Source organism: Carettochelys insculpta, chromosome 30, assembly GCF_033958435.1.
Source record: "Carettochelys insculpta isolate YL-2023 chromosome 30, ASM3395843v1, whole genome shotgun sequence".
NCBI classification, from domain to species: Eukaryota; Metazoa; Chordata; order Testudines; family Carettochelyidae; genus Carettochelys; species Carettochelys insculpta.
The window spans coordinates 14,200,437-14,305,343 of NC_134166.1; the positions used below are offsets into that span (position 1 = coordinate 14,200,437).

Here is a 104,907-nt window from a genome sequence, read left to right on the forward strand (position 1 = left end):
GGTTTGCCCAGAGCTCCTGAGCAAGTGGGGGGCAGGAGGTGAGGGGAGGGGCTGGGGACAGCCAGCCCATAGCACCCCCTGGACCACAGTGGCCCCTGCCCCATCCTCAGCACTGCCTGGAGCACATGGTGCAGCTCTGAGCCCTTTTGAATTGGCAAGGCAACTGCCTCCTTATCCACCACCCCCAACAGTGCGTCTGCCCAGACCCGGACGTTTCTCTGTATTTCAAAAAGCCACCCAGGCGCAGACCAGAGAATAGAAGAGAGGGTCGCAGCTGGGAGATCCCAACACACGCTCACAGTACTCCTCAGGAGCCCCCCTGCTGTCCCCCCACTGTCCCACCAGTCCCTGTATAACCCCTCAGGAGCCCCACTGCTGTCCCCCCACTGTCCCACCAGTCCCTGTATAACCCCTCAGGAGCCCCCCTGCTGTCCCCCCACTGTCCCACCAGTCCCCGTATAACTCTCTCAGGAGCCCCCTTGTTGTCCCCCCACTGTCTCACCAGTCCCAGTATTACACCCCCCCCAGGAGCCCCCCTGCTGTCCTGCCACTGTCCCACCAGTCCCTGTATAACCCCCCTCAGGAGCCCCCCGCTCGCCCGTCCCTACCAGACGATCGCTCTGCACTGGAGATGTTGCAGAATCAGTGCGGATTTAATGACGTGAGGCTCATCGAACACGTGGCAAACGTGGCCCTTGGCTGCATGAGCCGTCACTGCTGGGAACAGGAGGCCGGGGGAGTGGGACATCGCAGGTCGCTGTCAGTCGAGAGAACCCTGCAGGCTCGTGTGCCCTCTTCAGGGAAACAGCAACGGCGGAGGACGCTGGGCGGTGTCGATGATCCGCGCTGGGCATTACGCCCAGGCAAGCAGCTCCCCTGGTGACAGAAGCCAGCCAGAAGTCACCGGCCACTGGCAATGACTGGACTCCAGCCCCAGAAGGTCAAGCAGCGGTTACACCACAGACGGGTAACAAAGGCCTTACGAGGCTGGTTTCTGAACGAGGAAACGACCTGCTGCTGTTTGTTTGTTCTGAGAAACTGGCCTTACGGCACGGCTGCAAAACTACCCGGTCATCTCCTGTGACGGGCTGGGCGAGCCCCCGGCAGCCCCCCGTTCCTCAGCTGTGCGTCAGTGGGATTTCGTAAGGTGTCAGGGGAAAGGTGAAACAACAAGGAGACCAGTGGCACCTTATAGACTGACCCATTTATTAGGGCAATAAATTTGGTGAGCGACAACTCCCGTCCACTGCTGGATGTGAAGGAACGGTACCGAGCTGGGAGTGCACCTAATGCAAACGGGTGGACGTGGCTCGTCTCCAGCAGTGGGGAGGTGAGACTGCCTGGAGGGGAATTATGAACTGCATTGAGAGAGCCATTCCCTGTCTCTGTTTCAGCCCCGTTGGACGGCGTCTCATTTGCATATCCATTCCAGCTCTGAGGTTTCGCTTTGCCACCTGGTTGTGAGGTAAAATACTGAGTCATCATGACCTGCATTTTGCAGGGGCAGCCATTTTCAAAATGGAGTTTCACCGGACGCCATCTTGAACTTCCCCCTCAGTAGTTTAAGAACATAAACGTAATCAGAGAAAACTCCCCAACACTGCTGTTAAATCACCCCAAGCCTTCTCTTCTGTAAACTAAACAAGCCCGAATCTTCCAGCCTCTCCTCATAGGTCTCGTACTCCAGCCCCCTAATCATTTTTGTTGCCCTCCGCTGAACCTGCTCCAGCAAATCCACATCCTTTCTATACTGGGGGGCCCAAAACTGGACACAATATTCCAGATGTGGCCTCACCAGTGCCAAATCGAGGGGAATAACCACTTCTCTAGATCTGCTCGAAATGCTCCTCCTAATGCACCCCAGTGTGCCATTAGCCTTCTTGGCTACAAGGGCACAGTGTTTACTCGTCTCCAGCCTTTCATCCACCATAACCCCTGGGTCCCTTTCCATCGTACTGCTGCTGAGCCAGTCGGTCTCCAGCCTGTAACAATGTTTGGGATTCTTCCATCCCAAGTGCAGGACTCAACACTTCTCCTTGTTGAACTGCATCAGATTTCTTTTGGCCCAGTCCTCCAATTTATCCAGGTCCCTCTGGATTCTCTCTCCACCCTCCAATGGGTAGCAGGTGGGGGGTGGGGTCTGGCAGGGGGCGGGGAGGGGTTCTGACCTGGGGCAGGGGGCAGATGGGGGTGGGGGGTCTGGAAGGGGGTGGGGAGGAGTTCTGACCTGGGGCAGGGGGCAGGTGGAGGTGGGAGTTCTGGGAGTGGGGCGGGGGTGAGGGTGGGGTTCTGGCAGGGGGCAGGGAGGGGTTCTGACCTGGGGAAGATGGGGGTGGGGGGGTCTGGCGGGGGGGAGGGGTTCTGACCTGGGGCAGGGCGCAGGTGAGAGTGGGGGGTCTGGCAGGGGGTGGGGAGGGATTCTGACCTAGGGAAGGGGGTGGGTGGGGATGGGGGGGTCTGGCAGGGGACAGGGAGGGGTTCTGACCTGGGGCAGGGGGCGGGTAGGGTGTCGGGCAGGGGCTTTGATCTGGGGCAGGATGTGGTTGGGGGTGGAGGGTCTGGCAGGGAGCGCGGAGGGGCTCTGACCTGGGGCAGAGGGTGGCTGGAGGGAGTGAGGCGGTGGAGGGGGGCTCCCAGCTGGGGCAGAGGGTTCGGGGTGCAGGCTGCAGCCAGGACGGCGCTCACCTCTGGTGGCTCTGGGTTGGTGGTGCAGCTCCAGAGGAGAGGACCAGTCCGTGTTCCCCCGGCTCTCCCAGGCCGGAGTGAGGAATAGAGCAACCTGTGCACTGGCCCCTCCTGCCCTGCGGGACCAGCCAGCAACACCCCTGTACAAAGCAGGAGGGGTGGGGGCCAGCCCCTCCCTAGGGGGACACCAAGGGGATGGGAGGTTCTGGGCTGGGGCAGTCCTGGAGCGTGGGGGGGTGCTGGTGCCCCCAGCCCGCCCCTCACCTGCCAGTGGAGCCTGTCACTTTCCTGTGTGGTTTTGTGAGGAGTCGTCCCATTCCTGGCACAGCCAAACCCCGACCTCGCGGTACCTTGAGCTACCAGGAAGCTGGGTGTCGAGGTGGGTGGTCCTAGTGCTTACCGGTTAGGAGGAGTTTGTGAGCAGAGAGATGGGCAGACATGTAGACAGAGGGGCAGACACAGACAGGGGCAGACACGCAGACAGATGGACAGACATGCAGACGGGGGCAGACGCGCAGACGGGGCAGACACGCAGACGGGGGCAGACGCGCAGACGGGGCAGACACGCAGACAGAGGGGCAGACACGCAGATAGAGGGGCAGACATGCAAACAGATGGACAGACACACAGACGGGGGCAGACACAGATGGGGGCAGACACGCAGACAGATGGACAGACACACAGACGGGGGGCAGACACGCAGACAGATGGGAAGACGGACAAACTCTCTCATGTCCACAGCAGGCACGTTGCAGCCCCTGGGTGCACAGCTACGAGCAGTCCTTGGGTGGTGGTGGAGAGCTGAACAGCAGCTCTCGGGGCGGCGCTGGGGTTACCAGGGCTCCCCCGGCCCTGAGGTGCTGGGAGAGAACCGCCCCCGTGGTCGCTGGTGTAATAACCTGCGTGCAAAGCGTGTCTCGTCGGGCCTGCTCCAGGGTGCCCCGCCTGCTGCTCCAGGTGTGCAGCACCTGGTGTGCCGAGTTACAAGGCTCCACTGGAGGGTGCTCGGAACACACCTTACCAAACACAGCCCTACCCCAGCGGCACGCACCGCCGTCAGCAAAGGCGAGGGTAGAGGGGAAAACCCACAGCAGTGAGGGCAATCCACAGGAACCAGCCCCCGCTAGGGACTCTGTCTCCTGGCTCTCACCTTCGAGGGCGGCCCAGATCCCATGAAAAGGGGACAACTGCCTCCCTCTCTCTCTCTCCGTGCATGGGTTCACTGCACAAGGAGAGAGAGGGACGCAGCCGCTCCGCCGAAGGGGCCCAGCCTAAGGAGCTTGGCCAGCAAAACTGCAGAGAACATGCGAGAAACCGCCCCCAGACAACCCCCCTGTTTTCACTCTACGCTGGTTTGTCGAGATGGGTGCCAGCTACGCGTCACCTCCCGTTTTCTTGGAGCATTTCTGACTCTCGCGCCTTGTTATTTGTAACAGAAAGGGAGCTGGGCTAGTCTATACACTATCCAAACAAAAAAGCAGTCAAGTAGCACTTTGTAGACTAGCAAAACAATTTATTAGGTGAGCTTTCGTGGGACAGAGCCACTTCTTCAGAGCATATGGTTTGAAGAAGTGGGTCTGTCCCACGAAAGCTCACCTAATAAATTATTTTGCTCGTTTTTAAAGTGCTACTTGACTGCTTGTTTGTCTTAGTTGTATTCACTTCAAAGCTCCGGCTTGGCTGTGAAAAAACTCGTTTTCTCCTCGTACCTAATCCCACCCAGGGGAAAACTTCCTTTGCGCTGCCTAGGTTTGTGCGTGTGGTTCTGTTAACAACCGGTGGGACGTTGCAGGAGGGGGCTGGGCGGGCAGCACAGGGGTGCATGCCCAGGACTGGGAGTCAGCGGGGGTCACCTGGGTGGTAGTACAGGCTGGTGAGAGCCCAGGTGTGCCTGGCAGTTCGCAAGTGCACACAGCGACTGGGGGCAGGTCGTGACCCGGCCAGCCCAGAGGTGCCAGCGGCCAGGCCGGGCAGAGGGCACCCACTGTGCAGCTTGGGAACGCCGCCAGCACCCACTGTGCAGCTTGGGAACGCCGCAGCTGTACGGACAGGAACCTGGAAGCTCCCGTCTGTGTGAGGGGCTGGTCCGACCGCTGCGGGGTTCCTGCCTCTGGTTCCCTCGTCCAGGGGATGCGCCAAGCGCCCTCCGTTGGGCTCACAGGAGAGCGCTGAAGCCCTGTCTGGGCACCGAAGCCCGTTCCCTCTGCACCCCCCATCCCGTGTGCCCTCTGCTCCACAGCCAGGTCCAGCCCCTCGGACACCCCCACCCCTGCCGTGAAAACCCAGGCAGACCCCTCACGCCGGTGGTGTTTTAAAGAGAGGGCTGGGGCGGTTATGGCGGTCGAGTGCCGTTTGTCGCTTCCTCGCCCGGCGCTGGCCCGGCGTCAGAGCGGCTCCTCCCATGCCGCAGGGGCCCCACACACACACGCTCACACAGAGCAGGGAGTGTCCCACATGGCAGGGACACCCCCCAGCTCGTCCCACTCAGCAGGGACACACCCGCACAAGCACACACACACACACACACACACCCCCCAGGTTTGTCCCACTCAGCAGGGACACACCCGCACAAGCGCACCCCCCCCCCAGGTTTGTCCCACTCAGCAGGGACACACCAGCACAAGTGCACACACACACACACCAGGTTTGTCCCACTCAGCAGGGACACACCAGCACAAGTGCACCCCCCCCCCAGGTTTGTCCCACTCAGCAGGGACACACCCGCACAAGCACACACACACACACACACACACACCAGGTTTGTCCCACTCAGCAGGGACACACCAGCACAAGTGCACACACACACACACCAGGTTTGTCCCACTCAGCAGGGACACACCCGCACAAGCGCACACACCCCCCAGGTTTGTCCCACTCAGCAGGGACACACCAGCACAAGTGCACACACACACACACCAGGTTTGTCCCACTCAGCAGGGACACACCAGCACAAGCGCACACACACACACCCCAGGTTTGTCCCACTCAGCAGGGACACACCAGCACAAGTGCACACACACACACCCCAGGTTTGTCCCACTCAGCAGGGACACACCCGCACAAGCGCACACACCCCCCAGGTTTGTCCCACTCAGCAGGGACACACCCGCACAAGCACACACACACACACACACACACACCAGGTTTGTCCCACTCAGCAGGGACACACCCGCACAAGCACACACACACACACACACACACACACACCAGGTTTGTCCCACTCAGCAGGGACACACCCGCACAAGCGCACACACACCCCAGGTTTGTCCCACTCAGCAGGGACACACCAGCACAAGCGCACACACACACACACCAGGTTTGTCCCACTCAGCAGGGACACACCAGCACAAGTGCACCCCCCCAGGTTTGTCCCACTCAGCAGGGACACACCCGCACAAGCACACACACACACACACACACACACCAGGTTTGTCCCACTCAGCAGGGACACACCAGCACAAGTGCACACACACACACACCAGGTTTGTCCCACTCAGCAGGGACACACCAGCACAAGTGCACCCCCCCCAGGTTTGTCCCACTCAGCAGGGACACACCCGCACAAGCACACACACACACACACACACACACACCCCAGGTTTGTCCCACTCAGCAGGGACACACCAGCACAAGTGCACACACACACACACCAGGTTTGTCCCACTCAGCAGGGACACACCCGCACAAGCGCACACACACCCCAGGTTTGTCCCACTCAGCAGGGACACACCAGCACAAGCGCACACACACACACACCAGGTTTGTCCCACTCAGCAGGGACACACCAGCACAAGTGCACCCCCCCAGGTTTGTCCCACTCAGCAGGGACACACCCGCACAAGCACACACACACACACACACACACACACACCAGGTTTGTCCCACTCAGCAGGGACACACCAGCACAAGTGCACACACACACACACACCAGGTTTGTCCCACTCAGCAGGGACACACCAGCACAAGTGCACCCCCCCCCAGGTTTGTCCCACTCAGCAGGGACACACCCGCACAAGCACACACACACACACACACACACACCAGGTTTGTCCCACTCAGCAGGGACACACCAGCACAAGTGCACACACACACACACCAGGTTTGTCCCACTCAGCAGGGACACACCCGCACAAGCGCACACACACCCCAGGTTTGTCCCACTCAGCAGGGACACACCAGCACAAGCGCACACACACACACCCCAGGTTTGTCCCACTCAGCAGGGACACACCCGCACAAGCACACACACACACACACACACACACCAGGTTTGTCCCACTCAGCAGGGACACACCAGCACAAGTGCACACACACACACACCAGGTTTGTCCCACTCAGCAGGGACACACCAGCACAAGTGCACCCCCCCCCAGGTTTGTCCCACTCAGCAGGGACACACCCGCACAAGCACACACACACACACACACACACACACCAGGTTTGTCCCACTCAGCAGGGACACACCAGCACAAGTGCACACACACACACACCAGGTTTGTCCCACTCAGCAGGGACACACCCGCACAAGCGCACACACACCCCAGGTTTGTCCCACTCAGCAGGGACACACCAGCACAAGCGCACACACACACACACCAGGTTTGTCCCACTCAGCAGGGACACACCAGCACAAGCGCACACACACACACCCCAGGTTTGTCCCACTCAGCAGGGACACACCAGCACAAGTGCACACACACACACCCCAGGTTTGTCCCACTCAGCAGGGACACACCAGCACAAGCGCACACACACACACCCCAGGTTTGTCCCACTCAGCAGGGACACACCAGCACAAGTGCACACACACACACCCCAGGTTTGTCCCACTCAGCAGAGACACACACGCATGTGCATGCACACACACAGAGACACAGACACGCCTCCCCCCAGGTTTGTCCCACTCAGCAGGGGCATCCCCCCTCCCAGGACTCGTGCCACTCAGCAGGGACAGACGCAGACACACACAGACACACACAGACCTGTGGGCTCATGTCACGTGGCAGGGACACACATACACAGACGCACCCCCCAGGGCTGGCCCCACACTGCAGGGACCTGCACAGAACTGTGTCGGCAGCAGCAGGAGAGGCCGGCTGCTGTACGGTGCCCGAGCTTGCTGGCATTACCACCCCAAGGCAGGTCAGGCAGGTGCCCGCTCCCGCCGGGGTCAGCAGGCTGAGCCCGCCCATCAGCTCCCCCCCGGTTAAAGCACCACAGCCCCTGTGCCCAGGCCAGGACACGCCGCTGGTTTGCTTGGGAGTCCCAAGCTTGCTCCCACCTCCTATCTCCCGGCTGATCCCTGGGCTAGTCAAAGCCGTCCACCCCAGGGACTGTCTGTCCCCGGCTGGGGGCCTGGTTCAGCCAAGCCCATGGGCAGTGATCTCACCGGCTTCCCTGCTGCATAAGTGCTTTGTTCTGATACTGGGGAGTAGCAGTGCTAACTTGTGGAACCCCATGCCACTGGGAATCACCAGGGTTAACCCATCAGAACAGCCAGGTGGGGTCAGAGCAAAGGGTCCTCCAGCCCAGTGTCCTGTCTGCAGACAGCAGCCAATGCCAGTGCCCCAGAGGGCGTGAACAGACCAGGGAATCATCCAGCGAGCCCTCCCCTGTCACCCATTCCCAGATCCTAGCAAAACCCAGGGGACTCCCAGCTACTGGAATCAGGGGTGTTAACCAGCCAGACTCTGACGCTGGGAATTACTGTGGTTTACCTGTGGGACTCCCTGCCCTTCGGTTATCATGAGCCACGCAGCAGCTTAATTCATGGGGTTTTATTTGCAAGAGCAGCCATCACAAAGCAATAAGAAGGCTAATAATTGCTCTAGTAGAAATGCAATTGCAGTGGCTCTCGATTATATAGAATTCAGCTTCTCTGTCCATCTCATAGCAGTGTGCTGGCTCGTTAAAGCGCTCGCGCAGGCTGCTGGGCTCATGAGAGGAGTAAATTGTTCCCCAGGAACCTGATGCTGACTGCAGCTCTGTGAGTGTTGCCGCCCCTTGCGATTCTTGCAACTGTCGGTATTTCCCTGGACAGCTTCCGGGAGTTGTGTGAGCTTGGGAGAATCTCAGTTTTTAGCTAAGCAAAGGAGGTGCTAGCCCTAGTTTTCAGTGCCTGTGCAGAACTGCAGGAAAAGGAGCCCAGCAAACTCTCGAAACAGGAGGCATGTGGAAAAAAATGAAATCTCGTGATGTTCGATGCCCACAATCGATGTTACAGGGAAATGCTTCTTCCAGCGCCTTCATTGAGCTGTAAACTGTCCGATAGTGCACAAACTGGCCATCATCTTCAGGTCTTCGAATCCAAGGCATGGTTTAAGAGGTGCCCAGAGTCTGCACCAGGCACTGGCTGGATGGTCGTGCAGGCCTGGTACTCAGGAGACAGCTGCTGACACAAGGCTGGTGGTCACGCTGGGTTACTCCCATTGAGTACCTTGGTGCGTTTTGTTGATTTCCTTGCATTACAGAGCTGTTTTGGCTCCCCTCACCAGTCCAACAGGCAGCCAGAAATTCACCTCAGGCTGGGAAATTAAAGAATGCAAGCGCTGCTTCTTTTCAGTTTGATTTGTAGCTTTTGGGAGGAGGAGGGTGTCTCAGTCACAAACACATCTGCAGATCATTTGAGCTTTTTCAGGTCTTCCTCCAAAGCGGTCTGCCGAACTCTTTCAGCATCTTCAACCACTTCATCGAGAAAGCTCGAGAGCATGCGGTAAGTAGTTAGAAAAGAGATTCCAGCCGTTAACAGGGGGCCAATCACCGGTAGGTTTGCAGTTAATCTCGGTAAACCCTTTTGTTCCTTTAGCAGCAGTTTGATTACAACATCTCTCTTTATTTCTTTTGCCCCCGGAGATCTCATAACAGCTTTCAGCTCTGCTATTGGTTTGCCACACTGTCTGGCCAGAGTAGCCAAGGAGCGGTCGTGGAGGTCGAAGTGCTTGTAGAAGCCGATCATGGTTCCTAGCAGCGGGCTAATATCACAAGCAACAGAGAGCCGCGGGATGGGAATGACGTTGACTAAAACTGATGCGACGGATATCAGTCCTCTTAGCCAAGCTGGTGTGGGTAGAGGTAACCGGTTTAAACTTTCACGGAACTGAGTGTCTTGCTTGTAATTCCTCAGAGTGGAAGCCATCGCGTGCGAGGAAGCTCCAAGGTTAAGCTGGGCCCTTCTGTCCCGTCCTCCCACCCACGCTGGTGTGGGTAGAGGTAACCGGTTTGAACTCTCTGGATTAGACCATAATTCTCATCTGTCTTCCTGTCTAATTGTTCTCTGTCTGAGTGTCAGCAAGGGATGGGTGGGTCTCAAAGTATGCAGTCCTGGCCCAACAAGGAGGATTTTGTGCTGTAATTAACCAATCTTACTGCTTTTAGGTAAACGCTCAGAACAGATTAAACAGGATGTATCTGCCATCAAAGATGCAGTTAAAATCTTACATGCTGTAACTATCTCATGGTTAAAATGGTTAGCTCAACAATTAGAATTTTCTCTTACTCCATTCCTGCATTCTATTGTAACCACTATTTTGATTGTTCTTATCATAGTAGTTGTGTTTTGCATAACACTGTGCATCGTTAGGAGACTGACTGATGTGGCTATCTCCTCCACGCAAATCTGATACATGGAGCTGACAAGTGATCCTAGCCAGTTCCGCGATTCCCCACATACTGATCGGATCATTGGGCACTTTTAGACCTCCCCCAAGGAGGGCAAAAGGTGCTGGCATCACCACCACCTTGCGTTCTGGGATGTAGTGTGGTGCATCAGGGGATGGAATGTAGCCAGACAAAGTCTCCCCCTTACAAGCCAGCTTGCTCGTTGCCCCCCCCACCGAGGAGCACACAGGGCACGGAAATGGCTGCTGACAGCACAGTCTTTGATGCCGTCATTGAGGCCCAGATATGCTAGCTTATCGTGACCCTGAGAAGCAGAAAGTACAGCTAGAAGGCTAACAGGCCAGACTGTCAACATGAGGGGGGGGGACCCTCAGAAATCACCCCAGCTGGCATTGATCAATATGATGCACACACACAATCACCCAGAAGGGGATGTGCCCCGCCCGCACAAAAGAATGTCCTGTACTCCTAAATTGCTTATCTCTTGTCTTACAAGTGCAAACTAAGTAAGAAATGCCCTTGTAACAAACTGGCATCACAAAGACAGACCAGTATGATCTGGCACCATAGATAAGAAAGAGAATACGTAACCCAGAAGGGGTATAAAAGATGGGTCCAGCAGAACTCTAACTTTGAGTGCATCTCTACCAACTACCTGCTGGTCGGGTCAGGTGATTGCCTCCCGAGGTCCACTAATGGGGACGCCCAACCTCGTATTCGTCTTTCCGTGGAATTGAGTGACCGATCCAGCTTGGCTACGCTGGTATCGAGAGACGCAGAGAGGGTAAGATACACCCATGCTAGGTCTCTGACTTTTTTTGTGCACAGCTAAAGAATTAGAGCTCTGTAACTAGTATCAAGATATCATTGTGTTAGATGATAACAGATATCTTTGTATTGGACTGTAACGTAACTTGTTAACACCTGTACTTTGCTAGCATATAAGAAGTAAACAATAGCCTTTTGTAAGCTTACGCTTATAACTGTAGCTTAATAAACTTGTAACTAGTTAAGATCCAAGCCTAACTATTTTGTTAACCCTTTTGTCACTGCAACGCAGCCGGCACAACAAAAGAACTTTAACCGTTTGGTTACTACAGCCTGGCCATGGGTGAGAGTGCTAGGAGCTGCCTCCTCTAACAGTAAAAAACTGGGTTGCTTAGGACCCAGGGGAGTACCTCACCGCACATTACCCGGCCACCGGCTAACACCCTCTCCTCATTGCGCAAGTCTTCATCCACCTTGGAGCGCACGAAATAGAACCTCTTCCCCATCCCCTCGAACTCCCGGGCCAGGTTGGCGTGGCTGCATTTGAAGCGCTCCGAAGCAACGATGACGAAGAAGTCATAATGTTTGAAGTTCACCTGCCGCAGGTATGTGCGTGCCTGAAAATTCGGGCCACCGATGCTGGGCAGCTCCCACAGCTTCACGTTGGGGTGCTGAGGATAGGGATAAACAGTTGGCTGCATTGTCGTTTCTGTTACTCCAGTGGGGGCAGCCCCGTCATCCTCTGCCATCAGTCCCCGGAGGGCATTGATGAAGGACGATTTACCAGCACCCGTCTCCCCTGTGACTGCGATGTTGAGCACGATGGAGCTGAACGACTCCAGCTTCTCCTGGGCTAGGGAAGCCACTTCAGCCCGTCCTTTGTCTTTGAAAAGATCCATGAATTCCTCAAACACCTTTATGGAGCCATTGAAGAGTTCCTTTGGGTCCAGAGCTTCCATGAGCGTGGAGACAGACTCCAGACCCTTCATGAGCGTGGAGACGGACTCCAGACCCTTCATGAGTGTGGACAGGTGCTCCAAATCCATGGCACCTACAGGAGATTCCCTCTTCCCCAGAGAAGACAAGAAAAGGCGTGTTTCAGGGTGTGTAAATGTTGCCTTAAAAGCGTCTCACATAGCAGCTTACATGCTGGTTTTAATCCCCCAGAGATGAAGCTGCTCCCCCAGATGCTGGCTGACATGTGGAGAGGCCAGGAGAAGGGCTCAGATGCTCCCAGCTCCTGGTACCCCACTACATGTGTCTGACATGTCTTCACCCTCTTCCCTCTTGCATGCCCTGTCACTCACCGTCAGTCACCCCTGCTAGTGTCCCACACTGCTTAGCTTCACCCTTTTCCCCAGCTGGGGCTCCAGCTCCTCACCTATCAGCTAGCCCCTCTCATCCCCTGCTGCAGCCCTTACCTCAACAGCCAGAGTTAAAAATAATGCTTGGATTGAATCATACACATACGACTGCACAGGACCTCAGAAGGTCTTCAAGTCCAGTTGCCTGCACTCACAGCAGGACCAAGCACTGGATGACCATCCTGGACAGATGTTTGTCTAACCTGCTCTTAAATATCTCCAGTGATGGAGATTTCACATCCTTCCCAGGCAATTTATTTCAGGGCTTAGCCACCCTGACAGGAGATTATTCCTGATGTCCAACATAAACCTCCCTTGCTGTGATTTAACCCCATTATCCTTAGAGGTTAATGAGAGCCACATTTCTCCTTCTTTTTGGTAACACCCTTTAGGTACCTGAAAGCCGTTATGTCCCTGCTCAGTCATCTCTTTTCCAGACTAAACTAACCCAGTTCTTTCCGTTGTCCTTCAAAGGCTCCGTTTTCTAGACCTTTAATCATTTGTGTTGCCTTTTTCTGGGCCTGCTGCAATTTGTTCACACCTCTCCCGAAATGTGGCCCCCCAGAAGTGGACACCAGACTCCAGCTGAGGTCTGACCAGTGTGGCGTAGAGAAGAAAAAGGACTTCTCGCATCGCTTCCCTTCTCTTTCCAGCGTTCAACCCTGGGGTCGATTTGAATGTAGGACGTGGGTGTTTTATCTGACAGCCGTCAGGCCCCTCCCGCCACACACGCTCTGTCCAAGTCACGTGTGAGCATTCAGTAGACATCTGTGCTTGTGGCAGGGCAGGCTGGAAAGGGCTTTGCTTCCCTAAACATCCCAGCATGGCCCCATCTCCACCTGGAAGGCCCCTCCATTTCACCCTGCCCCCTTCACCCCGGCCCAGGCAGGCTGGCCGCTCCTCTCCAAGGGCCCTTGCTGGGCTGGTGCTATGGCTAGGGCTGGGGTGGCCACAGATAGGACTTGAGATGGCTGGCATGCCCCGTGCTGGGAAGTGGTGGTGCTGAGGCCATGCCACCAGGTGCTTGGCCTGTGCGGATGGGGAGCTGTCAGTGCTGGGGCTGCCTGCCCTGTGCTTGGGAAGCAGGGTCTGGGGGGGCCATGCACTGCCAACCTGTCTCTGAGAGTAACAGAGAGGAAGCCGTGCTAGTCTATACACTGTCAAAACAAAAAGCAGCCAAGTAGCACTTTAAAGACTAGCACAATGGTTTATTAGGCGAGCTTTCGTGGGACAGACCCACTTCCTCCGACCATCATCAGACCTGGTCTGAGGAAGTGGGTCTGTCCCACGAGAGCTCACCTCATAAACTATGTTGCTAGTCTTTAAAGTGCTACTTGACTGCTTTTTGTCTCTGAGAGGTTTGGGGGTGTCATGAATGAATGCCTGTAAAGGGTTAACAGTGGGCTCTCTGGAAGTCCGCCAGGTAAGGAAGTGAGACTCCTGGACTAAGAACAATTCCAGTCTGAGGGGTCTTTGTCTGTGTGGCTGACGCAGAGGAGGCAGAGAGAAATGAGTGATCCTAAGCTGCTGGAGTGAGTCCAGTAAATCCCTTGGCACTCTCATAATCAGCCCTAGGCGGTGAGGGGAAAGGAAATGTTTACTTAGTTGCGATCAGGTTATGGTTATTTTGGAACTGGGACTCCTCAGGTTGGCTAATGATTGTTCTGTCCTAGGTACTCTTTAACTTCTAAACTGAATCCCAGGAAAGTAATTCTGTGCTGCAGCCAGAATGTTTTGAGTTGCTTTAATACATCTAGCGACTGTGTATGTTTAGTTATTTTCTTAGTATTTTCCATCTCTCGTTTTGTGAATGAATTATTTTTAAGGCAGTGATTTGATTCCCGTGTCCTACAGAAGGGTCCGCGTATATTCACGCCTTAGACTGAAAGGTTGGCTGCCAGATTACAGCTCTTTCTTTCCAAGCTCTCTCCTAAGGGAGGGGTAGGAGCTTGGGGTTTACCCCTCACGGAGACTGCCTGGACGGGAGGAGGCTAGAGGCCATGGGTGAAGACACAGGTCTGGGCTCTGGTGGAGGAAGGAGGCAGGAGAGACGTGGGTGGGTGGGGGTGGCCTCCCTAAGCCCTCGGTTCACCAGCCGCCCAGGCCCGTTTCGAAAGAGAAACTCTTGCTCATACTGGTGGGGATTCTGCTGTGGCAAAGGGCTAGCGGACGCGCTGCCCTCTCCCAGGGGCAGACTCCCCGCAGGGGCAGCAAGCGCAGGGCAGCCGCAGCTGGCACACAGGGGCCATGTGGAGACAAAGCTCCTGAGCCCACCAGCGCCGGCACTTGGCCACAGCACCACATGGGAGGGGCCCCAGCCTCCCCACAACCCTCCCTTCCATCCCTTCCCAGTGTTGAGGGCAGGAACCCTGGCCCTGCGGCCCACCCAAGCACGGGCCAGGGCTGGGGAAAGCAGCCTGGTCGTGGCACCCCGCTCTCCCCAGGGCTGGAGAAACCGCCACAGCCCCAGCCCCTCCACTGCTGCAGCCAGCCTGGCCTGGCCCTCCTGCCTACCCTGGAGACACTGGGGACGGGAACCACGGCCTGGAATCTCCCCTCCGCCCCCCGGCCCGAGGAGATGCCAGGACTTGGCAGTGCAGTCCTGACCCCCCACAGGTCCCCTAAGACCTCCCAGCCCCCTGCCCTGTCCCCCTGCCAAACAATGTGCCTGAATCCCCCCTTTCCCTCACTTCTGCACCCCTACGCTCTGCCCTCAGCCCCACTTCCCTTACCCCTGGGCCCTCTCTCCATTACCCTCCATCCCCTGCCCTGTCCCCCTGCCAAACACTGTGCCTGAATCCCCCCTTTCCCTCACTTCTGCACCCCCACGCTCTGCCCTCAGCCCCACTTCCCTTATCCCTGGGCCCTCTCTCCACTACCCTCCACCCCCTGCCATGAATCGCCCCAGCCAGTAAGTCTGCAGGGACGTCTGCACCCCCACACTCTGCCCTGAGGCCCCCCCCACTGAACCCTCTGTCCTTACCCCCTCCCACATCCTCACCATGCCAGCCCTGCACTCCATACTCAGACCAGTGGCCACAGCCCATCCCAACCCCCAACACCTCCACCGGCCCCCCACCAAGTGTCACCCCTGGTCCTACTGGCCTTGTCCCCCCTCCGCCCTAAACCCCCCACCCCTACAACCCCCCACTGCACGCTGGGCCGGGTCCCCACTCCCTTGCCCTGGCTCCAGCACCCCCATCCCTTGTCCTGAGCCCCCCACAAACCGCTGCCCTCAGTTCTGCACCCCAGGCTGGAGCTCTCTCACTACCCCCCTGTCATGAGGAGCGCCCGCCCCCCAACAGTGCGGGGGTTACAACAGTACCTCAAAACCACTCCTGCTACTTTCACTCCTGCATCACACCACAAGGAGCCACAGCAGTCACACAAACCTACAATGTGATTCCTTCTCAATACCTTCCAGACAAGCGACACAACACACACACCGAGGAGGCTCTATTCTTCCCCACTCAAAGTTAAGCGACTTGCACTTGAAAAACTCACAGAAACTTTTGCAAAATGCCTAAAAAAATAAAGAACCATTTTTTGCATCCAACCCCACTTCCAAAGAAGGACACAATCAAGAGTTGTTGAAACTGCAACACAGAAACCACATTGACTGGAAATGCGGAGCCACAGACAAATGGCTCCTTGAGCTGATGGCAGTGAAGACTGCAGCCACAAGGCAGCAGATTGCAGCTCTTGGAAATGAAACTCAAGAGCACAGAGATACTCGACTGCAAACACAGAGAACAGGACACTCGGCAGGTCGAGGAAACGAAACCGAGGCACGCAGAAAAGCATGACTTCAAAGAGATTGCATAAGCCAGTCAACTCCTTGAGCCCAGGAGCCAGGAATCTATTACTCTGTGTAGAGGCAAAGGTGTTGGTATAAAGTAAACATCAAGTTCTGGGAAGCCCAGATATGGGGCTTTCTTCACCTCCACACTGGCTCCAGGCCAGCTCTGGGTTTTAAATCTCTGGCAGAATAAACAGCCCTAGCTGGTGGTTGTATTTTATTGTGTGTTCAGGGGCAGGTGAGAGATTTCTGCTGTCCCTAACGCCTGGCTGTGGGGCCTTGTAAATCTTAGGAGCGGGCTTTGGGTTTTACACAGTATGAAATCGGTTCCTCGGTACTGTCCCCCACTCAGCACAGCCGCTCTTTGCAATCCTGCCTTGCCCTACCCGGCCCCTCCAGGTCCCTCCTGGGCTCCTCATCATTCTCCTTGTGCCCCCCTCACCCTCAAAGCCCTTTCCTCCCCAGCTACCTCCAAGCTCTTTCCTTGTTGCAGCAGGAGCAGCTCCCAGCTTTCTTCTGTGACGAGTGGTGAGGACAGTGCAGACAAGTGCTGGCGACGTGAGCTCCTGTCGCGTTGATTCAGGCCAGGGGTGGTGTGTAACGTAGGCAAGGGAGGGCATTGCCTTCCCAAAACTGCCAACACTCCCTGGCCGCTCGGGAGGAGTGGGGCTCCAGCGGGGCAGGCCCGGCCCTCCAGGTGGCCAGGAAGGATCAGACGGGTTGGGGTGTGCTTGGTTCCATGGATGGGAGGGGGAAATACTGTGAAGGTGCAGGGCCTCGGCATGGAAGGGACGGGGCCTCAGGGTGGAAGGTCCCGTCCAGCCCTTGGATTCAATGATTCTATGAGCAAGGAAAAGAAAGCGGAGATGCCCCAAGACACCCCCGACTCTCTCTGCCCCGCTGCATTCCTGGCACCTTCAGGGCGAAGGAAGCAGCACTGGACTTGGGGTGGGGAGGAAAGGGGGCAGATATGGGAGCTGAGCTAAGAGTTTGGCCAGTGACGTGCTGAAGCTTGTGCTGAGTAACCCTGGCCTGGTGTCTAACGGAGATTGTTTTATTCGGTGCTGTTTCTTCTGCTAGTCATTTCCAACCTCTACAGCTTCTCATTTACCTCTTTGTAGCTAATTAATTTGTTTGCAGAAGCTGGGGTGGTGGAACAGACGTGCCTGGGAGACTCCACTTGAGGTGATAAGACGGGCATATACCAAGTCTGGTTGTGGCAGACTTCATATCTGCTTTTGCTGTCTTTGCAGGAGTTGGGCAAGGCAGGAAACATACTCCTTTGTTAGCACCTGCACCTAGGGTGTACATCACCATGTGTTCTGACCAAGGCTGGTGAGAACCAGTGGACATAGACATGGCCAGCTGCAGTCGCACACACCCTCAGGGTGTGGTGTGCTTGTTGGCGGCGAGCAGTCGTGGGTGGGTGCTCCTTTTTGCAGGTCATTGGAAGGCACCTAAGGCTGCAGGGCTGGGGTGGGTAGTGCCATTAGGTACACAGGCCCGGATAGGATGTGGGGGGTGTCACAGTGCTGTGGGTGGGGGCAGGACTGCACACAGGAAATGAGTCACCTCTGCCAAAGATGAACATGGGGATTTTTCAGTTTCTCTCTCATGTCAGAGCGTACGGCTAAGCACAAGTGCAGGCCTCCCAGGCTCAGCGTCCTACCCCTGAACGCCTTCCAATCACCATAACCAGCCGCTCCACGCCCTGGGAGGGGGCACACCGGGATGGGAAGAGGCGGGGAGGGAGAGTTTGGGGCAGGGAAGGAGCCAGGGGCAGGGCCTGGGGCGGAGCAGGGGTTAAGCCTCTGGCTTGAACTGAGGAAGTTGGTGCTTCCACCCCTGAGCCCGTCTATAAAAGGAGGAGTCACGCTCACGACAGATAGTTTGTGCGTCTTGTCCTATTCACAGATCTGCCTCCTGCTCCACTCCGAGCAAACGCTACCCATTCTGCTACCTCCGAGGAGACTTTGGTAAGTGACACCCTTCTGGTCTATGGCTGCTCTCACTGCTATGCCTTGCTGCCTTCCCAGGGATCCTGGTTCCTAGCCCATAAGAATGCAAACAAAGGCAAGAGCCAGCGGCAAGGGGGGTAGCTGAAGGAGAGAACCACTGTGGTGGTTTGATCATAAGAACATCAGAACGGCCAGAGCAGGTCAGACCAAAGGCCCATCTCACCCAGTGTCCTGTCTGCTGACAGCAACCACCACCAGATCCTTGAAGAGAGTGAACAGAACAGGGAATCAGCAAGTGGTTCCTCCCTGGTCACCCATTGTCAGCTTCCAGTAAACAGAGCCTGGGACCCCATCCCTGCCAATAGCCAATGATGGACCTGAGCCCCAGGAGTATATCTGGCTCTTTTCTGACCTCTGTTAAAGTCCTGGTCTTCACAGCCTCCTCCAGTCACCTGTCCTTGGTAGGAACTGTGGAAGAAGTAAATTATCTGCCTCCTGCTTTTCGTCAGGGTGCCCACAGCGAGGTTTTGGGTTTCAGTTGGAGGTGCACATCCACTCCTTTGTATACAGGTTCTTTGTTAGCTAGCAAACCCCTATGGCTGCATCCCCCCATGCAACACAGGAAGGCTGCTGCATTCGTAGGGGTTAAACTCCAGAGAAAGCCCCGAATGGTAAAGTCTGTGGAGCAGGGATCAGCAACCCCCGGCACAGGAGCTGATTTTCATCGGCACTTGAAGCAGGAGCTCAGCCCCCCATGCAGCCGGGAGTTTGCTCAAAACCAGGCTGCCTGGGGATTAACAAAAGCCCAGCTTATGCTACCAACCTCACCTCCGTGGTGAAGCTCTGCAGCTTCATTTGTTTCTTAATGAAGCTGTAGAAAGTAATCAGTGACTTTTAAAAGTGCCACCGGCACTTGGACTGCACATAGACGTCCAAAGGCCAAATTTCAGCCCCCCGCTGGGGAAGTTTGTGACCCGTGAGGAGACCGTACAGAGGCAGCAGAGTGCAAGGAACGTTTTCTCTTCCTCAGCCAACAAGGAGTTTACTCAGACGCAGAGAATTTACAACTAAACTGGAGCACAGAGGAAATGCAATCGACCGTATCACCCCAAACAGCTCTTCGAACTCGTTACCTGGGAATCCTGTTGTCCCCCGGCGTGGGGTGGGGGAACAGAGGTGGAAAGCTGTTTACTGTCTGGCTACTTGCCTGTTATGCAGTAGTTCATCTTTCTGGCTTAATGTCAACACCTTTAGCTCCCCTGAGGCTTGGTCTGCACTAGAGCTCACAGTCGATTGCAGATACCCACTTCCAGCTAACGCAATTATGTAGTTAGACACAACATACCTGCAATCAACTGTAAGATCTCTCCTCTCTGAGGCAGGTTGATGGGAGTGTTTTTCCCAGCCACCTTCCTTACTCCTGGCGAGAGATTGAGTTCGCGCGTCCTTCCCAGGCCCCGGGGGTGGGGAAGCTACTTGTGCAGGGCATCGAAAGTGGGTCTTACCCACAAAAGCCCCTGACCTGCTAAATGTGTTAGTCTTTATGGTGCCACAGCACTGCTGCTTGTTTCTGTAACAGTTTCCCCTCTGCAGCCAGGCAAGGCGGCCAAGGGTGCAGGGCAGGGGTGGGTGGTGCCATTAGGTGAAGTACATGGGTCTGGACTGTACCCTGGGATGTCACAGCACCAGGGGTGGAGGGCAGCCTGCGTGACAGGAATAGCCTTAGATTGGCTGATCCCCAAGGAAAAGTGGGCCCAGAAACAGCCTGGAAACAATTAGGCTGGACCAGATCCTTGCAAAGATGGAGAGAGCATGGCCGGCAGCTGGGCTTCTTCAGCCTTGACATAACCTTGAAGAATGACTGTGTCTCTTTAAGACACGATCCCGTCAGGAAGGAGAAAATTTTCTGCCCTGGTTAGGAACACAGGAAAGATCTGCCAAGCTCAAATTATCTCCCTGTCTGTAAGCATGTCCCTGGGTCTATGAGCTGGGGTGCTGTTTAAGATTCCTGGGGTGGGTGGTTGGGGGAAGGGTAGAAACTTTATCCACGATATTGAAACTGTAAACAGGGATATTTTCTACTGCTCCATCGTCCACTTTCACTTGCCAAATTAGCCAGCCGTTGCTCGATCTATTGAAGCACAACCCTTTTGTACTCACGTGCTACCTAACAGCCCTTGCAAAGAAATCTGTTCTTTATTTGTACAGACACCCCCTGAAGCTCTTCCCCTTTCATGTAAATGATCTGTAAAGAACATGCTCCTGCTTCCACATGCCCTATATCAACATTTCTGTTTCTTTAACACTACGGTCTACACCCTTCAAAAGAACAGCTCTCTGCAGTAGACGTGAATGATGTGTGTGAGCAGCACAGATCTATAACCAACACGTTTTGGCAGCCAAATCTCACCAGTTAGTCAGAGTTCTGTTCACGGGAGGGTTTTATGAGCAGCTACGATAAATGCAAAGAGTTAAGCTGAAGGGGGTTCTTGGTGCGTTGCTGTAAGGGTGGGCCAGCAAATCTCATCTCCCCGAGATTCACTGGTTGTACGTGACTTTGTGAGACTCCACCATCCCCAGGAAGGTTAAACAGTCAGTACAACTGGGGAGCAGAGTATTTATCCTCTGGTAGTGGAGATCCAGCAGAAAGCTGCAAAAGAGCAGCTCGAGGGGAGGAGTTGAGGAGCTGCGTCGCCTCAGAAGGTATCTGGGAAAAGGGCCCTAGAAAACTGACCCACTCTGGGGAGATGTTCAGAGAGGGTGGGTTTTTCCCTGCCCTGGCCTATTGTTGACAGAGCCATTGTTGACTGAGGAACGACTCCCACCGACAGAAGCAACAGGCTATAAGAGCACGTGGGACAGTGTTCCCTGTAAGCTGAGTGCTTGGGCGGCCGCCAAGGAGAGATGCAGGTGCCATCCAGCTGAGCACCCCCAGCCAGTGGTGTGTGATTCTATTTGGTGGTGTACATCTGCACATTACCTGGTGCACATAAAATTTATTCTGCTCATGTCACCATGGGAAGCTAGGGCAGATCATTCTGAAATCTCCAGCAGGAATATCCTGACCTAAGTCCCAACTTCTCCCCGCAACTCGTCAACACACACACACACACTCTTCCCCTCAGCCTGTCTGTTTCAGGAAAATGAACTTGAAAAAAAGGGCTGCAGAAGATCCCAACCCTGCAATCAACTCCACCAGATACACCTGTGTTCCTACTGGCTGAACACAAAATAGCTGCTCAGGGAGGGCAGGAAGGAGAAGAGGGAGCCACATGGCTCCTGGCTATTGAGGGGTGTGGGGAGAGAACTAAGCAATGGAAGCAGCTGGCAACGTTCTCACTTCCAACAGGTGAAGCACACGAGCAAGCAGCTCCCAGCTGTATGAAACTCCAGCCCTTCCCTGCCCTCCCTAAATGCCACCTTTGCCCATGAGAGCAGCCTGTTTTGTTTTCCTCTGCTGAGGGAGCAGCCTGTTTCATTCTGCTTTTTTTGATCTTATGTTTTATTATTCTGGAGAGTCAGAAGTAAGTTGTGCTATTCTGCAACCTTCCAGCAGAAGGATTTGATATTTGTTTCCATCTTTTCCAAGGGATTGCTGGGACCATATCAACCACAAAAGGTTCAGACTGTGGCTACCCCAGAACTGTGGAAAATGGCTCTGTTGTTCCACCACTCCGTGAATGGCTCCTGCATGTGCAACCTCTCTTCTGCTCTCATTTCAGCCCATCTCTAATAAGTCCCTGAGCTACTGTTCCCCATCACCATGAAGGCTTCTCTTGCCATCTTCATCCTTGCAGCTCTCCTGGCTACGGGTGAGTCAAGGATTTTTTGCCTACGGGGTTTGAAGTTCTGACTTCTCCAATGTCACAAAAGCCCAGCACACCTGTTGTATGAAATGGGTAATTAAAGAGCTGGTGACTGGCAGCAGCATGATGGTGGGGGCGGGGGAGGGCTGAGCGAAACAGATGTCTCCTGCTTCTGTGTAAGAAGTGAAACGGTTCTGAAGCTGGGAATCGATGAATCACTGAAAACTTGCTGTGACTAGTTTCCCAGCAGAGCCACACCCAGAAGAAGTAACTTTGGAACACGGGTCTTGCACTCCATATTTGCCTGAAAGGAGACAGATTTCCATCTGCAGAGTGGGCGAGACACTAGGAACTGGCGTTCTGTCCAATCCCTGATGGGGGGGGTCTGATGCTGTAGCCCACTGGAGTTAGTGGGGCCACTCCCCAGCTAGGGTGACCCAAACCCAGGGGAGGGAGAAATCCCAGTGGCTCATGTCCTGTCTCCCTCTCTAGGGGCCTGTCTGCAGTGTCAGGTTTGCAGTAATACCGGAACCAGCTGCACAGGCGATGTGCAGACCTGTGCCGCTGGCAACGCCTTTTGTGCTTCTACTCTGACAGAAGTGAGAACACGTAAGTGAGATGGACCCTAACCTGACTGACACAAATGTGGCAAAGTTCCGGCCACGTCCCATGGGTCCTGTGCTTCTAGACAGTGATTGTCTGCCTCAGAAGCTCACTGTGACCCTCCACGCTGCCTCTTTCTAGAGGCCAGGGTCACAGCTTACCGAGCCAGCCTCATCACTGTGAAACCCCTCAGTAATCCTGCCCCCGCTTTCCCACAGCAGACTTTGTGTGGTCTGGGGAGGGTCAGGGGGAGCCTAAGCCCACCCTCTACTCTGGGATTCTGGCCTAGGGACTCTGGAAGTGGCAACTGATGGGGTTTCTCCCCTCGCCCCAATACAACAGCCTTTTCCCTGGGCCAGTTCCTCAAACACTCTGTATGAGGGTGTGGTGACAGAAGACCCCCTTGAGAAGTTTCCTAATGTTCCCATCATGCCACTGACACCCATCTTCTTGATCTCTGGAGTTCCCCACCGCTCGGTCCTGCTAAGCCCGATCCTCTGGTCTCCCCCAGCCAAGGCACACTTGGGGTTATCACCCCCAGGAGAACAGAGCACTGTTCAACCACAGCTTTGGGTAGATGCAGTTCTAGAGCAGAGCACCCCGGCAATTGACCCCCAGCAGGGATCAAACCCCCAATAAATCCACCTCTCTCTCTGGAAAAGATTTACATAGGGAAGGCTCATTATGAAAGCCCCTCTATCAATGAAAGGGAGATCTAACACTTTACACTGGGCTTGATTAGAAACACGGGAGTTTTTATTAGGCAAAATAGTAGGATTGAAATGGTTCTAAGAAAACAGTCAGATCAAAGTGAGTTACCCAATCAAACAAAAGAAAACACATCGCTCTCCCTTGGGGAGTGAATTCCATTGTTCTCTGTGGTCGTGTCTACACTATCCCAAAACTTCGTAATGGCCATGCAAATGGCCATTTTGAAGTTTACTAATGAAGCGCTGAAATACATATTCAGCACCTCATTAGAATGCCGGCGGCTGCGGCACTTTGGAATTGATGCAGCTTGTCCAGACGGGACTCCTTTTTACCAGGTTACCTATCTGCTGATACCCAGATCTGTGGCTGAAGAGCTGCTGTTAGGAATAAGGGGATTTTGAAGTTAGTGGGGTCCTTTTGAAAAGGAGCCCCGTCTGGACGAGCCGCATGGTGGTGAGCTGCAGCAATTTCAAAGTGCCGCGGCCACCAGCATTCTAATGAGGCGCTGAATATGCATTTCAGCGCTTCATTAGTAAACTTCGAAATGGCCATTTGCATGGCTATTTTGAAGTTTTGGGATAGCGTAGACATAGCCCGTGTGTAAAAGGAGACTCCAAGATGGAAGGCGTCACACAAGTGAATCACCTGTACCTGTCCCTCTTAGAACATCAGCCATTGCCTCCTCACTGGGCTGAAAGTAGACTGCAAAGTTCTTCAGATGTGGATTGACATCCATTAAAGGCCCTTTGCTGGTCTGAGGTCTTCACAGAGACAAACATTTGGAATGAAAACATGGAGACAACCCTTACAACTGCAGCTACAAAAATGACACATGCACAACAACAGGATTTACCGACCCAGCAGGTTGTAACATTAAAAAAGATAGGTTACCAGCCACATTTTCTCCCAAACATTTTTGAGCATATTTATATTCATAACCCATTGTCTATAAAGTTTGGGGGCCCTTCACATGCTCCCCTGCACCCTTCTAGTATCTGAGAGAATCTTTTCTCATTCAGCACATGCACTTTGTCCTCAGGTCTCCAGCAACCACACATCCTCCTCTCAGTCCTTCGCTCTTCTCCTTCCCTCACCTTTACCTGAGGGGAAGCCTTTTAAAGTAGCCCAGCAAGCACCAGTTGGCTGCAGATACCTGAGTAGTCACCTTCTTCTGGCTAGCTCTTAATTAGTTTCTGTTGCTTGCCTTGTGGCAGCCGTCTCTGGCAGTTTACTCAGGAAACAGAAACCCATTCACCTAGCACCTGTATGTCTGTCCTCCACTGAACTCCTGTGGCGAGCTGCTGTGGGTCTGTCACATAGAGGACAGGTTGTGGAGCTAGAACTCCTGGGTCCTCTCCTAGTCCCAGCTGTGGGAAGACAGTTGGGTGGATGGGTCTAGCCAGGGGGTGACAGTGAGCCAGGATGTCTGCGTTCTCTGCCATTCTGGATGAAGTAGCTCCTGGAAGAGGATTGAGGATCAACACTTCAATGCCGAATGCCCAGGGCTCTCCACGGAGCCTGGGTGATGGGACTGGACTCCCCATACAGTGCATGGAGAGTGGGAGATGCCTAGCACGGGAACCACAAGTGTGGTGTATTTGAAGCCCCTTTCCCCTGAGTTCAGCATCTGTGACCCAGAAACACGGAGCAGCCAGGAGCCTCTTGCTGGGAGTCCGGCTTCTAAACCACGTCAGCGCTTCCCTGGTGGGTGGGGTGAGCTATGCTAAGACCACAGTGGCTGGAGCTTCAGACATAGAAGAGCCAGTTGCAAACTTCTCTCTCCTTCCGCTGGACTGTGGAGCTTCTCATCTTGCAGCTCCTTGGCTCATTTTGCTAACATTGTTTTGCAAACGTTTTATCCATTTACACATTCCCAGCTGCTGGGAATTCTGGGGTGGAGGGTGGTTCAGACCAGACTTATTCAGTGACAGTAGGTGCTCAGCTGCAATGAGGTTCATCTTTCTAACCATTAAAGCATAAACTGTCAACAGCGTGTGGCCAGTATTGCAGCATGAATAGCCTTAAATCAAACCCGCATATGTTCGACAGCAGCATTTCTGCTGCTTTGCCAGCCTGTGCCTTTCTCTGTTGCAAGGAAATTCCATGAGTGAGTGTTTGGTGAAACTGACCTTTTTAAACATGTGCAGGTTGAGCCCGTGGAATCCATCACTCTCTCGCCCAGTAACATCCATAATCCAACACGATCTTAGCTGGATATTTACCCATCATGGATGTGGCCAAGTTTCCCACAGCTCCATAAAGTTTGTTTCCAGCCACCAGCCCTGGCTCTCAGTGTTCTGAAAACAGCCCATTTATTCCAGCCAAGCGTCCTCCCTTTTAACCCATTACTGAGCTGCTAGAGAACCGGCCCTCTTATCCCGGTGCTGCTTAAACGCCTTTGGGGAGGAACCTTCTCCGAGGATCCGTAAAAGTCTGAGGGCCTCGCACCTACTTGCTCAGCTTTGCCCACCTCAAACTATTCTCATAGCGGGGCAAGGGATGAGCCAGCCTGGTTTTTCCCACACTCCTCTGGGGGTTGGATATTTCTGTCCTTTTCTACCAGTTTCCCTGGCCCTGAAGTGAGGCTGGTCAGCTTGTAATTGCGAGGTCACCTCAGGCACCTTTTAGAAAAATCCCCCTGGCATTAGCTACACACTAGTCCGGGGTGGGCGATAATTTTCGCAAAGGGGCCACTCCACAAATTTTGGCACTGGTCGCAGGCCGACTCTTGGCCCCACTGAAAGGGGCGGAGCCTCAGGCAGAAGGGGTGGGGCTGGGGGCTACAGAGAGAGACGGGGGGGGTGAGCATGAAAGACAAACTGTGTGGGAGAGACAGACTTTGTGACAGAGACTGAGTGTGTGCTGCAGGGTGTATGTGAGAGTGGCTGTGTGTATGGCACAGAGGTGAGGGTGTGGGACAGTGACCCAGTGTGTGCGCTGGCTGCTGCTGGGTAAGATTCTGTGAGAAGCTGCCCTCTGTCTCTGTAAGGGGAATCTGTGTCTCCCCGTCCCCTGCTCTGCACTCTGCAGGGAGTCACTGGCCATCCAGGCTTCCGACTGGAGCAGCTCCACTGTGTGTCTCCCTCTGCCCGATCTCTGCTCTGCACGGAGGGAGCACGGGCAGGGGAACACGCTGATTTTAGCATGACTCCCCTCACTCTTCTCCTCCTCTACACGGCGAGCAGGAGACTCCCAGGAGCAGATCGGCAGCTGAGGGAACAAGGTGGGAGGAGGAGGCGCTGAACACATGCTGCCGGCTGTAAGTGTGCATGCTCTGCTCACCAGCTGGGCGGGCTGGAGAGAAAGGCACGGTGGGGCCTATGCAGGCCTGGGAGCTGGTTTGGCCCAATAATTGCACTGGTCTTCCAGGGCAAAGGCTGGTTTAAGCAGTAGGATACGTACCCCGGGAACAGCTCAGTGATTTCCCATTGAGTTCCTTCAGAACTTCCTTCCGCCTCCCTGGGGTCTAGTTTCCCCCTGGGCAGTGCCAGGGTAACAGCGCCTGGCTGTGCCCGTGCAGAGGTGAGGGGTTGGGAGTGGATGGAGGATCAATATGTCTTCTCCTGTGCAGTGGGAACGACAACCCCAATCACGTTAAAGAAGTGTGCAACATCTGCTGACTGCCAAGCCAGCCCCATCAGCATCAATTTTGGAAATGGAAACTCAGCGAGGTCGATTATTGCCTGCTGCACGGGAGACGGCTGCAGCCCGGCCCCCATTACAAGTACATCACCATCTCTGCCTCTCCTCCCCCATCCCGCGGTGCCTCCTGCTGCTTCGAACCTACCCCGTGTTAATATCCCGGGCCTGAGCCTCCTGCCCTGCAGGGGGCGCCCCTTGAACGACACAGAGCCCCTGGGTGGGTGGGGTTTAGTGGTGTGAATCTAGGTGAGTCCCCTGCGGGTGGGATCCCGGGCTCCCTGCTGCAGCCCTCTGCCCCGCTGCCTCCTGGATCCCCTGAGCTGCAGCGCCCCCTGCAGGGGTACCCAGGGCTCAGCTGTGCTGCCCCCAGCTGATGCCCCTGCCCCAACACCTCCTGAGCTTCATCCCTCAGCTGACTGCGTTTGCTCTGCTCCTTCCCAGTGCCTGCGCCTGACACCAAACCCAATGGCCAGCGGTGCCCAGTCTGCAGCGCTGTGAGTCCTGGTCCATGCAATGAAATGTTCATCAATTGTACCGGATCAGATACCCAATGCATCGAGATGACTGTGACTGTAACAAGTGGTAATGGCCGTTCTTCTAGTCTGGGTTTATTTTCCCGTTGTTTGGCTCGATCACACTTCAGGGTAAATGCACCCGTGTTCCCCCGCTGCTCTTATTCCAAACACCAGCTCCGGTGGTTTCCCCTCTGTTTGCTGAGTTTGAACTGTACGCTCTGTGTTGTAGGGGCCAGTTCAGGATTTGGAGCCCCGGTGTGTCAGATTCTGCACAGATACCTGCCCGGGCCCAGAGGCACTGAACAAGCTTATAGTGACAGCCCTTCCTCCCACCAGCCTGTGATTTAAACAGAGCAAAAAAGAATATTCTCCCCATCTCACACCTGGGGAAATGGAGGCACAGAGTCAGGAGGAGCCCAAGGGCACACAGGAAATCGGTGGCGGAGTTGATAATTGAACCTACTTTGCTGACTCCCATTGTGGTGCCCTAATTCTCCAGAAAACCTCGTAGAGACACCCCTTCCCCTGCTTCCCTCCTTCCCCAGCAGTGAGCTGCTGCTTTGCTAGATGACTGGTAGGGCTAAGAGAGGCCTGACCCACTCTGCATGAGCTCCAGCCTGGAGGTGCCGGTGAGTTGTTTAAGGAGGCAGAGTGCGTCTGTATCAAGCATAGCAGAAGGGGGAGACCATCCAGGGTGAGTGAGGCTGTGGGGAGGGGAACAGCTGGGGAGACAGAGGCAGTGAGTGCCCTGGGTGGGGCTCTGAGGAGCAGAGGAGAGGCAGGGAGGCCATCGTATCCCAAACCAGCCCAGGTGTGGAACTGTTCCCTGACCCTCACCCACGTTTCCTTCCCGCGCAGGTGGCGCAACCGTCTCCTCCACCCTGAAGGGCTGCGCTAACGAGGTCGCCTGTGCGCAGGGAGAAGCAGTTGCAAGCAGCTTCGCAGGGGTCGGTGGAACGGCGACTCTGAAATGCAAAGCGCCGGGTACAGCTCCAGGACTTGCCGGGCTCCTCGGCCCAGCCCTGGCCGGGCTCCTCTTGCTGAAGTTCTCCTTCTGATTTCGCATCCTACCCAATGGCCAGGCCGCACTCAAGGACACCCTGGCCCTGGTACCTGCCCCTCTCGGCAGCCGCTCTCCCTTCCAGGGGTTCCTGGCTGCATTCGTGTCCCCTTTATAGTATTGTGCTACAACGAACCAAACTCGTCAAAGGGGTTTGCTTTATTTCGATGGGCAGAATTCTAACGGAAGTAGGTGGGGACTCCCAGACATTCCTGCATCTTAGAGCGACCCCCGAGTGGTGGACTCTGGGGGACATTTCTCAGTGGTGAATCTTTTTCTATCGAGGCTTGGCCAAATTTCAGGTTTTTACATCAGTGGAGAATAGTCGCATTTCCTTTAAGAATTTTTCATGATTTGATCCATTTAAATTTTCATGCTTGTGGGAAATGATGGTGGGCAAAAATGATCATAGCAAATCAGATTTAAATATATAACAAAGTGACAATCAATTATTGTTTTTAAATTAAATATCCTCCAATAATGTTATTAATCAATGTCCGGAAATCTATGTCATGATTTCCTTCTTCATTTAATGAAGTGTAGTAGTAGCAGCATCCTTCAGTCTACGTAGACTATGGAACGCGCCCTTCGTAGTTCCGTTTGGCATCCTCATTTGCAGCATCGGCTGTGACTGTGAAGACCCACACGAGAGTGACAGTCCTTGCTACAACTGTTGCATATGTAATGGGTGTCTGGCAGGTCCTTGCTGTGCTTTCTGTGGGCTCGCTTCTCCTTTGCTAGCTGTCTGATCCTCAACTCGCCCTTCTGAAGGCCCTTCTATAGTTCCTGCCTCCATCTGCTGTGATCGTCTGCCAGCTCCTCCCAGCTGTCTGGCTTGATGTCTACTTCCCTGAGGTCTCTCTTGCAAACATCTTTGTAGCGCAGCTGGGGGCGTCCAGGAGGTCTTTTGCCAGAGGCTAGCTCGCAATACAGGATGTCTTTTGGAATCCTTCCATCGTTCATCCTGTGGACGTGGCCAAGCCAGTGGAGCCGACGCTGCCTGAGGAGGGTGTGCATGGTTGGGATTCCAGCTTGCTCGAGGACGGCGGTGTTGGACACTCTGTCCTTCCACGATATTCCAAGGATATACCTGAGGCAGCGCAAGTGGAAGATGTTCAGCCTCTTTTCCTGGTGGGCGTACAGGGTCCAAGTCTCGCTGCCGTAAAGGAGGGTGCTGAGGATACAGGCTCTGTAGACTTACATTTTGGTGAAGTGTACGTAGTATCTAGAATGGGCTTTGAAGGGGGTCCGTGAATGGTTTGGGGGTATTTGGGGGTACGCACCAGCGAAAAGTTGATCAACATTGACAGATGAAAATCTCCAATGCAATTTAGATCCAGCACAAACAACATGTGCCCCTTTTGCCACTGTCTGTGCCCCTACAACAAGGTGAACATAAATAAAGTGCTGCTCTGGCATCTGTCAGCCAAAGCCGGTGAGAGAGGTTTAAGAACAGAGCTGGGAACAAAAGCCCTGAGTGTAGGATGAATATAGGCAAACAACACAAGAATGCAGGAGAAAGATTAGAAAGGCTAAGGCACAAAATGAGCTCAAACTAGCTACAGGCATAAACGGAAACAAGAAGGCTTTTTGTAAATATAGTAGAAACAAGAGGAAGACCAGGGACAGGGTAGGGCCATTGCTCAGTGAGGAGGGAGAAACAGTAACAGGGAACTTTGTTTCGGTCTTCACTGAGAAGTCTGATGAAGGAATGCCCAAGATAGTGAATGCTAGTGGGAAAGGGGTAGGGTGAGAAGTTGTGAAAAAAAGAACAAGTAAAAAATGCATCTGGGATGCATTAACAGGTGTGTTGTGAACAAGTCACCAGGACCTGATGAAATGCACCCTAGAATACTCAAGGAGCTGATAGAGGAATTATCTGAGCCTTTAACTATCATCTTTGGAAAATCATGGGAGACAGGAGATATTCCAGAAGACTGGAAAAGGGCAAATATAGTGCCCACCCATAAAAAGGGGAATAAGAATAACCCAGGAAACTACAGGCCAGTCAGCTTAACTTCTGTGCCAGGGAAGATAATGGAGCAGGTAATTAAAGAAATCATCTGCAAGCACTTGGAAGGCAATAAGATAATGGGAAACAGCCAGCACAGATTTGTAAAGAACAAATCATGTCAAATCAATCTAATAGCTTTCTTTGATAGGATAACGAGCCTTGTGGATAGGGGAGAAGCAGTAAATGTGGTCTACCGAGACTTTAGTAAAGCATTTGATATGGTCTCTCATGATATCCTTACAAAAAAACTAGGCAAATGCAACTTAGATGAGGCTACTATAAGGTGGCTGGATAACCGTACTCAGAGAGTAGTTCTTAATGGTTCCTAATCCTGCTGGAAAAGTATAACAAGTGGGGTTCCGCAGGGGTCTGTTTTAGGACCGGTTCTGTTCAATATCTTCATCAATGATTTAGATATTGGCATAGAAAGTACGCTTATTAAGTTTGCAGATGATACCAAGCTGGGAGGGGTTGCAACTGCTTTGGAGGATAGGGTCATAATTCAAAATGATCTGGATAAATTGGAGAAATGGTCTGAGGTAAACAGGATGAAGTTTAACAAGGACAAATGCAAATTGCTCCACTTGGGAAGGAACAAGCAGTGTCACACATACAGAATGGGGAGAGACTGTCTAGGAACGACTACAGCAGAAAGGGATCTAGGGATTATAGTGGACCACAAGCTAAATATGAGTCAACCGTGTGATGCTGTTGCAAAAAAAGCAAACATGATTCTGGGAGGCATTAACCGGTGTGTTGTGAACAAGACACAAGAAGTCATTCTCCCGCTCTACTCTGCGCTGGTTAGGCCTCAGCTGGAGTATTGTGTCCAGTTCTGGGCACCGCAGTTCAAAAAAGATGTGGAGAAACTAAAGAGGGTCCAGAAAAGAGCAACAAGAACGATTAAAGGTCTAGAGAATGTGACCTGTGAAAAAAGGTCGAAAGAATTGGGCTTGTTTAGTTTGGAAAAGAGAAGATTGAGGGGAGACATGATAGCGGTTTTCAGGTATCTAAAAAGGAGTCATAAGGACGGGGGAGAAAACTTGTTCTTTTTTGCCTCTGAGGATAGAACAAGAGGCAATGGGCTTAAACTGCAGCAAGGGAGGTTTAGGGTGGACATTAGGAAAAAGTTCCTAACTGTCAGGGTGGTCAAACAGTGGAATAAATTGCCAAGGGAGGTTGTGGAATCTCCATTGCTGGAGATATTTAAGAACAGGTTAGATAGATGTCTATCAGGGATGGTTTAGATAGTACTTGGTCCTACCATTGGGGCAGGGGGCTGGACTCGATGGCCTCTCGAGGTCCCTCCCAGTCCTAGTGTTCTATGATTCCCCCACCATGCACCAGGTCACGCCCCCCAGCTCAGATGTGGAGTGGGAGTGAAGGGGTTATGGTGGGGCTGGGGGAGAGGGAAAGTGGAGAGTGAGGCAGGTACAGGGAGCCCCAGAGATCTTCTCCCTGCCTGTGCTGGGGGAGGAGGCGGGGGTGGGGGGCTGCACTCACCCCATTGCCCTGCCCGGCAGCCACAGCCTTTGGCCCTCTTGCCATGCACTGCCCAGCCCCTACGCTGCCAGCCATGCCGGGGGAAGGGGGTGCCTGGCCCCCTGCAGCTGGCGCAGCTCACAAAGGACAGATGCCTCTGCTGCTCATCACCTCCAGCTCCAGGCACCTATAAAATCCTGGAGATTTTTCGACAGTTAAAAAACCTGGAGTTTTAAGAACCGATAGGGAGGTTGTGTGCGGGAAAACCGGCCGTCTGGGAACCCCAGGGGCTTGTGTAAAATCCTGTGTAGTTCCTTGTACTGCAACTCGACACATTTAAGAAGTATTCGCGAGGGGCCCGTGGGAGATGTGGAACTTCTGGCTTTGCACAAGGCCTTGAGATTCTCGTGAGGTTCCCACCTGAATCCGTAACACGCCAGCCACAAACAACTGAGGCATCATCGTTTTGTTCCAGTTCTGTCTCTCCTCTAGCTAAGATACAGCACAGCCTTTTAGACCTGTCATCCCATCACCCGGAACGCTCAAAGAACCGGCATTTTAACCAGCAGTCAATTTGAGTGATTTTTTCTATAGGTGCAGTATAGTGAAAGTAAATAGAAATAAATACAGCAAATACAGGCTAAGATTGCAGCCTACAGTATGAGTGTTGTTGGGGAATAAAGTACTCTGCATGTTTCTTAATATCCATGCGTGCTTTTCTTTCGTGCTACGCGTTGCCAGGTACACCTTTCTGTTGTCCAGAGTATTTGAATATCCAGCCACAGCCTGGTCTCAGGGCTGCCTGATACAAAAGAGTTCAGCGTATCTGTCTGCTGCTGCATGAACTCTGCTTGGGCTGATTCAATAAACCTTTGCCTGTTTACTTTCACTTTCCCTGTCTCTCAGAGGCTGCACTAGCAGCAGGAAGAGATGGGGCGGGCGACCAGGGAACAGGCACAGATTATTGTTTTTCTCCCAGCACACCAAGATCGGGGACTCTGATGCTGCTGGGGCAGAAGGTAGGAGATTCCCCTCCCACCTGGGGCTGATTTGTTTCTGGGATTTTCTTTACAATACTTTTCCAAGCGCTGCTGGATGTCCCCTTCAAAATGGCTGCTAAACCCCGAGCTGCGCTTTACTGACTCTGCACAGAGCCCAGCTGTGCACTTGTAATGGAGTCACAGCTGCATGCGGCCCAGGGATTTAGCCAGGGGGATCCCACCCTTTGTGGGATGGGACCTGGCAACATGTGGAGATGGGGGGAGACCTTCATCGCCAGGCAGAGGCCCAGAATTCCAAGCGTGTTTCTACATCTCGAGCTGGTGGTGTGAGCGCAATGCAGGGAGACACCAGACACGTTCACCTCGCTCGGCTGGGCAGACCTGCCCCCCAGCAGAATCACACCCTCACACCCGGATTCCTTGCAGCAAAGCCCAAATCTGGGCCGTCCTTGCAGCCTGTGTCCTCGTTTACCCCGGTGCAAACTAAGAGTAAAACGTGCGAGCAGCTAAGCATAATGGCGCTGAATTCTCCAAGGGCATTTTGTCCCTGGTCGGTTGTGTGACAGGGCCTTAAAATGGGAACAAGGGCGATTCACGTGTGCTAGGCTGGCGTGGCGCACAGGGGCCTTGGTGTGAAGCAGAAACAGGCAAGTCAAATGGAGTAAATTTGTTTTAAACCATCACACGGAATCGAAGGGCGAATTTTATCCCCACGGCCCACGAATCCGCCGAGGCCACCTCCACGGAATGGAACGGGGGGCTGGTCTACGCTTGGAACACTGTGCCAACGCAGTGCCGTGCTCAAGCCGCTGCCGATGCTGCCGGGAGAGCTTCATGTCTCGGCATTGGGGGTGAAAGTCGATGCCAGAACTTACCTGTCCTCCCTGTGTTGAGCCCGGCAGTCCTAATGGGCAGCAGGGCTCCCTGGAAGCCGAGGGGTTGGGCAGCCACCCACGAGAGAGTCAGGGGCCGGCCAGGGATAAGCAGAGCCCGCAGCCAGCAGTGCGTGTGTCTGTTGGGGGTGCACATCCCACATGCCTCCATGCACAGAACAGCATTTATTCCGGCCATGGGACCCCTGGTGGGCAGAGATGGGTTTGTGGCTCTAGGCCCCAGGATGGGGCATGGCCTTGTGCTGGGGCAGTCCCACGCCAGCCAGTCCTTTGCGGCTGCTGGCCGGGCACCCCAGGCCTGCAGCATTGGAAGCCAGGAGCCTCGGGGCTCGGGCCTTGATTTGACGGCAGCTGGGAGTCTCTGGCCCTTTTAAAACACCAGCCCTCAGGACAGCTGCTCCTTTTACTCCCCTCTTGGCAGCTCTACCAGGAGGGTCCGGCAGGGTCACCGAAGGGGGAGAAAAGACAACCACGTGGGCTAGTTCTTACAGGTGCATTGACCCAGAGCACCTTGACCTCTGGCTGGCGTCACTAATCCAGCTCCTTAGATTAACTGGAGAAGCCCAGCATGGCCCTGTCCACACTCGGGTTCGGTCGGTGGCACTTTGGGGGCGGTAATTTTTCACACCCCAGAATGACGCCGCTATTCCAGTGTCAGTTCTCAGCCCAGACCCAACCTCGCTCTCTGTTCATTCCTCTAGGTTGGTAGAGACGTTTTGCTGGGACCCTGTTGAACGCCTGCGGAACCCCGCTGGGTGAGGCCGAGAATTGGGCCGTTAGCACTGAAACTGGCATTCGGGGCAGGTCCAGCCGTTTGGAGCATGCTTCTCCTTCTCTTGCGGATGTCCAGCGGCCTGCAGCATCATGGGAGCTGGCCCTGCTTTGTCAATTCACTCGCTTGCCTTGTGGACTCTCTACAGTAAGTCCCCAGTTCAAGACAGTTCTGACTGGAAGGAGGTAGCCTTGACTTCTGGTGCTTGGGTTCTTTGATCACACCCATGGGGGCGCTCAGACCCAAATACTCTCACATCACGCTTCCAGCTGTCCCACCCTGCTCCAGCTAATCCCTCTGCTGCTCACTACAGCCAACTTTGGAAGGCAGCTGGCATGCACGCCAATCCATACCTGCCCCAGGGCAGAGTTAAGGTGATGTGGGTATTTCCTGCTTTTCAGAGCCTGACTTCTGCTGAACTCGACATTAGTGAAAGGCAAAGGCTATCACGGGGCATCCTTAACTCTGCAGTAACGAGGGTCACCAAACGTCCCATTGTGGCTGAGCAAGTCCCATTTTTAAGCCCTGTCCTGGCCATCCTGGCTTTTTGGACAAAGCTGAGCGTTTGTCCTGTTTGCTCTTGCCAGCTGAGCATCAGTTGAAAAGAGCAAACCGGACAAGTGCCCAATAATGCCAAAAAAGGAAGCAACCACCCCAGCGGGGAATGGAGGAATGCCCGGGGAGGAGGGGATGAGAGGCAACACATCTGGACTTGGAGATGTTTTTCCTTGGGCCTGGAGCAGTGGCTGTTTTTCTCCTCCTTGCCTGTGCTCCCCCATCACTTCCAGGATGTGAAGAGTGATTTTGGGCCCTGGGAGATGCTGCCCTTCACGGTCTCTGGGAGACGTGTCCGTGCCATTGGACGAGGTACGAGGGAGAGTTCATCTGCAGAGCTGCGTCCAGTTGTGCTAAATAAACATGAATCTAGACGGGCCAGGTGCAGAGGAATTTTGTGGGGGGGGGTGTGATGTACTGGGGGATATGTGAGTATGTGAGTGGCTCACGAGGGTGCGGGGCTCCTGCTGAGGGTAACCAAGGTGACCAGGTGACACCTCTGGATTGCAGACAAAGGGGAGGTGGAGCCTGAGGGGTTTGAATTGGAACTGGGAGTCGGGAAGCAGTGAGTCTGGGCTGGGAGAGAGAGAGACAAAGGAGGGGGCAAGGCCCTGGCTCTGGGGGCCTCTCGGGGCCTTCTCTCCCCAATGTGGATTGGACTGACTGTCTCTGCCTGCTGTACTGACTCCTCTGTAAGATGCTGTGTCCTGTTGGCTAATAAACCTGCTGTTCTCCTGCTGAGTGAGAGTCACTGCTGCCTGCAGACGGGGTGCAGAGCTTGGGGACCCCGAACCCCATCACAGGGGGCTTGATAAGTTTGGCTTATTTGGCATAGCAAAGTACAGGCCAAGAAATGAGTTTTTCTGGCCCATATTGTACAGGTGGTCATAATGATCCAGGCTGGATTTAATATCTTTGGTTCTGCTTCTTGGTTCCCCTGAGCCCCACACTGGCCCTGTAATATTCACCAACTTTCCGGTCTTTTTAAGGAGTCAGAGTGGCATGAAACAGCTTTGGGTTCAATGGGAACCAGAGCTGGAAAATATACGGGCAGGAATCCTGGAACCTGTAGCCAGACACGCTCCCCACCCCCGCTTCCTTCCTACTACAAGGCACAGATGTGCTAAGTCATCAAAACCATAGAAAATAGATAAAGGGGCCAAGCAGGCTGTTCCTGGAACCGGGGGCCTTAGGCTACCCTTGAACAGTACTGATAAGTGATATGCCCACATAACGTTCCAGGAGAGGAATCCTACGCCCATGAGAGAAAAATGTTCTATCTTAATGATTCGGCTAATGTTCAGCTATCTTCACCTAACAAATGCAAATTAAGCTAGTAACTGTCTTTTGAGACTGGCGTCACTAAAATGTACCAGCACAATTGGTGTCTTCAGCTAAGGACGGGTGTACGTAACCCAAGGGGTATAACGTAGGGCCAAGCGGCACACACAAGCTGAGCTGCAGTTGCCCAACCTGCTGGTCAGGATGGGCCTTTGCCTCCCGAGATAAGGGGATGCCCTCCTCGTACTCTTCTTCCTGAGGGATTGAGTGACAGATGCTGGTGACGCCAGAGTCAGACGATGCAGGGGTGAGAGTTACACTTGCTAGGTGTTCTTTTGCGCGCATTTAATATGCTAGGTGTATTGAAGTAATGTTATAATCAAGACGTTGTTGTTGTAACCAAAGTTAAGTTTGTATTGTGGTAACTAAAGTTAAGCTTAGTAGTCCAATTCACCTGTGAGTTTACGTCTCTTACACGCTAAGGCTTTTGTTATAATAAATCCTAGTGACCATTACGCATGCGCCTGATTCCTCCAGTAATTGCATTGAGCTAAACACAACCAAAAGAACCTTAGCCAGGTTTGGCTAATTAACCTCTTGGGGTCAGTGGTACAAGTGTGCTGGAAACTGAGCACTGAGTTTGGCCACCTACCAAGGGGCAGACTCCTGGGGCATCCGCCAGCCCCCCTGGCTGCCCACTGCGAAGGGGTAGTCTGTCCCAGCAGTTAAAGACTCGGATGTAAAAGGGACTTCTTCCGGCACTAAGTAGTACCCCGATTGGCCATTCCTCGGCTGACAGAACCTTAGAACTGGAAGGGACCTTGAGAGGTCATCAAGTCCAGTCCCCTGCTGTCATGGCAGGACCAAGCACCATCTAGACCATTCCTGAGAGGTGTCTGTCTAAACTGCTCTTAAATAGCTCCAGTGATGAAGATTCCAGAACCTCACTGGGCAATTTATTCCAGTGCTTAACCCCCCGACAGTTAGGAAGTTTTCTCTAATATCCAACTTAAACTCCCCTGCTACAATTTAAACTCGTCGCTTCTTGTCCTGTTGTCAGGGGTCAAGAACAAATTTTCTCCTTCCTTCTTGTAGTATCCTTTTAGGTACTTGAAAACTGTTCTCATGACCCATCTCAGTCTTTTCTTTCATGTTCTCTAGACCTTTAATCATTTTTTTTGGTCTTCCCTTGACCTTCTGCAATTTCTCCACATCTTTCCTCAAATGTGGTGCCCAGGACTGGACACAATGCTGCAGCTGAGGCCTGATTAGTGCAGTGCAGAGCAGAAGAATGACTTCTCATGTCTTGCTTGCAACACTCCTGTTAATTCATCCCAGAAGAGACTAGATTTGAAAGTATAAGATATTATGCTGATGGCGTACAGATAGAGAAGTTAGATAAAAACATCTAATTTGGCAGAGACAGACAGAACAGGCTGCTCCCAAGGCAAAGAGGCATAACTCAATCCGCCTCACTCCAGGTTGGCTCTTTGCAGACTGACTGATGTTTGCAGACTTCCTGCAGACCCCCAGCCTTCAAGTAGGGCCAGGGACCCCCACATTTGCCATTTTAATACTCAAATACTGACCCTTGATTTCCTTTCAGGGATGGTTATAGCAAAGCCACCAGTCACTGCTAAGTGCGGGGAGGACGTCACCCTGAGCTGCACCTTTCCTGTGCTCGGATTGATAACAAGTGAACGGGTGAACGTGACCTGGGAGAAGCTAAGAGTCCATGGGCAGGATCTGCTGGTCCACAGTTACTCTTCGGGAACAGAGAAGCAAGCTGAGGCATACAGAGGGCGCACACAGCTGGAGCCAGAGGGATTTGCCAGAGGGGATGCGTCCCTCAGACTGAGGGATATTCACACTGAAGACGAGGGATCTTATTGCTGCTATGTCAACTCGGAGCTGGGCCCGTGGTCTGAGGAGACGTCACTGACGGTGCTGAGTATGTGGCCTTCTGCCGTGGGCTTTCCTGCATTTTCAGGCTCCATCTGGTCAAATTGTTTGTTGGGCAGAAAACAGCTTTTTGACTAAATGGAATTCCCCCCCATTAGGGCTCCCTCTAAATTTTTCCATCCATGGGCAGAATGAATTTTGTTTTGTACACCAAGGCCTGTGTGGATGTGCACCACCAGTAGAAACACAGGCTGCTGGGTCTGAGCACTCTGCTAAACAGCTGGGCGGCACCTGACTCTCCCCTGGGCAGCCGCCCACATGTTCCACTTACAGGGAACATGGCCCATCACCCAAGGATTCATCCACTTTTGTTGCTTAATGAAGTAAAGGCATTTAGGCACCCAGCGGGATTCTTAAAAGCAGCTCTCTGCAGCTGTAGGTGCCTAAATCTCTTTGGAAAGCTGGTCCTCAGGGACTAAAGGCAACCTCTTCAGAAGTGCCATTCGAAAAAGAGACTCCAGTACTTATGGGTCTGTCCACACTGCACTGCACACCAGGGCCAGGATGTGACTCCCCTTTCTGTCCACACACATGCCAGTCTGACTCCGGAGCAGTGAACACTCAGGACCGGCATCCTAGGAGCCTCCTAAAGGGGTGGGTGAAAAGCCAAGTCATGATATGTCTCAGGTCCAAGCACTGTCATTTGGCAGTATAGAGAGAGTTCAAGCTGAACACCCCCTCGCCTCCCACCAGAAAGGCTGTGTGGTACAGTATGGCCATGGTGGCATGGCCAGGAGACCTGGGTTTACTATGCAATGCATTGCTGACCCACAGGCTTTGAAACACTGAGGCTGTGTCTACACTTGCATTCCTCTTTTGAAGAGGCATGCAAATGAGGGAAACAAAAAATGCAAATGAGGTGCATTTTTGCATATCGGACACCTCATTTGCATATTCTTATTTCAAAAGAGCTTCTTTCGAAAGAAGGAAAACAGTGTAGACACGGTTCTTTCAAAAGTAAACCCCATCTTCGAAAGAATCCTTCTTCCCATGGAAATTGGCACCTATGCAGAGTTTGCTAAGAGTTTTCAACCCAAACTTTTTATCAGCACAACGTACGGATTCAGTGACTCTGAAGCGCCGCCCAATGTCCTGTCAATTTTGCCAAGCAACAAACAAGCCCAACTTTCATTTTTATATTTCCCCAATGACTTTATTTCAAAGATCCCTTTACTTTTGTTAGTTTAAAATGTTCAAACGTGCTCTCAATGGTAATGAAAATCTTTGCCAAAAATTCCGTTTTCACCTGGGCCCAAAATCGATTATTGCTTTTTCCCACATCTTCAAAATTCCCAGGGAACCCAAAAATCCATTTTTTATCCCAGCTGCCCTTGCCAGCGCTTCCTCTTTTGAAAATGGGACTTAAGGCAAATGTTCAAAAGAAGGTAAGGGATTCCCCCCGTCCTCCCCAGGTTTACATGGAATCAGGCAATAAATAGGGGGTGTTTTACACATAAAGCTACACGTTGAACCTCTCTAATCTGGAACTCTCTTGTGTGGTAATATCTGTCATCCAGCAGGATTTTAGTTAGCTGGATGCCCACTTATCCTGGATGTGGCCAAGTTTCCTGTGATCTCATGAAGTTTGTTTCCAGCCACCAGTCCTGGCTGTCAGTGTCCTGTGCTGTTATTTAGCTGTAATTTACCCCAAGTGTCTTCTGAGAGCCCAGTAAGCAGTGGAAGTGTGGGTAATGAGCCAGACAATATTGACCTCCTGTGGTCCGGCAAATTTTATTGTCCAGCACTGGTCAGGTCCCGAGAGTGCCGGACAAGAGAGGTTCAACCTATTCTAACCAAAGCTCTCCTGATGTCCTCCTTCCCCAGCTCACCTTTGTCTCCCCTTCTGCTAAACCATTCAGGTTTTGCAATTACAAATTTTGGGGTGGACTGGAAAACAGGCACAGACTGGTCCCCCGTGGGAACACCAACCCAGAAGCGTTGTGCCGTGGTTACTCTTTAGACTGCAGCATATGCATGTGGCGTGCATGGGCGGTTTCTAAAAATTCAACACAAACGATGGATCTTTCCCTCTAAGGGGCAAGACAATGGGAATTGCCTGTTGTAGTTCAGCAAGGGGAGGACGTCCTGCTGACCTGCACCTTCACACCTGGACCAAACCTGCAGCTGTTGAACATCACCTGGAAGAAGGAGACAGCAGAGGGACAGGATCTCCTGGTTCACACGTATTATAACGGCAGGGACCAGGTGCTGAGGCAGGACAAGGCTTACAGGGGCCGGACCCAGCTGTACCCAGAGAGATTCCAAGAGGGATATGCATCCCTGAGACTCAAGAACGTCTGTCGGGCGGATGAAGGCTTCTACACCTGCCACGTCTGGCCAGAACTGGGCCGTTTTTCTGTGCGGATGCGACTGACCGTGGAGGAGGGTAGGGTTAGGGTTTGGGTTACAGGGCACCACAAGTCCCAGGGCTGGGCTGCTGGAATGCTCCCATGCAGTGTTGGGTTCGCAGGTCAGCGGTGGGGAACAGAGGCAGAGGTGGTACATCTCAAAGCCTGGAGACCAGTGGCCAGGCTTGGCAGTAGCAAAGGGGAAGAGGTCAGAGGGGCCAGGCACAGGCAAATAGGATTCCACCTCTCTGGTTTTCAATCTGGCTGCTGTTTTTTCGCCTCTGTGCCTGGGTGGTGGTCTGGGACCCACCAGCACTAACTGGCACCCAAACCAAACCAAACAGCCAGGTCCTGTGAGGTGGAGGGTGATGCCAGGTTATTACCCTTGCCAGCTGCTGCTCAACTGAGGCTGCCTCTTACCTGCAGGCGGCTCCTGGATATGATCCAGTGAGCAGGGGGGGGCAGGAGTGAACCATGGGGATGGGGCCTTTGAGGGAAGAGGCAGAGAAGGGGGCGTGGCCCTGGGAAAGAGGCGGAGAAGGGGGCGTGGCCCTGGGAAAGAGGTGGAGAAGGGTGGGGCCTCCAGGGTCGTGGTACCAGCAATTAGAATGGTGGGACCCCGACAAGCACATGGGAGGACAGATGTCCAGCGGATAATCTCTCTGTCGAACTATGATGAGATTTTCCTGGGACCCCTTCTGTGCTCACAGAAGCATTCTGGGGTCTGTGGATTTTTCTTATTTCTCTCCCCTGGCCCCTGTGTGTCTTACAGGTGCCCGGTGTGTCTGGTTCTACTTAGTGCTGCTGTTTCTTTTACTATTGCTCATCCTTCTCATTAAAAAGCACCGTCTTCCCATCCGAAGGAGGCTGAGGCAGTTCAAACACGTGTTTGCCTTGGAAGCCATCCAGCCGTTCAGCCGTCTGTCTGAGGGCTCTGCAGATGACGTGGAGAGAACTGCTCACCTGGATGCGAATCTTTTGTGGGGTTTAAGAGTGGATGATACTAGACAGACTCTAGAGTCCCGGCAGGTCAGTTTCGAAACATTTCTCCTTCCCAGGTCCCTTGGCTGGGAGGCATCTTTGTCACGTGTGGGCAGAGTTTACCTGGCTGTGAGGAGCTGGTTTTGGAGGCCCTTGGGGTTGACTACGTTTGCAATCCGTGGTCTCCAGATGCAAAAAAAGAAAAAAAATTCCTCCCTTCCTCTTCCCCAGATTGTTTTCTGACACCAGATGCCAGGGTGCGGCCCCCCAGCCCATGGTTGGACGGTGAGGAGTTTCTAATTGCTCCGAAACAGGGGTGACACATGAAGGCTACGTCTACACGTGCACCCAACATCGAAATAGCTTATTTCGATGTTGCGACATCGAAATAGTCTATTTCGACGAATAACGTCTACACGTCCTCCAGGGCTGGCAACGTCGATGTTCAACTTCGACGTTGCGCAGCCCGACATCGAAATAGGCGCAGCGAGGGAACGTCTACACGTCAAAGTAGCACACATCGAAATAAGGGAGCCAGGCACAGCTGCAGACAGGGTCACGGGGCGGACTCAACAGCAAGTCGCTCCCTTAAAGGGCCCCTCCCAGACACACTTTCATTAAACAGTGCAAGATACACAGAGCCAACAACTAGTTGCAGACCCTGTATATGCAGCACGGACCCCCAGCTGCAGCAGCAGCAGCCAGAAGCCCTGGGCTAAGGGCTGCTGCCCACGGTGACCACAGAGCCCCGCAAGGGCTGGAGAGAGAGTATCTCTCAACCCCCCAGCTGATGGCCGCCATGGAGGACCCCGCTATTTCGATGTTGCGGGACGCGGATCGTCTACACGTCCCTACTTCGATGTTGAACGTCGAAGTAGGGCGCTATTCCCATCCGCTCATGGGGTTAGCGACTTCGACGTCTCGCCGCCTAATGTCGATTTCAACTTCGAAATAGCGCCCAACACGTGTAGACGTGACGGGCGCTATTTCGAAGTTACTGCCGCTACTTCGAAGTAGCGTGCACGTGTAGACGCAGCCGAAGAGTGCACAGGGGAGGAGCTCCCCCCACACTCACTGTCAGTGCAGTGCTGCTTCCAGTGAGCGTAGGGGCAGCCCTAATCAGCCCTAGAGCAATGCTTCCTAGCTCGTGCAACCCTTTGGCCATGCTGCCCCTGCACCCACCGAAAGTGGCATCGTGCTCCAGGAGGAGGAGGTGGCCAGGGCATGGGCGGATCAGGCATGGGGACAGGGGCACGTGGCCCCGCCCCCTAGATGCCACACTCGCCAATCACCACTGCTCATAAATCCACAGATCCCGGCCAGACTGGCCCACTCCGATGCTCTGGCCTGCATGAGTTCCTGGGTGAACGAGATCAGCAACTTTAGAAAAATGGTGTAGGGCTCCCCCGCCCCCTCACCTCTCCCCAGCTGCTCCGATGCTCGGGGCAAACATTTCAACTCCAAATTTAGTTAGTGTCGACCTTCACCCATTGGCTGGTGTCAGACCTTCCTCTTCTCGCCAACACAGTTACCAATTTTCTGGTCCCCGGTAGGTATTTGTAGATTGTGATCTTATTTTTATTGCCTCCGTTCTGGGGCCCATATAGTCCCCCTTGTGTCCACATGCTTCCGTTACCCATGTTTTGCAGTTTCTGTTCTCTAATTTATAGTCGCTGTGATCAGCTCTTCCCTCTTTTAGCTACTTTGGGTCATTTCTAAAGCAGTTTTCACATCTTGTCAAAGCAGGTTGTTTCCTTAAAAGCCCTTCCCCAGTGACTCTTGTTTAATAAGCTAAACCAGGTGTGACTGCACGCCCCCCCCCACCCCCGGGTCCCTCTATGCCCAGTGTCCCCAACTCACCCAGCTGCGGGTTGCCTCCCCTGGCCAAGTGGGGCGCTGGTAGGGGCTATACAGGTCCAGGCTGCCAGGTGGTTCCCTGGGGAGGGGGAAGGGCGGGAGCAGGTGCACAGCCCAGGTGCATGCCCCTCCACTGGCCGGCTTGTGGGTGCGGCTTGCTCCTTCCTCTCTGCTCCCCCCGCTGCATGGGGGAGAAGTGGTGGGAGCTCAGCCCTGCCCCAACCCAGTGGAAAGCGGCTCTCTTGGCGCCCGTGCTGGGGGGTGCCGACCCCTGGGCTAGACAGACAGAGCAGAGGGAGGGGGAAATGCACAGGCAGAGTGGGCAAAGAAGGGACGGCTGCAAACGACACGTGGCTGGTTAGCACAAGGGACGGGAAGGGCAAGGGGAGCTGGGGTGAGCAGGGAGTGGCAGGTGAGGTGATGGGACCATGTGGAGAGAGGGAGAGGCAGGAGCTGCTTTAGTGAGTACGCCCTGACCCGTGTGCGTTGCCGACATCTGTGCCAACCCGGCAGCGCACAGGAATCCCCGGCCCGCTGGCGTAGGTCTGCCCCACGCAGTCAGAAGCAATCTGCAGTCCAGCACCGTGGGGGGAAAAGGGGCTCCTGCTCCCCTCCTTGTTGGGATTTTTAAGAACTGGGGAACCAGCAGGATGTCCCTCGTCTGTTGGAGGCCACTGGGCTGGGGAGGAGGCTGCCAGGCAGGACAGGGACAGCAGCTGCACCCTCCTGGCTTCTGTGCCCTCCCGCCAGGGCCTGCTGGACCCCCAGCTGCCCGGAGTGTGCCCCGGCTCCCAAGCCGCTCAGCTGAGGCCCTGCCCGTCCCCCGTGCCCATGCAGCATGTGCCCGCTGGCTCCGGCCCCGCACAGATCGGTTCATTTCGGCAGCCCCTTGAAACTGGCAGCCCCAGGCGTCTGCCTGGCTCACCTAGCCCTAGGACTGGCTCTGGGAACCGGGATCTTGCTTCAGCTGACAGCTTCCCAGCTGTGCCTGGGTCACCTGCCACCCAGGCGCGCCACAGCCTGCAGGCGGAGGAGACGGTTTTCCCGCCTTCCCTCCTGTTAGCCCAGCAGCAGAGACGATGCAGAGGGTTTGGCCACGCTGCAGCTGGGACGTGTCATTCCCACCTGGTGCAGTGGTGCACTTGCCGGGGCTGATCAAGTTAGCACCCAGCAGCCAGGGTCTAGAGATGCACATGTAACCCCCACACCTGCAGGCGTGGCTCACTGTCCCATGGGGTGGCACCGAGACCACTTACAGAGAGGAAGAATGAGTCTCCTCTCCAGCCTCAGCTGACAGCCAGCCGGCTCCTCGCTCCAACTCTGCAGGGCCTCGCACTCAGCTCCAGGGCTCCCCAGGTTGAGGGATTCTGTGGGAGACAAGTGGAGGCTTGTTTGGAAGTTCACCTGGCCCTCTGAAGCTTGTGCTGCACTTCCTGAGTGAGGGGAGGTCTGTAATCCTCATGCCTACAGAGTGTCCCATGTGGTAGCTCCTAGATCGACGTTCCTTCAACTATATTCCATGGAACACCAGTGCCCAGTGAGCGACGCGCGTGAGGGGCGCGAGCGTGGGGAAAAACAATTCCAAGGGTTACAATAAATCACCATTTTATGATGCTGCCCACATACAAAGTTGCTTCTCCCTGGCTAGGATACCTGATGGAATGACTACATTTTGGTTTTGCTGCATATGTTGCTGAGTTTGTTTTTGTTTTTTGCTTTGGTCTGACAGCAACTTTTTTTGGAGAAGATTTTCATAGCTGTTCGGCATAAAAATCTTGTTTGGTGTGCTGTGGTCTCAAAAAGTTGGAGAAGTACTAACCTACACTTCCGCAGCAAGAAAGCATGTGTTTCTTCTACAGCCTTAAACTGTAAACAGCCTCATAGCTCCTGCTTTAATCTCCAGAGGTCCCAGGGTTGAGCCTACTGGGGGCGGTTACACAAGCAGTGGCAAAATCTTGTCCGAGTGCCTAAATATGTCCCAGACCATGACCTTTAACCACGCAGCCATGCCACAGTTTAGTGCAAGCTTAACAGAGTTGTGCCGATTACTGTGTAACCACACAACCCGTTTCACCCACTCTGCTTTTCTAGACCCCGGCCTGGAACGAAAGAGTCATAGGGCAGAAGTCTGGAGAGCCCAAATTCTTCCCTGGCAACTCTCCTGCAAGGGAAAAGGTTCCCACTAACGTTGCCGGGCAGGGGACACCTGGCGGGAAAGGTAAAGTCCCACTTGTGAGCAGCTTTCTTTTGACAAAGAGGGAAAACTACCAGAGCAGCCTGAGTTAGGCATGTTTAATTCATTGTCCTCTCTCTGATGCTTAACTCTCCAGAGCTCCCAGGACTATTACTCCCATGTGTTTGCATGTCTCCCAGTTTCGTATCCAGGAGTGTAACTAACAAGCTGTTTGCTGCCCTTCCAGCACAGAAATGAAGCTGGCAAACAGACCACTTGCTCTTAGGAGTCGGGGAAGGGCTCTCACTGGGTTTGTGCAGAGCCTGGATCTTGGTTGGGCTCCGTGCAGGGGTCAGTACCATGCAGCCCTGATTTTGGCCAGGGGCGCACCTGCCATGCCCAGTGTGATACGGGCCCTGAGCTGTGTTCAGGCTCGAGCACAAAGTCTGGGGCTGGTTTGCTTGTGCAAGTCAGAAATCAGGTGCTGGGGCAGAGGGTCAGAACCAGAGCACAGCGCCTCCTGCTGGTCTGTCTGGGAATTAGCTCTTCCAGCCCTGGAGCGCCCCCTGTTGGCCAGTGTCTTGGCCATAGTTACCTGTCTGCTGGCCCTTGTCAGTCTCTGTGTCCCTCCGGGCCAGTGGGGCTGCTTGTCTCACGGTACTGTCCCCTGGCAGTGCCTCCCACTCTGGGGTCCTCCCCTGCCAGGGAACCCCAATTCCCTGTCCCCACCTTGCCCCCGTGACCCCCTGCCTGCCTTCATTTTGCCCCTTACCTCAGGGGCAAACTGCCCTCTGAAATGGCCACGCAACTGGCGGAGGATTGGACCTGCCACCTTCCGCTGCCCTGGCTGCCTCCTTCCAGGCCTTGCCTCTGGTCCTGCAGCCCGGGAGTGGGGTCAAGCCAGAATTCCCTCAGCTCTGCTGCCTTTCCCCAGTTTCCCTCTCTAGCCAGGTCCTTCCAGCTCCACAGCTGGAGCAAGAGCGCATGTCTGAGCGTAGCTGCCCCTATGTATAATGCCCCAGCTGCTCGCTCTGGGGTCCCAGACACTGTTTCCTGTAAGCTGAGCACTTGTGCGGCTGCTCAGGAGAGATTCCAATGACTAGCAGAGCACCCGCAGCCAGGCTTTTCTTTCTTCTGCTGGTGCACATTCACACAGGCCTTGGTGCATGTAGAAAAAATTATTCCGCATGGGGATGGAAAACAGTCCTCATGTGGAGGGAATTAACCCTTATTTCACCTGGAACAGGGTGACCTTGCATGACAGCAGGTACTGGATGTTTCCAAGCCCTGCCCAATAGATGCTGTAAATAACAGAGCTGACACTGACCCCCAGGGAGTCATGAATCGGCATCCCACCGCTGCAGCCTGGCTGTGCGTGGGAAGCAGCCCAGCCAGGCCAGCCTGCCCGCTACAGAATGTCACCGAAGGCTAAAATAGGAGTTGAGAGGTTCGTGCTTGACAGGGCCTTTTAAAGCCAACGGTAACTGACGTGTTTTGTTTCCTGCTCAAGGCCAGCTGCTGAGCTCTCACGGGGTTAGCACTGATTCCTGGATCAACGAATTTACTGCTGAAGCAAACGACCATTTCAAAGCAGACTTTGCCCAGCAGGGGGAAGGGGAGTCACCCCGAAATGCCACACATAGCGTTGCTCTCCTGGGGCAGACGGGCTCTGGGAAATCCACCTTTCTCAATGCCATTAGAGGACTGGGTGATGAGGAAGAAGGTGCTGCTGAAACTGGGGTGGTGGAAACAACAATCGTACCGACTTCTTACCAACTTCCCCAGCAGCCAAATGTGACCCTGTGGGAACTGCCAGGGTTCAGACTGACAAAGCCTTTGTTGGACACAGACTTTGATCTCTTCAGCATCAGCCGGTACGATGTGTTCCTCCTCTTCTCCTCCCATTACTTCACAGCCGCTCACGTGGCCCTGGCCCAGAAGATCCAGCGAGTGGGGAAGAAGGTTTATTTTGTGCGCTCCAAGGTGGACAGGGAGCTGCTTGCTGCCCGGAAGTATCGGCCATCAACCTATACCGAAGAGCGAATTCTGCAGCGAATCAGAGACACCTGCGTGAAAAGCTTGCAGAGAGGAGGGGTGACTTCTCCGCAGGTTTTTCTCCTGTCTAGCTTTGAATATGGCAGGCATGACTTCCCTCTCCTAGAAGAACTGTTACAGGATTTGGGAGTCGTTTCCTGAGCTGAGCTCTTTCCCCCAGAAGTCTTGCACAAGGAAAACTCAGGCAGGCACAGTCAGAAACTAGCGCTAGGTACAGAAAGGCTTAATATACATCTCCACAGGACCTGGCAGAACTTGGGGTGGGGGTAGAGAAGGGCAATGAAAATGGTCAAGAATTGAGAAAAACTTGCAGTTGGAGAGGGATTGAAAAAAATTGGGGCTCCCTTAGCAAGGAAATGAAGCAGAGGGGACAGGATAAAATAAGGACTGGGTCAGAGCTGAAAGACTAGCAGCTTCCATCTTCCCTGGCCCTCACACAAGAGCAAGGGGGCATTTAATCATATTAAAAGTTGGTAAATTCAAAATTGAGGCGAAGAGCTCCATATTCACACAGCGTGCAGAATCATCACCCCCTGGTGGCATTAAGGAGAAGAGTTTAGCAAGATTCGAAGAAGGCTTGGCCATTTGCACAGCTAACAATACCCAGAGCTCTACACGGCATCTGGTTGCTTGTAGCATTGCTGTAGCTGCATCACAACCAGGATATTAGAGGGACAAGATCAGGGAGGGAATAGTTTTTATTGGGCCCATTTCATTTGGGGAGACAGTCAAGCCTGAGAGAGGGCCTCGAAAGAGGATGGCAAAAGGCTGTTCTCAGTGGGGACAGATGGCAGAACAAGGAACAATGGTCTGAAGTTACAGAGGGAGAGGTGTAGGTTGGATATTAGGAAAAACTAGGAGGGTGGTGAAGCACTGGAATGCGTTGCCTAGAGAGGTGGTGGAATCTCCATCCCTAGAGGTTTTTTAAGTCTTGGCTTGACATAGTCCTGGCTGGGATGACTTGGGTAGGGTTGGTCCTGCTTTAGGCAGGGGGCTGGACTAGATGACCTCCTGAGGTTCCCTTCCAGCCCTAGGATTCTATGATTACAGAGAGCTCTTCTTCAGGTCTTGGAAAGGTATCAGAGCGTCACAACTAACTGTAAGGTGGGACAGATTGTAATATATTGAACAGTAACAGCTATGTCAGTGAAATGAGACAATCACAGCACCCTTTGAAGGGACAAAACCAAAACTGTGTTTATGCAACACATCCCACAGAACAGTGTTTACCTGTGTCTATGCTGAGCAGTATTGCTGCCTTCAGGGGTGTGATTTCTAAGCCACTCTATTATGTGGTGCACAGCCGGTGTGCACTAGGGATTCACTATTGCTCCTTGCTGTAGTGTTCTTTGAAACAGTCCTGGCACACTAGGAAGCACTACAGAGAGAGATTGTTCGTTACAGAGCACACAGGCGTGGAAGGATTCATTCATATCGGTAACTGTCGGCAAACACCAATTTAACCAGACTTCCCCAAATTGATGGTAAATTTTTCCATGGGTAATAATTTAATTGCTTCTCTTCACTCTGAAGATCCTTCACAGTCAATCCTCACTCATCCCTTGGGTTTGCCCTGGCTGCCAGCCGGCACTGTCAGAAAAATGACCCTTGAGAGCTTTCTCTCCAGTTGGATTTATACATGGTTTGGTTTGTCCTGTGATGTTGACGCTTTGCATTTAAATGACTATCAAACATTCACTTTTTGAACCTCAGCGTCTATGGTCGTTAAATCCCGCGTGATGGATCCCCTTCCCCTTCATCCTTTACTGCAGTTATGAAAATGTAAATAGATACAAATCAAAAGGCAATATGATTAGTTGAGTTCTGCCAAGTGTGTACAAGTGTACCGAGCCGTGCCTGTGAGAGCCATATTCTGTTGGAGTATACACGATCTAATGTCTGCACAGAACTCCAAAATGCCTAAATACCATCCCTGAGAAACTAAATTAATTGCCACCCTCCCTGTAGACCAGAGGCCCCTAACAATGGCCTCTCGCCCTGCCTGCATGGAGCTCAAAGTCTGCCAGGCTTTGCTACGTCCCCTGCTCCTCAGGCCAGCCCCTGCTGCCCACTGCCGTGGCTCACTTGGTACATTTCCAGAGAACCCCTTCCATGCCACCCACCCCCCCGAACTCCGAGTTCTGTGCATGCTACCGTAATACACCTAATAAATAGCAACAATAATTTTTACACCTTTTCCAAGAGGGTTGTCCACAGCTCGGGCATCTTGCTGTTACTGTAATACACCTAATAGATATCCACAATGAAATAGAGTGCCTAGCCAAGGTCTGGCCCAAGAGGCACAGTTCTCTTCTGCCTTAGAGCGAGGCAGCATTTCGCTTGGGATCAGCATCTTAAACACACCCAGTCGCTTGCCACCAGCACCGCACAGGCAAGGGTGAGATTGCCCAGACCTCGGGATTATGGACCAGGGATCCCTCACAGGAGTTCATATGTTTATCCCTGTCAGCCTCCCAGGACTTGGTGACTGCCCTGTCGGCCTTAGTCCAGAGAGAGCTAAAGCCACAGCACGAAGGTGGGGGGCACACAAGTGTGCAACTCATGAGCCAAGAGTCATCTCTCCTGGCCATGCACAAAGCACACCTCTTGCCAGGCCATCTGGCCCGGCTGGGGCTGGACAACCCCCTGGCTGGACTGGGCTGGGTTTATTTGGCCCTGCTTCAGTGCAAGGGGCTGGATGTGATGGTTCCTGCCAGCTTCAAAGAGCTGTGATTCTGTGGAAACTTTGCAGAGTGGAGATCAGTGACCTTTGAGCTACTGGTGCCAGCCCTGCCTGCCAGGGGAGAGCCTCTGCCCTGCCCTCTGCAGCGCAGCCCCCCACACTGCCAAATGGGGCATTGGTGCACGTCCTGCCTGCCAGAGGAGAGCCCCCATCCCACCCTGCAGCACAGGGCCCCCTAGCGCTACCCTGGGGATTCAGGGCCAGTACTGGGTCTCTAACTCCGCTCCCTGCAGCTCTCTTTGTTTTCTGGGAGCTCTGGGAGCTGAGCGCTGAGCATCTGCAAGACCTCTTGGCTTGAGAGCTGCCCATTTCCTGCCGTGCTAACGCAGCTGCCTGCAAGGGGCCCCTTGAGGTGCAGACCTTTGGCGAGAGTCACAGTGTCCTTCCAGGAAATGCACCACCTTCCGCTCTCTGGTGGGTGTGCGTTACACGCTCCCTGCGCTGTTGCGGGAGGAGAGGGCAGATGAAAATTTCCCCCTCCCCATGTGGGCAGCTCTTTGCTGGGGAGAGAGCGTCCTCCCCCCCATGCCTATCGCCTCTCAGGGAAGCAGCGTTCTGGGCCTGATGGGGAGACTGCTCCCCTGGGAGCCTCTCAAACTGTGGGTCAGGGTATTAGACTTGCTGGGACCCGGGGATGGGACTGGAGCCCACGCTCCACTTCTCCCCCTGCGACAGTAGGGCCTGAGCTCTGATTCCTCCTCTGCCCCCGCCCAGGTCAAGTAAGTCGGGGACTCAGGATGGGGTTGTGGTGCAATGAAGTTTGAGGGCCTCTGGCTTAGAGCCTCTCCCCAGCTGTGCTCCCTCACACCCTGCAGCTGCTCCAAGGTCAATTTCTACAGACCTGCCCCTAATCTCCCCCACCCGGTGCCTCGGGCCGGGAGCCTGCGGTGCTGCACTGCTCGCTGTGCTCCGAGACAGCAAAAGGACACAAAAAAGCACCCGGATGTGCTTTCACTTTCCAGATTGCAGCACTCGCCCGACGTGCGGGGCCGTGAGAGCGAGAGGAACCCCACACAGATCCGGCTCTCTGGCCCAGGGCTCCTGGGAGGACAGGCCGGTAAGTGGCTCCTCTTGGCTTTGGGTCTCGTTTCATCGCCCGCTGGTTGTGTTCGAAGGCTAAAAATGCCCGACAGCAGCCGTGGGCCAGTGGCCATTTTTGTGCTCTGGATGCTGCACATGTCAATGAAGAAAGGCACAGGGCTGGGCTCGGCCATTAGCGCTCCACACGGGCCCTCGAGTTAGCCGGGGGAGATGGCCCTTGGCAGGCCACCAGGCCGCACGTGGCTGGCGGGGCAGCTCTCCGAGCGGAGCTGGAGGACACGTTCTCTGGGAGACGAACAAGCCCTCAGTTCCCAGCACCAAACCCCTCTCCTCCCTATTTTTCTATCTGTGATAAACACCCCCTTTCTCTAGGGCCCTCGCTGTGTTCCCTTGGGAGCACGCCGAGGTCTTCCAGGGGGGCCATCAGCCCCTCTAGTCCTACAATCGGCTGCATAAAGTGCTCGTGCGAGATCGGAGCCTTCTCACGTCTCGTACAGACACGGCTGTACGGCCGCTGCTCTGAGCTCTGCACTGACAGGCCAGGGCAGCGTTCCTATCCCGGCTGGTTTCTTCTGGGATGATACGGTATAAGGGGGAAGTCAGGAACTGCCACTGGCCGGCTTGTGTCTGGTTGGGTAAGCAGCTCCTTTTCACTGGAGGTTTAGCTTGGAGACACGCAAGGCAGGTCAGACTCCTGGAGGGGCACAGTTGGCTGGAAAGGCTGAGAGTGGCTGGCCTGGCGGAGCAGGGAGGGTGCTTCCGCGTGGTTTGCATGGGATGGCAGAGAACTGGACTCCTGCTATGGACTTGCATTAAATGTAATTCACCCGGGGTGTGAGCACCAGCAAGAGGCGCATTTGTTCAAGGCATTTCCACAGCACTCTGCCAAATGCTCATGTGACTCCTCTCTTTCCTGGGTATTCAATTCCACAGGCCACAAAGACCCAAGTCTGCCCAGAGCTACGCCTGAGCCACATCGCTGCGAGTGAGAGGGCTGCCCCTGTGCCTTCCTTCCTCAACTTCTGCAGATCGCCGAGGGCCGGCACCAGCCCTGCAGGGCCTCTGCTGCCTTCGCACACCTACCTCACCTCTGCTGCTCCGGGCCGCGATGAGAGTCAGTCTTGTGTGCTCACTTCACTTACTTCTTCTGTGGCCCAGCTGCCGTAAGTCTTCCTGCTTGAATCACCTGTGTCTTATTAATTAGTGTCACCTGCTGGCGCTTAGTCCTGGGGCCGGGACGGGGCTCGGGGCCATCAGCCGCCAGCGCTTAGTCCTGGGGCCGGGACGGGGCTCGGGGCCATCAGCCGCCAGCGCTTAGTCCTGGGGCCGGGACGGGGCTCGGGGCCATCAGCCGCCAGCGCTTAGTCCTGGGGCCGGGACGGGGCTCGGGGCCATCAGCCGCCAGCGCTTAGTCCTGGGGCCGGGACGGGGCTCGGGGCCATCAGCCGCCAGCGCTTAGTCCTGGGGCCGGGACGGGGCTCGGGGCCATCAGCCGCCAGCGCTTAGTCCTGGGGCTGGGACGGGGCTCGGGGCCATCAGCCGCCAGCGCTTAGTCCTGGGGCCGGGACGGTGCTCTGGTGACTGGGGCCCAGCTGGGCTTCTGGCTGGGGCTTTTATACAGATAGCTCCCCCGCTTCCTTCCGGTTACGTGAGGGGGTCCTGCCCACCGGCGTTCAGGGAGGGGCTCTTCCAGCTCTTCCTCAGTGAGTGCCCAGCCCTGCTCACTGCAATCTGAGGAGCATTTGTGCTGTCTGGGGTTCTCTGCTTGGCATCCTCCTCTGGCTCCCTCGTTTTCAACCTGTGGCCTGCACCCGGTCCCTGTTTTCTCACTAGTTGTCCCAAGCAATCAGTTGGCCCCTGTAAATCAGTAGTCTCTGGGAGGGGCTTTTGCAGTGGGCAGGTTTAGGCCCACCCACTTCCCAGAAGCCAAGCAGGGGTCCTTAGAATTAGTGGTGATGATGTCTTCAGTGCCACCAAGCCCTAATCACAACTCAGGACTCCATCTTCCTCAGTGCTGTTTATTAGGTGTATTACAGTAGCACCAGGACCCAGGATCCCATTGTGCTAGGTTCTGTGCATTATCATTGCTATTTATTAAGTGTATTATGGGAGCCCCCAGAAGCCCCAGTCATGTCTCAAGACCGCAATAGGTTTTCTTTGCTATTTACTCACCGAGTCACAGAATCCTAGGGCTGGATGAGACCTCAGGAGCTCATCAAGTCCATCCCCTGCAGGACCAGCCCCACTAAATCATGTTTCAGGGACAGCTGCAGGACACGGTGCAGGAGGTCTCAGGCTAATCTTTTATAACTTGAGATGGGTGTAAGGATGAACTTTAGCCTCACTTCCAAATGGGACATGAGCCTAACTCTGAATCACCTTATCCCCCTAATTACCCAACACCTTGGTAGAGTTTGTCCAGCTCCTGGCCATAATGACAACACGTGGCGGTGAGGTTCCACCAGCTCACCGCTCCGTGAAGAAGTATGTCCTTTAATTGTGAATTGTCCACTGTTTCATTTCTCTGCACTCTTTACGTAGTAGCAGAGCCAACAGATTATTGCAAAAGATTTTATCAGACTTGCTTTACAACCCCGCAAAGACTGTGTCCAGTTCTGGTGCTGCATGACCCCAGAGGGACATTGATAAACTGGGGAGGGCCCAGAGAACAGCCCCGAGAGCGCTTAAAGGGTTCCAGTCACGGGCCAGAGGCACCCTGGCCCCACGTGGGGTGACGACAGAGTAATGATTTCCCTGTGGTCATGCCTTTACACACTGGGCAGTTCAGCTTCATGGCCATATAGTTTCAGCAGCTCTTGTGTTCAGGGTGTCATGGCCTAGCAGCCAATAGGGCCTGTGGCCAGATGCTATGTAACAGTCCCTCTGACGTGGGGCAGTGTTGTGGCCTGTGTCCTGGGGCTGCCACCAGAGGAGTGGTGGCCTGAGTGTGGGGGGTGGGGGCAGATACTCCCGGTTGCATCGGGCCCTGATCCAGGGCCCTAACAGCGCTGGAGGGGGTACGCTACTGAGTGAAGGGGGGAATCCTATAGCAACATGCTGACTCGCTTGAGTAGGAGAGACCACTCAAACCCCCTCCCTGGGTCACTTCCAACAATAGGTCCTAAAGCTGCCATCTGTGGGGCACCAAGGTCTCCAGGTTCAGCAGCACGGCCAGTCCTCCTTGAGCTCCAGGCCTCTGATCCATCTCACAGCATCACTGGTCCTTGTCGGCCAGAGCTGCAGCAACTCCTCCGCTGCAGCCTCATTCACTGGTCCCTCCATGCTGAGGGGCTCTCTTTTATACCCAGTCTCCAGCTGGAGCATGCTCAGTAGGGTTGTGGGGGTGTGGCCCTCGGAGCCCAGGCCGTGGTTGGAACCCTCACAGAACCAGTGCTGGGCAGATGTGCCCCAGAGAGGCATAAGGAGCTCAACCTATTCAGCTTAAGCCAGAGAAGGCGAAGGGGAAATCATGGTCGATAAGAACCTGGGTCTGTAAGATTGGGAACAAGTATTTGATGATGGGCTCTTCCACTGAGCAGAGGAAGGTCTAACAGGATCCATGGAGTAGTAACAGAGAGGAAGCCATGCTGGTCTACACACTATCAAAACAAAAAGCAGTCAAGTAGCACTTTAAAGACTAGCAAAATAGTTTATTAGGTGAGCTTTCGTGGGACAGACCCACTTATTCAGACCATAGCCCGACCAGAACAGACTCAATATTTAAGGCACAGAGAACCAAAAACAGTAAGCAAGGAGGACAAATCAGAAAAAGATAACCAAGGTGAGCAAATCAGAGAGTGGAGGGGTGGGGGGGAGGTCAAGAAGTAGATTAAGCCAAGTGTGCAGACGAGCCCTTGTAGTGACTCAGAAAGTTCCCATCCCGGTTTCAACCTTGTGTTAATGCACCGAATTTGAATATAAAAGCCAGCTCGGCTGCTTCCCTTTGAAGAATGGTGCAAAAACTCTTTTTCAGTAACACACATACCTCTAGGTCATTGACAGAATGCCCCATTCCATTAAAATGTTGACTAACTGGTTTGTGGATCTGGAGTGTTTTGATGTCTGTTTTGTGCCCATTAACCCTTTATCTAAGGGAGTTAGAAGTCTGTCCAATATACAAAGCATCTGGGCATTGTTGGCACATGATGGCATATATGATGTTAGTAGAGGAGCATGAGAAAGTGCCCATGATTCTGTGAGTAACCTGGTTAGGTCCAGCGATGGTATTTCCGGAGAAGATATGTGGACAAAGCTGGCAGCGGGCTTTATTGCAGGGAAAGGTTCCAGGACTGGTGTTCCTGGGGTATAGACTGTGGCTGTTAGTGAGGATCCTCATAAGGTTGGGAGGTTGTCTGTAGGAGAGAACAGGCATGTCACCCAGGGCCTTCTGGAGTGTGGCATCCTGATTAAGGATAGGTTGTAGGTCTTTAATAATTCGTTGTAGTGGTCTGAGTTGGGGACTGTAGGTGATGTAGGTGTTCTGTTCCTGGCTTTTTTGGGTCGATCTTGGAGTAGCTGGTCTCTGGGTATTCGTCTGGCCCTGTTGATTTGTTTTTTTCTTCTCCTGGTGGGTAATTCAGGTTTATGAATATTTGGTAAAGATCTTGTAGTTTTTGGTGTCTGGTCAGTTGGATCAGAGCAAATGCTATTGTATCTAAGGGCTTGACTGTAAACAATGGATCTAGTCATGTGTGCAGGATGAAAGCTAGAAGGGTGTAGATAAGTATAGCGATCAGTAGGTTTTCGGTACAGCGTGGTACTGATCAGGCCATCCTTGATTAGTATTGTAGTGTCCAGGAAATGTATCTCTTGCATGTTGTAATCGAGGCATATGTTGATGGTGGGATGTAGATTGTTAAAGTCTCTGTGCAATTCTTCTAGAGTTTCTGTACCATGGGTCCAAATCATAAAGATGTCATCAATGTATCTTAAGTAGAGGAGGGGTAATAGGGGACAAGAGCCATTGACTGGGAATTGAAGCTGGTCAAATTCACAGTAACTCCACCATGAAGTTTGAAGGTGATGGATAAGATCTGGAAAAGCAAAGCAATTATCTTAAGAATGAAGCTGAGCATCTTGAAAACATGTATCAGAGAGGTAGCCAAGTTAGTTTGTATCTTCACAAACAACAAGAAGTCCTGTGGCACCTTATAGACTGACAGATATTTTGGAGCATAAGCTTTCGTGGGCAAAGACCTACTTCGTCAGATGCACGAGTGGTGGTGTTTCAGAGGAACCCTACTCATGCATCTGATGAAGTGGGTCTTTGTTCATGAAAGCTTATGCGCCAAAATATGTTATTCTATAAGGTGCCACAGGACTTCTTGTTGAAAATGTGTGTTCAGCAGCATCTTGTGTGGATGTGAGACATGGGTGATAATGGAAGATTCAAAGAGAAGGAAGTTGGCGTTCAAGAGGAGTTGTTATAGAAAGATCCTGAAAATAGGATGGATGCAGAATGTCACCAATGAGGGATTATATGGGAAGATACATCTGAAAGAGAACCTACTGAAGAAGGTTATACAGTGGAAGTTACAGCTATTCGGGTATATCTGCAGAATGAACGACATAGGAAAAGTCAAGACACTGGTATTCGGCATAACGGACGGTTCGAATAGGAGAGGCAGACCCCACAGAGAATGGGTAGATGGTATAGTAGATTGGTGCAGAGCTGGTCTACAGGAACTAAGCCACTCTGCACTGGAGAGAGAAAGATGGAAGGAAATAGTGAGGGGAGGCATCGGACACCAACAGGCGCTGAGCCCACGGTTGTTGTTGTTGATGATGATGATGATGATGATGATACAATTCACAGTGGAAATGGGGCATCAATTTTTAACTGTGAGAGTAACTAGCCATTGGCATAATTTAGCAAGAGTCACAGCAGTGTCTCCAGCTCTGGCCATTTTTAGGTCAGGATCAGGTGTTTCTCTAAAAGATCTCTAGGGCTTATCTGGGGACAGGTCCTTGTCCTGATATCTGGGAGGTCAGATGAAATGACTACAGTGGTCCCTGTTTTCGAGTCGTGGAGGGAGACTTTTTTCCCAGCCAACTCCTGCAGATTTCTAATTAAAAGCCACTTTTTAACTTCTCCATCCCCTTGGCCTTGCTCGACGAGAAGGTGAGAGTCTGTTCTCCCTATCTCCTTCCTCTGGACCATTGTTTATTTTTGATATTTCAGTTCACTCTCCCAAATACTTGGCCAGTGCAGAGTTAAAGTTGCCCAGTGGTGTCTCGTGTGCTCCTAGGGTATGGAGGGTGAAACGTTGAGAGTGAGATTCAAGCATCTGAATACTAGGAAACAGAGAGTGAAGGTAATTCCAGGATCATAACAGTGTACGCTTGGGAGGAAACTCAAGAGGTCATCTAGTCTAGGACTGGACCATGGAAACCTAAACCATATCTTCATGGCTTTGAGTTAGGGGTTCCCAAACTGTATTGGGGTTGTTCAAGGTTGTCCACATATTGCCTACCTGCATCAAGCCATGGCATTCTTTAGGAGAAAGAGGTATTTCTCCGTGGCCTTGTACAGCTTGCCTGGGCGAGAGCCAAGGCCAGGTCTCTCATGTTTGGGCAGAAAGGTGCAGGATGCTTGGAAAGTTTTGAAAGTTACCCTTGGTTTGTGCCACACAAGATGGAATTTTTGCTCCCATCCTCACCAGGATCTTGTGGATACCGTCTGTCATCTCAGGAGACAGGTAGGAGTTGAAGCTGTGTGTCACAGCAAGAGGGTAATGAAAGTACTGAGTATAAGAGCTCAGGATTCTTATCATGAAGAATTATTGCAATGTGTAGGGGGAGAAGGAGGGCAAAGATGTTGGAGGATGAAGGACTCTGACCCTGACCCTTGCTTTCTGTTAAAGGGGTTGCAGAAGAGGAGTCACCCATCATGGCTCAGTATGGGAAAGACGTCACCCTGAGCTGCATCTTCCCATCCACACTTCAGATAAGCTTACATCGATTGAGCATCATCTGGACAAAGGAAGGATCCCAGGGCCAGGATCTCGTGGTTCACAGATTCCACCTGAAGATGAACTGGCTGGTGGGACAGGAAGAGGCTTATAAGGGCCGAACAAATCTATATCCACAGGAATTCCCCCAGGGAAATGCATCCCTGAGACTCAGCAACGTTCGCCTCCATGATGAGGGATCCTACAGGTGTAACATCACCTCTGAGGTGGGAAGCTGGTCCCGGAAGATTTCACTGGCAGTGCTAAGTAAGCTTCCTCTGCCTGTCTCTCCACGGTCACTCCAGGCCCCGTGTACAAAGTGATCACCTAGTAGGGCAGATGGGTACCTTATTGCAAAGCCATAGTGTATTCACCAAATATGCTGCTCTCTTCCAGCCTTGATCTTGTCTGCGTTTTGTTGTACCCATCACTTTCCAGGCAAGGGAAGAACTCCCTCTGCAAAGTCACACTTCCATACCTGCCCTGACTTAACACATCTAGCTGTACTATTTTCCATGTGGGTTTTGTAGTTATAAAGGTGGTGACATGCAAGGCAGCTCCTCCATCTCAAAGAGATGGTTTCAGGCTCTCAGCAAACACCAGAAACCATTGGGTCATGGTCTGCCTGTCTGTGCCAGCTTCAAGAGCTTACTAGAACCTGGTAATTTCCCCTCGTGAAAGTCCTTATACTGTACAGAATAATCGTAACGCCTCTTTTTTGTGTGGATCTCAGAACCATCATTCCTAGAGCGTGATGTTTTCTTCAAATGAAATCGTAGATTTTAGAGCTGAAGAAGGCTGGTTTCAGGGAAAATCTGAGGTGCCACAAGCCAGTTCAATCAAACCCCCTTGGACAGGTTCCGTGTGCCTCATTTCTACGTTTTAGAACAAAAAAAAAAGGTGAAAAAAACTGGGGGAAGAAATAAGGATTTAATTGTAGGCACATATCATACCTCCATTTGCATAGTAGCTGGGCATTTCCGAAAGTTTAAGGTACTTCTAACAGGGTCCCTGTTTGGTAGGATAGGGATGTTACTGCCATTAGGGAAACTGAGGCATGGCATGATTTCAGTGACTCAATATTTAAGGCACAGAGAACCAAAAACAGTAAGCAAGGAGGACAAATCAGAAATCTGAGTTGTCCTCCTTGCTTACTGTTTTTGGTTCTCTGTGCCTTAAATATTGAGTCTGTTCTGGTCTGGCTATGGTCTGAAGAAGTGGGTCTGTCCCACGAAAGCTCACCTAATAAACTATTTTGCTAGTCTTTAAAGTGCTACTTGACTGCTTTTTGTTTTGATAGTGTGTAGACTAGCACGGCTCCCTCTGTGTTACTCTTGTTTGGATGTTTGTTTTCCTTGCAGGTGACAGTGAAATGGAAAGGCCCATCATAGTTCAGCCAGGGGAGGATGTCATCCTGAATTGCTCCTTCCCACCTAAGTTAAACCATCAGTCACTGAACATCACCTGGAAGAAGGAACAAGAGGCAGGACCAGACCTCCTGGTGCACAGCTACTGTTCACAGTTGGAAACACAGGATGAGGCTTACAGGGGCCGGACCCATCTGTACCCAGAGACATTCCACGAGGGAAACGCATCCCTCTGGCTTGGGAACGTCCACCTGGCAGACGAGGGCCTCTACACCTGTTACGTGAAGCCCCAGTGGGGCAGGTTTTCCATGCGGATGCGAGTGACCGTGGAGCAGGGTAGGGTTCCTCTGAAGGGCAGTGCTCAAGTCCCATGGGCTGGGCTGCTAGGAACTGCTCCCGTGTGGTAGGAAGTAGAGCTGGGCCGCTCAGTGAGATGTTGTGGAGGGGAAGAAGTGCATCCTCATGAACACCGGCCAGGGTAGAGGTGATGTGGTGGTGAACGGGAAGGAGAGTGGGGTCCGTGGAAGGGAGGGCGTCCATGACACACTGTGTCGAGGAAGCTGTCATCCGTGCTGCAGAAGCACATGAGAGCCACAGGTCTTGTGCCTGTGAGACCTTTCTAACCCGCTCCCCATGTGCCTCAGGGGAGTTTCCCATCTCTCATGTTGTGTCCCATTGGGTTTATTTTGTGTTTTCCAGTTGCTGAACTTATCCAGGGCTCACCCACCCTGTACGGCCTGTGGTGGATGGATCTGGTCATGTTACTGGCAATATTAGGATTTGTTCTCCTCAGAATGTATTCTCCTTCCTTGCGGAAACTGTGGCCAAGGAAAAAGTTGCCTCAAAGTGAGTCACAGCAGACTGTCCTCAATGAGTACGACTATAAAAAAGATGACAAGGAGAACAAACATCTGCTCCAGGCATCCTTGTTGACCTCCCTGGACAGAGGAGTGGCCAACCCTGTGGAGAGTCCACCTTCACCTTCATCCCTGGTACAGCTCTGCACATTTTGATTCTCTTCTTAGTTTGTGCATGTGTCTGAGGTCATTAGATGAGACGAAGGTGTCTGAGTCACCAGCAGCTGAAGTTTGGCTGAGTCCCATGCACACTGGCCTTGCCTTCTCCAGTCTTTGGTATACCTTTTCCCAGAGCACTATGCAGATGTGAGTGGGATAAAGCCAGTTAGGCCACCCTTAAAGGAACATTGCACCAGAGGATAGCCCACCAGTAATTACCCTTTTAGGGCAGATTTCTAGCCAGAACAGGAGTTGAGGACCTGACTCTGAAACTTCTATCAGAGGTGCCCCAGCTCACAATTGGAGCAGAATTTTCCTACTGCATTTAGAAACTGTTCTGGAAACTGGTTTTGCAATCCATGTAACCACCTCACTGACACTTGACTCAGAAAGTTTCTGTTCACCCTTAACTCACACAGTTGCTAAAGCCAGAAATTTCAAACCAAGCTTGTTTGGTAGATCTTGTGGTGCTCTAAACGTTATGAAGCCAGTTGTGAAGACAATTGTCCCAGCTGTTGGAAAGTTATGAAGGTGAATCTTTGGTATGTCTTCTTCAAAGTTGCCCTGGATTCCCAGATTTTCAGGTTCTAGCTGTGCAACTGGGATGCCCGCTCATAAGGGAGCCTCAGCAAATGCATCTCACACCTTCTTTGCAGAAAGGGAGCAGGGCATATGCCATTATGGTAGTGTTGCCACTTCTCATAGATCATAGTGAGGGGTCTCTGAAGATCTGATGATGATAGGGGAAGCGGAAGGAGAAGAACAAGGTGTCCTTGGTCCCCTTCCCACTAGGACTCTTTTCAATTTTACTGCAGATTGTTGCAAATTGCACTTTCAGCACTCCATGATTCTCCTGTGCATGGATTATGTTACAAATATTGCCGGTTGGGAATATGTGATTGATGTTTGGTGTGTTTCTTTCTTTGCAGGGGCAGACTGCCACAGATACGGGAGAACCAAGTGCTGCTCCTGGAAATCCAATAGTATCTAAATTGATTTCTATAATGCAGCAGAAGGTGCTGGAATGCACCACGTTAAATATCGCCATTGTAGGGGACCTAGCCTGTGGGAAATCATCCTTCATTAACACCATGAGGGGGCTACGCGATGAAGACAAAGGTGCTGCCCCAGTCGAGAAGGAAGAAACACAGACAGAGCCAATACCTTATCAACATCCCAAACACCCGAGGGTGACTTTCTGGAGACAGAAGCTTGAAGATTTTCAGCCAGAGGAAAATCTCCAGCAGGTGAAATTTGACCCTGACTTCTTCATCATCATGGCTTCCGAAGGATTCACACCTAAGCATGCTGAGCTGGCTCAGGAGATGTGGAACTCACGGAAGACGATGTGTTACTTTGTGCGCTCCAAGGTAGATGATGATTTGAATGCTGCCAAGCGAAGCCGGCCCTCCACCTACAATGAGGAAAATATACTATGTAAAATCCGGAACGACTGCATCAGTCAGCTGGAAGAGGGAGGGATGAAAAACCCTAAAGTTTTCCTCCTCTCTGCATATGAATTAGACAAGTATGATTTTCCCCTCCTGCGAGAGACCATGGAGAAAGAACTCCCAGGTGACAAGAAGAAGGCTTTGATACTGGCGCTGCCCAACACTTCCCCTCCTGTTTTGCAAAAGAAAAAGGAGGCCCTGCAGAAGCAGATCTGGAAAATGGCCCTTGGGTCCTCTCTTATCACAGTTATTCACATACCAGTTGTCTCCACCGTTCTTGCTGTTACCAGTCTGATAACTTGCATGAGATATTATTGCCAGGTCTTTGGCCTGGATGATGTCTCTTTTGGGGCTCTCGCAAGGCAGTTTGGTAAACCAGAGGAACATCTGAAGGCTGTTATGAAACCCCAGCTAGCTAATATGAAGCCTCAGCTGGCCAAGGAAATTAACGTTAATGTGGTCTTGCAGATACTGTCCTCACTGGGGTGTGGTTTATTGATAGGAGTCAATTACTATCTGTTGCCTTTACAAGTGCTAGGATTCGTAGTGTCAGGAGCATTTGTAGGGGTACGATTCTTGGTGGCTGGTGGAGTTTCACTGGCTACCACATATATCATGCTGAAAACCTTTCTCAACAATGCCACTGAAGGTGCCCAAAGAATCCTGAAGGATTTACATGCTAAATTCACATGACAGCAGTGGAAGCTAATGCAGCCAATGAGATTACTCAAACAAGGAAGGATTTCCAGGGCCTGCATGTACATTTTCAGGGCACTTATGTCACCAGCACTGTAAACTCTCTGAGGTGGTCAACAAGCATGTGGACAAGGGGGACCCAGTGGGAATAGTGTACTCAGATTGTCAGAAAGTATTGGACAAGGTCTCCCACCCAAAGACTCTTAAGCAACGGATGAAGTTGTGGGATAAGAGGGAAGGTTCTCTCATGGATTGATAACTGGCTAAAAGAGAGGAAACGAAGGATGAGAATACAGGGTCAGTTTTCAGAATGGAGTGAGATAAATAGTGGTGCCCCTCTGGGTCTTCACTGGCATTGATGCTATTCAAAGTGTTCCTAAAGGATTGGGAAAGGAAAAGCAGTGAGGTGTCAAAATTCATAGCTGATACAAAACTACTCAGGATAGTTAAGCCCCAGGCAGACTGCGAAGAGCTACCAAAAGATTTATAAAACTGGCTGACAGGGCAACACAATGGCAGATGAAGTTCAGTGTTGGTAGATGCAACATAAGGAACATTGGAAAACATAATTCTGACTGTGCAAATGATGGGGACTAAATGAGTTGTTACCAGTATAGTTACCATTTTATAACATATTAATAAAATGTGAGTTGGTAAATACTGATACAGATACACTCCCTCTCAGGAGTGTCCTCTTGCTTGAAAGGTCAAATATGGTAACCCTAGTCACCACTCAAGAGAGAGACCTTGGCGTCATTGAGGATAGTTCTCTGAAAACATCTATTCAATGTGCAGCAGCTGTCTAAAAAGTGAACAGAATGTTGGGAATCATTAAGGAAGGGCAGACAATAAGACAGGGAATATCTTATCGTCTCTATATAAATTCATGGTGCGCCCACATCTTGAGTCCTGTGTACAAATGTCATCTCCTCATCTCAAAAAAGATATGTTGGCTTTGGAAAAGGTCCAGAAAAGGGCAACAAAATTATTAGGGATATGGAACAGCTGTCATCTGAGGGGAGATTAATAGGACTGGGACTTTCAGCTTGGAAAAGAGATGGCTAAGGAGGGATATGACACAGGTCTGTAAAATCATGATTTAGCGTAGAAAAAATGTAATAAGGAAGTGTTATTTACTCCTGCCCATCACACAAGAACTAGGTGGTTCATCAGGGACATGTCTGCACTACAAAAATAAATTCAAAGTTGCTTACTTTGAAGTACAACTTCAAAGTAACAAACTTTGCAATTGAGCATCTACACACACCCTACTTCGAAGTTAAACTTCACTGTAGGTTACTACTCCATTCCCAAGAATGGAGTAAGGACTTTGAAGTTGGTCTCCCTTACTCTGCTCCTCAGGTATGCAGTTCTCTGCCCTGTAGCTGAAATGATTCTCTAGCCGTGTCTACACGTGCACGCTACTTTGAAGTAGCGGCACTAACTTCGAAATAGCGCCCGTCACGGCTACACGCGTCGGGCGCTATTTCGAAGTTAACTTCGACGTTAGGCGGCGAGACGTCGAAGTCGCTATCCTCATCAGGAGATGGGGATAGCGCCCTACTTTGACGTTCAACATCGAAGTAGGGACCGGGTAGTCATTGTGCGTCCCGCAACTTCGAAATTGCGGGGTCCTCCATGGCGGCCATCAGCTGAGGGGTTGAGAGACGCTCTCTGCAGCCCCTCAGCTCAATGGTGGCCGCGTGGAGCAGCCCCTTAAAGGTCCCCTCCCCCTCCCTCCCTGTGCAGGAAGCTGAGGGAACGTGCAGGCAGCAGCCCAGACACGTGGCCAGCCTGCACGTCCCTCAGCAGCCACAGGACCATCAATGGCTGCCCGGCAGCCCCCCCAGCGCCCCCAGGGGACCCCCCCCAAGGGGAGCCAGGGCAGCCAGCCCAGCCAGGCGGGCAGCCAGGCTGGCAAGTGGCAGCGGGGCCCCTCCTGGACGGAGGCCGAGCTGCGGGACCTGCTGGGGCTCTGGGGTGAGGAGGAGGTGCTCCAGGTAATGGGGAGCAAGAGGCGGAACGCGGATGCGTTCGCTTGGCTGGCCGAGGGCCTGGCTGCCCGGGGTCACCCTGCCCGCACTCCGGACCACGTCAGGAGTAAGGTCAAGGAGCTGCGGCAGGGTTACGCCTGGGCCCGGGATGCGGCCAGCCGATCTGGGGCCGCCCCCGTCACTTGCCCCTTTTACAGGGAGCTCAGGGACATCCTGGGCCCCCGGCACACCTCCTCCCCTCCGGCCACCCTTGACACCTCGGCCGACGAGCCCCAGCAGGCCCTGCAGCTGGAGTCCGCCCCGGAGGTAAGCCCCGCACCCTGGGGGCCCCCCCCGGAGCTCACCCCCGGGACATCGCGGCAGGAGGAGGAGGAGGGGGGCTCCTCCTCCGCAGAATCCGGGCTGCAGATCCTCCTCCTGCCATCCCGGAGCAGCAGCAGGGCCTCCGCCCCCCGGGGATCTCCGGACCGTGGGAGTGGACCGACAGGTATGTACCCCCCTCTGGTGTACACCCCTGGGCTTGAGGGGCGGGGGTAAGAGATATGTGTCTAGGGCCCCCCACATGCTCACATGGCCATGGCCCCAAGGACAGCAGGGCCATGTCCCTCACAGCAGTGCATCAGCCCCTGCCCCCCCCCACCCCGCACGACAGTGCCATGCCCCATCCCCGGGGCAGGGGGGAGCAGAACCTCGAGGGGCCCCCGGGAGGGGGGGGTGGGACACCCCGCAGCAGCAGCAGCAGCAGCATGTGATGGAGTGGGGGGAGTGCAAAAGGGAGACTCAGGCTAGATATGAGCAACAAGAGCCGAATAGCTCCCAGGGGCAAAGGATGATCCTGGGGCTACAGCCGGCAGGTGACACCTCTGCCCTGAACAAAGAGGAGGGAGGAGCCGAGCTGGCTTGGAATTGGGGGGCGAGGGCGGGGGCCACAGGTAGAGGCTAGGGGAAGGGAGAGCTGGAAGGCAGCCAGCCTGAGGAGGGGGAAAGCTGCATCCCAGAGGGGCACCCCTTGGGGTCTTCTCCCCACGACGGATTGGAAGGACTGTCTCTTCTGACAGCTGGTGCTGTCACTCTTGGGAGAAACTGGGCATCTGTGGCCTAAGAAACCTCTCCTGTCAGACCCTGCGGGGTGAAGTGAGAGTCGCTCCCACCAGGGGACGGGGTGCAGTGCAGGGGGACCCCTGAACCCCATCCATCACAGCAGCATCTCCCGGGGACGGGGATGGGGAACCTGCAGCACAGGGCTGGGGGGACAAAGGCCACGGCTCAGGGCCCACACTAACGCCTGTCTCCATTCTCCTTCCCCCCCTCCTCTCCTGTGTCCCGCAGCTGCACCATCGGAAGGGCCGGAAGAGAGCGCCGGCGAGGCATCAGTGGTCCCGGAGACCCCTCTGGGGCCATCGCTCCAGGCAAGCCCCTTGGCCGAGGACTGACCGGCCCCACGGCGGGCTAGATGGCGGACCCCGCGCCACCACCAGCCGACGGCGACGGACCCCCAGCTGCTGGCCATCCACCGTCGGCAGCTGGAGGTCATGGAGCAGCACCTGCAGCTGCAGGAGCGGGCGCTGGCCTGGAGCCAAGAGGCATGGGGGGCCTACATGGAGACTTTCAACCGCCTGGTGGACTACCTGGCCCCCCCATGCTGCGCCGTCCGCCGCAGCGTCTGCCCTTCCTGCTCCACCTGCCGCACCACCAGCTGCTCCGCACGTCGCCGTCCCGTCCGCCGTCGCCCCACCACCCACCAATGAGGGCTGGAGCGCCGAGGGACCCCTGGAGCCAGCTGAGACTCGCCGGGCACATCTTCCGGCCCGCCCCGCCCCCAGCCAGCCCCGGACAGGGCTGCGGCCACGGCGGGGCTCCTGGCCACCCACGCCCAGTGCCGGACTTTAGGGGCGAGGGGCCCGGGACGTGGCCCCCCCCGTATATAGTTGGGACTTATTAATTTGTGCCCCCCATTTGCCCCATCCCCCCCATGTAAATAGTTCTCCCCTTTATCATCCCCTGGTTTTCTTTTTGTTAGTGAACAAACTTTTTTATTACTATTGTTTTATTTGTACATATTACTTTGGTTCCACACGTTGTATATAGTTTGTTCTTGTTTTATTTATAGTTAAACAAAAAAAGTTCTAAAAGAAAAACCAGTTTGAGTTCAGCCACAAGTGCGTGCTGTCATTTGTCCAGGAAAAGTGGGAGGGGGGTGCGGTTGGATGCTCCATGGTGTGGGCGTTGGGGCAGGGAGTGTGGTGGAGGAAAGGGTGGGCAGTGGGGGGCCTGGCAGAGTTCACCCCGCGGCCTCATCATCGAAGTGGGCCCGCAGGGCCTCCCGGACCCGGGTCCCTTCGGGGTTCACCTGCCGACTGGGGGCAGCGGGTGGCTGCACGTGTGCCCTGCCAGCCTCCACAGCCCAGCCCTGGAAAAAGGCCTCCCCCTTGCTCTCCACCAAATTGTGCAGGGCGCAGCAGGCACCCACAATCAGGGGGATGTTGGTGGGGCCCGCATCCAGGCAGGTCAGGAGACATCTCCAGCGTCCTTTCAGGCGGCCAAATGAGCGCTCCACCACCTGGCGCGCGTGGTTCAGGTGCTGGTTGAAGCGCTCCTGGCTAGCGGAGAGATGGCCCGTGTACGGGTGCATGAGCCAGGGCCGGAGGGGGTATGCCGCATCTGTGATGACGTAGAGGGGCATGGTGGTGTCCCCCAGAGGGATCTCCCACTGGGGGATGTAGGTCCCCGCCTCCAGCCGGCGGCACAGGCCCGAGTTCCAGAAAACCCGGGCGTCGTGGGTGCTGCCAGGCCAGCCCACATAAATGTCCTGGAAATGGCCCCGGCTGTCCACCAAGGCCTGGAGGACGACAGAATGGTAGCCCTTGCGATTGATGTAGCGTCCTCCACTGTGATGCGGGGCGTGGATGGGGATGTGAGTCCCATCCAGAGCCCCGAAGCAATTGGGGAAGCCCACGGTGGCAAAGGCCGCGATGGTGGCATCTGGGTCCCCCAGCCTCACGAGCCTGTGCAGGAGCAGGGCGTTGATGGCACGCACAACCTGCAGGGAAAGCACATGGGAGAGCACCAATGAGGGGTGAGCAGGGTGTGCGTGGCCCTGCCCTGCCCTGCCCTGCCCTGCCCTGCCCTGCCCGGGCCCCCCTCCCCTGCCCTGCCCTCCCCTCCTCTGCCCTGCCCTCCCCCGCCCTCCTCTGCCCGGGCCCCCCTCCCCTGCCCTGTCCCCCCCCCCCCCCGTGGGTTCTCTTACCTCCATGAGGACAGCCCCGACGGTGGCCTTGCCGACACCAAACTGCTGCCCCACGGATCGGTAGCTGTCCGGAGTGGCCAGCTTCCAGACAGCGATGCCGACCCGTTTCTCCACTGTGAGGGCACACCGCATGGCGGTGTCCTGGTGCCTGAGTGCGGGGGTGAGCCACTGGCACAGCTCCATAAATGTCTGCCGGCTCATCCTGAAGTTCCTGAGCCAGCAGTCGTCGTCCCACTCCCCAAGCACCAGCCGCTCCCACCAGTCGGTGCTGGTGGGGTAGCTCCACAGCTGCCGGTGTGTGAGGCGGGGGGGGTGGGGTGCTGCAGGGTTGGGGGGTGGGCCCTGCTGCCCTGGGGGCAGCTCCTCCTCCAGGGTAGCAAGGAGGTGCTCAGCTGCCTCCCGCATGGCATGGATCAGGGTAAGCCCTGCTCCTGCCGGGAGGGCTGAATGGACCTCTGGCTGCTGCTGCTGCTGCTGCTGCTGCTGCTGGGGGTCCATGACTGCGTCGCCCGGGGTCTGTGTGCCCATGGCTCCTCAGACCGCGTGCTGTGCAGGCTGAGTGTGTCTGGGAGGGGCCCTTTAAGGGAGCGGCTAGCTGTTGCTCCGGAAGCGCTAGTCCGCCCTGTGACCCTGTCTGCAGCTGTGCCTGGCATCCCTATTTCGATGTGTGCTACTTGGGCGTGTAGACGTTCCCTCGCAGCGCCTATTTCGATGTGGTGCTGCGCAACGTCGAAGTTGAACATCGACGTTGCCAGCCCTGGAGGACGTGTAGACGTTATTCATCGAAATAGCCTATTTCGATGTAGCGTGCACGTGTAGACGTAGCCCATCGGTCCTTGTTCTGCCATCCCACTGCTGAGAACAGCCTCTCTCCATCCTCTTTGGAACACCCCTTTAGGTAGTTGAAGGCTGCTATTAAATCATGCCTCACTCTTCTCTTTGGCATACTCAGTGAGCCCGAATCTTCCAGACTCTCCTTGTAGGTCATGTGCTCCAGCCCCTTCATCATTTTTGGTGTCCTCCGCTGGACCCTCTCCAATTTGTCCTCATCCTTTCTGTAATGAGAAGCCAAGAACAGGACACAGTACACTAGATGAGTCCTCACCAGTGCCAAATTGAGGGGAATAATCACTTCTCTAGATCTGCTGGCGGTGCCTTGTTTGTAGTAACCTCCAGACAGAAAAGCTGGTGGGACCAGAACTGCAGCTTACGTTCCACCCCAGTAATTGCCTTTGTGAGGTCCTCTTTCCGGCACTCCTGCACGTCACTAGACTGGCCATCCTGGGTCAGGCCAAGGGTCTGTCTAGCCCAGTAGTCTCATTTCTACAGTGATCAGTTTTCTTCAGAAGGGAGTGTGAAGAGTGATGCTCGAAGCAAAGGCCGGGCTCACATTTCTCCGGTAACTGATAAGGCCCAGACTGGAAGGTAAGGCTGACCACTAGGGTTATCATATTTGAACTTGCAAAAACGAGGACACTGCTGGGAGAGGGGGTGTCACATGGCGCCCTGCAGGGATCCTGCACTGTGAAGAGAGAGATTACATCATGTAACCTTCTAGGCTGGCAGCTTCACACTGGTTACTCCCCAAATTAGGGTTGCTGGTGACCTGGTCTTGTTGTGGGCTTTTGCCCTGCAGGTTGTATTTCAAGGTTCTATGTCCAGGTTCACTCTACTGGAGTGGTGCTACATGCCGGGTCAGTACGGGTGACCTGCTTCTTTGCTGACCGTGGGGCTTGGGGTGAAAAAGATGTTCTCCTGCTGCACCCCAGCTCCATTTGTTGGGAGCAATGATTCGCTGTCTGGTCTCGCTCCCTGGACCCTGCGTTATATTCCCGTTCACTGAGGTCACTAGCACAGCTGCAAAGTGGGTGGAGCCCAGCTAGAAATGAGGTTACAGGCAACACATGCACAAAACAGCAGAGGCACGTTTTCCATCCCTTTTACCCTCGCTGAATCCTTGCAAACGGACTCCTGCCACTTTCTGAACAAATTTTCCCAGAATCCCAGCCTGGCTTCCAACCATTCCGAGGAACAGCAAAAACCATCTTCACTGCCCAGCACCTGGAGGAAAAATGTCATGAACAAAACCAAGCCTTATATACGAGTTTCATCGACCTAACCAAAGCATTTCACTCAGTCAATTGTAGCACCCTATGGCCCATCCTCTCAAAGATTGGCTGCGCCAAAAAATTCATTAGCATTTTAAGGCTGCTTCATGACAACACGACTGCCACAGTATTGAGCTACAATAGACCCCAAAGCGACCCCTTTGAGGTCAAAATGGAAGTCAAGCCCATCACTGTTCTGCAGCTTCATTGCCATGACCCTTCACCCCACTGATGGCAAGATTCCAGATGATGTGAAGGTTGTCTGTAGAATAAATAACAAGAAATCCTGTGGCACCTTATAGACTAACAGATATTTTGGAGCATAAACTTTCGTGGGCAAAGATCCGCTTCATCAGATGCATGAGTAGGGGGATTGGTTCAGAGGAGGATTTAAAAAGGCGGGGGGTCTCAGTAAAGGGGAGGGCCAGAGCTGCCAAGGTCTATTCAGTCAAGGTGGAAATGGCCCATTATTGGTAGTATACATGAAGAGAAGAGAAAACAAGTCAGATCAGTCGGGGGGATGTGGCCCATTGTCAGATTGTAATGTGGCGGTGTGAACATCAACAGCAGAGAAGCTGCTTTTGTAAGGGGCCAACCACTGCCAGTCTCTGTTTAATCCTTGGTTGACGGAGTCCAATTTGCAAATAAATTGCAGCTCAGAGATTTCTCTGTCCATTTGATTTTTGAAATTTTTTTGTTGTAGGACGGCTACTTTTAAATCCGTTACTGAGTGTCTGGGGAGACTGAATTGTTCTTCTACAGGTTTTTGTATGTTACCGCTCCTGAACTTTGCTTGGGCTGATTCAATAAACCTTTGCCTGTTTACTTTCACTTTCCCTGTCACTCAGAGGCTGCACTAGCAGCAGGAAGAGCTGGGGCGCGTGACAAGGGAACAGGCACAGATTATTGTTTTTCTCCCAGCACACCAAGAAGATCGGGGATTCTGATGCTGCTGGGGCAGAAGGTAGGAGATTCCCCTCCCACCTGGGGCTGATTTGTTGCTGGGATTTTCTTTACAATACTTTTCCAAGCGCTGCTGGATGTCCCCTTCAAAATGGCTACTAAACCCCGAGCTGCGCTTTACTGACTCTGCACAGAGCCCAGCTGTGCACTTGTAATGGAGTCACAGCTGCAGTAGCTTCACATAGTCCCTGGATGTAGCCGGGCGGTCCCACCCTTTATGGGATTGTGCCTGGCAATATATGGAGATGGGACTTTTTCATGAGAAGGGCAGAAACCCTGAATTCCTAACATGTTTCTACAGCACGAACTGAAGGTGTGATTGCAGTGCAGGGGGACATGTACACCTTCCCTGGGCTGTGCAGATCTGCCCCCGTCAGAATTACACCCTCACACCTGTAACTGTAGTAAAGTCCTTGTAGCAAAATCCAAATCTGTACTTTCCTTGCACCTTGTGTCCTCGTTTACCCCAGTGCAAACTAAGTGTAAAATATGTGGGCAGATAAGAATACTGCTACTATTTAACCCTTGTATGCTGAGTGGAGCATAGGTCATCTGCAAGTCTCCTCCACTTCACTCTGTCTTGGGACAAAGCTTCTAGCTGCCTTCAGGAGTATCTCAGCTGTTGTCCTTCTATCTCAGTAGATCTTCTCCACGTTGTCCGAGGTCTTCCTCTTTTGCATTTTCCTTGCAGGTTTCATGGGAGAGCTTGATGGACGATGCTGGATGATGGTTTTCTGACAGTGTGGCCCAGCCATCCCCACTTTCTTCTCTTGAGTTGAATGTCAATTGGTTCTTGTCCTGCTCTGTTCCAAAGCTCCTCATTTGTGATGAAGTCTTGCCGTTTGATGTGACGGATGTACCTCAGGCGTCTGTTTGTGAACCTCTGTAGCTTGTGATTTGAAGACTTTTTAGGGGCACCAGGTCTTGCATCCATACAAGAGCCACTCTTCACATTGGTGTTGAAGATTCACAGTTTTGTGTGTACAGATATTATTTGTGAACTCCATATGGGATGGAGAGTCTTGAATACAGCTGTCCCTTTCCCTTTTCTAGCACTGATATCCTTATCTGGGCCTCCATCTCTGCCCATAATGCTCCCCAAGTAGGTGAACTTCTCCACTCTTCCAGGTCATCCCCTCCCAATGTGATGGTGTTGTTGTTGGACTGGTTGATCCTCATTATCTTGGTCTTTCCTTTGTTGATGCTCAGTCCAGTCATTTCAGCAGTTTTGTCTAGTGTTGCCACCTTTTCTTTCATGCTTTCATGTCGGTGCTAAAGGAGGGTGACATCACCAGCAAAATCAATGTTCTCTCACTGTTTGAAAAGTGTCCACTGAATGCCTTGTTGGTGGCCATCTGTTGTTCTGCTCATAATCCAGTCCACTGTGATCAAGAACAGGAGAGGTGAGGATAGGCACCCTTGTCACACACCCGACAGCATGCTGAAGGATTCTGTCAAGACACCATTGTGAACCACTTGGCATGTCGAGGGTTCATATGTTGAATGAATCGAGTTAATAATTTTGGACGGGATGCCGGGGTGTTGCAACAGGTTCCACAAAGGGTCTCTATCAACACTGTCAAAGGCATTTTCAAAGTCTATGAAGGTTATGTACAGGGGGGAGTTCCACTCAAGCAACTGTTCTAGGATCACTGTGAGAGTTGCTATTTAGTCAGTACAAGGTCTCTTGCTTTGGAAGCCGGCCTGTTCTTCCTTGAGCTGTCTATCAATTTCTGTCTTCATTCTCTCCAGGACAATCCTATTGAACACTTTTCCTGAAATAGACAGTAATGTGATGCCCTCCAGTTCTTTCATTCCTTCAGGTTGCCTTTCTTTGGAAGCTGGATAAGGTAGCCATGTTTCCAGTCTTGTGGGATCTCTTCAATGTCCTAAATTTTCCCAAATAGATTATACATCATGTTGACTGATGTCTCACTACCTGCCTTGATTGCTTCTGTGGGGATGTTGTCTGGACCAGTTGCTTTTCCGCTTTTCAGATGGGCAATGGCTTTTCTGATTTCTTCTTTTGTAGGTCTGCTGCTGTTAATTTACAGAGATATATTTTCAGGTGGTAACTCGGGAGGTTCCTTGAAGGCAGGGCGGTTCAGTAGCTCTTCAAAGTGTTCCAGATAAGAATAGTAGCAGTAGTAGGTAGTCTGTAATGTCCAACGATGGCATCTTGAGCTTGCACAGGCTCATCGGTTGTGGACTTGCATGTGGCTGAGGAGTCCAAGCTTTGAACGGCGTGGGCGTTCACAGTGGGGGCAAGGGAATTGTCCTGGCTCTGTTGGTGCGGCTGCTGCTGTTGCTTTCTTCCTCTCACGAGCATCAATGAGGTGTATGCGTTGCTGCTCTTCAAAGTTGTCATACATGTGTCGTACGAGAGCATGCCAGCCTGTTTGGTCTTTTGCATGCTGCTCTAGCTGATCTGGTTTTAAACCAGCATGAGCAATGTTGGCCTTCACGCAGTCTTCATACCTTTTGTGAGGCCTACCTTGATTCCTTTTGCCCTGGGAGAGTTCACCATAGAGGAATTGCTTAGTGATTCTTGACTCCTCCATTTGTATGACGTGCTCTGTCCAGTGAAGCTGGGCTTTCAGAATCATGGCTTCAATGCTTGTGGTTCCTGCTCCATCCAGGACTTCCAGGTTCGTAACTCTGTTCTGCCATCAAATGTGCAGTACTGACCTCAGGCTGCGTGTGTGGAAACGCTCCAGCAGTTTTATGTGTTTTCTGTACAAGGTCCAGGTTTCACAGTCATACAGGACACTGGTCAGGACTCCAGCCTTGTACACTTTCAGTTTAGTGGACTGTCAGATATTGTGCAGATTCAACACTCGTGCTCTCAGACGTCCTAGTGCCCCGCTGGCCTGGCAGATTCTGGCATTGATGTCTTTGTCAAGGGAGCCGTCATTGGCTATCACAGTGCCAAGGTACTTGAACTCCTCTCCTGTTTTAAACTCTGTTCCTTCAATAAAGATTGAAGCGGGGAGAGCAGCAGACGCTGGAGCAGGTTGAAACAGCACCTTGGTCTGCCCTAGGCTGATGGTCAAGCCAAAGGGGCGAGCGGCATCAGCAAACATGTTGACGATGAGCTGGAGATCAGATTCCTTGTGCGCCATAAGTGGACAGTCATCAGCAAAAAGGGCTTCAAGGATGAGCCTCTCAGGCGTCTTGGCTTTAGCATTCAGATGACGAAGGTCGAAAAGTGACCCATCAAGTCTGTACTTTATGTAGACACTGTGGTCCAGGTCCCCGACTGCGCGGCTGGGAACGCATGTGAAAAAGAGGTAGCTCTGAATCACCAAAGCACATTTTATCCTCATTTAGTTGTGTGAAGGGGCCTTACAATGGGAATAAATGCAGTTCACATGTACTATGTCGGCATGGTGTAAAGGGTGTAAAGCAGAAACAGGCCAATCAAATAGCATCAATTTTGTAAACCATCACACAGAATTGAAGGGAGAATTTTACCCCATGTAACACAAACCAACCAGCTCACCTCTATGGAACGGAACTCGGGGCTTGCTTACACTTAGAATGCTCTGTCAATGCAGCGTGTCAATGAAGATACCATCTATGCTGATGATAGAGTTTCATGGTGTGAAAGTAGACACCAGAACTTACTGTCCTCCCCACGTTGGACCTGGTTGGTCTTAATAGCCGTGTCTACATGTGCACGCTACTTCGAAGTAGCGGCACTAACTTCGAAATAGCGCCCGTCACGGCTACACGCATCGGGCGCTATTTCGAAGTTAACTTCGACGTTAGGCGGCGAGACGTCGAAGTCGCTATCCTCATCAGGAGATGGGGATAGCGCCCTACTTCGACATTCAACGTCGAAGTAGGGACCGTGTAGTCATTGCGCATCCCGCAACTTCGAAATAGTGGGGTCCGCCATGGCGGCCATCAGCTGAGGGGTTGAGAGACGCTCTCTCTCCAGCCCCTGCGGGGCTCTATGGTCACCGTGGGCAGCAGCCCTTAGCCCAGGGCTTCTGGCTGCTGCTGCTGCAGCTGGGGATCCATGCTGCAGGCACAGGGTCTGCAACCAGTTGTCGGCTCTGTGGATCTTGTGTTGTTTAGTGCAACTGTGTCTGGGAGGGGCCCTTTAAGGGAGCGGCTTGCTGTTGAGTCTGCCCTGTGACCCTGTCTGCAGCTGTTCCTGGCACCCTTATTTCGATGTGTGCTACTTTGGCGTGTAGACGTTCCCTCGCAGCGCCTATTTTGATGTGGTGCTGCGCAACGTCGAAGTTGAACATCGACGTTGCCCGCCCTGGAGGACGTGTAGACGTTATTCATCGAAATAGCCTATTTTGATGTTGCTACATCGAAATAAGCTACTTCGATGTAGGCTTCACGTGTAGACGTAGCCAATGGGTGTCACAAGGAGAGGGGAGAAAAATTACTCTTTAGCCTCTAAAAATAGAAAAAGAAGCAATGAGCTTAAATTGCAACAGGGAAGGTTTAGGTTGGACATTAGGAAAAATTTCCTGTCTGGGCATTCAAGGACTGTTATAAATTGCCTGGGGAGGTTGTGGAATCTCCATCATTGGAGATAATTAACAGCAGGTTAAATAGGCATCTGTCAGGGAAGGTCTAGATGGCACTTGGTGCTGCCATGAGGTCAGGGAACTGGATGACCCTTTGAAGTCCCTTCCAGTTCTAGTGTTCTATGCTTCCATGTTTTCCCCTGTGCATCACTTTTTTCCCTTCAGGATCAGCATCCTGAGGGCTCGGTATCAACATTTTTCAGACTTGTAATTTCCTGCAGGATGGACACTGCATTTTCCTGATCAGCTGTGGGACAGCAGCAGGGATAAAACCTCCCACTGTAGCACTCAACCAGGTGCCATCTTTTCCCTGTCTGCCACCCACTGCCTCCTTCATGGCACAGCCTTTCTCCACTCCCAGGGCATCCCATGGACTGAACAGACTTCGCTGATTTTTATGGAGAACTCCATCTCCTCCTGCCTGCAGGGCAAGTGAGAGGAGAAGCAGACCTTGGGGTTATAATTCTGGAGTTTGAATAGTGCTTTGGGCAAAATTCATGTGTTCAGGGCATTTTGCCCTCTCTGTTGCAGATGCCAGTCTGTCTGAAGCATGATGAAGTTGCATCCTAGATGGTTGATTCTCTTGGTCACACTCTGGACTCTGAGCAGTAAGTACTTCCTGATTTGGTCTTCTGCATCTCTTAAGAGATTGATTTGCCTGGGAGTCCGTGGTATCTGGGCACTCTTATAAGGCTTAACAATCCTTTAACTGTAAAAATCTCCAGTGTGATTTCCTATTTACACTAAAGACTGGTTTAAAAAAAATCCCTCTGTGACAGTTTTTGGAGAAAAAAAAAATCTTTACCTAAAGGCTTTTGACTTTTCCACAGGAAAATTGCAGAAGGAAAAGAACAGGATTTTTCATTTTGGTGTTAGAAAAAAGAATGTCCAAAACTTGGAAAGTTTTGGGGGGTTGGCTGAAAATAGTCCTGTGATACCTCCTGGGAGGTGTTGTTCAGTGTCCTCATTCTCTTTTATGGGCCAAGCTCCCACTCTGGACTACAGCTTCCATGATGCTCCACATCCAGGACTTCCTGAGGTGCAGCTTCCGCTTGTTGAGATGGACTGATGCAGCTTGGGAGATGTAGTCTAGCAAGAAAGCCCAACCTATGGAAGAGAGTTGGAGCATGAGATGTCTAAACTACAACGCCCATGAAGCCCTGCAGTAACGTTTCCATATGCACAACTCAGCTTTTCAGTTCTGGGGCTAAAAATTTTCAAAATTTGAAAGTTTTGATGGAAATTATATTTCCTTGTTTTTAATTGAATATTTTGATGATGGGGCGGAGAGACATTTTTGACCAGATCCACTTATCTGCTCGACAGCTGAGATCCACTTAACCACAGCTATTTAAAACAGAGCGTCTGGGTCTTCACTACAAAAATAACTTTGAAGTTGAGCGTCTACACATACCCTACTTCAAAGTTAAACTTTGAAGTTGGGCACTACTCCATTCCCGCGCCTCCATTCCTGGAAGCTGCACGTCAGGAAGTCCTGGACGTGGAGCATCATGGAAGCTGTAGTCCAGATTGGGCGCTTGGCCCATAGAAGAGAAAGAGGACATTGAACAACATCTGGGAATGGAGTAAGGACTTTGAAGCTGGGCTGCTGTCTTCGGAGTTAGCTTTGAAGTAAGGCAAAATAGGTGTAGACTCTCTGCAGGCTACTTTGAAGTTAGTTCCCAGTGCGTTGGTGGTGTTGTGATTTTAAAACAATATGGCCGTGTCTGCACTAGCCCCAAACTTCAAAATGGCCATGTAAATGGCCATTTCGAAGTTTACTAATGAAGCGCTGAAATGCATATTCAGCGCCTCATTAGCATGCGGGTGGCCACGGCACTTCGAAATTGATGCTGCTCGCCGCCACGCGGCTCATCCCGACGGGGCTCCTTTTCGAAAGGACCCCGCCTACTCCAAAGTCCCCTTATTCCCATCTGCTCACAGGAATAAGGGGACTTCGAAGTAGGCGGGGTCCTTTCGAAAAGGAGCCCCGTCTGGACGAGCTGTGCAGTAGCGATCCGCGTCCATTTCGAAGTGCCGCAGCTGCCCGCTTGCTAATGAGGCGCTGAATATGTATTTCAGCGCTTCATTAGTAAACTTCAAAATGGCCATTTACATGGCCATTTCGAAGTTTGGGGCTAGTGTAGACATAGCCTATGTGATTTATTAATAATGAACTACATAAGCACGGTCTCTCTGCAGGAAATGGAACATAACTTTAACTTTGTGGCGAGTTTTTCCATGAGACCTTACAAATGTATGAGGAGGGAGAGGGGAACCTGAGGTTCAAATGAAAAGGCTCTGACACACTGATCTTTGCTTGCCTTTAAGGGATTGCTGGAACTCAGTCAGCCATCACTGCTCAGGATGGAAAGAATGTCACCCTGAACTGCACCTTCTTTTCTATACCTGGGATAAAATTTCAGCGCTTGAACATCACCTGGATAAAGGAAAGAGACAAGGGACCAGCTCTCCTGGTTCACAAGTACTACTGGGGCATGGACCAACTATACAAACAGGACAAGGATTACAAGGGTCGCACACAACTTTTCCCTAAGAAGTTCCCTAAAGGAAATGCCTCCCTAAGTCTCTGTCATGTCCGCATGGAGGACGAGGGATCCTACGGCTGCTATGTCAGCTCTGAACTGAGATCCATTTCTGGGAGGATTCTCCTCTCCGTGATAAGTAAGATGGCGGCTCTTCTGCACTTTTCTAGCTTCCTGTCGAGGCCCCCGGCACTGGGGTTACCTGGCTGTGTCAGAGGCAGTATAGTTCTCCTCTTGGCAAAACTGTGGCATAAACCATTGATGATTCTGCATGAGTCAACTGAGTCTATGCCTCTTAGACACAGCAAGAGGAAGTGGTACTGGGCCACTCCCCAAGGCAGGGGGTCATTCGGAGGCACCTTGCACAGCTCCAGCCATCTAACTAGAGTCACTGAGTTCAATATGAGGGTAACTGGGTGGAATTTAATGGCCTGTGTTATACAGGTGGTCAGATTAGATGATGTCCCTTACACGCTGCGAAATTCTGCCTTTCCACACAAGTGTAGGCCAAGTAACCCTACAGTGTCTTTAGTCCTGTAGTGCCTCTTCCAGGTAAAACGATAACAACCAGCTACGACTGCTGGGTAAAGGAGGTACTCTTTCAGCTTAGGCAGTAGAAACTCATGGTTTTGGTGTTGGAAAGCACCCAGGTCACGTCCCCACTGATATCCCAGTGGTGGGGTGGTGAGCATGCACGCTGATGATGGCAAATTTTGGCACGGGGGCAGGAGTGCAACAGGGGTGCAGAATATATTTTTCAGAGAGAGAAAATATTGACAGATAAATGCTATGCTGTGGATTCTTCTGAGATGATGGAAAATCTGCCTGTGTATGTGTGCTGTGGGTGTGGTCTGTTGTGTGAGGTGTTTTGTGTGTGGTGGGCACAGAAGGTTTCTGAAAAATTAAACAAAAATATTTGCAAGAAGTGAGGCTGGAGCTGGGATGAATAATCCCACCTTGCTTTTCTCTAAGGGGAGACTGAGGTAGAGGAGACCATCAGCGCTCACCTTGGAGAGGACATCACCCTGAACTGCTCCTTTGGACCTGTGGCAAACCACCAGTCACTGAACATCACCTGGAAGAAGGCACCAGACCTCCTGGTTCACAGCTATTTTTCTCAGCTGGACCAGCTGGAGAAACAGGATGAGGCTTACAGGGGCCGGACCCAGCTGTACCCAGAGAGATTCCATGAGGGAAACGCATCTCTGAAACTCAAGAAGGTCCATCTGACGGATGAAGGCCTCTACACCTGCCATGTCAAGCCCAAACTGGGCCATTTTTCTATGCGGATGCACTTGACTGTGGAGAAAGGTAGAGCTCCTCTCACGGTTCAGCAAAACCCCAAAGCTTGGCAGCCAGTATAATTTGATCGGCTCAGACATACTACAGGTAGAACCCCTCTAATCCAGCACTCTCTGGTCCAGCAACATCAGCAATCCCGCTAATCCAGCACTTTCTGGTCCAGCAACATCCACAAATTGGCATTATTTTAGTTAGCTGGACAACCACTTATCCTGGATGTGGCCAAGTTTTCTGTGGTCCAGTAAAATTTGTTTCCAGCCACCAGTCCTGGATCTCAGGGTTCTGTGCTGTTATTTAGCTGTAATTTACCCCTAAATGTCTTCTAAGAGCCCATACATGATGCATAGTAACAGCGAGGCCGTGTTAAGTCTGTATTTTAACAAAACAAACAAGCAGTCATGTAGCACCTTAAAGACGAACAAAATGATTTTTTAGGTGATGAGCTTTCGTGGGGCAGACTCACTTCTACAGATCTGGAAATGGCGCTGAACGGGGAAAGCTCCAGGCTTAGTATTACTGTTGAAAATTCTCACTAGCAACCACAGAAATACTAATCCTGCAACTTCTCCTCACAACAAACCGTGTTGCCAACTTTGTCCACATATTTACTCCAGAGACACCGTCACTGGACCTAACCTCGTCAGTTAGAACATTAGGAGCTCATACTCTTGTACCTCAACCAATGTTATATATGCCATCATGTGCCAGCAGCACCCCTCTGCTGGGTATATCGGACAGACTGGACAGTCACTTCACCAAAGAATGAATGGGCACACAGCAGACATTAGGAATCGGAATATGCATAACCTGTCAGTGAGCATGTCGGCGGAGTGGGCTGTACTGTAAAAGACCTGAGAATATGTGTCTTAAAACAAAGAGACTTTGACACCAGATTACAAAGGGAGATATCTGAACCGGAGTTTGTGCTCAAATTTGATACTTTGCTATGTGGCCTCAGCAGAGATAGCAATTACCTTATGCATTACAAAGACAGCTGCCCCCTCTGTGATATTTGTAGTGATCTCAGGCAAGTCACTTAACAGGCACTAAGTAAATAATTTTGCAGTAAGTAATTTTCTCCTGCCCCTCACCCGAATCTTCCCTCCTGTCCTATGTAGCTGATTTGTCAGTTTTCATTTTGATTGTTTTTGTTTGTATCTCTCTGTTACATATTCGTCATGCCCATTCACTTCCAGCACCATTTCCGGCTCTGATGAAGTGGGTCTGCCCCACGAAAGCTCATCACCTAATAAATTATTTTGGTAGTCTTTAAAGTGCTACAGGACGGCTCGTTTGGTGTTGTTGTTTTTGTTTTCTAAGAGCCCAGTAAATGTTGGCAATGCTGCTAGACAATATTGACGTCCCACAGTCCGGCAAATTCTCTTGTGCAGCACTGCCCAGGTCCCGAGGGTGCTGGACTAGAGAGGTTCGACCTGTCCTGGGCTCTGCACTAGCTCAGGGAAAAGAGCTGGATGGCTCAGTGTGGGTAAGCAGCACTGGAGCAGGGAGCTGGGGAATGGAAGGGGACACATCATGGGAAGACCAGATGGAGCTGGAAGAGGGTGGTCTGGGTGAGAGAAGAACAAGCAAGAGGAGTGATGTTGGGGGGGGGGGGGGGCTGAGTGAGATGGGGGTGGGGTGAGGGAGGAGTGGGAGGAGACTGGGGCTGGGGGCTGGGATATCCAATCTGGGCATTAGTTCCACGGTCAGAGGGACCTGCCGAGTGTTGTGCTTGTTTCGGGGGGGCGGGGGTTGAATTTTCCCACCTCTCTGCTGAGTTTTTCGGACTCTCTTGTCTCTCGCAGCACCAGACCAGACCCACTCACCCCAGCTTTGGCTGCTTCTGCTTTGTGTACTCATCGTACCACTGGCATATATTTTCCTGAAGTGTGGTCTTCCGTCCCTGCAGCAGTCAGTCAAGCACCTACACATGGCTAGAGCCTCAGATGCCTCGCAGTCAGTAAGAGACAGCCCACCCCAGCTCTCCCTGGGTGCCAGCCTCCAGGTAACTCTATTTCCTTCTTTGCCTGTATGTGGCGTGACAAAGTCAGTCTTATTCCTGGGCCTCTGGCCTCTATTCAGTCCACTGGTCCCACTTACGGGCCCAGTTGCCCTCGCTGGGGCGAGGGGTGGTCTGAGGGGAACCCAGCCCCTGCCCACTTGTGCCGGGTTCCGGCCCAGCGACCCTATGTGACTGCTAGTGGGAAGGGCTGACTCCCTTAGCCCCAGGCACAGCAGCTATTCTCCCTGGGCCACATCCCCAGACGATTCCCCCTGGCACTTTCTCCAGGCTGCAGCAGTCGCGAGTCCCCGTCTCCCTCTGCTGCAGCTCCTCGCTCTCCCTCCGCGGTTTCTGGTGTTCCTGATCCTCTCCTCTGCTCCTCTCAAACCTGCTCCCTCCCACTCCTCTGGTCTCCTCGTGTCTCCCCACTCACCTCTCACACTCTCCCCGCCCCTCCCACTGTGAAGGGCTTTTGAAGGCCTCTTATCAGCCCAGTCCTGGGGTCAGCTGGCCCCCGTTAGGCTGAGCCATCTCCCACCCAGCTGCCTGATGCTCTGCAGGACCTCCTGCTTGTTGGGGCGCCCTCTGAGGGGGCCCTCTGCCCTGGCCCTGCCACAGTGGGTAACAGGCCCTGTTCGAGAGCCCCAGTAAGAGCACCCAGAAGGACAACTGGTGTGAGAAGAAGTCTGTGCTCCAACAGCTACGCTGCTGGTTTTCGGGGTCTGACACTCAACTCAGTGGCCAGCGGTACATCTCCACGGCAACCACAGCTCGGTTATGGCGAGTTTGCTTGCAGCTACGCAAGTCGCACGGGCAGCCTTTCCCCTGGAGCATCGAGCCCCTTGGCCTATCTCTACGTCTATCATGGGTCGCTGGGTCCAGCTGCCTCGGCGGCTACGTCTGCCCTGGAGGATTTTGTCGGCAACACGATCGTTTTGCTGACAAAACCCACGGAGCGTCCGTATTCCCAGCACTTTTGTTAACAGCCGTACCCCACTCCCTGCCAGGGAGAATGCCTGTTGGCAGAGATCTGCATGTCCCCTCATGCAGGGGGGAAACTGACAATCCCTGTGTCAGCTGGGGATTCTCCATCCCTAGAGGTTTTGAAGTCCTGCCTTGACAAGGTCCTGGCTGGGATGACTTAGTTGGGGTTGGTCCTGCTTTGGGCAGGGGGCTGGACTCAATGACCTCCTGAGCACCCCTCCAGCCCTGGGATTCTGGGATTCTATGATCTGTCGACAAAGCCAGTCTGGACATTCCAGGGGACCCTCCGTTGACAGACAGGGCTTCCAGGACACCAGACGGCTCTATCTGCAGTGCTTCCGGTCTGCCGTTTTGTCAAGAGAGCAGCTGGGCGGTCTGGTTGCTCTCTGTCCACAGAGCAGATCGCTTTTCCCGTCTGCTTCGCGCTTTGGCCGTTATCTGTTGACAGAAGTTTCCTCGGAAGATATCTTCCAACCAAATCTTCTGTCCACAAATCCCTGTAATCTAGACATAACCATGCATTTTACTTCCCTTCAGCAGGCTTCTGTGACCAAGGAGTACCCATGCTAGTCTGTAGCTTTGTAAATAACAAGTGGACCTGTGGCACGTGTGTTAGGTCAGGAGGTTTCGTGGGTAAGGTCCCATTTCTTCTGTGCATTAGACTGTGTCTGCACTTGCAAATCACGACAAAACTCCTGCTGAAAGACAGACATTTTGCCCTGAGAAAGGCCCACGTGCACGAGGCCAAAGGGGAAAGTACGCTGGTGCACCCTGGTGCGGAGCACCAGTAACAGAGTGGCCCGATGGGGGAGGGACTCTGGATGCTGCCAGACAGGTCCCCATGCCAGTACTGGGCGTGGGCAGCCCACCCCACCCGACTTGCACCCCTGCTTCTCCTGTGCTCTCCCGCAGGGGCCCAAGACACCCCACTGTGGCCCCAGCAACAGACAGCTGGTAGTGAGAGGATGAGTCTTTACCCTGGTGGACTCAAGCCAGCAGACACAGCTCCTGGGTGATACTGCCAGAGCGTACCCAGGCTCCAGCGCCAGGGCTTGGGCAGCCAGACAGCATGCCCTGGCCAGTCCCAAAGATCTGCTGCCCTGAACAACGCCAGGGATCCAGCAGACAGGCAGTTCCAGGGACCCACCAGACTGCCAGCACGGTCACTGGGGCCAGGCAGAGTGTTGGTCACCTTTCCGGCCCAGAGGCCCCCCCCTCCCAACCCCACTGACTCCCAGTATCCTGCCCTGCCTCCTTCATCTCCCCACATCCCCACCTCTTGTCCTTTGTCCTTCCTCTAACCCCAGACCTCCTGCCCTGAACCTCCGACACTCCATTCTACCCTACAGGTACTGTTGTATCACAACCTGCCCAAACCCAGCCCTGCGTGCCCCGAGCAGGAGGGTTCCCACACAAGAGCACCTGGAAGAAACATAAGTTACTTTCTCCCTGAACAGTGCTTTGTTGGCAGAAGCGCTCTTCTGCCTACGGAGCGAACGGTGCTATTTTATCAGTAGAATTGCCAGCAAAAGGCTGCCACTCTGCCTGACTTTTCACGACACTAAAATCTATGGTGCAGACGTAGCTTTAGAAATGTTCTTTTGATTTCTACTCCTAACCAATTTGCTTCCTCTTCTAATATGAATCTTTCCAAGGAGCCAGCTGGGAATGAAAGTCCAAGATCTGCAAACCCTGAGCTCATCCAGGGCAGTACTGAAGCAGGAGACCATGACAAGGGGGCGCAGAATCCCAGAGAAGAAGGTAAGATGTTGAGCGGCATGAAGGAAGGCCAGCTGAAAAGATGCACTGAGACGTCTTGATTTAAAACTTGCCCATAATGGAGAATCCCCCATGACCACCTTGGTTAATACCTCCCAGCTCCAGTCTGCATCTGTCTAGCTTCAGCTCCCAGCTGCTGGACTGTGGTAGACATTCCTCTGTTAGACTGTATAGCCCATTAGCTCATATTTTTTGCCCATGCAGAATCATTCCTGTGGCTTTTCTCCGACCTGTCACTCGAGGGAGAAGTATGGGGGAAGACGAGCGGGGAGGGAGCAGAACAGGGGCCTGTAAAAGCAGGGATTAGTGTAGACAGGGGCTGTCATGGCCCTTCCCTGCGCTGGGGTTGTGGACGTGTGGCTGGTGGCCCCCATGTCCCTCCCCTCATTAGCATCATTCTCTGGGGCAGGGGCGACTGAAGGCTGTATCATGCGCAGAGAGTTTAATATTCCACTGGTAGCTAAAGTTAAACAATAACCAAAATGTTTCTCCTCCTTTTTGAAGACTGGCTCTTGGGGCCCACGCAACAACTCCTAAGCCCTGATGGACACTGTGCTGATCTCCCTGAGGATGGCAATGAAGGACTCATGGCTGCTTTTGAAACAGGGGGACTTTCAGACTCAGCATTTGGTTCTCAGGAGTCACACCCAAGCCTAATGCGTAATATTGCTCTCTTGGGAGAGACGGGCTGTGGGAAGTCCTCCTTCATCAACACAATCCGGGGCCTGGATGATGAACATGAGGATGCTGCCCAGACAGGGGTAATTAACACAACAACGGAGAAGAGTTCTTATCAGCACCGGAACGTAATACTATGGGACACACCGGGAATGATGCTGGAAAAATTTTCACTGCACAGGGACATGGACCTGAGCCAGTGTGATATGTTCCTTATCTTCTCCTCTAACAACTTCACACCCTTCCATGCTAACCTTGCCCGGGAAATCCAAGGAATGGGGAAGAAGGTTTATTTTGTGCGCTCCAAGGTGGACGATGACCTGTACAATAACACCAGAAAGAAAGACTTCAGTGAGTCAAAAATCCTGGAGCAGATCCAGAGCACCTGCACGGAATTCCTGAAAGAAGAAAACCTCAACGGCTTACCGCTTTTTCTCCTTTCTTGCAATGAAAACAGCCAGCATGATTTTCCTCATCTAGAGAAATATCTCGGCCTTGCCTAGACGCTTAAACTGTTTCCATTCATAAGCCTGTATCCCAGAGAACTTTGGCTCTTTGGCCGTGGCTACACTAGCCCCCACCGTTTGGAAGGGGCATGGTAATGAGCCACTTCGGCAGAATGCTAATATGGTATTGCCATGAATATGCAGCACCTCATTAGCATAATGGCGGCTGCATGCATTTTGAAAGTGCCGTTCGTGTGGACGGGGGCCGTTCGAAAGGACCAGTGGTCTTTGCAAGCCCCTTCTTCCCATTTGGGTTTGGGACGAAGGGGCTTTCGAAGTGCAGGGTGTCCTTTCGAAAGTCCCCGTCTCCACGGGCAGTGGGCGTTTCGAAAGCAACACTTTTGAAACGTGCACAGCTGCCATTATGCTAATGAGGTGCTGCATATTCATTACAGCACCTCATTAGCATCTGCTGAAGTGTCTCATTACCATGCCCCTTTTGAAAGGCAGGGACCAGTGTAGCCAGGGCCTTCCAGAATAACTGATTTAGAAAATTAATGGGTAGCAGGTTTAAAACTAATAAAAGAAAGTTCTTCACTCAGCGCATAGTTAACCTGTGGAACTCCTTGCCAGAGGAGACTGTGAAGGCCAGGACTGTAACAGAATTTAAGAAAGAGCTGGATAAATTCATGGAGGTCAGGTCCATAAAAGGCTATTAGCCAATGGTAGGAATGGTGTCCCTGGCCTCTGATTGTCAGAGGCTGGAGATGGATGGCACGAGACAAATCGCTTGATCATTATCTTTGGTCCATCCCCTCTGGGGCACCTGGCACTGGCCACTGTCGGCAGACGGGCTACTGGGCTGGATGGACCTTTGGTCTGACCCATGATGACCGTTCTTATGTTCTTAAATAAGGCTGCTGTGTAGACTTAGCCTAAGAGAAGTTGTTACAATTCATAATTTCTCACCAAAGTTCTTATTTCAGGCAAAAACCTTTCTTTTTGGTTTGGGTCCAGCAGCTCACCTCCATCCCTGTCATTAGTGTTCTCTTGTTTCCAGGTCTTGTCATGTATCCTCCCAGGATGTGGAGCAGTCTTTGAAGCCATCTGAAGAGCATTGTTGTTTCCTTCCCATGCCTTATACAGAATTTCCCCAGAGTCTGAAGTCTTTGTTCAATTTCCCCATACCTGTGAAAAGTTCCAAATTCAAGATGGATTCCAGCACCATGTGACTTGGTCACATGTCTCTGTAGGACCAACCATAATTCAGGTTCACAGGAAAAACAAGATTATTCGCAGATCATTGCTTTGAGCACCAGGCCATTAAGTTCCCTAAGTACCACTAGTGGCCTTCCCTTAGAAGGCCTAGATTAGGAAGCAGACTTGTACAGTAGACCCCCCGGTTAGGCAAGGGTTCCATTGCCACTCACCCTTGCGTGACCCGAATTTTGCATAAATCAGTGGTGGCTTTTTTCCCCCATGGAATGAATGTTCTGCACCCGGGAAAGTAGCAGGAGCACCTGGAGCTCCTTTTGAAAGGTAAGTCCTAGAGCTGGGAAGCCATGGGAGGGGGAGCAGGAGGGCTAAGCCTGGGTGAGGGCTGCAGGTGCCTGGGGGAAGCTGAACCAGAGCTGCGTGCAGGGGGGTTAAACTGTAGCCGGGGTGGAGGTGGGATTGAATCGGAGCAGGGGGGTTGAACCAGGGCTGAGAGTGCCCATGGCTGCTGCTTTCCCAGGGCTCCGGCGCTGGAAGCACCCATGGGTGCTATTTCCCTGGGGCTCTGTGCCAGGAGCGCCCGCAGCTGCCACTTTCCTGGGTCTTGGCTGCAGCTGGAAGAAGCCGCCCCCCGGTGGGGGGTGAGCCAGAGCCACGTGGGGGCAGTGAGTGGGCGGAGAGGGGCTGAGCCGGGCCGTGCGGGGCCGGGAGGGGGTTTGAGCCAGGGCTGGTGGGGGGAGCAGGATTTCGAACTGCGCTTAACTCGCGTTAATGCCAGTGAGGTACGACTCGAAGTCGCGCATTTTCCTGCACTACGGATTTCTGTCTGCAAATCCAGGGGTGACGCCTGCACAGAAATCAAATACACACATTCAGGGGATTGAGCAGCCCTGCATTGCTACACCGCACGCTGAGCTCTCTGTAAGCCGAGCGCTCGTGTGCCCGCCTAGGAGAGATTCCACTGATTAGCAGAGCGCCGCAGCCGGGCTCCGTGTTTCTCATTCACACAGGCCTCCGCCCACGTTCACACTATGGTGCGCTGTGGCGGGGCCTCTTGCTCTCGGCCTCTTCTGAGGGGTTGTGCCCCATAAAGGACCTCCCCCATGAGTAGTCCTATGCCGCCATCACCTGGGTCGTCGGTCCCTGGGGCCCAGGTAATTACAGCCATGCTCAGGCTTAGGGACGCCTTCAGCCAGGCTCAGCAGCTTAGTCACTCAGGCCCAGCGGCTGATCACACGCATGGTCAGGGCCCAGCGGCCAGGCCCATGCAACCATCAGGCCCAGGGGCCTAATCCATACAGCGCTTGGTGTTCCCCCTCCTTGGCATCACAGGGGTGGGGTTAGGGGGCCCTTGGAGACAGGACAACTTGGTTCTCTTGCCAGGTCTGCAAGGGGATTAGGGTCTAGGGGTTAGAGCAGGGGGGCTGGGAGTCAGGATTCCCAGGCTCTCTCCCATCTCTAGGAAGAAAGTGGGGTGGGGGGATGTCCTTGCAATTACCACCTCTGCACCCCCCCTCCCAGGGGAAATCACCAGCTTCTGTTCATTGCTTATCATAGAATCATAGAACAATAGAGCTGGAAGAGACCTAAAAAAGCCATCAAGTCCAGCCCCCTGCCCTAGGCAGGACCAGACCCATCAGATCAGCCCCGCCAGGGCTTTGTCGAGGTGAGACTTAAACACCTCCAGGGATGGAGACTCCACTACTTCCCTGGGGAGACCATTCCAATGCTTCACCACCCTCCTAGTGAAAAAGTTTTTCCTAATGTTCAACCTGGACCTTCCCAGCTGCAAATTGAGACCATTGTTCCGTGTTCTGCCATCCGTGACTACTGTGAACAGCCTCTCTCCAGCCTCTTTGCAGCCTCCCTTCAGTAAATTGAAGGCTGTTATCAAGTCCCCCCTCAGTCTTCTCTTCTGCAGACTAAACAGTCCCACTTCCCTCAACCTTTCTTCATAAGTCATATGCTCCAGCCCCTGAATTATTTTGGTTGCCGTCCGCTGGACCCTCTCCAGTGTGTCCACATCCTTCCTATAATTGGGGATTGCTTATGTTTTTCTTGGAGCTCTGTCTGCCCACTGACAGGGCTCCAGCCCATTTCTCTGCCGAGAACTGATCCTATTGAATTCCAAGCTGCTGCAAGAAATCATTTCCGAGTATTTTGACAACAGTCCAACCCAATGTGCTTCTCTCCGCACCGGACTGGGCCCCAGGTCAGTCAGGCCTTTTGTCAAGGTACAATTAACTTTCAAGAATCTGGTCTCATGTTCACGCTCTCTTGCTGCAATAACGCATTCTGAATTGTGCCCTGGACTTTGTTCCGGGGTTATATTTACTTTCACTTCCATTCTGACGCAGACAGCAGGAACAGAAAAAAGGAGACAGAAAACCAACTTCATGTTCATGTGCTTCATTTCTCCCCGTAGCTCAAGCAAAAACAGGCATTTAAGGCTGGAAGACTAGAAGGTAAGACCCTCTCCACTGGTGTGCACCTTTAAAATTATCCTGGTACTCGATTTCGTGGCTGGCTGTTATTTGCTTAAAAGCTGAAGACTTCTTAAAAATGTCTGCGCTGCCCTTAAAAATGGCTGCCCAGCGTGAGCACCCTGATGGATTTCACCGCCCTGAAGCCTGATTTTAAACACACAACCACAGCCTGCTGTTGATTCTAGCTATAGAAGTCATCAGAGTAACCATACATGGGTGTCTGAGCTGTGTGGGTATAACATTCCTGTGTGCATTTGGGGTAAAATTTACAAAAGCACCAGAAACATAGGACCAGGTTTTCAGTGGTTGCAAACTAGGGAGCAATTATCACAGGGCATGCGAGAAAATTTCTGTAAAGCCAGACAGGCTGGTTTTGTTTAGTAAGGTTTGTCCACTTAATCATACATATATTATGAGCCTGTCACAGCATAAACTAGGTTATTGGAAAGTTTGAAAAAAAATTTGAAAAAGTATTCATGCTCAAAAGCATCATGTTTCACAATTCTTTTTATTCTAATTTCCTCTTTGCATATCTCAGTGACCTTCTGAACCATTGAATTATTGAATGGGGTGCGGGGTGGGGGCAGAAATGATCCATCTTTATTCATCCCCAGGAGTGAAAGATTTCTTATTTTGAAAACGAATCCTTTCAGATGGTTTGGAATTACAAAAACCCTTTTCCCACCCTGTAAAACTATTCTCAGAGCTGTGTTAGCTTAAAAAAAAAAGAAGGAAAAAAGAAAACAACACACACAAACAACCAAAAAGCCAAAAAAACCCAATCAGTTCTGCAGCACCTTAAAGACTAATACTTTTATTTATTCGGAAATAAGCTTTCGTGGGTGAAACACGCTTCTTCAGATTTTGGAGCAAAAATGAGAATATGGGGGAGGGGAAAAGAAGAAGGAGGAAGAGAAGGGGGAAGTCACCTATCGTTAACAGGACCTGTTAAGTTCAGTGGGATGTGTGCCATTCCCATGAATATCAAAGGTGGGGAAGTTATCCTTGTAAAGTACAAAGCAGCATTTCCCAAACTAATTTGGCAACAGAACACTTTTGGGCTTAGAATATATTGACGGAACACATCCATGCTGGGTGTGGGACATGGGGGTTGGGGGCGTAGCAGGTTTTTATACCCAAATATTGTTGCATGTAAAGCTTAAAAGCTGATTTTAAAAAGTTAGGTTTTTCAGATGTCTTATTTTACAAAGAACAAAGTATAACAAAAGAAAATCAACTGAATTAACAGCTAATGTCCTGACAGGATGGTTAGCAACCTTATAATTAAGAACAACAATTAAAAATTGAATACCAATCTGAAAAAAAAATCAATATAACAACCGAGAGAAAGATGGTTAGTATCCTTCTTTTGCACAAAAATAGAAAGAACAATATTGTTCAGAAATGGGCTGTCCTACCTCAAAGCTTAAAAACATTTTTATGAAAAGGAAATGCAAAATAAATTAGAAATGGAAAAATATTTTTTAAATTTTGTGTTTTTATAAATATTTATTTTTACAGAAAACTACTGGAAAATAAAAATAAGTAACATTTGGCAGCTTTTTTAATGGGAAGAATATTTTTGCACCTTTTCATTGCAAATCTACTTAATATTAGGAACGATGCAGGAGAGTTAAATCCTCCTATCAGGCACAGCGTGACATGATCTTTCTGAACACAGCTCATGCTGAAACCATCCAAATTGACTCTGATTATTTCGGCACAAGTTCCAGAATAACCACTATACTATTATGAATGTGTTATAAATGTTAATATGCCTACAATTTAAATGCCATCCAAATACCTTCTTTTTTTAAAAAACAACAGGAAGTCCCGTGGTACCTTATAGACTAACAGATATTTTGGAGCATAAGCTTTCATGGTCAAAGACCCGCTTCTTTGTCAGATGCACGAGTGAGGGGTTCCCAAGGTTCTTGAGAACTTATGCTCCAAAATATCTGTTAGTCTATAAAGTGCCACAGGACTCCTTGTTGTTTTTGAAGATACAGACTAACTCACTACCCCTCTGATATTTGCCACCTGAGTTTTTTTGATACACACATAATTTCATATTTAATACTTTAGATGGAAGAATATCGCTAGCATCAAAATTTGTTCACAGAACACCTATTCACATCATGCGGAACACCAGTGCCCACAGAACACAGTTTAGGAAATGCTGGCATAAGATAATCGAGATCTCTGTTAAACCCCAGGTTAAATGTGTTAAACATGCAAATCAATTCCAATTCAGATGTCTCCCTCTGTAATCTAGGGGTAAAAGCCTTTTGTAACTAGGTTGTACTTTACGGTCCATTATTGAATGTCCTGGGAGAATCAAGTGTTCCATAAATTCTTACATTCTTAAAGGCCTTTTGAGCAAAGGGGCCTTACAGTAGGCATAAATCTACACTGGAAGAGAAAACCTTATAGCACAAGTGACCTGTTCTATAAAATAATGTTACATAGAGCACTGGTCAATATATCTATATGCAAAATATTTTTCATTAAAAACAGTCCATTTGTCGAAAATGAAGATTTTGTATAATTTTTGCAACATTTTTTATTTTTTTTCAAAGAAATTGCCAAACAAAAAAAAGAGGTTAGGGGGAAATTGTTGGATCTTTAATCTCAGAGGAATAGTCGTGTTAGTCTGTGGCTTTAATAAAAACAAGCAGTTTCTTCTGCTGACTTCTGTTTCTCCATAACAAAATGTAAAGAGGAGGGAGGCCATAAAAACAGTCATAACAACACAGTCTGAAAAACTGAAGGAAGAAAAACAATTCTAAACTGTCTCTGAGGGATAGCTGCCTTAGTCTGTAAGTTCAAATGTAACAAGCTGTCCTGTGGTACCTGAGTAACAGAGAGATAGCCCTGCTAGTCTATAGACTGTCAAAACAAAAAAGCAGTCCAGTAGCACTTTGAAGACTAACAGAATAATTTAATGACCTGAAAGTCTGCATTTTACTGAAGATGAATTTTCACAACAGTTTGGAAACAGAGGCGGCTGAACTCTTTTATATTCAAATTTGACACATCAACATGTGGTTTGAACAGGGATGGAAATTTTCTAGCTCATTATAGGGGCTCTTTTGAACATTTGGCTTTATCTAATTCTTGACTCCGCCCCCCCACCCTTCTGCCCCTCTGCTCTCTGATTTGTTCACCTTGATAACATTTTTCTAATTTGTCAACCTTGATTACTATTTTTCGTTCTCTGTGCCTTAAATATTGAGTCTGTTCTGGTATGGCTGTGGTCTGAAGAAGTGGGTCTGTCACACGAAAGCTCATCACCTAATAAATTATTTTGTTAGTCTTTAAAGTGCTACTGGACTGCTTTTTTATTTTGTGGTACCTTAGAAACTAAGAAATTGATTAAGTCATGAGCTGCCATGAATAAAACCCAGGAGACTTCTGATGACATCTGGTAATTTCCTATTAACATTTTCTGGAATAAGTTCGTTCTGAGCTTTCAGTGATGCCTCCTTAATTAGCAGTAAGAAAAAAGTCTGTGTTAATAACAAGGAACAATAACATGTGCTTTCCGTTACTCATCCAGGAACAACGGTTGAGATATGATTTTCTTCTGAAGCAGAAAAATGCCCTTGATGGAGGAATACTTAAAGCTGTTGTGAGAGCTGGAGGATCACGAACAGATATGGCTTCTGCAGCAAGCAGCCCCAGTACCCATTCAGAAAATGCTGAGCTGAACATCGCTGTGATCGGAGAGTTGGGCTCTGGGAGATCGTCCTTCATCAATGCCATCCGTGACCTGGATGATGAAGATAAAAGTGCTGCAACGACGGGACTGGCAGAAGTCACAGCAAAGCCAACTCCGTTTACGTTTCCCACACACCCAAATGTGACCTTATGGGAACTTCCGCCCATCGGGACCCCAACATTTCAGGCAGGCAGCTACCTGCAGGTGGTGAATTTTGGACGCTATGACCTCTTCATCGTTATTGCCTCAGGTCGGTTCAGACTCAGCCACGTCACACTGGCCAGGGAGATCCAGAGGATGGAAAAGAAATGCTATTTTGTGCGCTCCAAAGTGGACACTGATTTGCAAGCTGCTGCACGACGCCGGCCCTCCAGCTACAATGAAGAAAGCATCTTGCAGGAGATCAGAGAATACTGCAGGAAGACTCTGGAGGAAGAAGGGGTGAAGAACCCCCAAATTTTCCTCATCTCCAACTGGTATTTAACCAAGTATGATTTTCACCTTCTACAGGAGACTTTGGTGAGCGAGCTCTCCAGGGACAAAAAGCACGCTCTTCTTCTGGCCCTGCCCAACTACTCTGAGGAAATCATACAAGAGAAGAAAGAAGCCCTGAAGCAGGGAATTTGCTGGGTAGCTGGTGCTGCATGCATTGGAGCCCTTGTACCTATTCCTGGTGTCTCAGTTTTTTGCAATGTTGCTGTCTTAGTAAAGTACATGAGGGCTTACAGCAGAAACTTTGGCTTGGATAGAGAGTCCTTCACCCGACTTGCCAGACGATCACACACCACCACACAGGATCTGGAGAAAGCTATTATAAAAACACGACTGGCTGAAGAGATAAACCACGCTTTTGTAATCGCACTAGTGGCCTCTTTTGCTTTGGTGTTAGCCAGTTCTTACTTTGTGTGGGTACCTGTGATTGGTATCGCCGTGAACGCAGGCATTTCTTATATAGCGTCTTACAGAGCATTGGATTCGTTTTTAGAAAGTGCTGCCGAGGATGCGAAAAATGTGCAGAGGACAGCTTGGAAACCTGGGACTGTAGGTCAAGAAAGAGAAGCTTCATCAAAAAAAGTCAATTAGCCAAAAGCTTTGTAAGGATACAGCTTTTTTCTGGAGCCGTATTGTTATAGGGTTACCACATCTGACTTTTCAAACAAGGGGACACCGCAGTGAAGGAGTGTATCTGTATCGGTATCTACCAACTCATGTTTTATTAATGTACTAGATATACTATGACATATGAATACATCGTGAGTTGGTAGATATTGATACAAATTCGTTCCCTCTCAGGTGCGTACAGTTTATTGAATGTTCAAATATAGTAACCCAATACTGAAAGGCCTAAAAGCCAGACTGAAAGAACGATTAAGGGTCTGGAGCACAAGACCTATGAGGAGAGGCTGAGGGATTTGGGCTTGTTTAGTTTACAGAAGAGAAGACTTCGAGGTGATTTAATAGCAGCCTTCAGCTTCCTGAAGGGGAGGGTGAGAAACTGTTCTCAGTGGTGTCAGATGGCAGAACAAGGAGTAATGGTCTGAAGTTACAGAAGGAGAGGTGTAGGTTAGATATTAGGAAAAACTACTTCACCAGGCAGGTGGCGAAGCATTGGAATGCGTTGCCTAGAGAGGTGGTGGATTCTCCATCCCTAGAGGTTTTTAAGTCCTGGCTGGACAAGGTCCTGGCTGGGATGACTTAGTGGGGGTTGATCCTGCTTGAAATAGGGGGCTGGACTCGATGACCTCCTGAGATCCCTTCCAGTCCTGTGAGTCTGTGATTCTGTGACGCAGAGAGGGTAAGATACACCCATGCTAGGTCTCTGACTTTTTTGTGCACAGCTAAAGAATTAGAGCTCTGTAACTAGATGTCATTGTGCCAAGATATCATTGTGTTAGATGGTAACAGATATCTTTGTATTGGATTGTAACGTAACTTGTTAACACCTGTACTTTGCTAGCATATAGGAAGTAAACAATAGCCTTTTGTAACCTCACGCTTATAACTGTAGCTTAAATAAACTTGTAACTAGTTAAGCTCTGAGCCTAACCATTTTGTTAACCCTTTTGTCACTGCAACACAGCCGGCACAACAAAAGAACTTTAACCTTTTGGTTACTACAGCCTGGCCGTGGGTGAGTGTGCTAGGAGCTGCCTCCTCTAACAGTAAAAAACTGGGTTGTTTAGGACCCAGGGGAGTACCTCACCGCACATTACCTGGCCACCGGCTAACAGCTCCCTGACTATGGCACTAGGCAATGCAGTATGGGAAGGAGGTGGGCAGCCCTCGGTGGGGAAAGAACAGGTTAAGAGCGATTTAGAAAAGCTAGACGCACACAGTTTCATGGGTCCAGATTTAATGCATCCCAGGGCACTGAGGAAATTGGTAGAGGTCATTGCAGAGCCTTTGGCCATTGTCTTTGAAAACTCCTGGAGATCGGTAGAGGTCCTGGATGACTGGAAAAAGGCAAACGTAGTGCCTATCTTTGAAAAAGGAAAGGACAATCCAGGGAACTATAGGCCGGTCAGCCTCACCTCAATCCCTGGAAAAATAATGGAGGGGATCCTCAAGGAATCCATTTTGGAGCACTTGAAAGAGGGGAAAGCAATCAAGAGTAGTCAACATAGATTCACCAAGGGCAAGTCCTGCCTGACCAATCTGATTAGCTTCCATGATGAAGTAGTGGGCTCTGTGGACATGGGGAAGTCAATAGATGTGATATACCTTGACTTCTGCACAGCTTTCGATATGGTCTCCCACAACATTCTTGCCCATAAGTTAAGGAGGTATGGCTTGGATACACAGACTGTAAGATGGATAGAAAGCTGGCTTGATGAATGGGCCCAAAGGGTAGTGATCAATGGCTCAATGTCTGGATGGTGGTTAGTTTCAAGTGCAGCACCCCAAGGATCGGTTCCAGGGCCAGTACTGTTCAAAATCTTTTTTCATGACCTGGATGAGAGGATGGATTGCACCCTCAGCAAATATGCGGATGACACTAAGCTACGAGGAGAGGTAGATACATTGGAGGGTAGGGATAGGGTCCAGAGTGACCTGGATAAATTGAAGGATTGGGCCAAAAAAAATCTGATGCGGTTCAACAAGGAGAAGTGCAGAGTCCTACACTTGAGATGGAAGAATCCCAAGCACTGTTACAGGCTGGGGACTGACTGGCTCAGCAGCAGTACGACGGAAAGGGACCTGGGGATTACACTGTATGAAAGGCTGGAGATGAGGAAGCAGTGTGCCCTTGTAGCCAAGAAGGCTAATGGCATATTGGGGTGCATCAGGAGGAGCATTTGCAGCAAATATGGAAAAGTTATTATTCCCTTCTTTTCAGCACTGGTGAGGCCACATCTGGAGTTTGCGTCGAGTTCTGGGCCCCTGGTATAGAAAGGATGTGGATGTGCTGGAGCAGGTTCAATGGAGGGCAACAAAAATGATAAAGGGTCTGGAGCACATGACCTATGAGGAGAGGCTGAGGGATTTGGGCTTGTTTAGTTTACAGTAGAGAAGTCGGGGTGGGGGTGGGGATTTAATAGCTGCTTTCAGCTTCCTGAAGGGGAGCTCTAAAGAGGATGGAGAGAAATTGTTCTCAGTGGTGACAGATGGCAGAACAAGGAGTAGTGGTCTGACGTTACAGAAGGAGAGGAGTAGGCTGGATATTAGGAAAAACTATTTCACCAGGGGGTGGTGAAGCACTGGAATGTGTTACCTAGAGAGGTGGTGGATTCTCCATCCCTTGAGGTTTTTAAGTCCTGGCTGGACAAGGTCCTGGCTGGGATGACTTAGTGGGAGTTGATCCTGCTTGAAGCAGGGGGCTGGACTCAGTGACCTCCTGAGGTCCCTTCCAGCCCGAGCATTTTATTCTTCTTCTACGCCTAACATTTCCACTCTCCTTCCGTCCCCAGCCGCAGGTAAGCACCCTCATCCCCCTCATGCATCCCACTCCCTTCCAGCCCCCACTCCCACCTGCTGCTCAGGCTGCACACGGCCACCCACAGCCTGCTCCCTGGCAGCCCCCTCCTGCCCAGACTCTGCATCCTCATTCTGCTTCTGGACCCTACTTCCCACGTGGATCAGTGTGCTCTGTGAGCTGTGTGCTTGGGCGGCTGCCCAGGAGAGATTCAGCTGCTGCCCAGAAACTAGCAGTGCGCTTCTAGCCAGCTGCGTGTGTTGAGATGGGTGGTGCACCTCCGCACAGGCCTTGGTGCTCATAACAAAATTTATTCTGTCCAGGGATGAAAAACAACAGAGGAAACGCTGTCCCACAGGCTGGACCCTCATTTCTGGCCTGTTCCAGAGCCTAAGGGGGGAACCTGCAAAACCTACTACCCGCTTAGCGTCCAAGCAGTAGAGGGATTGATACCCACCTTCTCCACTGAAAATTGTGTAGACCTATGAGGAGGGGCTGAGGGATTTGGGCTTGTTCAGTTTACAGAGGAGAAGACTGAGGGGTGATTTAGTAGGCAGCCTTCACCTTCCTGCAGGGGAGCTTTAAAGAGGAGGGTGAGAAACTGTTCTCAGTGGTGACAGGCGGCAGAACAAGGAGTAATGGTATGAAGTTGAAGAGGGAGAGGTGTAGGTTAGATTTTAGGAAAAAATACTTCACCGGGCGGGTGGAGAAGCACTGGAATGCGTTGCCTAGAGAGGTGGTGGATTTTCCATCCCTGGAGGTTTTTAAGTCCCGGCTGGACAAGGTCCTGGCTGGGATGACTTAGTTGGGGTTGATCCTGCTTGAAGCAGGGGGCTGAACTAGATGACCTCCTGAGGTCCCTTCCAGCCCTGTGATTCTGTGACTCTGTACTCACCCCAGGCCTCCGGGGTAGTTCATATGGCCTGAGGAAAGCCCTGAATCTGGGTCTTCCTTCCACTCCCTCCCCGGTGTGGAGTGGAGCATGAGGGGAGTGGGTTGGTGGGCTATTACTGGATTCTGACATGAACATGCAAAATGTTGTTGCAACCTCTGTTTGTACCAAGTCTTGTACCAGGTGGGCCAGGTGCGGTGTCTCTCGAAAGCTGATAATTCACTGCTTTGGTTGGTGCTGCTCACATGCAGGTCTCATCTGGGTGTTTGCAATTATGACTACTGGCTCTGTAGGTGTGTTTCAAATATTTGCTTCTGCAAGACCCGGGCAGGAGTTTGGCCAGCTGGTTGCAAAAGGGTTGCTCGGCAGGTGAATGGGAGCACTCAGCTGACGATGGTGCCACTCCAAGTCTAAGGGACTTTACTGTTGGTGTGAATGTTCAGGCCAGCATATAGGCCATGGCTGCAGCCTAGGAAAGGGCTGAGTTCTGCATGGACAGGTGACTCGCTCATGTGACAAGCTCCATTTTGAGCGGTATTCCCTCCATATGGGCAAGGTTATAAAAAGGACCCACCAGTTGCTTTCATTCCAGCTCATCACTTCAGGAGCATCTTTGCTGTGAACTGAGCCTGCAAGGACCCATCTTGACAGAATATGCTTTAAAGAGCACATCTGCTGCAAGCCTGCACCAAGCATTTGCATTTGGTGGATGTAGTTTGATTTCTTTAACATTTTCACTCTCACCCTATTCTTTCCTTCCCTTTTATTAATGAGCCATTAGACATTAGATGCTACAGGCTGGGCCCAGAGGGCTCTTTTGGGTAAGATCTGAGGTATAAATTGACCTGGGGATGTGGCTGGTCCTTTTGGATTGAAAGAACCTGTTTGGATTTGGTGAGCTTCATTTCCATAACCTGTCACCTGTGTAAGGAGAGCACAAGGGAAGCCGGAGAGTCTCACTAGCAGGACCAGTTAAAATAAAGCAAATTAAGTAGCATGTGTCCCATTCACAACCCCAATTCTTGAGGTAGCTGCAGATGGGTCTTTTCAGATCAGTCCAGAGTTAGTAAGTCAGTGCCCATTACAGGGATACCAGATCTCCTGGGAGCTTTCCCCGGGAGCACCGAAGCAGTTATGTGACAAAAAGGATCCTGTCCAAAGGGACCTGATACCTCTCCATAAGAACATAAGAATGGCCATACTGGGTCAGACCAAAGGTCCATCCAGCCCAGTATCCCATCTGCCGACAGTGGCCAATGCCAGGTGCCCCAGAGAAGGAGAACAGAAGACAATGATCAAGTGATTTATCTCCTGCCATCCATCTCCTGCCCCTGTACTGAAGGCTGGGGCACCATACTTTACCCCTGGCTAACAGCCATTTATGGACCTAGCCTGCAAACATTTATCGAGCTCTTTTTAAAACCCTAATAGAGTCCTGGCCTTCACAGCCTCCTCCGGCAAGGAGTTCCACAGGTTGACTGTGCGCTGTGTGAAGAAAACTTTCCTTTTATTAGTTTTGAACCTACTACCCATCAATTTCATTTGGTGTCCCCTAGTTCTTGTATTATGGGAAAAGGTAAATAATTTTTCTATATTCACTTTCTCCACACCATTCATGATTTTATATACCTCTATCATATCGCCCCTCAATAGACCTAGCTGCCTGTCTCCCAATCGCCCTGGCAATTGGCACCCTGGTAATTTCTCCATACAACAGTTCCCATAATGTTGGGCACAGTCTTCCAAGGGATGTATGAACAAATATGCTGCCTCCATTAATTTTCTTATAAATGCCGCTGTGCCTTTCTGACCTCAAATCGAAACTCGTCAACACAAGACCTGAGCAAACACAGACCACGCTGCTGCTCTGACGAGGCATGTCCAAGTTCTGCTCTGAGCTAAAGTGAGGGCTCAAATACCACTGACACCTCTTCCTAGCAAGGCTTCACAGGCCCCGCCAGGGTCAATCAGCCTAGGAGCGTGTTAACCCTTTCTGGCCATGAGACACGGGTTAATCAGATGTCTCATATTTGAAATTACAGATTACTTACTACACCCTTCTAGCTTCCATCCTGCACACATAAGTAGATCCATTGTTTACAGTCAAGCCCTTAGGTACAATTGCATTTGCTTTGATCCTACTGACAGAGGCCAAAAACTACAAGATCTTTACCAAATATTCATAAACCCGAATTACCCACTGGGAGAAATAAAAACTCAAATCAACAGGGCCAGACGAAATACCCAGAGACCAGCTACTCTAAGATAGGCCCAAAAAAGCCAAGAACAGAACACCGCTGGTCATCACCTACAGCCCCCAACTCAAACCACTGCAATGCATCATTAAAGACCTACAACCTATCCTTAATCAGGATGCCACACTCCAGAAGGCCCTAGGTGACAGGCCTGTTCTCTCCTACAGACAACCCCCAACCTTATGAGGATTCTCACCAACAGCCACAGTCGATACTGCAGGAACACCAGTCCTGGGACTTTTCCTTGCAACAAAGTCTGCTGCCAGCTTTGTCCACATATCTATTCTGGAGATACCATCACTGGACCTAACCAGTTAGTCGCAGAATCACGGGCACATTCTCATGTTCCTCAACTAACATCATATTTGCCATCATGTGCCAACAATGCCCAGACGCTTTGTATATTGGACAGACTTCAAACTCTCTTAACAAAGAGTTAATGGGCAAAACAGACATAAAAACACTTCTGATCCACACACCTGTTAGCCGGCATTTTAATGCAGTGGGCCATTCTGCGAATGACTTAAGAGTTTGCGTGTTCCTGAAGAGGAATTTTCATGACACTCTTCAAAGAGAGGCTGCTGAACTCTCTTTTATATTCAAATTCGACACATTAACATGTGGTTTGAACCAAGACTGGAATTTTCTGGGTCACAAATGGGGCTCGTTTGCATACTTGGCTTAATCTAATTCTTGGCTCCCCCCAACCCCCCACCCTTCTAGTCTCTGATTTGCTCACCTTGAGAATTTTTTTTTTCTGATTTGTCCACCTTGATTACTGGTTTTGGTTCTCTGTGCCTTAAATATTGAGTCTGTTCTGGTGTGGCTATGGTCTGAAGAAGTGGGTCTGTCCCACGAAAGCTCATCACCTAATAAATTATTTGGTTAGTCTTTAAAGTGCTACTTGACTGATTTTTTGTTCTGATAGTATATAGAGTAGCACGGCTATCTCTCTGTTGCTTTTCAATCAGATTGTGTTACTCTAGGATACAGCTAACTCAATTGTTTCCTTGAGCTGCAAATCACCCCTCCAGCACAGAAGAACAAGATAGCCAGATAAAAATGACATCCTGCACTGACTAAGGCCTGGTTTACAGTAGGAGGTAAAGTAAAATTTAAGGCTCTCTGGTTGATTTTAAAAACCCTCCATCTATACCGCAGTGCTCGATAAGTCCAGTCTAAGCGCCTGTAACGCCGACGTCCGCACTTCCCACTTCCCAGTGAAGTTACTTGAAAAATTTGCAAAGTTGAGCTAAAACAGTGCAGATTAACCAGGATTAAAATCAATGTTATTAGCCCCCGAAACTGTCCCAGGATGCCTCTCGAGGTGCCCTGGAAGCCTGGCATTTTGAATTCATTTCTCTATGATCAGTGCGGCGATCCCATCTGGCTGCTTTTCGGAGCTCCAGCATGCAGCCATCAGGAGAGCAAGGGTCTCAGTTTGCCGTGTGGGCTAGTACCCGCCCCAGCAGAGCACATGGGGGACAGCCAGTGGCGCATGAGACAGTGAGGTATCATGTCCTCCCAAGGTGAAGGCTTCTTCCCTGCACAGGATATAGCAGGAGGGGCTGAGACGTTTTTTTTGGTGCCTCACATTTGCACATGGAGGTCCCACTCCCCTCCAGGCACCTTGCATTCCGGGGTCCAGCCCCCACCTCACCACGTGGCTCCCCCTCGCTCCCCAGAGCCATGCGGGTGACAGGTCAGCCCTCACCCCTCCACACCACGTCAGCCACTGGTCACTCACCATTTACTCCCTGCTCTCCACTGCCGCCCTGCTGACTGCTCATTACACTGTCCTGACAGCCAGGCAGCCGCTCCCCCTGGGCAACGGCTCACTACTTCCACCAGCTTGTGGTGGATTTGACTCTGGGTAAAGCTCAGTGATTTCCGCTCGGGGCCCAGAGCACAGTCCAGCCACAAGACATCTGCACTATTCAGTGGAGCAAATTTAAAATACTGAAAGAGACTCTTGCTGGGGCCTGTGTTAGCTCCATCACTGAACAGTGGGAGGAGCAGGTAGAACAGCTCCCACCTGGCAGGCAGGCAGCTCCCTGGCTCAGAGCCCTTCCTTCCAGCTGCATTTTCACAGGGACCCGTGTCCATCCCAGGCTGTTTAAAGTGACAGAGCCTCTCTCCTTCAGAAATGGGTTAAACACAGACTGTCGCTTCTGTGTTCCCACAATCACTGCAAAGGTTACAATGGGTATCAACACAATTTGTGCCCCAACACCCGCCCAGCTGAGGACGATGAGCAAACCATCACTCCAGCCTCTCGGAGGCATAGCTGGGTTAGTCTGTAGCTTCACAAAAACACACCACCCACCCTCCCAAAACTCAAGCAGTCCTGTAGCATATTGCAGTCTGACAACTTAGGTACTAGGTATTGAGCTTTTGTGGGTAAGACCCACTTGGTCGGGTTTTGGAACAAAAATAAGAATATGGGGTATATTTATAGTGGGTGGGGGAGAAGGGGAAAAAAGCAGGGCGGGGGGAGAGTCACCTGTTACTAATAGGTGCAGAGGAAGAAGGAAATGAAGTTAAGGAGGGGTGGGGGCTGGTCCTATGGGTGTCAAAGATGGGGAAATTACCCTTGGCATACGGAGGATAAAGACCATCCCCCCCACTTTGTGCCCTTACACAGCCAAATTGAGGTGTCACTCAATGCTTTGAGCATTGGCCTGCTAAACTCAGTGTTGTAAGTTCAGGCATCTGGGCTGAAGAAAAGTGGGGGGCTGGTGCTTGGTTCCCCCAGTAGGGTAGGGACCTGGACTTGATGACCTCCTGAGGTCACTTGTAACCTCTGTGAGGTGTGTGCATCTCCCTTTCTTATTATTATTCACCGAGATCCCTGCCCAGGCTGAGGTTCAATGTGTCAAACTTGCAAACGAATTCCAGTGCAGATGCTGCCCTCTGCAATCCCGTGGTACCATCCTTTTGTAACAAGATGGCCACTTCAAGGTCCATCATTGTACGTCCAGGGCAGTTAAGGTGTTCCCCTAGGGATTTATGCATATTCCAGTGCCTAATGTTGGATTTGTGTCCATTCATCCTTTGGTGCAGAGACAGTCTGGTTTGGCCAATGTATGTGGCACAGGGGCATTGCTGGCACGTGATGAAATACATCACGGTAGTCGATCTGACTACCTAACAAATTTACCAAAGCTGGGAGAAACTGCAGCCTGGCTTTATAAACCAGGGGCTGTGAGGTCAGTCCCTGACGGGCCCTCAAATGTATTTCATGAACACAGCTTTAAAGTCCCTCAGGGCGGGTTAGATAAATATCTGTCAGGGAGGATGACGGTGACAGGCTCTGCTGTGAGGGCAGGGATTGGACCTGATGACCTCTCAAGGTCCCTTCCAGTTCTAGGATTCTTCATAGCCTGTTTGCAGAAGCTACTCCTGACTTACACTGAGGTAAGTGAACAGGGGCGTCAGACCTATCTACTGCCAAGGAGTTACCCACCTCTCTACTCACCACTTAATCTTGTAACTTGGCCAAACGAAAATCCGATTTCAGCTGGACACCCCTGGGCTGCCTGGATTTCTGAGTTCCTGCTTGGTGCTTCTCCATTTACCCTCATTTGTTTCAAACAAAACCAAAACAAACCCACAAAGAAATGTATAATAACCAAGGTGTATGGAAAACAAAAAAGCAGTCATAAAATCATAGAATCCTGGGGCTGGAAGGGACCTCAGGAGGTGCTCGAATCCAGCCCCCTGATTAAAGCAGGATCAACCCCAACTAAATCTTTCCAGGAATGACCATGTCAAGCCAGGACTTAAAAATCTCTAGGGATGGAGATTCCATCGCTTGTCTCGGTAACACATTCCAGTGCTTCACCACTCTCCTGGAGAAACAGCTTTTCCAAATATCCAACCTGCACCTCTACCTCTGTAACTTCAGACCATTGCTCCTTGTCCTACTGCCCATCACTACTGAGAACAGTTTCCCAACATCCTCTTTAGAAGGTCCCCTCAGCCTCTCCTTATCAGTCATGTGCTCCAGCCCCTTAATCATTTTCATTGCCCTCCAATGAATCTGCTCCAATGCATCCATATCCTTTTTATACTGGGGGGTGGGGTCCAGAACTGAACACAATACTCCAGATGTGGCCGCACCGGTGCTGAACAGAGGGGGATAACAACTTCTCTAAATCTGCTTGAAATGCTTCTTCTAATGCACCCCAATATGCCATTAGCTTTCTTGGCTACAAGGGCGCACTGTTGTCTCATATCTAGCCTCCCAACCACTGTAATCCCCATGTCCTTTTCTGCTGCACTGCTACTTAGCCAGTCAGTCCTCAGCCTATAACTCTGCTTGGGATGCTTCATCCCAAGGGCAGGACTCTGCACTTGTCCTTGTTGAACTTAATCAGATTTCTTTTGGCCCAATCCTACAATTTGTCTGGACCCTATCCCACGTTCCAATGTATCTACCTCTCTCCCCCGACCTTAGTGTCATCTGCAAATTTGCTGAGGATGCAATCCATCCCCTCATCCAGGTCATTAATAAGGATGTTGAACAGTACTGGCCCTAGAACTGATCTTTGGGGCACCCCACTTGAAACCAACCACCCACCAGATATTGAGCCATTGATGACTACTCTTTGGGCCTGTCCGTCAAGCCAGCTTTCTATCTATCTTACAGTCCATGGAT

The 104,907-nt window shown here is 51.8% G+C and overlaps 5 protein-coding genes across 6 annotated transcripts; 4 read left to right on the forward strand and 1 right to left on the reverse strand.

Annotated features, from left to right (window-relative positions):
- Window positions 1-8,474: 8,474 nt before the first annotated feature.
- Window positions 8,475-16,743, reverse strand: LOC142004069 (interferon-inducible GTPase 5-like). The gene is made up of 3 exons (XM_074981489.1): window positions 16,703-16,743; window positions 11,466-12,137; window positions 8,475-9,922 (listed from the first exon to the last, which is right to left on the reverse strand). Exons 2-3 carry the CDS (start codon window positions 12,114-12,116, stop codon window positions 9,305-9,307), a joined length of 1,269 nt encoding a protein of 422 aa, XP_074837590.1. The 5' UTR covers window positions 12,117-12,137; window positions 16,703-16,743; the 3' UTR covers window positions 8,475-9,304.
- Window positions 16,744-18,067: 1,324 nt separating this feature from the next.
- Window positions 18,068-29,014, forward strand: LOC142003771 (phospholipase A2 inhibitor gamma subunit B-like). 2 transcript variants are annotated; one of them, XM_074981042.1, is made up of 7 exons: window positions 18,088-18,209; window positions 21,781-21,810; window positions 21,914-22,003; window positions 22,490-22,606; window positions 26,883-27,035; window positions 27,395-27,535; window positions 28,327-29,014. In XM_074981042.1, exons 3-7 carry the CDS (start codon window positions 21,955-21,957, stop codon window positions 28,524-28,526), a joined length of 660 nt encoding a protein of 219 aa, XP_074837143.1. In that variant the 5' UTR covers window positions 18,088-18,209; window positions 21,781-21,810; window positions 21,914-21,954; the 3' UTR covers window positions 28,527-29,014. The 2 variants fall into 2 exon arrangements, with proteins under 2 accessions (XP_074837142.1, XP_074837143.1); XM_074981041.1 differs by lacking the exon at window positions 21,781-21,810 and having other exon boundaries at window positions 18,068-18,209.
- A 3,921-nt stretch (window positions 29,015-32,935) lies between these two features.
- Window positions 32,936-49,600, forward strand: LOC142003777 (uncharacterized). Its single transcript, XM_074981047.1, has 7 exons — window positions 32,936-33,043; window positions 34,620-34,837; window positions 38,133-38,477; window positions 40,524-40,874; window positions 41,609-41,865; window positions 45,766-45,892; window positions 47,358-49,600. The coding sequence occupies exons 2-7, from the start codon at window positions 34,783-34,785 to the stop codon at window positions 48,041-48,043; spliced, it is 1,821 nt and encodes a 606-aa protein (XP_074837148.1). The 5' UTR covers window positions 32,936-33,043; window positions 34,620-34,782; the 3' UTR covers window positions 48,044-49,600.
- Window positions 49,601-51,585: 1,985 nt separating this feature from the next.
- Window positions 51,586-64,637, forward strand: LOC142003776 (uncharacterized). Its single transcript, XM_074981046.1, has 6 exons — window positions 51,586-51,702; window positions 52,620-52,849; window positions 58,550-58,903; window positions 59,998-60,339; window positions 60,703-60,995; window positions 61,949-64,637. The coding sequence occupies exons 2-6, from the start codon at window positions 52,795-52,797 to the stop codon at window positions 63,161-63,163; spliced, it is 2,259 nt and encodes a 752-aa protein (XP_074837147.1). The 5' UTR covers window positions 51,586-51,702; window positions 52,620-52,794; the 3' UTR covers window positions 63,164-64,637.
- A 6,754-nt stretch (window positions 64,638-71,391) lies between these two features.
- LOC142004070 (uncharacterized) lies at window positions 71,392-95,220 on the forward strand. Its single transcript, XM_074981490.1, has 8 exons — window positions 71,392-71,479; window positions 76,560-76,636; window positions 78,360-78,713; window positions 79,547-79,885; window positions 81,682-81,881; window positions 84,518-84,623; window positions 85,146-85,816; window positions 93,026-95,220. The coding sequence occupies exons 2-8, from the start codon at window positions 76,579-76,581 to the stop codon at window positions 94,268-94,270; spliced, it is 2,973 nt and encodes a 990-aa protein (XP_074837591.1). The 5' UTR covers window positions 71,392-71,479; window positions 76,560-76,578; the 3' UTR covers window positions 94,271-95,220.
- Window positions 95,221-104,907: the final 9,687 nt, after the last annotated feature.

Excerpts from the sequence above, each read along its gene's own strand:
- LOC142004069 (XM_074981489.1), bottom strand. The coding sequence starts at position 12,116 with ATGGATTTGGAGCACCTGTCCACACTCATGAAGGGTCTGGAGTCCGTC. Across the intron at positions 9,923-11,465 it reads GTGAGGTACTCCCCTGGGTC|TCTAATCCAGAGAGTTCAAA; the intron begins CTAAGCAACCCA and ends TGAGAATTATGG.
- LOC142003771 (XM_074981041.1), top strand. The coding sequence starts at position 21,955 with ATGAAGGCTTCTCTTGCCATCTTCATCCTTGCAGCTCTCCTGGCTACG. Across the intron at positions 22,004-22,489 it reads TGCAGCTCTCCTGGCTACGG|GGGCCTGTCTGCAGTGTCAG; the intron begins GTGAGTCAAGGA and ends CTCCCTCTCTAG. Across the intron at positions 22,607-26,882 it reads TCTGACAGAAGTGAGAACAC|TGGGAACGACAACCCCAATC; the intron begins GTAAGTGAGATG and ends TCTCCTGTGCAG.
- LOC142003777 (XM_074981047.1), top strand. The coding sequence starts at position 34,783 with ATGGGAGCTGGCCCTGCTTTGTCAATTCACTCGCTTGCCTTGTGGACT. Across the intron at positions 34,838-38,132 it reads TGCCTTGTGGACTCTCTACA|GGATGGTTATAGCAAAGCCA; the intron begins GTAAGTCCCCAG and ends ATTTCCTTTCAG. Across the intron at positions 45,893-47,357 it reads GGGGACACCTGGCGGGAAAG|GCCAGCTGCTGAGCTCTCAC; the intron begins GTAAAGTCCCAC and ends TTCCTGCTCAAG.
- LOC142003776 (XM_074981046.1), top strand. The coding sequence starts at position 52,795 with ATGAGAGTCAGTCTTGTGTGCTCACTTCACTTACTTCTTCTGTGGCCC. Across the intron at positions 52,850-58,549 it reads TCTTCTGTGGCCCAGCTGCC|GGGTTGCAGAAGAGGAGTCA; the intron begins GTAAGTCTTCCT and ends TTTCTGTTAAAG. Across the intron at positions 60,340-60,702 it reads GCGAGTGACCGTGGAGCAGG|TTGCTGAACTTATCCAGGGC; the intron begins GTAGGGTTCCTC and ends TGTGTTTTCCAG.
- LOC142004070 (XM_074981490.1), top strand. The coding sequence starts at position 76,579 with ATGATGAAGTTGCATCCTAGATGGTTGATTCTCTTGGTCACACTCTGG. Across the intron at positions 79,886-81,681 it reads GCACTTGACTGTGGAGAAAG|CACCAGACCAGACCCACTCA; the intron begins GTAGAGCTCCTC and ends TGTCTCTCGCAG. Across the intron at positions 84,624-85,145 it reads GCAGAATCCCAGAGAAGAAG|ACTGGCTCTTGGGGCCCACG; the intron begins GTAAGATGTTGA and ends TCCTTTTTGAAG.